Below are 136,097 nucleotides of genomic sequence, written 5' to 3' on the forward strand. Positions count from 1 at the left end.
AATTAATAAATTTAATTTTATAATATATAAACAAACCTTTCCTTTAACTATTAAAAAAAAAAAAAACAAAATGTGTTCTTTAAAAAAATTAAAAAACAACAATAATTTAAAAAAATCTTTAAAAAATTCACAAATATAAATAATAAAAAAACAAAATTTAATAGCAAATAATTACTATTAATATAAAAAAAACTACTTTAAATTTAATTTTGCAATTGAAATTGTAAAACAAATAAAATTTTTAATTATGAAATAAAATTTATAAAACGAGAAAAAATTACTAACAAATATTTGTGTTTTTCTTTCAAATATATATTTATAATGTTTTTTTTCAATAAATTCCAGACATTTATTTGTTTCCAACAAAATATTTAAGTTATTTTACACCTGCATAATAAATAAATTTTTAAATGGAGTTCTATATTTATATGAATATTGGCCAGAAGTTATGAAGGAGTTTCTGTGTAATTATTTTTTCTCATATGTTTATTTCTTACGTTATATCAAATGAAAGTGTTGCTTCCAAGTAATGCTGAAAATCATCACACTTATATAAGTAACTAAGTAATGCAGAACTTCACTTTAAAATTCCAAAGAAATTCTCTAACTTAGTACGTAGTTAAAAACTACTGAAAAAATCATAATAAATTCAGTTTAATGTTTAAAATACAAAAATAAATTCTTCAGTTTTAAATAACACTTTGAAAACACTCGCCAAAAACTGCAGGTTTTATTTAAAAGAAATACAAAAAATATGCAAATATAAGTATGTATAAAAATAGTATTCATATAAAGGACAAATTTATCTCTAATAGTTCAGAAAAATTCTAAAAGAGACCATTAAAATTTATATACTTTTTCTATCCCCAAAAACTTACAAATAATACATACATGCAGGTAGGAACAATCTTAAGAGAAAAGTTTTATATTATACAAATGACAGGGGAATTAAAATTTTTAAGTTTAAGAAAGATCAAAGGAATTGTTTAGCTACATTCAAGTATAAGTTTTTAAATAATCCCAAAAGATTTTTAAGGAGTTTGCAAAAAAAATGATTTATTAGATGGGGTTACTAAACACTCAAAGACCGAGGAAACAATAATAAATCTTATTTGAACTTTACGTGTAAAGTTTTGAATTTAATACTTTAAGCAACTATCTACAACATAATCTAGAAAATAAGCAAACCCCGAAAATATAATGATAAATGTTATTTTATGCCATAAAAAGAAAATTAATATAAGTAGATGGGAAGAAAAGTCACCTGAATTATGAAACCAGCAAAAATAAAACGAAGTACTTCCTAAGGAATAACATTTATTACAATTTCAGAAGTTGCACTAACTTCCATAGAGGTGAAAATAATACATTTTTCACTTCTTTGAAAGTTCTTCTTTTTTTGCTGGGGAAGTTCATTTAATCAATCAAGTTTTCAACAGAATTATAAGAAATAATCCAAACAAGAAATATCAATAATTAAATAAAAATTTAAAATTAATAAATTCATTCATCAAATAAATTAAAAAATATATAAATAATAAAATTTGTAATAATTAATGATTCAAATGAATTAAACAGTCTAAATGAAAATTAATTAAAAATCAGTCAAGTCGATTGTTGAAACAATTAAAGTATTGATTGAGTACCCACTATGCAAAAGTTATTCGTTATCGAAAATGATAAAGAATTTAAAAGAGAAAACTTTGGAAACAATATATTTAATATTCTCTTATGAACGAAAAACTATATTTTTGAAATTTGCTGATTAAAATTGAAATTAGGTTTGCAAATCTTTCACACTCTGAAAATTAATTTAAAATTATTTTTATGCAAACTACGGCTGACCAAACCGTAAAATTTACTGGTTCAAAATTAATCAACAAGAAAAAGTGTTTGTTTTATTAAAAGAATCTCTGACAAAATGTTGAGAAATTATTTCGTCACGATTATTCTATGCATCAATACGAGTTTGAGAAAAATATTTTTTATCTCTTTGGTTGGTCATATCTGTTGAATATACTAACGGATTATTAATAATATAACAGCCTGTTGAGTATCTGTAAAAATGCAGATATATATAAATAAATATTTGTATGCCAATTTGTTTGTATATTGTATATTTATTGTGTTTTACTTTTTTTGGCAAAACAAAAATATTTAGAATTTTACATGTATATTATATTAAACACTTTAGTCTCCCCAGAGACATTATAAATAACATACATTTTTGCTTTTAGACTTACATTTACATTCCGGATTAACTATGTTTCTGTTGTAAATGCAAACGAGTGTTGTCAATTTACCACTTTTAATGCTTAATTTAGCACGTTTTATAATACTATATATTAAGTAATATTAATCCTAAAAATATAAAACTATGCGTATAGAACTCAGAGTAAATGGGAATCTATAAAATGGAACTTTTTGGTACTCTTTCATTCTTTAAAAAGTTCCTTTAGAAAATTCTATATATAAGTTGAAGCTAGAAATATGAAATTATACATGTAAAGCTGGTACTTTTCCTTTTACAACAGATATTTTTGATTTTCTATATAAAATTCGTACTGACTGTTTTTAACAAATTATGGTGTAGGTTATATTATATTCTACACAGCAGAGTGTAGAGGTTTTACTTGTTTTTGTTAGCAATTTTGTTAGCATTTTTTCTACACTTAAAAAAATCCATGCCTAATATATACGAAAATGTCGTACATTGTACGAATCGTTCGTTGTTTCGCACCACGAAATTCTTTCGTAAAATATACGAAATTGTACGAAATATTTTAGTATAATGCAAAATATTCTTGAAAACATTAATTTACATAAATTGAAAAAAAGGGAATTTTGAATAAATATGGTAAAATTTACTAAATATTAATTTCAAAACTTTTTAAACATTTTTGTTCATTTTAAAATAAATTTTCTAATTTTAGTTAAAAATTATTCTCCACACGAATTTTAATTTTTTTATGAAAATAATTGAAGAATAATATTATACTTTTTCTTAAATTTTATAAAAATGTTGTAGTTTTATTTAATCATAATATAATTAATATCATTATGTTAAATTTCGCTAAAATTTAAGAAAAAAATATTACGAAAGGTTTTCGTACTATCGTAAAAATAGAAAAGGATTTTATTAAATAATATTTCGTATTATAGATGTTACGAAATTTTTTTTCGTAAAGTAGATCATGGATTATTTTCAGTGTATATATTTTTTGTTTTAATCTAGCTCCTTTTCCCAATTAGGTTTTGGCAATACTGATGAGAACTGACAAAGAACGAGACATATAACTCTTCATTGTTGTTAATGGAAGCCTTAAATTTTCGTTACATCTTTAAAACGGAAGAAGTAGTAGATAGAGGAAGTGAAACAGTAAATATTAAGATTATAAGTAATAGAGAAAAAACAAAACACAATAGGAAATATTAAAAAAACGATTCTATTGTTTGCAGCCTTAAACATTTGATCCTACAGAAGTAAAAATTATACGCAAAAGTTTTTCTTTTTCAAAAACTCAAGGAAAATATTAAAGCAATGAATTGAGTTTGTAGATATCCTTTCCTTTAAATGTGTAGGTGTTCTTATTTTTTTGTTTACGTTTCACATACCCATACTACATATTAACTATTAAATATTCATTTAATTGAGGAAGAAAAAAAGAGTCTGTATATTTTTCTTACACTTTTTGCTTTAAGGTTTCAATTTTATGTTATTAACCCCTGACAGGTAGGTAATTGCTTTCAATTTGCTTGAAGTGCTGTGAAAAAAGGTTAACAAAAAAAAAAAATAAATGTATGAGTTATAGTAGGGTGAAAAGCAGACATTAGTATAAGAAAAATATAAGGTATGGTAAAAATAAATAAACATATTTGCGTAACGTGACCTCATAAAATAAATTAAAATGTTGTTAAGCTTTATTAAAATTAAACTTTCTCTCTTTTTAGTCTATAATTCAGAATAATTCGTCTTTATTTATAGACTATGAAAATCTATTGTCCAGACTATAGACCAGCCTATCTTTCGAACATGTCTCTATAAGAATTTATAGAGAGATTTTTGTATATTCTTGTTCTTCAGAAAATATTTTTTTTATTATACCCTTCACCTTCGTGAGAAGGGTATACATAAGTTTGTCATTCCGTTTGTAATTTCTACAATATAATTTTCCAACCCTATAAAGTATATATATTCTGGATCCTTATAGATAGCGGAGTAGATTAAGTAATGTCCGTAATGACAGACGGACAGTCTGTTGAAATCAATTTTCTGAAGACTACAGATATCTTCGAGATCCAAATCGTCAATAATTCCGTCAGACATGCTTTCGAGAAGTTTCCAATTGAAAATCAGCAAAATCGGTCCATAAATAACTGAGATATGGGTAAAAATCTGAGACTACCTCTGAAATGGTGGTAATACAGTTTAACGGTGGTAGTACAGTACAACGGTTAATATTTCTTTCTGCTACATTTTATATTTGTTTGTGTGTATGTTATGTGTGCAGAGATACAAGATAAATAAAAACTGTATTTTAAAACATACTTCGTGAAGGGTATATAAGATTCGGCACAGCCGAATATAGAAATCTGACTTGTTTTTCGATAATATTGAACATAGATATAAAAATATAAAATTTAACATGTAGGCGTCTCAGTGAATTACTAAAAGAAACTTTTTGATAATTTTTCGTTTATCAAATTATACTTTTTGAATTTTTCATCACTTTCAAAATTTTTAATAATATGGAAGAAAAATGCATCAAATTAAAATTACACGAACATTTTCGATAATACTGAAAATGAAAAAACAGAAACATTTAAATTAAATTCTATAAAACAAATAAAATTTTTTTGTTTATTTTATTCTTTTTTCTTTGCTAGCAAAGTATTTTTCACAAATTAATTTCATTATCAAAAAGCAAAAAAAAAAGACTGGATTACACAAAAGCAAATAAACATTACAATCAGTACTCTTCAAGATGGCATAGTCAATTAATAATTAACAGCATAATAGAAAAGTCTACTATATACATATCATTTTTGATATACAACATATATGTAGACATTTCCAATACTAAATAGAATCGAACAGACTTTAAGAAATACAGGATTTCAAGAAGCTAAAACATTTTACCACTTATTCCTTCAACAACAAAGATTGGTCATTGTATGTCACGACATATACACATTAAACGAGAAAAGTAAATAAAATAGAAAATCATTGTTAGAATACCAAATACACTATTTGTCATACTCCCACTGTCTTCGCCCAGTACTAAAATAACTGCAGAAACATTATAACATCACATCACAATGTAAACTGAATGTAATTTGATTTAAGGTGTAATTTTCTACTTTTTATTACAAATACTTTGTACGTGTCAAAGGCCTCTATTTGCAAAACGAAACTGTAGTAACAAACGGAGTAGTAGAAGCTTTAAAAATATCCAACATTATCAGCTCGAAGGACCGTAATCAAACAGTTGAGGAAATAAGATTTATTTAAAGAGACAATATGAACGGATGTTGTGTTTGCAAAGAATGAAATAAAATGACTATAATGATTAATTATAGGCAGAGATGGCAGGCAAACTGGAATGTATAGAAAATCAATATTGGTTTATTATAGTATTTGGGTGTACCTAACCAGCCAATGTAGTTTTAAGTAGAATTTAATAAATATGTAAATAATTTTGTGGAAATTATTTAAAAACAAAATATCTCACAAACATTTCATATAAACACTTTAAATAAATTCCAGCTAAATATATGAAAAAAATTGAGAGAAATTAATAATTAAATCAAAACAAGTTTGTCAACAAGTTAATTTAATAATACGGATTGTTTTTATTTGGAAAACAATTTTTATAACTTTTATTAAATCCAAAGTAAAAAATTTTTCAGACAAAAAGCTTTACTGAACTAGTTAAAAAAAAGAATTATTATAATTATAGAAAAACACTTGAAACTTATAAAGATGAAATAAACTTTTGTATTTTCAACATTTTTATAAAAAATTGCTTAATAGACTAATAGACCGATTTCGACCATTTTTTTATAATTGAGTATGTGCCAAATTTCATAAAATAATATTGAAAATTGCGACCTGTAGCGTGCGCACAAACTTTGAATGGACACATAGACAGAAGGAAGTCAGAAAGTCAGGATGTTACAAACATCAGCACAAACGTGTAATAGCCACTATAGTGGTGTGGGATATAAAAAGATTGGGTTCTGGGTCCTTATTGAATTCTAAGACGATTTAGTCAGGTCCGTCTAACAGTCTGTTGAAAGCACAATAAAGTTCGAACGGAATTAGTTAAAGCGTTAAATTTTTTTTAAAATATTGCCCTTTTGGGATGGTTTGTTACGTATTGAAAATGGATAATATCGGACAGATCTCCTTATAAATGTTCTCGGGAAACAGCTTTAACATTAAAAATTGTTTTAAAATTATTAATATAGTGAACCAAAATCTTTCTACCAACATTTATTTTCATTTATCAGTCCATAATTGACCATACACCCGCACATATGTTCTAATTTGGAATGTGGCTATAACGCTTATTACTGACTTAAAAATACGACTATATTAATGAAATTCACAATTCCCAAGATATTGTACTTTGTATTTGTCTCTAAATTACTCAATCTAGACTATTTTATCCTCTTGCATTATATATTATTAATATGACAAAAACATCTAATCACTTATTTTAAACATCTTCTACTCATCCTTAAAATTTAATGACACATTAAAAGTCCCCCTTGTATAAAATTTGAAAAAGACGAAGGAAATTCCTTAAGAGAAAACGTGTTGCTAATGCTTTTAAAACTTACAAGTATTCGAATGTCAGTAAAGTTGGTAGAGTTGGTAGAAATATGCGTATTTACCACAACACGCATACCAACAACATCAAGTAAAAGCGTTAAATTGTAAAACATTATCAAACAAGTTAGAAATTATAAAACGCCATGGTCGGCATTCTGATGCTCTACATTACAGGTTTTTAGAAAAGCTAGTAATAAGAAGCCATGTGAATTTAAATATCAAACCTAACAAAGTCATACTCTAAACTTTGGAACTATTCTTAAAACACTAAAAAAAGTTTGGCGGACATCATCTCATGGATTTATTACTTTCTTATGATGGGAATATGTTTTGTGTCAAACGCATAATACTGATGTAGGGTATAACAACAAGTTTCATGGCTGTTGAAGTAAACATCAACAAGATGTAGATGAAAAATCAAAAAGAATATTTAAAACAACTGGGTCGACTGTGAAAAATGAAAAGTACGTGTCTGTGTAAATGCTTGTGTTCTTGAAAAAACATACGAGAAAAAAAAAACAAAAACAGCGAAAAAAAGTAGGGCAGGATAAGGATGAGGAAATAAGAAAAGTAAAATGAACTGTATTGTATGGTTTTCTTTTTTTAAAGTCAATAGAGCAACAGTAGCACGTTTAATAAGGTTGAATGGTTTGATGTAAAATTTTGTTTTCTCTCTCATTCTCTTTTTATTGTTTTTCTTTCATTTGTTTTTAATTTTTGTTTTTTAGTTTACTTTGGTATTAAAGCATGTTGCAACAGTTGTTTTCACGTTCAATTTCAAGGCAACACCATATGGTTTGTTTTAACTTAAAGGCTTAAAGAGCAGTAACCTTGAAAAGCTTTTACATTTGCCTCTCAATGTGAGAATTTTACGCTCTCAATATATAAAAAGCTTTCATAATATTCGAATTTAGTTTAATGTCCTTTTTTAAAGGCAACCACATGGAAAAATATGCTTAGTTTCAATGCGACCAACGTGATGTAAAGACGAAAATACAAAAAGGACTTAAAGGATATTAAAGGAAAATCAAAGAAAATAAACATCTATTAAAAAAACAATAAAAAACATAAATTTTAAAAATTAACTATATGCATAAAATATAAACAAAAAATTTAAGCTAAAAATTAAAAAAAGAAAATTACTTTAAAATTGATAACTTTCTTAATAAAAATATTAAACAGTTACTACTTTTTCAAAATTGTCACTGTGTTAGTGGTGTAATTAGCATAAAATAAGAAAAAAACATTAAAAAATCATTTGCATATTGTTAGGAGTTTCTTTTAATAACAGTTTTTGTATATTTCAAAAATAAAAACAAAATAAATATAAATATTTTTTTTTTCCAAAAATTATAACAGCAAATAATTGTGTGTGTCTCTGTGTGTACGTACTTTAAAAGTCATTTGCATAATAAGCCACAAATGACTTTTATTTAAAATATTCATAAATAAGTGTATTAAATTATAAGGCAAAACAAAAAACAAATAAATATTAAAACACAAAATATATAGTTTAAAAAAATTTATTCACATAAATACAAAGTGCTTTAAAAATAATCTGCATGAAGAATATTTTTTTCATATTGAAAGTTTAAAAGAAACAAATATGCTTTTTACACATTAGTATTCAGATCAAGGTGATTTTGTTTAAATTTGTTGAAATTTTACTCTTTGACCCTGTAAGTAAATATTTAAAGTTTCTGTTTTAATTTAGTTTTCTTGAATTTTTTGTCATTTTCTCCAATTGGTATTGAAATGCAAACACTTTATAAATCAACTAGCATAACCTGGGTGCTTCGCTGCCCTAACTTATAAAAAATACATGCAAAATTTTGTTTACTTTTATAGAAAATTAAAATTGATTAAAATTTTTTTAATGTTTTAGTTTTATTCGTACAATATCACGGGAATATTGTATTCGCATTCTGTAAGAAGCTTTTTTTAGTTTTATTCATTTAGCTTCCACATTATTTAAAATTTCAAAAGTAATATTTAAAGAAAAGTACTATTAAATACGTACCAAAAGTCCCTTTCAGTAGATTCTCATTCACTAAGGTCCCTACATTTTAAATTTTAAGTTCAATATCTGTGTTCAATATTGTAAAAATATTAAAAAAAAACCATCGGAAAAACAAAAAGCAAAAAAATTTCACTCAATAAATTTTCATTTTATTAACCATTATAACCATTATAAAAACGTACCATTTAAAGAATAGAAAAAAGAATGAATAAAATAGTCCCCACTTACAGAAGACCATGTATGTTAAAATTAATGTTCCTATGTTGAATATTTTAGAAAATTAAAAAAGTACAATTTATGAGATAAAAAGTACTAAAAAGTCTTAAAGAATCTTATTCAATTTTACCTAAGTGGAAAGTACTAATAAAAAGAGTACAATTTTTCCCTTTTTTGCTTAGAAATATTCTTTTATGAGAAACAATTTTACAAAATGTTCCGTATTTAAATATATATATCACAGATAAAACTCAAACGATTCAAATCTGCATTCATTTGTTCCAGAAAAATAGTACTTTCAGTACCAAACAATTTACTTGAATTTGGTCCTATATAGGCCTTAGTACTCGAATTCCAAAATAATAATAATAATAATAATAATAATAATAATAATAATAATAATAATATACCAACAGCTTATTTTATGTGAGTTAATAAACTACTTTTTCATATTTTATAAAAATTGGCCCAATGAGTTTGAATAAAATTAAATTTGCCATTTTTTCTTTTTGGTACTTTTTTCCCAGTGAAATAGCAAACATTTTATTACATTAAATACAGATTTCTCCCTTTTACACCCAAAAAGGACTGAATTTTAAAAAAGTACGAAACAGGTGTCTCATAATTTTGAGAGATGTATCCATAATATTTAGAAAAATTTGATTATGTTAATTAGTTAAAAAGTTATAAAGGGCCAAAATAGGTACCAAAATCACCTTTGTTACACATTTTTACCCCTTAAAAGTACGAATTTCAAAAAGTACCAGATACCCATCTGCTCATTTTTAAAATGTAGATACAGGTGCATTTAAAATTTTTCTTGTATCACTAATATTGTGTAAGATAATTAAGAAAACCTGTTTTACTCGTTTTTCCCCCTTTTTACCCGTAAATGTGCAAATTTCCAAAAATCCCTCCTTAGTGGATCTACATAGCCAAAAACACATCTACTGTCAAAATTTCATGATTCTGGGTTCAGCCGTTTGAGCTGTGCGATGATGAATCATTGGAAAGGTTTTTTGAAGTCTGAAAAGCCTAACAATTTAAAATAATTTGAAATATGGCAATTATGAGTAGAGGGTTATTTATGATTAATACATCGTTGGGCATTGCGTTAAAATCCCTTTCAAACTATACTCCATATTTGATATTTTCATTCAACACAAAAATTAAAAAAATATATATTTTTTTTAAATTTGGTCCAGCTCAGGATGAAAATCGGTCAAAAATGTCTTTCAAAAATTCTATTGTTAAAAATTTTTTAAATATTTATAAAAACGGTTTAAGAAAATTCATTTCTGCGGAACAATTTTCCATCATCTTAGTTTTTTATTTATGACCAATGTTGTTGACAATTTTTACTTTTTAAGATTCAAATTATGCCAATAATGTTCATCCATACTCAAAAAGTATAGTTTATAATACAGAACAACAAAACGTTAAGAAAGACAAGATAAATTTTTCTAAAGGGCCTCGCTGAATCCCTTTATTTATGACAACGGAATGAAAAAGCAACAGATTTCTCTCACTAATACAATTTATCACAGAAAAAATCAAACTTATATTTGATTAAAATTTGCTTAAAAAATTGTATATAATCTCCAAACAAATTATAATTGTTTCAAAAAGTAAATAAAAAAAAATAAACATAAATAAAGTAACCCTTGAAAATGTAAATAGGGATAAATGAGGTCTACATAATACTAAATTACCCATATTGTTTGCAAAATACTTAACGAGAACTTTGCCAAAGAATTATTTTAAATTCATAAATTTTGAAAATCTGATTGAAAAAAAGCTTATCCCTAAGTACAACAACCCTTTCCCATAAAAAAGGTACAAAGCCCTTTTGAAAATAAGAAAAAAAAAAACTTAACAAACAAAAAGCCTTTCAAAATATTCCTCATACGTTTAGATGAACTTTGTATGTATGGATCTCATTTTGGTAATTTTGTTGCTGTTGTTTCCAGCTTTTCTTTTATGGTAATCGTTTAGAAAAATCAACATCTTTTTTTCTTTGGTTACTTTTCCTCTGAAAATAAAAGCAATTTGTTACAAAACATTTGTATGTATGTATATATTTTTTAGGTCCTAACTGTTTACACTTATATCCAGTGTTAACAAAACTCTTATGTATGAATGTGGCAAAGTAAATTGTCTTAGCTGTGGCTACAAATAAAAAGTGATTATCTCAAGTTAGACAAAATAAAGTTTTGTGCATTGTTTTGTGCTTATTAACAAAATTGTTGTGGAACTTTTTTAATTTTCTATATTTTCAAGAAAATTATAGAAAACGACATATACAGTTTTCTCTATCTGCCACAAATTCATATATGTGTAAATTTTTAGATTAAAAACGTTTAAATGTTTGTGGAATATAATGTGAACAAACACTTATGCTTCTTGCACATACATACATACAACATTTTATAGAGATTCGAGCTTGAAGCAAAAAAAAATATACATTTTGCAATTTAACACACCCTTTTGCAAAGGAAAACGAGAATATTGCATGTAAATATTTTTATTGACAATTCTCTTAGAGTTATTATGACAGCTTTAGGAATTTTTTTTTTCTTAAATGAAATTCACACATATAGAACACTTAGACATAACAAAAATATTGTGGCAAAAAATAATAAATATAAAACTCTTTACATAAAATAATATTAAGCTTTTAACAAAAATAAAAAAAAACCTAAAATTTTATGATGCAGGAACAAAGTTCGAGTACTTTAGTGAATATGTACTTTAAGTATCAAAAGGAAAAAAACAATATGGTTAAATGTATTAAATTTTTTACTTTTTTCCAATAAAAAAGAAATGAATATTTGGCCAATAATAATAATATAAAAAATGTTTAAATGTTGTTGAACTAAATGCTTGTGTATGATATATTGGCTTTTACATAAATAATTACATTTAAAATTTAATTTGCGTAATATACTTTTAAAGCTTTGGTAATTTTAATACTGCTTTATACTATTAACTCAAATTAGTAATAATAACAAATTTTTAAATTTATTATTTCTCTTTTTAAATAAAAAAATTCAATATTTTTTCATTTACTTGTTGATATTGATTGATAATGGACAATATTTTGTTTCAATTTCTGATAACAAAGTGGTGAAAATAAGGGATTAGCTGCCTTATTTTAAAGGACTCTAAAAAGTCTATTTGTACCCAAATATAATTTTTTTATTGATATCAAAATATCGGTCGTAGATTCATAAAAGCATTTATTAGATTTAAAGTGAATCTAGATTTAAAGAGAATCTAGATAAATCTCTTGTAAACAGAAATTTTTCATAAATATTCTTTTTTTCTTTTTGATTTAAAATATATTATTTTCCTTTATTTATGTTATAAGAATAACTTCATAAGAATAACTTCAGAAGTGGTAAATTTGGAAAGAAATAAAAATGATATACCTCCTTTTCCAAAACTGTATTAAAATTATCTCTTCTTCAGGTCTTTTTTTCAGAAAATTCTACTTATTTCTATTTATTTCTTGGGTATTTTTTTTGCCGAGACTGTTTATGAGGTGATTAAACCCTACACCACTATAGTGGGGAGGGTATATTTGGTTTGTGCTGATGTATGTAACGCATTGATTTTCTAAATTAATTTCGCTATGTTTGTCCGTCTGACCCTACATCCATGTAAAACTTGTAATCAAACCACAGGCCGTAACTTTTAAGATAATTAAATGAAACTTTGCACAACATTTCTTTTAGCCCAAGGAGAAGCCTATTAAAAATGGGTAAAATCGTTTCATTATTTCACCTAGCCCCGTTGATTTAAAAGTCAATAACGACTATAGATTGTTCCACTTTTTAATTAAAATGGGCGGGTTTATAGAGTTGGCATTGCATGTCAATTATTTCTATAAGATATTGAAGATTTTATCCAATAAAGAAGTATATACATTTGTCTATATTTGTTATTTAACCTCTTTTAATTTGTCAAGTAATCTTTGTTGATAAAATAAATCTGATAGTACAAAAATTCAAAAGCCAGATAGATTTTCATGTAAACACTTTATAAAAGCTTAACATCAGTATAGATACAAATCAAAACACTTCAATTTTATAGTACATTACTTCAAAAATCTTAAGTAAGATATTGTTCTGTAAAATCCATTTCACACTTAACAATCAACACTTTACTAATGTTGCCTTCAAAGAGGGGAATGTTGTCTTTCAAGAGTGCATTTTAGCATCTATGTGAAAAACTATTTTTAGTTAGGTTCACGTATCCTCTAGTCTCGAATAATCTTGGCAGTCAATGAGGTCTTATAAAAAATCCATGTCATTCAGAAAAAATGTCAATAATCATCGCACGCTATCTCATTAGTGTTAACTATAAAAAAATAATCTTTATCATATCTAGGAATGAAATGATAAACCAAGTTTATAATTCATTTTCATCGTGACAATTAATTTTCTCTGCTATGCTTTGATATAAGTATATTTTAATTAATTAATTTCCTTTTAGTTTAAACAGTCTTAATAAAAACGTACGTAAGAAGCAAGTTTGATTTAACTTGGTTATATAAAGTGATGATATACATAATTTAATTAATATTATATAATGCAAGAAAACAAACAAATACAAAGACAATTATATTAAAAGCTATTAAAGAAATTACACAAGACTACTTTTACATAACAGTCTGCACTTTTATATCTAATTCAATGAAAATAAATTTAATATTAAACATATTTAGGCAACATGACTAAACACATTACAATAATATTTATAAATATTTAAGTTTACTAAAAAGAAAAAAAACTACTTACTCATCAGCCCTACAAAGAGCATGTGAGATGGACAGATATATTAGGGTTATCAGGCTCAAAGAGTGTAATATTTTTATTAAAGCCTTAAAGAAATTAAGAAATTTCAATATACATAATGTACATATCTATGTTTTTTTTTCCTATATTCGAACTGTTTTCATATCGATAAGCATGTTCTACTTGTTACGTGTCATGCAATATTGGCATTTAATTGGCTTGATATTAAATGTTCCTGGATTATCCCTCGAGTAATAGATTTCAACACCTTTCGAACATAAAAACCATTATTAAATACAATATTAAAGAAAGAAAACTAAACCACATTATACTTGTACCCGAACCATGTGTAGTAAAAACCAATCTACAAGCATTTCTAAACACATACAACACTTATATACTTTAAAAGTATGTTCATTTAACACTTGCCTAAGAGATTTAAAAGAATTAAATCGTTTAACAGTCGGTGTTTTACAAGCATAAGCTTTTGTTAATATTATAATTGACTTTTCCAATTACTTTAAATTTAAGAATTTTATTAACAAGAAAAATTGTTTACACTCTTTTGGATTTCTGTCCAGATTCCTTCTATACAGCCACTACAAAGTAAACAAAATATATTCTGCAACTGCATGCAACTAGGTACTTGTATAAATGTTTATAAAACTTGGTACAAGTACTCGTCTATTTAAAAGAACTTTAAATTACACTTTCTAAAGTTTACAAATATAAAATATTTGAAAATGAAAAATAATATTTCCGCTATTGCTAAGTGCACACGCATGCAGACAGTAACAGTCGCGCATCTTTAAGATGTCAGGAAAATGAGTGATTCCTTCGAATAAAGCCCTAAGAGAGGATTTTATTTGAATGATAAGAATTTTGGCATTTGTTTGATCAGAAAAATTTTTGAAAAATGTACTTTTAAAAATATTGAAGTCGTTTAAAAGAACACAGGATCAGGAAATAAAAAACTAAAAACGTAAATTTTTTCCCTTAAATTTATGGCATTAGACGCATATCATCCGGTTCTTATCTAACGAATTTTTTTCTTATTTTGTCGGACGGTGTAATATGAAAGTAAATTGGAAGTACTTATTATTGGAGTGAATAATTAATTATTTTTGTTCGAGGAGTTTTAAATATAACTACTACAATTCGAAAAACTTGCAAATTACTTATTTTTTAAATGCTAAGACTTTTTGTAAATTATATATACCTAGAATACATACATTACACTTAAAATGACTAATATACAATCTGTACTTGCTTCCTATGTCATTACCATGTAAAGTACATGACTTAAAAAGTTAGTATGGAAAGTCTAATATAACTTTGCATTACAATGTAAGTTTTTGCTGGGTATTCATAAAGATGTAAGTCTGTTTGTCTATATATCTGACTGTCTGTCTGTCTGTCTGTCTGACTGTCTGTCTATCATTCTGTCTGATTCTGAGACTGCTGCTATACTTTAAGGTATACTATAGTGGTGTAGGGTGTAACCAGTTAAATCGGTCTAGCATTTTTTAAGACATTTAAACTTAAGTATTTTTGAATAAACTATCGATTTTGAAATGCATAGGAATCCATATAAAATAATCCATTTTGTTCTTTCTTCCTTCATCTGCACCCAAATTACAAAAAATGTCTCTTAGCACATTTTACACCTACACATAAACAAAAATTGTCATAATCATTACTACATACCAAAAAAAGTAAAAGAAAAATTATATAAAAACACCACCAACTCAAAGTCTCTTTAACACAACGAAAAAAAAATTATATAAAACACTCTAGCATGAAAAATGATGGAAAACATACGAATGACCTTGATCATAAAAAGCAGGAATAAAATAAAAAAAATCAGAAAAAAATAAATAATAATAAGATGGTATGAATATAAAATGAGTGTAATTTGGATGTTAGCAAAAAAAAAAACATACGTACGAACGTTAAAAAGCCCTTGTTTTAAAAATTTTAAATGAATTACCATCGTTGCCAAGGTGAAATACATATTTAGTATTTATTTCAGTATTGTTCGTTTCACATTTTTCCAACCAAAAGGAATTTTTAAGAAAAAACCCAATAAAGTTAATCTTGTTTAAATTAAAATTGTTAAAGAGAGAATTTCTACATTCTTCCATGTCTGAGTATATTTTATTATCGTTTATCGTTGGCATTTTATACACTACTTAAACAATTCCCTTTAACCAAAACAATATTTTACAAATGAACCTTATTGTGTTTTTTATTGTAGTTAAAGCTTAAATACCTTAATTTAAACGATGATTTTTTATTACTTCAATATCTGCCATCGTCACACAGGTAAAGACTATAGACAACTAAGTTAAGAGTATTAAATATAATTTGTTTAAATTAAACGGAAAGTAAAAGAGGGACAAATTAAAGATTTAGAAATAATTATAAAGAGAAGTAAACAAAGATTTATATGTTTTTAAGGGTTACATAATGAGTCCAAGCTGATTGACAACATTTTGAACTAAATTTATTAAAACACCAAAAAAATGTTCCCCGCTATAAAATACATAGATGTCCACATACAATTGACACTCACTGTACTCTAAATAAATTAAATGATTTCCCTAAATGTGTGTCTATTATGCTAAAATTCTGAAAAAGACACGTTTTACGTTAAATTAACATTTCACGATTTCATAAAGGTGAGATTTGATTATATATTTTGTGACATTTTCTTTCTTAATTTTATATTAAATTGTCGTAATGTCCCTATAACTTAAGTAGGTATTTGAATATTATCAATGTTGTCTTCTCAAGCATTATTTAAATGCTATCTAATGTCATTCAATTAAACTTTTTTTAAGAGCATCTTGATGTGTATTTTTTATAAATGTCCAAAACATAAAAAGTGTTTCTTTTTTATTTAGATATTGTACTATTTTGTTGTAAGGCTTTATATGTGTATAAAGACTGTAAAGAAACCATGCAATAAAAATTGTTTGTAATGATAAGCAATTTTTTTTTTAATTTTGGAAAATTAAATTTTTACTTGATATATATGTGAATTGTGTTGTTGCTTTTTTGACCTTTTGAATAGCATATTATTCATTTAAAAAAAATCATTTTGATTAAATTCAATATGTTTAATGTAAAGTAATCACAAAAGACTAGAATTTAATAGCTGTATTATAAAACATACTTTTCCAGCAGTAATAACTAAATCAAAGCTATAGGATTACTTATACTGAATATGGTAGGTTAGAGGTTAGTGTTCTAGTCTGGTAGAACGGAGGTGGTAGGTTCGATTCCCACCCGTGGCACTGGTTAGGGAGCACACAACAGGAGTGTTTCTTCTTTCTCCGAAAGAGAGGGGCAAAAGCAAATAAGGTATTATCATTATAGATTTTTGTAGTGCAATTAACGATGACATTAACATTATTAATGAAGAATTTCAATGATTTTTTTGTTGTATTTCATAAACCTCTTGTCACCAAAAAATTTCAAAATCAAACAAAAGCTTATTTTTGACTTTTTCAAATGTCCAAGGTGAACTTCTGTATTCTTTGTGGTCATGGAGACTTGATCATTACGAAAATCATTTAAACTTATATAAAATATGTGAAATAATGGACCGATTTCAACTGTGCATTTTCATCAAATTATTACCTGTAATGCCCGCAATAGGTTTATGGACAGACCTACATTAAGGTGTAAGACCACTCTTTGGGTGTTACTATATAATATTAAAATAAACTATTTCGTGATCCTCCGTAATTTTTTAAAATTTTTTAAAATTGTTTTCGTAGACCTACACATACATACGAACAATCAGGATATCTATTATACTTATACGTAAACTTTTTATTCTCCATTCGTTTAGTTCATGGCATAAGTCTTTCATTACAGCTTACAATTATTTTCGTCATCTGTCCATCCGTCCGTCCTCCTGTTCGTCCGTTTGTCTGTATGTCCGTCCTTGTAATCATGATATGCCCGTCTATCTGTCCGTCCATTTTACCTTGTAATTGCGAACTCTAGGCAATTTTGAAGATTATTACATTAAATTTGGTACAGGATCTGCTATTGCTCCAGGGCCAAAGCCGATTGAAAATGGTTAAAATCGATTTTTTTACCTAGCCAACATACAACTGAATCCCCCAATATGGCTTGTAAACCATGTTATCACACTACAGGTTTAAATCTTGTAAATAATTCAATGAAATTTATCACATGAACTTCTACGGTACCGAAGGCGAAGTTTATAATTATGATTAATATACTCGTATCTCGACATAAATCTACAAAATCAAGTTCTATGGTTGCTTTGTGACACTCATGAATTTTGCAATTATAGTGCCTAATTTAACACTATAGCCCCTATAAAAGGTCCCCTTCAATTTTATTTAACAATAAATGACTTTAGTTAGGCGTGGATCCATGGGGGAGGGGAAAAGTAAAATTAACCTCCCCAAAGAAAGTAAGTGAAAAAAGTAGTGAAAACTTAAACGCTTTATTATGAAAACTGAATCACTTTTATTTTTTGTAATAGGTGTAGGGCCTCGCCCGACCATAATTTCTTACTTGTTTTTTTTTTTTTCTTTATATGTTTTATAAATATACATCTTTTGGACGAAAAAACTATCAGCACTACTGGATCGTACATACAAAAAGGATTAAAATTACCAAAATACATAAGTTTTTTTTTTTAATTTTTCATTTTGAAAAAAAAATATGGATTTAGGTCAAAATTCCAAAGCCCAAATCTTGCTTTAATGAACCCTAAATAAATCTTTTCTACTAAATCAAAGAAAATAAATGCAATTAATATTAAAAGAATCCCTAAATAAACTTCACTTAAAGTCAAATAACCTTGTTAAAAGTTAAAGCATAAGATTAATTTACTTTCACTTTTAATAAGGGAATGAGGTAAAACTTGTCGTGTAAAAGGTTTGAGCTGTGAATGAAGTTTTCTTCTCCCACACTGACCGAACTAAATACTTTTTTCTTAAACAAAAAGGAACAAAGAAAATATAAAACCTAAAAACTTTAATATTTTTTCAATCGAAACTTGACAATGTTGTTGACATATTTAGCTGCTTTTTTTAGCTAGAGGAAAAAATAACGCAGAAATAGCATACAATATGTAAGTAAATAACGAATTTATTTTACTTTAAGAATTAAATAAAATAATACCAAATTTTTATAATTGATTGATTTCCACAAACTTTACAATCACTCGTAGGTAAACTTTTTTAAAGACTGTTTCGTGTCAGTTGTAGTTTGAACTTTAAAGAATTTAGATATTTAGTTAATTGTTTTAAACACATTTTCTGAATAAACTCTATACTTTAAGGTACTTTCAATATTCCAATTTTTGTGTGTGACAAAATTTTGTATAAATCTATAATACCTCTTTAGAAAATCAAATATTTTGTAATAATAATGTGTTACTATCGAAAAAAAGCTTGAAAAATGGGCATTAACAAAACTTTGTTATACTTTCTCATTTCTCAGTTGCCTTGCTATAACAAGGCCAACAGTATTACAAAAAAAGAAAGAATGATATAGAGGGGGTGGAGCAACCTCTCAATATCTTTGAAAATTTTAACAAAAAGTTTCCTTTTGCAAACAAACAAATATGCGTATGTACAAAAGGGAAGCTTATTGAAAAAAGTAAAAATATCAAATTAAAAATAATAAGGAAAAATGTACAAAAACACGTTATTGAAACATTTTAAATAAACCAATGATTTATTTATATAAAAGTGATTCAATAAAATATGACGATGTAAAAGATAAAAGTGTCAAATGAAATGAACGAGAAAAACGCATGTCTTTAATACTCAAGTCAATATTGATTATTTACTTTGAGAGTGTCTTAACTCAAAATTTACACATCTTAAAATGAATATGGCAAAATATCCGCTATTATTTTCAGTATGTCTCTCGTTCTTAGAAACATAGAAATATGTTTCGTTTTTTTTTAATCTCACGATTCATCTGTACCTTTTCAAGATAAGACACACTTAAAGTAAATCAGCGCGGTGATATTGCAAAGAAAGCGATGACAATTTTAATCTTAAAAAATCTCTTCTTGAATAATAATGAAAAATATTTTATTTATTATTATTGTCATTTGCTGGCTGAGAAGAACAAAAGAAAATCAATATTTTGCACAGAAATCAGTTATTTGTTAAGCATGTAAAATACGAAAAAAAACAAACGCAACCAAAAAGTGTATGAATAGCAATATGTTGGTAAAATGTTCATTACATATTCTTTTATCTTCTTCAGTTTCGGTCACTGCTTCACTTTTTTTTTGCTAAAAAGCAAAAAAAAAAAATACAGCATTAATTTGACTCTAGGGAATTGTTAGTTTGTATGTGTGTTGTAAAATCTTGGCACAGGTCTATAAAATTAAGCAAAATAAATATGGTATGACATGGTTACTAATAATTTAAGACATGGAAACACTTATGAGTACACTTATGGTAAGATATACATATAAATGTTTTGTATAAATTTGTGTATATATGGAGTATATTTAAGAGTTTCGGTATGTGTAGCACTTACACGTTAATAGCGCAATATAAAACCAAAATGTCTGTTGGCACAGTGGTATAAAAATTGGAAAATAGTCAAGCAGCAGAAATTTTCAACATTTGGAAACATTATACAGGATACTTGATTTAATTACAAAATTCTTTATATATACTTGATCTTTATACTGATCTTTATAATTTTAACCTTTTTAAGGTCAATGTAATTTTTACAATGAACTTTCTTGAAAAACTTTCGGTTTAATTTTTTATTCAATGCATACAAATAGAGAAAAACTAAGATTGATTTAAATATTATAAAGATGGAATTAATTCTTAAATACGCTTGATTTGAGCTCAATTTGTACTTGATTTCAGAACATTTCAGATTCTGAACATATTCATACTTGTTTGCTTTAAAAATTTAAAACATATTAAGGCTCTTATTCAGAAGGAAGAATGTAAAGCAATATTTAAAATTTTATATAAAAAACACTGACAAAAACTGAGTAGTTTTCATACAAAAGTTAAAAATTTTTCTCTTTTCTACTTTCTGAATTCGGGCACAAACCTGGTGTTAACATATTGCAAGAACTCAAATATTTATTGCATAAATATTATGTACTAAATGAGAATTACATGATTGCAAAAATATTATGTACTAAATGAGAATTATATGATTGAAAAATAAGATTGAATTAAGTTAAAGATTAAATTAAGAATAAATTTATTAAATTAAGAAAGTATATTTATTTAAATTAATAGTTCAAATTTTTAAAAATAAAAGGCAAATATTTAAAGATGGAAATGAAACAGCTTTTCGACCATAAACATTATTTGGGATCTAGAATCAATCAACTCCATCATTATAATTACTTTTGAAATATTTTTTAAATTGACCTTGTTCCGATCCTTTGGATAGTGTTGAGTTGTATGGGGACTATATGAAATAACATACCACCGGTTTTAATCATCAACCGGACAAGGCTTCGTCCTTGGTGCAATAGAAGATCAAATACCATTTTTTTGTTGTTGTTTTATCTTTAAAAGTGTCATCTGAAGTTTGATTATAACGCTTACATGGACGGAAAAATCGACTTAAAAAGTAATATAAGCCATTACAAACATCAATACAACCCCATAATACCCTTTCTAGTGGTGTTCAGAGTATTGAACCGATATAAACTTAAAATGTTTTATATTATTTTGTTTCGATTTTAAGACTCGACACATTCATTCGAGCCAACTGTATCTTATTTATTGCAGTACAGTATGTTGCACACTTTTTCGTATTGTAGCAAATATAAAAATACAGACCTATACTCACTAAAAACAAATAACAACTATTTACCTCTCTTCTACTCATACATACACATGAACCTAGGCCCATGTAAATTTATGCTAAAGACTGTTTATTTTTGGTTTGCGAAAGTAAACATTAAAATTGTGTATACTTACATAAAATCATGTGTAAAATTTTACTAGAAAAACGTAGACACGTGTTTATGTATAGTAAAACCGCTACGCTGGAAAATGTATGTGAATGACCTACATACATACATTTATTAAATATACAATTTGCAGCATGAAAACATTGTTTTTCAAAAACAGCTAAACAAATACACCAGTGACACATAATACGCAATTTGTAATAAATTGCGTCTTATTAGAGATAAACGTACAAAAAAAATTTAAAAATATAAGAAGATATCCTTAAGCTACTTTCTTCTTTTGTCAAAAAGACACTCTAGGGATATGCTAGCTGCAACATTTGATGTTAAATTGAAAAATATTGTAAGATAAAGTTATTAGCAAAATAAATACGTAAAGCAACAATGTGAACTTAAATACAATATATATTTTATATTTAAAAATACATACTACCTGTGGTACCTTTGGTAAATATTAGCTAAAAATTTCTTTTTTCTAAAAACCTGTTAAATGTTTGATTTTTTTCTAGTTATATTCTTTGTTCAAAAGGTATTTCTAGTATTTAGCCATTTGTTTTTGGGAAATTCAACATTATTGCTTCAGCTTGTGTGATTTCATTCGTTTCACTTTGAGTTATAGTTTTTTTAAGTGAAACATTAAACTTGTTATGCATTGTTCTTGGTTGCGTATACGTAATATGTATTAAGAGACACAAGAAAATATAAGCTCACTTACTCACCACATAGACACATTTTACGTAACAGATTAAGATTACTTGATAATTACCCTGCAGGTTTTACTGGTTGAGAGTAAATTTTGAATTTAACATTTTTCTCTGCAATCACCGAGAACTGCAAGTTAGATTTACATACTGAAATGCATACTTGTAATCCTAATAAAATCTATCATAATTCCTTTGAAAAGTTAAGCATTATGATGAAAATAAGAAGATGTATGTCTGCACATTGAGTTACATAAGACTTAATTAAACGGAATGTATGTGATAAAACTTTCACTCATTAAACCATAGGGGGATTTAAGCAATTGAGATTATAATTGGTAATTAAACCAAAGCTAAAATATTTGCTATTTAAAATGATAGCATTATGTAAAACGTCAATATTTATATTAAAAGTTAAAAAAAACATTTTTTTATATATAAGCACTTTAGTTTCTTAAATTGCATCCAAAGCTCTGAAACAATGGGAAAAATTCATACAAATAATAAATTAAAACCTCTTAAACGAATATAATGGAGAGAAAAGAGTTCAATCCAAAAACTTACTTACAAATTAAAGTTTGATGAAACACGCAAAATAAATACACATTGATATTGATTAAAAATCGTGCGCAGAAATTCTTGAATTGAGTGAAGTTAAAGACTACTTATAGACTCTGAATCTCGTTTTTATCAAATATTTGAACTTAAAACTACTTTACTTTGTATTTCAACAAATACATTCACAATTCTCATATAGTTAATAATATATTTAAAATAACAAGTTGAGTTTTTGAGAATTTATAGAAAAATATTTAACAAATGTTCATAAATGTTCTGAAATCAAATACAAATCGAGCTTAAATCATAAATACAATTCCTTAAAAAAAATAACAAGTTGAGTTTTCGAAAATTTATAGAAAAATATTTAACAAGCGTTAATAAATGCTCTGAAATCAAATAAAAATCGAGCTTAAATCATAAATACAATTCCTTAAAAAAAAGGCATGTAAATTATTGTTCTAATGAAACTTTTTCTTAAATCAAGTGTACTTTGTTCTAGATTTAAGGAAAATCGATGTTGAATCAAGTAATTTGTTCATGAGAAAGAAATAGAACTTGTTGTGTAACTAGAAAAAAATATTTTTTTAGAATTAAAACAAATTTATAAATTCAATTAGGGTGATATTTAAAAAAATTCTACTTTGAGTTAAGACTAATAACTCTGAGCAAACAATTTTAAACCAAACACTAATGTATAGTTTTCTAAAGGATTAAATTGCGTTAATACGAATCTGTTATCACATTTTAAAGACGTTATATATCTAATATGAAAGAAGATCTTAAAGCCTTTTTTCATAGTCGACAGAAATTTTACTATAAAATTAAATTCAAAATTAATAGTTTTTCATTATTTTTTTTTTTTTCAATACTGCAATGGTATTGGAAAGCCACAAATGTGATAAACATCAAAATTGTATTAAACACAACATAAGCTGCCGCACATGTACACAAAATCAATAATCGCAAAAAATGCATATCAATCATTTTTTGAAAGGTCCATGGGATGAAAAAGGAAAATAACAATTTTACAATAATGCGACACCAAAATATATATTGGATACATTTTACGTGTACAAAAATTTGAAACCACAAAAAAGTCAATTTAGTGTTGTGTTTTCACACATGCAAAAAATCTTTTTAACATATAAATTGAAGGTGTTTTATTTTTTTTGATGATCCTATGGCAATTACATTGATAAACTACATAATAAATATATTTGTTCATACAAATATTTGGTGAGGTTTTTATATCCTGTTGCGGTAAATGACAAATATATAATTTTGACGTTTTATATAAAATATAAGTAAAGTGTGCAGAGATCTACTTTAGTTATAAATTATATATTTTGCGTATAGCCGAAAGCATATTACAGATTTAGATGGTATTCCAAAGCAGTTCAGTATATATATTAGAGTGTTCCGTAAACCACTTTTTTAGAGGAATATCTCTTAAACAATGTATTTTGAAATACTAAATACGAAAGAAATAAAAAAAAAATATAATTAAAAAAGGTCCTAAGTTTTCTGCCTGCTATTAAAAATCTTTATATCAGCATAATATGTTCAAAGTAAATGTTTGTGGTGTATTTCTGTTTGTGTTATAAGGGGCATATACATTTTAAAATATTTTAAGAAAAGGGTTTAATTTGTTTTTTAACCTGATTTCGAAAATATATTTATTTCTGACAAAAAAAGAGATTTTCTACAAGAGAACTCATAGGGGGGTAGGGCTAAGTACAGGCGCAGATCCAAGGGGTGGGAAAAGGGAAATTAAAAAACCCAAAATTTTTTTATACAAAATATAAAAATGAGGAAAAAAATTAATATAAATAAAAAATAAAATTTCCCCCTCAAAACGGTTGAGCTGGATCCTCGCCTTCTTAAGTATGAGTCTGTCCTTAAAAATTTTGGTAGAGGAATTTTTGTCTACTTCAAAGTTATATATTTAAAATTTAATCGTGGTTTTAGTGTTTATAACTGAATTTTGATTCAAGTGGGGCATAGGCGAAATAACGAAACAATTTCATCGAATTTTCTTGAATGTTGCGACCTATATCGTGCACTCAAGGTTTAGATGGTCAGACAGACGGATGGACAGACGAATATAGCTAACTCGACTCAAAAAGTTTGACCAATATTTTTGGGTGTTTCCTTAGCATAAATGCATAATACCTTTCCCAATATAGTGGTGCAGGGTGTAACGAAGGACTCAAAAAGGATCCATTCAGAGCATATTTTTATTATCCAAAATAACATTTTATTTAAATCTTAATTTACTATATGTATTTTAGTATTTATTATGGAAATTATTGCAGTTTTACTATATTTAATATAATACAGGTATAAGTGAAACTTAGGGCTTTTGAATAAATTTATTTTCTATTGTCCAAAATATCTATTATTCACGTATTTTTTCGGCACACTAGTATGTTAATCTTAATCTGGGACCAAATATTGACATTCGTCCAAATATTGACTTTCGTCCAAATATTGATATTCTCAATGTTATTTAAAATAAGAAATTAAAAAAGTTGAATGATATTACATAAATAAAAACTTATTTTTAACGACAATAAAGTCTTTGGGACTTAAGTAAATTGTGTTCGGACTATTACAACGTCTACAATATAGTAAATACCTAAAATTATAGCAAAATTCTCATGTCATATTTAGGATTAGGACAACTTAATCCTATGGTCTTGGACTAAAAAATGTTGGCAATTTTTATTAAATTTAAAATTTCGAATATCAGAATTATAAATTCCCTTGATTTGTTTAAAACTTATGTGATAATAAAAATTTATAAAATTTTTCAAGCCGTTTATCTTGAAACATTATATCTTGAGTTAAAGCAGTATACGCACATAAATGTAGTTTATGGTAGCTTCGGGTAAATTTAAATTTCATACGTTTATTATGAATATGATTCCCTGTATAAAAAAAATTCTACAATTTTTATTTCAATTATTTTATTCATATGGACTTTTGTATATTATAGCATGTTGGTTATTAATATTTTATTTTTTTTTTATAAAAACCCTTGATTACAAAAGCGTAAAAAATAACAAAACAAAATGAAAAAAAAAAGATTCAACAGAACAATAAGCAGTTTGTGGAACTATTCTAGTAATAGTACACACAAATACTGAAAAGTTCCATTTGAAAAAGCCTAACTAACTGCATGTGTAAAACATATGAGATGATAACTGTGTTAATATTATATTGTACATACATATATACATATGTATATATACATACATTACAGTGACGGCGTAATATTTAAATACATAATCGCAACAAAAATAAAATGAAGTACTTCCAAAAAAGAATAACATTTATCACAACTTTAAAGGTAGCACTAAGTGATATTTTTTACTTTATGTGGAAGTGATGTTTATTGACTTCAAAAGGAGCGAAAAGAATTCAATTTTGTTTAAAATTGAACACATATTTTTTTATTGAAATTTTTTTAATTTTATTTTGGAGTTGTTTAAGAAATGCGTGTAATCTATTTACTTATGTTAATATTATTTATTGTATTCTATAATATTACAATTTCACTACCTAATAACTTACAAAAAAAAGAACAAAAAAACTTACTTCCTAAGAATGACTTTAGATGTAGTGAATTTAGAATAAAATAAAAAGAACATCCCTCCTACAAGCCTATGTTAAAACCATCACTTCTTCAAGTCATTTTCAGTACTTTTATGGAGTGAATTCTACTTCTTTTTCGCTTCTATGGAAGTTCTTTTTTTACTAGGATTGATTGGAATTTTTTTTATAAAACATACTAAATTTTTCAATTTTCCTTTGAATACCGACAATAAAATAAATTGAACTAATTGTATATAAAGCCGTATCAATCGCTATATCTATTAACTGCAGTTATATGAAAAAATGGGTAATTTTCTATTAATTTTTTTAATTTCTATTATTTTTATATTTATTAAAAGAAACAAAGCTCTATAAACAGTACAATCGGTTTGACAAAAATTCAATATATTTGTGTAAAAATCAAAATTTTTTGATTTTTGTACAAGCAAACCGCATTGTACAAACACGAAACATCTTCATACACTACACAACTGGCTTGCACAAACGTTAAATATTAGTATATTTGCCAAGCCGCTTGTGTAGTCTATTTGGACCTTAAGGAGGTAGATAAGAACTTACTATGACCATCTCAAATTAAGGAATTTCATTTTTGAGGAAAATAAAAGCCTTCGAGGATGCGTTTACTATTAGTTTTTGTTTTCATTTTTGTAATCAAGGCTTTAAAGTAAACACATGCGTACATAGTTGATAGGCTTATTCTAAGGAGTATAGTAATGACGTATTAATTATGTATGTAGTAGTCATTGAAAAATATGTTCTTGAGTAACTAAAAGTTCTTGCCAAGTTTTCGCTGAAAAAGTACTTCGTCCAAATTTCATAAGCATCCATAATTGACCATACCAATAGGACCTTTAGCAGTTTACAGACAATAAAGTTTTCTAAGAAAAATATGATACTAAGATTATATTTGCCTCTCAGTGTTTTTTATCCTACTGTATATATTTAACAATTAGACAAAACATACGAGTAAAAAAAACGTAAAATCATTTGTTGCATGTAACAAGTACTTCTACTAAATAACAAACTTTGAAATTTAACTGTGAATTTTGGTTTTATCCTTAAACTTGTATTCATGAATGCAAGGTTGTTTGTGAAGTATTGTGTATGTACATTAGGGTGGGCCCAATTTGTCGTACAAGTCCCGCCTGGTTATTTTCTGATGCATATTAGTTTCTAAACATATAAAAAATATATGTAAGTATATATGTATGTGTTAACATTTCTATTCAAAATAAATATGCATACTAGCAAATTGTGTGAAGATTACTAAGGGTTTCAACAATTTTAATACCTTCAAAGCTTTTTTATTTCACTATATTGTTCAAAAGAGAAGTTTTATATAATTTTTTTTCCAACTTTCTCTTATATATTTTTACAAAACTATTTCTAAAAGAATGTTGGGTTTTTTGTTAATATATAAAAACCCTTTTTTATTGGACTTTTTTGAAAACATATGAATTTGTTTGTGTATGCTGTATCATTGTGAATAGATATCACTAATTTACTACGAGACTGATTTAACTCAAAAAACACATTCCTCAAGTACTTAGTTAAAAAAGCGAGTTTTGAGTTATGACACTTTGAGCGCAAATAACATTTTTATTTCTACGAATAATATTATTATTATTATTATGAATCAAGAAATTACTTGAATAAAATATTGGTACAGGTTTAACAAGTCATTAGACAAGTTTTATAGAAATTCCTAATAATACGAATATTATTCTAAATAAATGAATTAAGGAAGTATGGAATCAAAAATGTAAAATAGTGCAACAATACAAAATTTCATATAACTATCGTTCATTTGAGTGTTAGGGCTGGGGGGATTATTGAAACGATATTGCTCCCTCGTTTAGTATTTATTGTGTTTTCAACAGACAGACGGACATAACTAGATCGTCTGTGAGGGCTATCTAAAACAGTGAACCGATATTGACTTCTTTAATACTCAGGTGGACAGTCAAATCGACGGCTAGTTCTGTTAAGAAGTATTCACAAGCGACAACTTTCTTGATGACCGATATTGACCTCTTTAATACTCAGACGGACAGTCAGATAGACGGCTAGTTCTATTAATAAGTATTCACTAGCGACAACTTTCTTGATGCAAGCTGCAACAAAACTTAATTATGCCAATTAAAAAATGTTTTCTCTACGTTCAAAAGATTCATCTTTAACGAATTTAATACTTTTACTTGTTATCTTTTAACTTTTTCTTATTTCGTTTACGTTCAATCTCACATGTATAAAATGCAAATATTATTTAGCAAAAAAAACTAAAACTTTGTTTCAACAAAATTACTTATGTAGATTCTATTGTTGAAAAGTTTTCCATGATGCATGAAAATGATCTTACGCTCAAAAACTAAAGCAAGTGGAAAATAATTCTAGCAACTAAAATAAATTTTATTGTCTCTTTTTTATCTCATTTTAACTTGCACACATGTGTATTTCCTTAGTCAAGGAAGAATATATACATACATATATAGTAAATACAAAGACAAAAAACATAAAAAGTATAAAATTTCATTGCAGTTTAGAAATAGTCGATAACAAATTGTTCAAAAACTTTAGAAGGAAATCATTAACATTTTCAATATAAATAATTATTTTATGGTTTTTATGTATTTATGCATAATTTTTGATTTTTTTTTTAAGAAAATATTTTTCAGTTTATTTTCAATATAAAACAATATATAATAAACAAGTAAAAAAGTATATTGGGAATCCTTTTTCACAAATAATAAACGTTTTTGAATAGCAACACTAAGGACAATAATTGACTCTTATGCGTAATATCCTCTTCATTTTAACATGGGGTTCATTATAGATATAGATATAAACAAGTGTTCTTTATGTTACTAATTTTTTCACAGGAAATGGGAAATTTTCCCAAAAAAGTGTTTTTGAAATAAATTGTATAAAGATATTTTCACGCACACGTGGGTTTACTACCATGAAATTGAAAAAGTAATCTAAGTGAAAAATGAAACATTTCTAAAAACAATAAAATTTCTTTAAATACTTTTGTTTTATTTTATAAATAATGTGTGTGTGTGTTTTAGCTAGTAATATCTTTGTGCAAAAATTTAAAAAGTTCATAAACTCTTTGTTCTTTTTGTGTATTTGTAAAATCTACTGAGCTTTAAGTAAACAACTGGTGCTTAAAATACATGTTAGGATGCGATCATTCTAATGAATTAACATAATAAATAAAGTATTTATTATTAACTAAAAGAATTTCAACAAAACGAAATTATTGACTTTTAAAATACAGTGTGATAAGGAATTATGGAAACGTAAAGAACTAATATAATATTTTTGAGAGATATTCTTAAGTAAGTAGCAAATAACTGTATTTATCTGAATTTAATTTTTAATTTAAAAAAAAAAACTATATTTTTTGTTATTATACATTTGTAAGGATGTATGGTCTGAACCATATTTTCAAGACTTGATAGATTCTAACATACTAAATTTTATGTTTCTAAGTTAAACATTGTAGAAAATTCAAAAAGTACCTTTTAAAGAACAAAAAAGTACCCTATTGCAGTTTTACATTTACTGCGGGCTTTTCATGCTTATTTTTATGTTTCTACCATAGACTGAAAATAACGGGTCCACTTTGTTATAATAAGGCTAATTGCTGTGATAATTTATAATAATTTTATGATTATGTTTATCACTGAGAGAAATTTTAATATTAAATTTTTATACCCCACACCACTTTAGTGGGGAGGAGGGTATATTGGGTTTGTGCTGATGTTTGTAACATACAAAAATATTCGTCCTATACCCCCTTAAAATATACCAATCGGCTTAAAATCATTTTCTGAGTCGATTAAGCTATGTCCTTAACTAAACCTTGTGCACAAGGTACAGGCCGCGATTTTCCTGATAAGCACACACGCTTCTTTTGGTCCAAGGACGAAGCCTAAATGATCTATTATGTTAACAAAAGTCGAAAAAACTTAGTTCTATAGAACTTTAAATGTCACTATGGATTTTTTTAATGATCGGGCTTTATTTGACCTATCCCCCATACAAACTCCCCTTCAGAAATAACAATAACAATAACAATAACAACAAAAAGCTTTATTCAAGCTAATACCAATAACAAAATTTACCGTTGTCGTTTGTTTATTTTTCCTGAATCCTCATGCAAGAAATATTTAAATTTTTTAAGAAATTTATCAGTGGTTGTTTCAGATTTTTCCTTACTTATATCTCCCGATTTTTTTTTAATATTAATTTTCTCGATATCCCGAAGATATCTGATTTCGACAAACATACAGACAGACATATATACAAATTTATTTTATAGGGTCAGAACTTTCTTAAACAGAACTGCCTGTTATACAGAAAGCATATGGACAAAACATTCAAGTATAAGATCCCAAAATTATTTAATGAATTCTAATTCTTTCCCTAAAACATTTTACGATTTTAGTGACAATTTGTTCATCTGAAATTATTATATGTTTTATCATATTATTATGTTTAATCATATTACTAATGTATTAAATTATAATTGCTTAGATATTAATACAAGGATTAACTAGTCACTGATTAAATTTCTTTTTTTTCAGTTTCTAGTAATGAAAGTTCTCATTGCAAAGTTTGATCAGAGTGTAATTAAGTTTTAATAATAAACTCACCTCTTCAATATAATCAATACTAAAAATTACTTTTGCATATTATTTACACTAACACTTGTATTTATTATAAAACACAAACGAATTAAATTATCGATGGTAAAAGGTTGAAACCTCATTATAATGTATTGACATTTCATATCCAATAAAACATATTAGTTATATAGTTTTAACGTTTAACTTAATATGTTAAACAAGCACTTATTTGTTATTGATTTATTTTTTTTTAAATTAATTTTAATTAAATTTAATAATATATTAAAAACTTTCAATTCACTTTCAATTCACTTAAAAACGTCTTCAACATACCGATGTTATATTCTTACTGATTGAATAAAAAATAAGTAATGAAATTAAAACGGTAAAAAATTCCTTTTTTATTTTTCTATGTAATGTAAAAAAAAAAGATGAAAGGGACAAAACAAAAACATTAAGCAATCATTGGTATTTACTTACATACGCATGTAAATATTATGACGTCACATATTGATCAACCATGAGAGAATATAAAAAAGTGATTTCACTTTTTTATATTCTCTCATGGTATTGCTCGCTGAGAATTTTAGAAATTAAGAGTTTATGAGCAGTGGAAATAAAAAGAGAATAAGAATTGAGAAATAACTGTGCAAGCACTAATTCTAGAATTTTAGCGAATTAAAAACAATAGGGCACATTTAAAAATTCACTTTGTTAATGAAATTTTTTTGTAGAACATTTTTTAAATTTATCTCTTTAGATATATTTAATTTTTAAATATTTAATTTAATTTTTATTAAAATTTTCAAGGCAAATTAAATTATCTTTTTAATATTTTTTTGAAAACAAAAAAAAAACAGCAAAATTTTCTATTTTATAAAAACCTTTCTATAAATTTTTCTATTCAAAGCAATTATCTTTTTTATAGTAAATTTTCTTGCTGAAATCTTCTAAAAAAAAAATCGAAAATTTTATTTTCAATAAAAAAAAAATAATTGAAAAATTTTATTTTTATACGAATTTTTTTTTAAAGTCTCTTACCCATAAAATTTTTTTACAAAATTATTTATTTTTAATTGATTGAATTTTCTCTATTCTTAAAAAAATTTCAAAAAGTTTTCTTTTAATAAAAAATGTTCTTTTATAGGAAATTTTTCAAAAATTGTTTGAACAATTCTCTTTTCAATATAAAATTTTTGAAAAATTATCTTTTTAATAGAAAATTGTTGAAAATATTTCTTTCTTTCAATAGAAAATTTTTGATGAAGAATGTTTGAAAAATTCTCCTTTCACTTAAGAATATTCCAAAAATTTCTTTTCAATAGAAAATGTATGAAAAAATTTATTTTTTATAGAAAGTTTTCAAAAATTAATTTTGAAGAAAAATGTTTAAATAATTTCTCTTTTTGAAAGAAAGTTCCAAATTTCCAAAAATTTTCTTTTTATAGGAAATTAAAAAAATATTTTAACCAAAAATTTTTAAAAAACTTCTTTTTTTTGCATCAAAAAAATATATTTTTTAATTAATTTATATAGAAAATTTTCAAAAAGTATTAATTTAATAGAATTTTTTAATTCACTTTTTATATAAATTTGTCAAAAAGTTTTTATAATTATTTTTTTTTAATTACATTTGTTATAGCAAAGGCATAGTTATTTCTGTGAAGTTCGACATACTTTACTCTAGGGAGTGGAATATTATAAATGCCAGTTACATTGATGTCGGACAACATCAGCTTACAAAAATTTAATTAACTTTTTTAACAAAATAATCCTTCATCAGTCATTTAAGAAAAAACACTACAAAAATTTATATGTGTAAAATTCAAAACATAAAAATAATTGCTGAAGCACTCTTCCTTCTTATTATTTATCTCTTTCATATATTTAAATTTAAAAAATTATTTATTTTTCTTTTTTTTTACCCACTGCCCAACTTTTCGACTGTCAAAAAATATTACACTTTTAAAAGAAAAATACATAAATTTTATTCATAAGATAAGCATATACATACAATAAAAAGTAAAATTGGCCTTATGGTGTAAAATAATATTATTTACATTTATACTAAAAAACAACACACTCTAGGATTTGTTACCCCCGCAAAAAAAGGAAGGAATTAATGCTGGTAAAAGAAAAATAAAAAAATGTTGTGTTTATGTATATTTTTGCGTTGGTATTTATACAAATAAACAAATGGAGATACAAAAGTATATAGATATTAAAAAACTGCCAGACAGTCAAAATAAGACACTCGGATATGTATTTTATTTGGCTGAGGAAGCAGACATTGTCGTAAATTTCAATTTATTATTAAAACAAGTATTTAATTTAAGAAGGACTGGTTAGCAATGCTGCCAAGTAGATTTCTATTCTTGGAAACCCATCTATAAAGAAAAGATTGAATTTTGAGACTTTTAGAACAAGAACGACTTAAAGGATATCAAGGGGGGGATGTAAAATCTATGTTGTAGATTTTATGTAGTGGAACATCATTCTATCACACTTGCTGTAGGCAAACGATTTTTATTAGAATTCTATAAGTTATCACTTTTTTCGCTTCGTACTCTTTTGGTAAACGAGTAGAGTGAAAGAAAGACATGTGTTGGTATACATATATATTTTAGTCTATATTATCATAGACTTTTATATGGACCCCGAATGTAAACTTACGGTGGTTTACGATCAATTTTTGAATGAGTTACAAAAGATATAAAAACATTATATCAAAAATAGTTAAAATAAGTCAATAATTTTCTCTAGTCCCAATGTAAATGTCCTTTGATTCCAATTAATACTAACAATTAAAACCACTTCATTAAACAACGGAAAATCGCTTACATTCTACAATAAATTCCTTTAGAAATAATTTTTGAATTTCTCTTTAACTGAAATAAATAAATAATCGTCTACTTCCAACACATTGCCCTTATATTTATGCTAAAATATGTTAAACATGATGTTATTTATATGTATATAAAGCAAAAAATTTTCCAGAAGATTCTGGGTTTAGAGAAGACAACTATACAAACACATTTATTTGTATACACAAAAATCCAGCAGTTCTACAAAGATTTGTTGTATCCTTTTAGATAGTATTTTTCTATTGGTTGAATCGTATACACCAAGACCTCTATCGGGACTCTTTTCAAACCTTTTGTCAGATATACAGAAATTTGATTTTGACCAAGATTTTTTAATTATTAACGACTCTTAAGCTCACCTAATTTATACAAATATCTAAAGTAACCAATATGTATAAATCTAAAATTCAGGAAAGTCTCCACAAACCGCCGGGAAGATAAACAAATCACCTATAGAAATGCTCTTCTTATCTTATAAATTGTTTATTTTGTAAAATTAAAGAAAAACTTGCCAAAAATGTAAACAAAATGTAAAATGTTGTTCATTTTAGTTGGCGTAATAAATAATAAATATGGCATTTAGTTAAAAATTTAACAAAAATTATTCAAAATAAACACAAACAAAACGGTTTATTTGTCATATATTTTTTGTTTAAATTGTACTAAATATTAACTAAAATGAAACCAATTTGAATTTTAATGTAAAAAATAAAAATTACTCAAGTTAAATGTGTTTAATTATTCAATAACAAAATATTTTAATTAAAACAATTTTAAAATCTCTGATTATTTAATTAATTTATAAACACAAATTCATAAATTAAAAATAATAAAAAAAACACTTACCAATTATTAACAGCAGATGTAATAGAAACTATAACTGCAACAATGTTGCATTCAAATACTTTAATAACAAACACAAACACACACAAATCTGAAATAAAACAAAAAAATAACAATATTAATTTTTCATGAGAATGACCAACAATATATAAAAATTTAAATTAAAATAAAAACAATAACTAAAAAAAGAAAAAAAAATTACAATAAAAAAACTCCTCCAATAATGGAAAAAACAAAAGAATATATTCAACAATCAAACAATTCCCTAACAATAACAAACAATACATTAGTGTAAAATCACAATGAGAAAAACTTACAAAAAAAACTAGTTAGGCACACACTTTCATTTTTACATAAAAAAAACAACTATATAAAACCTCATACTAATACCAAGTTAAAACTCAGTATTATTTTCAATATCAAGTTCAGGTACAAGAGTTAAAGGACACGCATACATAATACATTGCAACAAACACGTACATTTTATATTGAACATGCTGTGGCCATCAACAACTTGTATCAAAAAGCAAGGATGCGTATTAAACGCTTTCACCGCAGGACACACAGCAACAGAAATATAAAAGAAATTCTATACTAAAGCAATATTTAAGTTAATTTCTCTCACAATTTAAAGTTTACTCTAGTTCGAAAAAAAAGCTTTCGATTAGAAAGAGCAAAAAATGCGCAGAGAGAGTCGATATTACTCAAGCAAAAATTCAACTAGTGTGTTGAACATTGGAATTACAAATACAATTTGCCATTTATTCGAAACTAATTATTTACGTTATTAGATGATCAAAAAAAAGCTAAACAAAGGATGTCTCTTAAAAAATCACCTTTAGTATCTTACAGAGTAAATGTAAGTATGTTGATATGTAATTATTATGGCCATTGTTCATACAACGTGCAACATTATGTACTGATAGATAATAAGTACGTGTTTACTTACTGTTAGAACTATTGTTAGCAATTATTGCAGAATGGTAAATAGCACTTAATAAGTGTGCTGACCATCTTAAGAGGCTTTTGTGTAACCAAATTATTTCCTTATCTTTGTTGATTTTGTACGAGATGCTTGGTATTATTGTTAGAGTAAAAGAGGGTTTACGCTCTTAGTTGTTATATACCATTCGAAAATTAAAAGAAAAAATTAGCAAACTGGGGAATTTTAGCTAAATAAATGTTGGTTTAGTCATTATCAATACCATGTACGCTAAACGAAATGTTGATTAAAGGTTACAAATTTTATGACGCATGGTCCATAATTAACCCGTATAGCAATGTTATTCGCCAGTAAGTCTTATACATGAAAAAATCTCTCTATACGATTTTATGAAGATCAATTCATTAATAACCCTAGCCCCCATTTAGGGTATTCTTCAGAAAATTACTTTAACTCTAAATAATTACAGCGATGATATTGCAGCGACGGCTATTACAAAATTATTATAATTTTTAACTTATTATTTTAATACGGTGATGTCATTGAAGGCATGTACTTCTACACTCGCTTACAAATAAGGAGTTAAAGAAGCACTTGCAATTACGCTTGCAATGAAGTTTATAATTGCAAAGGCCCTATTCGGGTGTACGGTTGTATGGGGCGAATTATTGAACCAATTTCGTTTGACCAAAGACCAAAAAGAGTATGTGCCAAATTGCATCAAGTTATCTTGAAAACGGACAGACTGACGGACGAACATAACTAAATCGACTCAGAAAGTAATTCTCAGCCGATTGATATACTGGAAGGTGAGAGTAGGGCAAAAATTTTTTGGTGTTACACACATCAGTACAAACGCATAATAGCCTCCATATTTATCTATATATAATTAACAAAACTCAAAGTTCGAAATAAAAATCAAAAATATATTTTGAAAAAAAATCTAGGAATATTATAATAATTTTTTTAAATCTTTCAATGATTTACAATTCCTCTACTATTATAATCCCTATAAGGATTTACATTATAAAGCATAAGTAAATCCCAATACTAAAAATTTCCAATTCCAATTGAAATCTTAAAACTAGAATAAATAATATGTATCTTTCTTTCCTTCAAACTTGTTCATAAAAAATGCATGAGTTTTTTTTTCTGTATTATATTATCCCTGATATCTATTTAATCGAAGTAAAATGTTTATCTAACCACATAAAAAATATATTGAAGGACAGTGCGGTAGTCAAATAGTATAAGAGATATTTTCTTATAAATTCTTTCTTAATATCTTAATTGGAAAACTTCCTAGAGTTTTATAATAATATAAGGACAAGGACTTTTATGGGATTCCTACAATATTCAAGGTTTTTTCCTAGTATCATTTATCTTTGTTTTAATAGATGGCATAAAAATAAAACTCTGTCTACGAATATATAAAATTTCAATGACCGAGGTTTCTTAACAAAGTTGAATTAATTACAATGCAGTTTCTTCTTTTTTTGTGCCGCTTTTCTTTGTTTTGTTTTAATGCAACTAGTAATTGTAGTTGTTATCCTGCTGTGTTTGTATTTTTTTTTTCATACCCTACACCACAAAAGTGGGTATTATTTGTTTTAGCTCGTGTTCGAGCTTTTCTTTTCTGAATCAAAATTTATTTAAGACTTTATTAAGGATATTTTCTATTTTTCTATTTTTATAATGTTCCCGAAATATTATTTATATAATACATCAACCTCACCATAAGAGGACATAGTGTCCATACTCGGACTTTTAATATAGGTTGTTATATAGTCGCTTAAGTTCAACCATAATTTTTTACTTGTTTCAGCTTTCATTATGTTTAACAACATTGTCTGCTGCTTTGTTTCGTTGACAGTTGCTTGTAATTGTGCATTGTTGTAGTCAGTCGTTGTAAGTTTGAAGTAGAATCCATTTTATTACAACATTGTTTCTAAGAGTCATTGTTGGTTAAAAGCACTAAGGAAAGTAAGCTAGATTTGAAGGTATTATCCTTTTGTTTACACACACAGCCATTGTCACACAAATATCCAGTAAAAGTACACATTGGAAGAAATACAAAACGACTTGTTGACACAGACATAGACAACACCAAGTTGTTTAAGTTTAAATTTTTAACAGCCAGCATTAAGAAGAGAATTTTAAAGAAACTATATAATGGTCTCTTGAAGACTTCTTACAATTGTTTTTCGTAATTTTATATTTCAATATTTAACAAGTAATATTAATGGTCATTTGAATGTTTTAATGGTAAATATTTTATTTGTTCTTATTTGTCTTTAGGTATGTAAAATGAATAAAAAATTACAATTTAATTAAGAAAGTTTTATTTATTCTATTTGAAACACATTTTACTGTAATTACGTTTTCATTATGAATGAAAAATATGATTTTAAATATGAAAGGTATTATTTAAATATACTGTAATATGTTTTTGAGTTAAACAGAATGTTTGCTGACATGTAAAAGATTTGCATATAAATGAACTTTAATACTTACTTCATAAAAGAAGTACCATGACCACTTTTGTCAATATAGCCATACTGTTGTGGGATGTGCCATGCCCATTTGTCTTATTTATCAACCAGCTACAGCAAGTACCCATTAACTTCACACGATTAAAAAATCATTTTACTTAAAGTCATTATATTTTTAATGATTAATTGTTATAATCATAAATAAAATACTGACCATATGATTAGAATTATTACATTTAAGTAATGACAGGCTTGTCAATAACATAATTTTTTTACTTATGTTTTTACTTTTCCATTCAGCAGAAAAAAACATTTCAATCAAGAATACTAAACGAACAAAACTTTTTAATTCAAAACGAGCATAGAGAGTAAAAGTGTTTTTCATTCTTTGACTAAAAATATTTGGCAACAAAGTGTCACAAATCAATGCCACTCAAAAGATTTATCAAACACACATACATTCATTCATACTTTCGTTTTTCTTGTTTGAAGGATAATTATGTTGGGAAAAGTAACATGGCAAAGAAGTTTTTGTTATTAGACTGCTAAGGCAATCTAATGTGCCGTTGATCAAATAAAATTTTGTACATTGTTCTAATTCTCAAACTGTTTATATGAAATTTATATAATAAGAGATCAAACCAAACAATTATAGAAGAAGCAAGAATCGAAGCAACAAAGCAGATTTGATTATTATAAGAGATCAAACAAAACAATGACTAAACAAGCAAAAAGCAGAACTAAAACAGAAGCCAGTCGTTAGACGACTAAAAACTTGAGTAATTATCTTGTTATGTTTAGACTTTTACTTAGACTTTAAACCATAGTCTAGACTTGAGTTGAGATTATAATTAAGTTTACAATTTAAATTGTAGTCTCGATTATAATCCTTACCAGAGTTTAGTATATATTGCAAAATATTTTAATCTATATTTCAAACTATAGTTTAGTGAATAGTCCAGACTGTAGTATATACTAAACTAAAGCCTGCACTAAACTACAGTCAGAGCTATACACACTAAATTATAAATTTCTATATTGTCTAGACTTTGTTTGTAAATTTAGTTCAGTGTGTTTTGTATTAAGTCTATAGTAGTGCATTTAATAGTTTAGACTATAGTTTATTCCATAGTCCAAACAATAGATTCGTCCATAGTTCAGAAAATAGAATCGTCTATAGCTCTGACTATACTCTCTTCTATAGTCCACACTATGCATTCGTCTAAAGTCCGGACTATACATTCGTCAATAGACCAAACTATATATTCGTCTATAGTCCAGACTATAGTTAAGTCTATAGTTCAGACTATAGTTAAGTTTATAGTCCAGAATATAGTTAAGTCTATATTCCAGACTATAGTTAAGTCTATAGTCCAGACTATAGTTAAGTCTATAGTCCAGACTATAGTTAAGTCTATAGTCCAGACTATAGTTTAGTCTTTAGTCTAGACTATAGCCCACACTGTAGTTTAATCTATAGTCCAGATTATTGTTTAGTCACAGCATGACTTATTGTTTCTTATATGTACAACAACTGAATCGACTTTATTTAAGAGATTAAGTTTTAAAATATGAAAACTTTATGAAAATATGTCTTATAATCATTTGATAAATTTCTAATAATTCAACAAATAATTTTAGTGCAGACTAATAAAGACATAATAACATTTTTTGTCAGTTATTATGACTTTCAATTTGATTTGTGTTCAAATGGTTTTGATTTCAACTGGAAATGTATGTAGCAAATATTTTTTGTCTACTTAGTATGTTTAGAAAGATGTATACAAAGAACATTTCTAATAATTTGCTTTTCATTTTGGGATACAAAAATCTTTTGAAAATATTTTCAAACGTATATTTCATTAGGTCAATGTGAAAACAAAAATATTGAATAAATATTTGCTAAATAAAATTATGGGGGTTGTTTGATATTCACTTCCTAGAAAATTCAACACAAAAGTTTTTTTTTTGTATCCACATTATAAAACCTTTAAGCTTTTAATATTTTTCTTAAAAAATAAATTACATTTTTTTATAAAATTTCTTTAGTTCTAAAAATGCTGACAAGTAATATTTAAACTTCTGTTTATGCATCTTTCATCATACACCCCTATGAATTCCGTTATTAACTACTTTGAGCCCCAACTGTTTCTTGTCCTTGGAACATTCATTCTCCAAAGTGTATGAGTTAATACTATTTGGATTTCTGATTTGATTAATGGAGTGTGCTATAAAGTTTACATCGATAATCGTGATAAGAATAAATTATCAAAAAAAAAAAAAATAAAAATAAGAAACACAAAAAAGTTTCACTTGAAAAACACACAAATCTAAAAAGTATAGTCAGACTTAAGTTGTAAGTAGTTTTACTTTTATAATCCCTACATTGTTTGCAACAACCTACGATTTTACTCATCCAAATAAAAAATAAGCAAGCTTTAGATTTTTTTCAAAAAAAAAAAAAAAAAAAATAATTAAAAAAAGTAACAACATTATTACTTTTGAAAATCATTGATAAATCCTTAAAACAAAACCACTTTTTTACGCATCGCAAAACATTCATAAATCCACAAATATTTTAATAAACATTATATTTAGAAAAGATTTATCAAACTTTTTTATCTAATCCAATAATAATAATAACAAACATATTTATATTAAATTAATATTTTCTTAAAATCTTTTCATCTTCAACAGACTTATTTTATTGGCAGTGAAACATAAAGTATTAAAAATCTAGGAAATATTAAAAGAAAAACTTTTCAACTAAAAGAAAGCAGCAGACAAGCAGCCAGCATCAATGTTGCAATAAGGAAAATGAGTAAAGTTTTCGAAAGCAACAACATTAAATGAAACCTACAACATTAGCATGACTTAAAAATTAGCTTTTCAATTAAACACATTTACACAACGAGCTGCTGAGAAGTGAAGAAGAAGTAATATATATTAAACAAAAACCCCCAACAACAAAAGAAAACTTAAAATTAAACAATTTAAACATTTAAATACAAAGAAATAATACTACAAAACTTTGTCCATAGCTTATAAAACTTAGAAATATACACAGTATATTTCAACTTAGTTGAAAACCCATTTAGACAAGATTGTAACAGCCAACAAACCAACAACTAATACAAAAACTATATACGATACCAACACCTGCAGCAGCTGCAACATTTTATAAATATGGATAATGAAGAGAAACTATGGCAGGATAATAATGCACCATCACCTTCAATATCATCAGCAACTTCTATTAATTCTGCTACACCACGTCTAGTGCGCACACCATCACCTTCTACGGCCACTAGTCCGCATACACCTCCACTCCAGCCATTGGTACAAACATTCACAGCACCTCTGCATCGTAAAAAGGGTCGTCTACAACGATCCGAACGTTTGCAGACAGTTGATAGTGGTTCGAATTCATCAAGCGGTAATAATTCAACATCAACCCCAACCTCATACTCAGCATGGGAAGCATTGGTGAAAGAGAGTTTTGGTCAAATTGCTTGGCCAATTAAAATAACATCCTGGGAGCTGGTAGACGATCGTGTTAAGGTAGTGCCAAATAGGTGAGTGCAACAAAAACATCAATACTTTTAAGAAAAGTTATTCTCAATTTTGAGAATATTATATATTGCTTGTGACGAAAATTTGAAAATATTTTCGATAATTCGGTTTGACGTTTGGGATTAATTCAATACCGTATAGTCTTAAAACAATTTAGTATATAGAAAGATATAAAATTTTCAAAATAAATTTAAAGTTTTCAATAAAGGTTTTCGTAAGTACATTTAAGAAACACCGTACTTTTCAATGCCGTCCATCTGCTTGGACAGCAAGTACTTTAATTAATGTTAAAATTTTTTATTAACTTTTATACGTTTAAAGTCGCAGAAAAGCAAACACTACTCAATGCCATTTATCTGCATGTAAATATATCAAGCACTTTAATTAATATAAAATTGTTTAAATGCATTAACTAGACATTTAAAATATCAGAAAAACAAAAACTACAATTTAAAAATGCTTCATAATCTTTTTCACAATATATTAACCAATAATAAAAATTTTAATAAATATAATACAAAAACAAATACTCGAAATTATTTTTTGAGCCAGCCACCGCCAAGACCTCCACCCAAACCACCGCCATAGCCACCACCGAAACCGGAAGAAAAACTAGAACTAGAGGCATAACTGGAGGAGAAGCCACCGCCCAAGCCACCGCCCAAGCCACCGCCATAACCACCACCAAAACCACCACCATAACCACCGCCAAAACCACCAGCACCTAGACCACCATGCCAGCCATGACTAGGCTTATGCCAACCCGTCGAAACGGGTACCGGAACACCTACAGGTACACCTACGGGATAAGGCACAGGCGTATGAACGGGAACCGGAACGGGGGTATGAACAGGCACGGGTACGGGAACATGTTTATGAACTTCCACGGGAATATGTACAGGAACTGGCACTGGTTGTTGGACAGGATAGGGAATACCAACTGGATAGGGTACACCAACACTATGTCCAAACTTATGTTTTACAAATGAAGCATTTATAGTGTTAAAACACAATAAAAGCGCTATAACGCCAAACGATAATTTAAAATTCATCTAGAAATAAATACCACAATACAATTAATAAACGATTACGAAAATTACAATTATTTTTTTTTTCAATTTTTTTTCAAGCACTTTCATTTAAATATTTGTTTTTTTAATGACTTAAACACTTTTATTTTTTTAATAATTTTTATTCTTTTTTTAAAATATATATTTTTTATTATTTAATAACCATACCACTAGTTTTGTTCTTTTTTCGTTTGATTATGAAACTTTACTAAAATTAAAATAAATCTATTGACGTTTTAAATAGATATCAACATTAAAAAATACACCAAAATTTCAATTTTATTGTTTAAGGGAAAAAGTAATTTCTTGTCGATTAGATTTACTATTTTGCAGTATTGGTGTGTATCCGCTGCTAAGCTGCCTGTCACTTAAATGTGTAGGTGTTTAATTAAAACTAGTTAATTTATACAATTAACACATTGTTTTGCTTGGACGAAAGTAGTTGTTGCATTAACGACAAGTTTGTTTTGTTAGATAAATGTTTTATTAAGTACTTTTTTTGGAAATGATAACTTTTAAATTGTCTTAACTTGAAGAGAACTTGTTTGTGTTAGGTAATATATTGGTTTTAGATTGATCTTCATAAGAAGTGCTCATACGGGAGAAATGTTTAGTAATGAACAATTTTTGGATAATGTCATGTATGTCTAGAACGTATTAAATATATATTATTTTTTTTTTTAATAGCAAACTCATGAAATGAAAAATAGCAATTCTGTGAATAAAGAAGATCGACTGATCTGCCGTCAGTTGAAAATTATATTTGATCAATATCGAGATCTATCAAACGAGGCTAAAATCAAGAAACACCTTTCTTTACAGATCACTCATAATTGGACAAATTTTGAACCATTTAAAAAAGGTTAGATAGATTTTTTAGAAATGAAGAACTTTTAAGGTAATTTTTTAAAAAGGTCAAGGGTCAAGTATCGGCTATATTACACATAACTATTAATGGATATATTGACCTGTATGTTGTTTAATACTTCCTCTTGTTTAGGCTATATTTTGAATTCAATAGGCAAACCGACATGACTCTGAAAATTTTGTAAGGACCAATAATTCTCGAGAATAAAGTTTAATTTTACATTTTTGTTTACGACACAATTAAGAGTGGTTTTTTGTGAAAATCCCTTCTCCTCACTTTTAAGTAATCTCATAAAAGGAATCAATGAAACCCATTCAAAACAATTTATATATTTAATTGAATCAAATATTTAATTTTAATCGCTAACACAATTTATTTATAAAACAAATTTTGAACGAGGTCGTTAACCACTTCAAAATTCCACTGACTCATCTTAACATTTTTTTAATAAAGAAAAACCTTCAAAATTCTTTACAAACCTTTCAAAACCACAAACGAAATTACTTATACCACCAGCCAATAACAGCATATTTATTATTTTGGGGCCTTTCCACAAAAATCAAAGGCAAGATTTTAATTTAAACTTCCAGATAGTGGTAAAAACCCCACAATAACTATACAAATTAAAATACAAAATCATAAGAAATAAAAACAAAAGTACGATCCAATACCGCAAGATCTTTTCACGCATCTTTAAAATTGTCGAATAACCAGTTACTTGTTCTGCTAATAAACATAACTATCAACATAATTATCATGATCATCATAATGTTGTTGATCTCTATGAGGGCAAGATTTTTGCTTGTTTTTGATAAAAATCCCCAAAAATAAATGAAAATCAAATTTTAACAAAACACACAAAACAAAAACACGCGCTAATAGTTTAAGATTCATTCATGTATCTTTGAGATTGTTTACTAACAAGTTACCAACTGGTGCTGTTAACAATAATAAATAATAAATATGAAATAAATATCATGATGCTGCTGCGATGACGTTGTAAACTTTTGAACTAAACTGGTTTTAATAAAATTATTTGTCTTTGCTAAATAAAAACAAATGTTTTTTCTATTTTTTTTTTTTTAATTTTTCTTTATAATCGTATTGGTATTTCTTTGCCTAAATGTAAACAACACAAAATTTATGATAATTTAATTTATAATTTTTTAAAATATGTATTTTATTCAGATTTAAAGCATCTGCTCTATACTAAATAATATTTATTTCAACACTTAACAACTCGTGGGAAAATCATTGATAGAGTTCATTTCCGAGTTGAGGGTCAGTGGAGTAGCAAATAATTTGACAAAATTAACATTTTTATAGAATATATTTCGCAAATGGAAATAGATAAAACTTAGATTTCCGCAAACTGCTTAAATTGGCAATAAAGTAAATGTTCTATGAAATTTAGTTTGTTGTTAAGTTTTAGGCGTGGGAGTTTTTCAAATTTTAAGTTTTTTAGTATATAAACTATAAGTTGGTCAGTAAGAAGACAACAGTTTCAAAAACCACTTAAACTATTAAGTAGAAAACTAAAAGGAGAAATAAACTAAAAAAAGAACAATGTTTCATAAAGTAAGTTTTTTTATCTTATAAATTGTTTGAAAAAAGTTTTATTAAAAATGAATAACTTTTCCCTATAGTTATTAAAGCTGACATTATTAGCCTTGTGTATGGCAGTAGCTATGGCACAATATCAATATACGGGTCAAGTTGGTCAATATACCGGTCAGAGTGGTCAATATTCTGGTCAAACTGGTTACTACCCTGGACAAACTGGTCAATATAGTGGTCAATCAAGACCTTATCAGCCCACTTCACAATATCCAAGTGGAAGTTCCCAAACTTCTTATCAACCCTCTTATACTGGCGGTAATACCCATACTTCCTATCCATCCTCTTATACTGGCTCAACACAACGTCCCTCTGCTGCTACCATTGGTACTCCCGATAATCGTATCTTAGGTTTATTTGGTGGCGGCAATAGAGGAGGTGGTCTCTTTGGTGGTCTATTGGGAGGTGGTGGCGGTGGTGGTTTATTGGGCAATCTTTTTGGTGGTGGCAATAGAGTTCCAACTGCACCCGCATACCCAATACCTGTACCAGCACCTAACTATGGCGGTTATCCTGGTGGTTTTGGAGGTGGTTACCCCGGTGGATATGGTGGTTATCCTGCATATGGCGGAGTTGGTGGTTATTATGGTTAAGTTGTTATTACACCCTTGGTGTTTAGCAAATTTACGAAAGTATTACGTTTTTCTTGTTATAGTTTTAAGACTTGTTTATTGTTGAATAAATACATTTTGTTGAAAAAGAATTATGTATGAAAGTATTTGCTTATTTGATCCAAAGTATTTATTATTTGTAATATGCAACAGCTTTATGTAAAGAAACTTATTTGTTATATGATAAACCTTTTTCTTTTCTTGCAAAATTGCTTTTGATTCTGTCTATTTAAAAGTCATGACAACGAAATTTTAGTTTTCAGAAAAATACATATATAGTTATTCAAACAGTTGGAAGTTTAAGATGAAAAAATATAATAGGTAATATTACACAATGGATATGTTATGTTGCAATTATGAAATAGTACAAAGTTTTTTGGAAAAAGTACTTTCTAGAGTTACAAGCACACAGAATAAAATGGAAATGTTTGTTGAACTTTTTATGATTAAAATAAAAGAAACAAAAAATATTCAAATAAACCATAAAAACAAAATAAAGAAGAAGCCAGGACATTTTTTCCCGTTCAAATAAAAAAAAAATTATTAAAAATTTAATTGAGTCAACTAACAATTTAATCATATTTGTAAACTTAGACTTTAAAGATCAATCAATCAATCAATCAATCAATCAATGGAGTTGTCAATACATTGACAACTCCATTGATTGATTGATTGATTGATTGACGAGTCAATCTCTAGTCCATTGACGAGTCAATCTCTAGTCCATGGACTAATCAATAAACCAATCACTTAACTTATACTTAAGGACTCGCAATGGTAGGCTCTTCTAAAACACATATTTTCCTTTAAGGTAAATCTAATATACAAAAATTATACATACACATAAACATAATATATCCAATTAAATGTACATTGTATGTCTGCAATTCATATTATATAGCAACAAACCGTCAAACCTATAAAGTCTATTGGGATTTTCATATAAAATAATTAACTTAAACGTTATAACATTGCCAAAATTTCAAAATGTTCTCAAAATTCATATAACAAGTTGTGTACAAGAGTGTCAGAGTTTTCACTTTAATACAAAAACATAAATATGGAGACTTTTAAACACATTTGTACATTGTACATTTATATACTTAGCCGCGAGCAACCACCTTAATTACTTTTCTCTGTTAAATACATCCTAACAATTAAAACGATATAACATCCTTGTTGCTGGGATAACAGAACAGAATTATAGCCTGTAGTTATAGACATTGTCGAAAGCACACACTAAGGAAAGAAATTATTAGAAATATTTGGAGAGTTGGTGAGTATGTTATTAAGTTTAAGATTTGTTTGTGTAAAACGATATTTTCTTCCATAGAAAATAAACAAAAAATACAGTAAACTAAAGAAAGATATTAAATTTAACTTGAAATCTAGTAGACCAACAATTTAAGAAAAAAGTTATAGTAATTAAAAAAGGAAGCTATTGATATATCCAGAAAAACTTGGCAATTTTAACCACTTATCTAACAATATACATTTCAATAACTACTAATTATGGTTATGATTGCATAGAAGTACTTTAACAAGGTATGATTAATAATATTAGCATTTTAATGCCTTAGGTTAGGTTAGGTTAGGTAGGCAGGCCGTCCTCGCGATGTCATCACAGGGGACACACTTGGGTCCAGTATTCTGATCCCTTTGTGATACCTGAAAAGAGAGAAACGGTCGTCGTATTAGTACACTTCGACCTAATCACTCTGATTTCCTATACCAAACCAGTTTGTCGCACGAATGTAGGAGTCTATCTTCCGGATATCAACCTCTAATAGATCCGCTAAGTCATGCAGAAAATAGCTAGCAGGCTCATTCTGTGCGCAGCTAGGTCGGGGCAATGACAGAGAAAGTGAGTTATACTCTCTTCTTCCTCTTCATCCTGACAGCTCCTGCAGGAGTCGTTACTGGGTAAGTTAAGTCTTCTTGCATGTAGTCCGAAAGGCCAGTGGCCAGTTACCACTGCCGTTAAGTTCCGTAGATTAGCTCTCGGAATAAAGAAAAGGGCATGGGATGTTTGTGGGTTGTAAGATGCCCACATGATCCTTGCCTGTATGCAGGTAGCTTCAGTCGACCATTTGCATTGCGCAAGCTCATACAGTTTTTCATGCATCGAGCGTTTGCAGGTTGAAAGCGGTATACCAACGAAAGGGTCGGTATGCTCTCTTGCAAGCGAGGAACCTAGCTTGGCAAGAGAGTCCGCGATGGTATTATCAGGAATTACAGTATTTTTACAAATAAAATAGACAATAACAGTATTTTTACAAATAAAATAGTTTTAAATTGTTAGAATAAAAAAACTAAAAAAATGTCCTTTAAAATTTTATCCTTTAATATCCTTATTTTCTATAGTCAGTTTTTTTTTTAGAAAAAAATATATGTTATATTTACAAATATGGAGTTGCAGAATCCCGAATTTCATGTCTTTATCTTTATTAGTTCTTCGTAAAAACATTAAAAGTTGAGATGTATTTAAATTAAAAAAAACTTTTGTAGAGAATATTTTGTTAAATTTAATTTATTATTTATACCAATTACCTATACCCATTATCTCAATGTCTGTTAAATTGACAGTTTTCAGACAAAATATCTACCAATTAAACATAAGAGGTGGTTGAGAAAACATGCCTTAAAATATATAAAATTTTATTTTGTATGATTATGACGGTTTAGTGATTAAAACATGCTTGTTCCGAATTCTAAAATCCACTTCAGGATAATATGATAAGCGCAATATTATTATAAATTATAATATAATTAATATAAACATTAATATCACGATGAAAAGCTACATAAAAAACGTTTATATATGTAGACATAAATCTCTCCTCTTAATTTTATAATATACATATTAAAGGACTGCACTAAGTAGACAACAATTATGCGACGATTTGTTTAAAAATTTCGTGTGCTTATGATGGCTTACACGATATTTGTTTAACAAATTGTGTTATTATTGTTGTCTTGTGCAGGCCTTTAATCTCTATTTAACTCTAGCCTACTTTCAGAAAATTAGTTTTTCTTCAATATGTCGCAATTGAAATAAAATTCAACATAAATATTTTATTTGCTAAATTAAATCACATTTGAAAGAAATTCACAACTGCTGTAGGGTATGATATGCTCGGCCCAGTCCGGCTATACTTTCCTAACTTGTTTAAATATTTATGGTTTACTAATTGCACATGATATACCTTCGCCCTGTTGTATTTTTTAATGAAAACTATATAATAATCTACTTTGATAACGTTGTTAGGAGATCAAAGGTATTTGTAAAAGATATATAGAATTTAGAATAACTATAGAGTTCGGAATAATTGTGTAAAAATAAAAAGGAAAATATATATAAAAAATGCAAGATATCCTTAATCGATTTTTATCCTTTCATATTCTTCAAAGTTTCCACTTTTTTAATTTTTTATCATAGAGATAAAGAAACTCGGTTCCACAATATCAAATTTCTAATTTTTCTACATAATATTTTAACAAAAAAGGACTTTGAAATTTTGAAAGGGAAAATTTTATTAATAAATTTATTGAGATATTTAAAAAGTATTATAAAAATTAAACAAATGGAGCTATGGAGACCAAATTTCAGACTTTTGTACTGCATTCTAACGTCTTTATTATGAATATTTTTTGTTGAAGAATTTCGTATAAAATTTGAAGGGTAATAAAGGATAAACTTTTTAAGGATATTTTTTACATATTTTTATTCTTAGAAAATTAAACAAAATACGAGATAAAAATACTGCAATTGTCCTCTTTAGTTTGATACCCATATTGTTATAATAGGGTGGCTAAAAATATTTTATAAAAGTTTTTGAAAATTGTATATACCTCAAATTTTAAAGTCCTTTAAAAAGGACAAACGATCAGAAAATGAAAAACTGAGTATACAGTTATACCATATCAATTATGTGCTTTATGGTTTGGTTCGTGTGTGAAAAATGGTGTTGGACGGTGTTATACATTCACGAAGAAGTTGACTAATTAATTATAAAGTATTTATAAAACACATTATTACTTTAAAAGACTTCATCTGTGTAATGAGGATGATATGTAGTAGTCATTGAAATGCACTTCAATAACTGCTACATATCGTTTTGATTACACAGAAGTACTTTAATAACGTCTTATTATTAATGTGTTATATAAATGCTTACCATGTTAAAATAATGACTTAAAATGCTACTTTAAGTAAACTTTAGCATTTTGACGCCTTACTTGGTAATGAAAGTTTTTTGAGATTTTTTTAAACCACAAAATTGAAGAAATGCTTTCAGAATATTGATTTAATCATTTGAAGCAATAGTAACATAAATCTAAACAAAACGGTAACGAAATTACTGACTTCTGAAGCCCACAAGCGTAAATAACTGAGCCTGAAGGGAAAATGCTATCAAATTGAAGTTCGAACAAATATTCTCTAAACACATATCTTCTTCTCCCATTCGAGTTATTTCTGATCCTTCAAATGACGAAAGTAATCATATATTAGGTATGTATATCATTAGAAATTATAAAATGTCCCATAATAATACATTATTTTTACCAAATGTTACAAAATACTTAAACAATGTTGTATACTAAGTAAAAGTATAATTAATTTATTTTAAAATGCAATACACGTGCAATTTTATTCATTAATTTCATAAAAGTATATTAAATATGAAATTTTAACCATCACAGTATGTTGTTCTAATGGTATACTTAATACTCAATATTTAATTATTGATATTGCTTATAAAGTCTACGTGCCTTTAAAACAGTAATCATCAAAAGTAGAGACCAGCAATATACATATAAAATATTAATTAAAATAAATACTAAAATTTGCTTTAAAGAAAAGCTATGATACGTTTTTTTTAAAAGATTTGCCTACATCAAGATAATATTAAAGTAAATTTTAAATTAACTTTTTACCATTTGGCATCGACTGTATTAGAAAAAAAAGAACTGAGTGCAAGCATCAATGTGCGTCGGTCACAATTGAATGAGTAACTACTGTTGCATCTCTTCATTCATCCTTTTCTTACTATCAGGAACAAAAAAAAAATGTGATAAAAGTTTATTGTTACGACACACATATGGAGTACATAAATACACATAAGTAAATCTATGTAAATACATTTGTGTATTTGTATTGGTTTAGAAATTTAAACAGTAAAATATACAATCATAGAACTAACCTATACCCAGCAGTTTTAAAAGAAATCAATGTATCTTTTCTCGATTATAGACATGAGACACCTGGGTGATTGTTTTTTTTGTATTCCTCTATGATCTAATTATAAACCATATATTTTGAATCTATATACTGGTTGTTCATTTGGACATTACAGCAAGCTACCGATCAGAACCACCACCTCGAACCACAAGGTATCAATAACTCATTTAATACAAGTGCATTTTCATACATAAAGTAACTCTAACAGTATGTAAAGTCTACAGACAGACCCGTATATGATGCATTTATTTCTTAAATTGTATGTATGTGTGTGTCTGTTTGAATGTGGGTGCATTATGGAAAAAAGTTATTTACATTTTCTATTTTATATAGTTTCTAACTGTGATTAAATAACGTTGATTAAGTTTATTTATTAAGAAAATATACATATGAGAGTTTTATTAAATGATTATTAGGTTGGCATCAAAGCTAGATCAAAAACGAAGGAAAAATCGAGATTTAGAATCATAAATAACTACCATTAAAACTTACTTCATTTATTTCTAATATTAAAATATATTAGCTCAAATATGAAACATTTATGCATCAGAATCCATCGATTCTAGATTCTCAATTTATTTTTATAGACATGTTTATTCTTAGGAACAAGAATAAGATTTTTTGGCATCATATCAAAAGAGATAACCCAATTAGAATATATACATAGATATTTTAAGCATGATTATATTGTTTAAATACATGTATGTATGAAAAATATTGTATATTTATATGATGGGATGTTTTCTCATACGTATGATACATTGTAAATATATTGACAGTTAGTGACGATGAAGTTCACCGACATACAAATCGACAAACCTAAAGAATATATTCAATGAGCGGGGTGTCAGAAAAAAATGTATATTGTATAGAAATTGCACTGAACGAAATTACAAGAAGTACCTAAACAACTCAAGAATAATATTCGGATTAACAAGCAGACGAACTAGTCAGAGAATAGTATCTGCCGACATGAATGTCGAAGAACTCAGGTAGCAATTTTTGTACATGGATGTCCGGTCCATGTACAAGCTGTACTCAAGCTATCTAATCTCTTGCCATAGCAGCCCCGTTGCGGAATGACAGGCCGCATTGGAATTAATCCGCGTACCCCGACAAGGAAAAAGCAATCACCTCAAGCAAAAAAAAAGCAAGAACCTCAACTAACTGACCAGCCAGGACATATTCCTGCGGCAACTGGCCACCCGTAGTGCCAGATTATATGGTGCTCTGGTTAGACCTTATGCCAAATCATTCCGAGGAGAAGCCAAGGATACATTTAACATCACCAGTTTACAGTCCCGGCAGACTAGAGGTATTGGTAGCACCTCTTTACCCGGGGATTGCAATACACCATGATGGAGATTTTATCATGACATCCTTAATGATGTTTTAGGCAGTAATAACTGTTACCATTCAACAAATTTTATAACAGACACAATGACTGGGAAGAAGTGGAAATGGTTTTCAACATTCTCTGAGAATGACCTGCCCTAGCTACCAAAAAAAAATAAATAATGAATAGATTCTTTTTGCAAAAATATTATACCTGATGAACTATCTGAAACTGAAACCTGTTATTAGTGATGGTTGGATTTTCCGGGAAGCGCAGAATTCTTATTAGAGAGAAAAATTACTGGTTATGCTACAATATCATTCAAAAAAGTTTGGACTAATGAAATGTTTCTTTACCACTGACAAACTGTAACTTAACTACGTAATAAGAAATATCACTCTCCAATCATACCATTGTGTAATATATATTTCATGAACAAAAGACACAAATTTAAAAATAAATAAATCAATAACAAATACTACTCTTCTTCCAGTCCCACATTTCTGACAGTGTAAAATTGTTTTCTATAAATTATTTTCTATTCATTTATATGTACATATATATCTTATAAAGCTACTCTGGTTATGAGCAATTCAATCAACAGATTGTAAAAACCCATTTAGTTCGCTGCAGGTAACCAAAGTGTCAATTTCAAACTTGTGTCTTGATATGAAAACAAATAAACTAATATAAAACGAAAAAAAACACAACAGGATTTTTTCTAATTTCAAAATTTCATTAACGGGTAACAAACAATGTTTTAAATTAATAACAAATTGTGTGTGTAAAAAATAAATGAAAACAAATGGAAAATAATAACAAATTTCTACAAAATTAAACTTGGACATAATTAAATTCAGATCTATAATGTCCTTTTCAAATGACAATAAAAAACGTTTAGATAAAAAATATTCACAGTCATTTTCTAACGAAAGTAAATCTTTAAATTCAACACCAACAAAAAGTTCCTTTAAGCTAACGGGTCAACGTTTGGCCCACAAACATTTACCCTCATTTTTTGGTACAAATTTATGTACAGCATCATCATCAACGAATGATACGTGCAAAATCAATACGTCACCCGTACGAGCTAAATCGGTAGTGGAAAAGAAATCCTCTTCATTCGATGCGACGCGTACTAATATATTTTGTCGTCGTTATAAAAGTAGTTACTGTAAAACAACTGCAACAACTTCAGCGGTAGCAGTAACAACCTCTAATGTTAGTAGTAGTGATATGTGTAAAAATTGCACGGCAACTGCCTCACCTTCGAGACGACGACAGCAGGAGTATTATAATTTTCCTAAACACAAGAATGCTTTGGCATTCAATGAATTGGAAATTAGGTCTGTGGAAGCTAAAAGTGTCAGTACTTCATCATCATCAACAACAGCAACATTAAATACAGTGGCAGCAGGAGCTACCAAACGAACAGTTGCAACAGAAGGGGCAACAATATGTGCTGCTCATGGCGTTGTTAGAACAAAACAAGCTGTTGATTTATTGCAACAAAAACGTCAACAATTTAGTGCAAAACCAAAGGTATTTTTTAAATTTGCTCTACCAGATGAGTTCATACCCTCAAGAAGGTGAGTGTGAGTATGTATATTAAAGTGTAGAATAAATGAGTTAGTATACGTCTAAGTAAGTGAGTTATTTGAATACATTAGTGTTAGGTAGAGGAGAATCCTGCTTCGTTGTTTGGTTAGTGTTGAATGGAAAGGAAGTATGAATATGTGTAATATACTATGTTTCTCTAAAGGAATGTACTGCAATATATGTATATGTATATTGAAATAATGATGTCTTCTTAATGTCTAAATGAAAAGTTGGCATTTTTAAGTTATAAATTTAGGATATTTATAAAAATGTCATTTTAAATGTAAATGAATTCATTTATTGTATTTGATAAACTTGTATATGTATAGTATCAATTTTGTCAGGTTTTAATTAATGAACTTGTACATAGTAAGTGTAATAAATATGGAATTGTATTAGAAAAGTTGGTATAAATACAAGAATACTTTAAAACCTAAATGTTTCAAACGTTCTGGTATCAGGGCCTAGACTTTACTATAAACTAGACTATAAACTAGATAAAAGATTCAACTATAGACTAGACTACAAAGTAGAATATAGACTAGATTATAGATAGACTGGACTATAGACTAGACTATAGATTAGACTATAGACTATACTATAGACTAGACTATAAACTAGACTATAGACTAGACTACAGACTAGACTATAGACTAGACTATAGACAAGACTATAGACTATAGACTAGACTATAGACTAGACTATAGACTATAGACTAGACTATAGACTAGACTATAGACTATAGACTAGACTATAGACTAGACTACAGGCTAGACTATAGACTAGACTATAGACTAGACTACAGACTAGACTATAGACTAGACTATATACTAGACTATAGACTAGACTATAGACTAGACTATAGACTAGACTATAGACTAGACTATAGACTAGACTATAGACTAGACTATAGACTAGACTATAGACTAGACTATAGACTAGACTATAGACTAGACTATAGACTAGACTATAGACTAGACTATAGACTAGACTATAGACTAGACTATAGACTAGACTATAGACTAGACTATAGACTAGACTATAGACTAGACTATAGACTAGACTATAGACTAGACTACAGACTAGACTATAGACTAGACTATAGTCTAGACTATAGACTAGACTATAGTCTAGACTATAGATTAGACTATAGACTAGACTTTAGACTAGACTATAGACTAGAAAGGACTATAATAGATTATAAAATATACTAAGACATTGACTACTATGTGGACTACTTGTCCATAGTTTATAAATTAGAAAAAGTATCGAAATTGTCGTCCGAATACATCGGTATTTTTCAATATAAAAAATACTCAAAAAAGTTATAAAGTACTGAATAACTATATATAGGAGAAAACTCTTAGTATCCTTTTTGTTCTTTGATCAAAGTCTTTATTTATGTGAATAAAACATTTTATTGTAAAAATCAACAACTCTATTAAAACTTTTACTGAGTTTTGACATTTCATTACGAAAATTACTTTATAAAAGATTATTTTTCTGCATAAATACCTATATATGTAAATACAAAGACCTTTGATTTGCAAACAAACAAATGCAAAATATTTGCTTGTAAATAATTAAGGAAAACAAAAAAAAATCTTACTAAATATTATTAATTCATAAGATTAATTATAAAAAAAAACTTGGTTAATTACAATGAACACATCGAACTTGTCAAAAGAAACTTACAAAGCAAGACTTCTACTCGTACCCACAACAATAATGGCTAAACAGCAACAATACTACTTCTTATGGAAAAGAAACAAAGGCATTTACGAAAGCCATTTCATTTTTTGTTTTCTTATTTCCTTTTCTGTTTGGTTTTCTTGTTTTAGGCATTTTATTGTTTAATAAACAAACAAGCAAACAAAAAACACATTTTTAATTAATTCTAACACCATGATTGTGATTTCTTTACACAACAACAACGAAAATAACAAACTTCGAAAGAAATACTTATATACGAAGAAAAAAAGGAACAAATCCTAGAAATAAATATACATGTAAGGGTTTGTAACAATATTAAATGGAAAAATAAGTGGATTTACGAAATTAACAATTTTACAATATTTTAAATTTTTTTATAAATTAATAAAAAGGTTTAATTGCTTTAGTATTAACAGTTAAATGTATTTTAAATAGCCAATAAAATATTTTAAATACACAACTAAAAACAATTAAACCACAAAAATAAATTGCTGGACCACAGAGTATGTTAAATCGATTAAAGCTTAAACGAGATGCAATTTGCAATTTTTATACCCTACACCACTATAGTGGGAAGAGTATTATGCATTTGTGCTGATGTTTATAACAGCCAAAAGTATTGGTCCTGCACCCACCTTAAATTATGTCAACCGGCTCAGAATAAATTTCTGAATTGATTTAGCTCAGCCTGTCTCTATATGTCCATGTTAACCTTGTAAAAATTAAATTTGGCCCATACTTTTCTTTTGGTCCAAGGATTATAGAAGGAAAATGGATAAAATCGGCCCAATGTTTCGCTCAATACAATCGCACCTCCGAATAGGGCTTTGGGCTCATAATTACGTTTAATGTTCTATAAAGTCAACAAAAAATGGGCAAAACTTTGATCTATAGAACTTTAAATGACTATCGATTTTTGTAATGATCAGGCCTCATCTGACCTTACAAACTTTTATTCAGAAAATGACTTTAAGTTCAAAATTCACTTATAAATAACTTTAAAATAGACGTAAATTTGTCTACAAATATTTGAAAGAATAGACCCATATTGACCCTTAATTGACTATGAACCCTCTTAAGAAAATCTCTTTTTGTGTCAACAATAAGTAAAATATTCCGGAAAAAAAATTAGAAACAAATTCAATGCTTTTTTAAATTCACATTTTTAACATAATGACTGGTGTAGGATATCATATGGTTGGCCATGCCCGAATATACATTCATACTTGTTTATTTTAAAATCAGTTTATCTTATATTTTACCAGCTAAAATGGTTACAAATAAAATGCGTATCAAAACTGCTTAATATTCATATATCAACCAAAGATTATTTGCACGTTGGGGGCGAAAAGTATAAAGTGAATTTATATTTTCAATAAAAACAACATAACTTATATTAAAAAAATACAGGAATTTTTTTTAATTTTTTAAATAAAATACTTTGATCTATTTTTGTTTTAAATGTATATTTAACGTTTAAAAGTGTTGTTTAATTTAACTTGTTAATTAACTTTGTTAATTAATATTTTTATATAAAATACATTGCACATTTGTTTTAAAATGTATAATTAAATTTAAAATGGTACTTAATTAAAAATACTATTACACAAAATCGTTAAAATCATTATATTTGACTTAAGCTATTTTTTCTTATTTTCATAGTAGAAATTTTTGCTAAGCAAAGACAACCACATTTTAGTAGGTTAACTTTTAAAGCTTTATTGTAGACATAAACCAAATAACATTGCAGAGTCTGTAAAAGCTTGTATATTAATAAAACCGTTAATAATTATGTAAGAGTATTGAAACTTTCCAACTTTAACATAGCTTTAGACATTGTATAAACAGTAACGTTCAATACAATAGCAGTGCAAGAAATAGTTACACAGTTTTCGCTTGTTAATTAAAGCAAATATCTGAATGTATAAAAAACAACTGTAAATAATCAGAAAATTGAGGAATGCTAACTTCCTTAAAAATCTTTGATACCCAAACAAAAAATCTTTGATTACAAAACGGCATATAACATAGTAATGTCATTCGACCCAATAACTTATAACAATCGCCTACAAGTAATTAGAAAAATTTGTCAATGTATATATTTTCCTCTCTAAAGTGAATGATGAATATTGCATACTACTACTTAAATAATATCACGTATACGCAATCATATATCAGATTTTTTTAACGTTAAAATTTTACACCGTCCGAAATAACAGAAAAAAATTCGTTACACAGGAACCGGGTGATATACGTGTGAATCTATAAATTTAATGGAAAAAACTGCGTTTTTGGTTTTTCATTTATCATCATACAAGCGAATGATGAATATTGAATATTAATACTTAAACAATATCACGTATACGCAGCCATATGTATGATTTGAAACTTTAATATTAAAAAGAGAAAAAAATTAATATACGTCTGAAATTACAAATTTAATGGAGAAAAACTGAGTTTTTGATTTTCTCCTTTTTAAAAGAGTTCAAAGTTTTCAAAAAATATTTTAAAATACTTCTAAAGATCAAACGATGTCATATTTGATGTCGAGCGAACAAGAAGAGTTGGGAAATATTTTGTATTATTTTTATTTTATATCGTCAGGATGTATAGATATCAAAAATGTTCTTTAAAACGTTTATCCTTTTATATATATTAAGGTTTTTATTATTATTTTTCAAAAAATTTTGTGTGTGTGAAGATAAATATTCCTAGTTAAATATGTTTTGACGTAACGACTTAGAAAAAAACATATTTAACTAAAAAGGTAAATATGTTATGACGTAACGATTTTAGACCTGAAAATTAAATTTTTTCGACAAATCGACATATTTAACTGCAAAGTTAAATATGTTTTTTAAATAACTTAGCTAAAATTCATAAAGATCATATTTTATCAAATTTTATTAAAAAAAAAATAAACTTACATATTTTGTAAACTTTTAAAAACTTATACATGACTAAAATTTGTATGCCATTTAAAGCTTTATTTTTGCTAAGGCTTAACTTTATTGATCTTTTGAGGCATTTTGCCCAAAATTAGGCTTTGGCCCAAGTGGACGTATAAGGGAGAGGCACGCATAACCACCATATGGAAAATGTGTGCAAGGGTCTTAGTTCTCACACTACGTATATAGAATTCCCGAATTGAATTTATGGGATTTTTAACGAAATTTTGAAAAAATGAACTTGGAGAAAGTTCTTGATTTATCTAAGAGATTTGGTCAAAGTGGGCATATAAGGGAGAGGCATGTATAACCACCATATGGAAAATGTGTGCAAGGGTCTTCGTTATCACATCCCGTTTACAGAATTCCCGAATTGAATTTGTGGGATTTTTAACGAATTTTTGAAAAAAAATTTTTGAGAAATTTCTTGATTTCTCTAAAGGATTTGGTCAAAGTGGGCATATATGGGAGAGGCACGTATAGCCACCATATGGGATATATGTACAAGGATCCTAGTTGTCACATCCCGTATATAGAATTCCCGAATTAAATTTGTGGGATTTTTAACGAATTTTTGAAAAAAAATGTTTGAGAAATTTCTTGATTTCTCTCAAGGATTTGGTCAAAGTGGGCATATATGGGAGAGGCACGTATAGCCACCATATGGGAAATATGTACAAGGGTCCTAGTTGTCACATCCCGTATATAGAATTCCCGAATTGAATTTGTGGGATTTTTAACGAATTTTTTAAAACAAACTATTTGAGAAATTTCTTGATTTCTCTCAAGGATTTGGTCAAAGTGGGCATATATGGGAGAGGCACGTATAGCCACAATATGGGAAATATGAACAAGGGTCCTAGTTGTCACATCCCGTATATAGAATTCCCGAATTGAATTTGTGGGATTTTTAACGAATTTTTGAAAAAAAATGTTTGAGAAATTTCTTGATTTCTCTCAAGGATTTGGTCAAAGTGGGCATATATGGGAGAGGCACGTATAGCCACCATATGGGAAATATGTACAAGGGTCCCAGTTGTCACATCCCGTATATAGAATTCCCGAATTGAATTTGTGGGATTTTTAACGAATTTTTTAAAACAAACTATTTGAGAAATTTCTTGATTTCTCTAAAGGATTTGGTCAAAGTGGGCATATATGGGAGAGGCACGTATAGCCACCATATGGGAAATATGTACAAGGGTCCCAGTTGTCACATCCCGTATATAGAATTCCCGAGAATTTGTGGGATTTTTAACGAATTTTTGAAAAAAAATGTTTGAGAAATTTCTTGATTTCTCTAAAGGATTTGGTCAAAGTGGGCATATATGGGAGAGGCACGTATAGCCACCATATGGGAAATATGAACAAGGGTCCTAGTTGTCATATCCCGTATATAGAATTCCCGAATTGAATTTGTGGGATTTTTAACGAATTTTTTAAAAAAATTTTTGAGAAATTTCTTGATTTCTCTCAAGGATTTGGTCAAAGTGGGCATATATGGGAGAGGCACGTATAGCCACCATATGGGAAATATGTACAAGAGTCCTAGTTGTCATATCCCGTATATAGAATTCCCGAATTGAATTTGTGGGATTTTTAACGAATTTTTTAAAACAAACTATTTGAGAAATTTCTTGATTTCTCTCAAGGATTTGGTCAAAGTGGGCATATATGGGAGAGGCACGTATAGCCACCATATGGGAAATATGTACAAGGGTCCTAGTTGTCACATCCCGTATATAGAATTCCCGAATTGAATTTGTGGGATTTTTAACGAATTTTTGAAAAAAAATGTTTGAGAAATTTCTCGATTTCTCTCAAGGATTTGGTCAAAGTGGGCATATATGGGAGAGGCACGTATAGCCACCATATGGGAAATATGTACAAGGGTCCCAGTTGTCACATCCCGTATATAGAATTCCCGAATTGAATTTGTGGGATTTTTAACGAATTTTTGAAAAAGAGAAAAAAATTAATATACGTCTGAAATTACAAATTTAATGGAGAAAAACTCAGTTTTTGATTTTCTCCTTTTTAAAAGAGTTCAAAGTTTTCAAAAAATATTTTAAAATACTTCTAAAGATCAAACGATGTCATATTTGATGTCAAGCGAACAAGAAAAGTTGGGAAATATTTTGTATTATTTTTATTTTATATCGTCAGGATGTATAGATATCAAAAATGTTCTTTAAAACGTTTATCCTTTTATATATATTAAGGTTTTTATTATTATTTTTCAGAAAATTTTTCCATTATTTGATCTCAACATAACGCGATACGCAACCATAAGTAGAAATTGAAATTTTAATACATATTATTTGTTCGCTTTTTAAACTCTCGTTTTCAGAGAAACAATTTGAAAACTGAACTGGAGTCATGAAAGTCTGTAGTCATCATATCGTGTTTCATATCGTTGAACTTAATAACTTGCTTAAAATGTTATAATGTTATGATACACTAAAAAGTGTCATAGTGTCCATAATGTCTACATTATGACACTTTTAAAATTGTTTTGAGAAAAGAAACACTCTTATCTCAGAAAGAAATGCTGCTTAATTTGGTGAATATTGGACTTTATGTCATTTTGCTCATAGACGTTGTTACACTATTGAAATTGTAATAACTTCCATTGACACTATGACTCAATTTAGTGCGACATAACGTCCATGGACATTATATCACAGTACATTATGGAACTATGAGTCCACGGCAGTGCCCCTCTATAGTGTTTATATGTTTAATTTAAATTTTAAAATCTTTCTTACATATGTAGATAAAAATATGCCTACAATAACCCAAAATACCTCTTAAAGGTTAAAAAAGAGCAAAAACTCATAACAGTCAATGCCTTTTTTTATGAATAAACAAGCGCATGCTTTTTGGGAAATGCAATCCACCATGTGGATTTTTTTCGTACTTTTCATATAAACAAAATTTTCAGTAAAGACGTAAACAAACAAATAATAAAATGTGACATAGTTTTGCACAACAACAACAACAACAGTAGTAGTATGATGTAAATAACAACAATGCAAAAAAAAATAAACTAATGACGTCACAATAAAATCCACTTAAACTACCATAGAATATATAGATACAAACTTTGTTAGTGTTTATGAAAGTGAGTGTTCTAGTTAGATATAGAATGAGTATATCTACACTATACATTTGGATTGGATTGAATTGGATTGTAACACTTATTTATCCTGCTTGCTTGCCTGCCTGCTTGGCTACACAAGTGTGATGTGACAATATTGAAAAGGGAAAATCAGTTGCAAAGAGAACGTGATACAATTAACACAGGGATAAAATATTTGAAAATAAACGAGAAATAAGCGCAACGTGAAATAAATTCAAAATAATAGAAAAAAATAGAAAAGAGTTAATTTAAATACAAAATAATTTAAATTCAACAGCAAAAAGTGCAAAAAATAAATAAAGTGATCATTTAAATCGAATAAATCAACAAAGTGTGTGATAATAGTATGCTAAACGTAAATAAATAGAGAAATAGAAAAGTAGATAAACGAAATAAAAATTTGTTTTTCATGTAAATGAAGTAAAAAAAATTTAATTTAGAAAAGTGTTTTACGAAGACTTAAGGATTTAAACAGATTTTTTTGCAGTGGTTTACATAGTCAAGCCAAAAAGGAAAAAAGAAATACTTGAATTAGTAAATATTTACATACTTTTACACCTTACGCACACACATTCATATTAAGTTATGAGTTTGAGGCGTGTGTAATTTTGTATAACATAGCAATCATGTATCTAGAAAAAAAAACTTTGACTCGAATTTATATATTTTTACATAAGTTGACACCTTTATCTATTATAAGAGCAAAGAAGAAGTCAAAGGATTTTTCAGTGTAGCTAAGTAATCTAGCGGGAAACAAATCGTTGCTTTAGTGTTACAAAGAGAAGGGACAATAACCTGGTCTGTAAAAAACTTAATTGATTTTATACTAGGAATACTTTATAGATGTTAAATTCTATTTCGAGACAGTCACACCGAACTGTAAGGTTGCACTGATTGTTTACTCATACGAATGAGCACAAAAAGAAATGGCATTTAAATATGACTTAATATATTCTGTTTGTATCATTTTGAAAAGGAGTTGAAAAAGGGTTCTGTTATTTTTTTTTTTTTGAATCCTTAGAGTGATACGTTTCATAACATGACAGATATTGTTTTGAAGACTCAAATTATTTGAAGTGTCAACATTTTTTTGGTCTGGTAAACAAATACAAATATTAAGTATATAAACTGGGGATACGAATATACTAAGTTAAACTATAAATAAACAAATTTTTAGAGTAGATAACACAGTCAAAGAAATGTTTAAACCAGAGACCAGTGATTAGTTTTCTTATGTATTAAGAATCTGGCGTTAGAATTTCATAATAACATCGAAATATCTCGAGTGCTAAATTAAAAAAAAAAAAATTTGAATGAATTATTTTGTTGATATAAAGAACCATATTAATGAAATTCCATGGGTGAATACTTTCCTTATAAAAAAAATTACTATGTTAACCCCTTTAAATCACATTTGTTGCTATTTCAATTAAATTTTCATGGTTGACATACATACATTTTCCCTTTAGGCTACAAAAGATATTTTAAAGGTTTGGTTTTGAAATAAAAGGCATCTAAAATACATTAAAAATTAACCCCTGTAAAATGTCTACAATCAAATAATTTGCATATTAATGCAAAATTATACAACATCCTCAGATAAGTAAAGCAGAACTTCATGTTGTTGATTCAGAGAATAAATTTTGAATAGGATTTCACCTTTAAATTAAAGAAAAAAGTCCCCCAATGATCTACTTTGAATTTTAAGCCTTTACTTTGTAGTGTATATTTTTATATTTCTGAATACCATACGGATATGCAAAAGGATAGCTAATTTAAACAGTAGCTATATAAAATAATCTAAAAAATTTAATTTACATGTAACTATGTGATCTAATAGACACATGAAAAAAGAGATGGATATAAACAATTTACACAGGAATTCCATCCCTTTACACCTCCTTAAAATGTTTCCAAGTATTACGTTAGTATTATCAAATGTTATTATCATACATATAAGGTTAAGAAACCTTTCATTTTATTTGTCACAGGTGTGGAAACATTATAAATTCCTAGAGATAACAAGGGTTGTTAAGAATTTTAAAATATTTGCAACATAAAAAAAAAACTTTTTATAAAGATTAAGTTACACATTTAAATATCAGCATAATCATTGTAGGGAATATTCCTAAACTTTAATCTTAATCTTAAATTTACATATTACTTTTAGAATGAAGTTATTAATCTAAATTAGAAGATGTGTTTGATAGAAATACAAATTTTATTAAAAGTTAATTTTAGGGTACAATTTTATTATTTTCAAATTAATATACTCTAAAAAATTTTATTCAAAAAGTAAAAACTTACATTTTAATAAAAGCTAAAAAATTAATATAATATGCACTACAAACGTGAAAAGTATGCACGAAAATATATTTCCTTGTGAACCTCGGAAGCGCGATTGTATAAATTATATGTCATCCGAATTTTATAGTTTGGTAATGTTTTTAAGTAAATTATGGACGTGAGAGAGATGAAAGAACAAAATTTCATCAAGTTATCTTTTTATATGGATGCACAGATGGACAGACTCAGAAATTTATACTGAACCGATACTTTATGGATCAATATTTTGGACGTTACAATTAGCAGCACAAACTCAAAATACCATTCGCACTATTGTGGTTTTAAAAATTAAATAAAACTTTGTAAAATTGTATTTCATAGAACCCTTAGTATTTTGTTCTTAAATCGAAATTTTTTGATATTTATTTAAAAAATTCTACATATGTAAATATCAAATTTGTTGTAAAAATATGAAATATGGAGAAAAAAGACTATTTTGTTTTAGAACAATTAAAAAATATGCATAATATGCTATAATAATGTTGGAAATATACAAAATATATGCAATTTAAAGTAAAATATGCAAAAACCTAAATATGCAAAAATATGCAACAACAACAACAAATTCTTTGATTCCAAAAGAAAACTAGTTAAAAGTTAATATGAGTTACTGACTAAAAACATGCATTTGCATAAAAATTTTTGTCCTGGTTATTGCATATCAACTTTTGGTTAAATCAAGCTGATGCATTTAAAATCAGCTTATTCAATACAAAGATCAGTTAAATCACTTTTATTCACTTAAAACTTATTTTTTTACCACAGCTGTTCTAAAACAAATCTACATTTTCTTTAAAAATCAACTAATTTTAAAATCACCGTTTCTTATTTGGGGAAGAAATTTATCTTTTTAAACAAACACTGATCTTAGTTAACAAAAATCACTTAAGAGCAATGTTGCCTACACATTTCCTTATACTTGAGGCACATTTAAAAATAGGCTCCTTAAATATCAATTTACACGCCCCATAATATTTTTAATATTCCAAAAGAGAAAAAAAGTTCAAATTGAAATCACTTCAGGCGCACCACTCTAAAGTACTTATCGCAAAAATTAATTTTTATTTTACTTAAAACGAAAAAAAATGTCAGAATAAATTAAACTTTTAATTAGTATTCTTTACGTTTTCCACTTATTGTCCTCTCACAACGTCTATTGTTGTTATTGTTTTGGTTTTTCCATTTTTAAGTCATAATTATTTGTACACTTTTGTTGTGATGTTGTTGTTATTGTTGTAATTAAATTTCACTTAGTTGTTAAAATCCTTTTTGTTCATATTTCATATAAATAGCTTCTGCTAGCTAGCCTGACTTTTTGCTAACAAATATAATATTTCTTTTTTATTATTTGTGAATATTTTCTTTTCTAGTTGTTTCCTTAATATAAGTATTTTGTTGTTTTTATTATTGTTATTATTTTAAAAGAACAAAATTACATAGTTTTGCAACTGAACTTGTGAACTTTAATATTACTTTTTTTTTGGCCATTACAACGATGTTTACATGTCCGTGAGGGTATTTGTAAATATACTACTATGGTAAATATAAAACATATAATATTTACAATGAGGTGGCAGTGGTAGTTGCAGTTATTTGTAATAGTCTTTTTTTTTTTTGTTGAACAAGTTCTGTTGGTCTGTTATATATATTGCAAGTAGTACAAGTAGAATGACTGAATGAGTTGCTCTTAAAACTTATCAAATATTTACTACATACAAGTTACAAACACTCACACTATACTCACTCACACATAAATATCGAGGTATTTGTATTTTACATTTAATTTTGTTTTTATTTAAATAAAAAAAGTATATTTTTCCCTTGAAGTGTGGCTTGTTACAGGTTGAAAGGTAATTAAAGTGATACATATTGGAAATGAACATTTTAAATGACGACTTTTTTTATTACTTTTGCTTTTTTGGAAGAGAAAGTTGTTTTGTAGGAACCAACAAATTTAATTATTTTCCAATATTTTTAACTTACTGCCTTAAATTTATGGCCTCTTAAATGCAAAATTGTAAAACAAAATATAATTGATATTTTACGTGGGCACACTTTTGTTAAATATTTTATTTATTTGATACTATTTTAGTATAAAACATATTTGCTATTTTCATTTTGAATCCTTAGTGGTAGTTCACCGCGAGTAAAAACTTAAATGAATTCGTGTGTAGTAAATCCACACAACTACTCATATGTATTGTTATTTATAATGCAATATCTCCGTTATTCCTTAATTCTAGATCTAGATAACACGGTGTCCTGCAAAAAGTTTATCATTTTTATATAAAATCATGCAAACCGTTCGAAATTTTATACTTTCAGGCAATGTTATAGCTCATGTCATAAGTAACTAAAATCGTGAATATTTAAAATTAAGAAAAAAAACTTTTTCTTCAAGAATAAAATCGCTAAAAACTTTAGATAGTGTTTTTTTAAATTAAGCGTATGCTTAATATTTTTATATTCATAAATTATTAACACTTATACGTATAGCTGTGCCCATAAAGTCAGTGTAATTTCACAATATAAAACTTTCCACTTGAAATGAAAGAAATAAGATAAAGTTTTTTTATTTCTTATTTTTGTTCTTTAGTTTTCGAATTTAGACTAAAATAAATTTTAAATTTGTCAAAAAATTTTTGATATAAACAGATCAAAGAAGGTCAAAAAAAAGATCAAAGTTTATGATAGTGGTTTATTCCTCTTCCAAATTAAATACCTAAAATATTAAAAATTTATGTATATTTGTTTGTAAATAGTTTTAGAAAATTCGTTTGCCCTGGACATTTTTTGCATCAAAATGAACCGATAAATAGGTTTTCGTTATTAGAACACTACTTTATACCTGGTAATTTTGGTTAATATCCCGTGAGCATTTTCAGATAAGGTTTCTGAAGGACAGTGGAGACTACAAAGTAAACAGAAATAGAGTAGCATAAGAATAATAATATTTTAGCCAAAAAAACTTAATCACTCGGAAGATGGCGTGTTAAGCCTATCGCTATTTTGTAGCAAAAAATATCATATCTAGCACAACAAATAATTTTCGAATCATTTATAAACTTATATCTATGTAATGTACTGATAAAAAAAATACAGTCAAACGTATCTTACACGTATCGGTTTTATGTAACTTGTGAAAATTTAAGCAAATAAGGATCTATAGTCGTGCCTGGCCGACCATATTATAACCTACACCAGTGAATAGCTAGTAAAGAATGTGGATTATTTTTAAATAGTAATGCCTTTAAATTTTGTTTGCTCTAATTATACTTTAGGGAGGAGGGTATATTGGGTTTGTGCTGATTTTTGTTACGGACAATAATATTGGTCATATACCCACCTTAAATTATACCAATCGGCTCAAAAGCATTTTCTGAGTCAATTTAGCTACAGGTCGCAATTATTTTCAATCGTCCTTAGGCCAAAAGAAGAGCTTGTGTCAAGTTTCATCAATTCATCTTGAAAATTTCGACCTGTAGTTTGATTACAAGGTATATATGGACGGACAGACAGACAGACAGACAGACAGACATACAGACAAACTATATATGTAAGCGAAGGTAACAGCTGTAAAATAATTTATAGTAGTGCCCTCTATATGACAAACATGTTAACTCAATGCAAATTGGTATTTAGCATTCATACTTATGTATTTCATTAATTATCTTATTACTTATTTCATTATCCCTACTCTTTGTAAAACTCTTATTTCAACAAATAAATTCACTTCTCTTTTTTTTAGCCCCATTCACAATAACATTAATCCTTATTGAGATATTATTTCAACTTTCGTAATTTACTTGTAATTATATAGCTTGCAAAACAATACCAACAATATGTATTTATGATGTAAAATTAGTCCTTCATGACCAACACAATAAATTGTATGTTGTGTTTACTTCGCAATATGCTTGTAATTGTTGTTATAGTTGTTTACTTTCGTTCAGTTTTTAACAACTTAATGACTTAATAAAATTGCAACTGTGCACATAATTAATGCATATTTTTGTTGTATTGGTATTCTCATGTTTAATATGTTTCATTAAATGTCGTATTTCTTTTTTAATATATGACTTAACTACTAGTATCATGATTGTTACTTGCATATTATTATTAATATTTTTATAATTATTTGCTGTAGTCTATGACAACAATATTTATTGCTAAATACATATAAAGTACACATTAATATATTATTTACTTATACATATAGTAAAGATGACATTTATTCCCTTAAAGATTACATTTATACACATAAATGCTTAAACTTAAATGTTCGACAATTTTCCTTATTTACACCCCTTTTAATCTAAATGATACTCGAGGGTATTCATTAGTTCGTCATTGCATCTGTGACGTTTGTAAAATGTTGAAGTGCAATGAAAAAAAATCAATTATTTGCTAAAATGTCACAACTGAGTGGATTTAAGTGAAAAGACTTTTTCAGAAAAAAGGCTATGGTACAAAGAAATGAGAATAAGAATTATTTTAATTTAATGTAATCATTTAATTTTAATGTAATCATTTAGTGGGTGGACTTTGAAACATATGGTGAGAGAACAGTTTTACAAATATTTGGTTTATTGATAATAATTTATCTTTTACTGAACTCATTCGAATATGAAACTAGCTTGATTTTCAAATATATTTTGCTTACTAATAAAAACCTCCGGTAGGTTAGTGTTCTAGTCTGGACCGGAGACCGAAGGTGGTGGTTTCGATTCCCACCTGTGGCACTGGTTAAGGAGCGCACAACAGGCCCAATTAATGTCTAGGTGTATTTCTTCGGATTTGATGTGTATACATCTTCCTTTCAAACTAACTAAAAAACTTGGTAATGACTTGTACTTATGCAGCAACTTACTTATAAGTCATTACAAAAAAAAGAATAAAAAGTTATGATTTTTACGGACAAAAAAATCCAACAACTAATGTTAGCCTGGCTCTCTCCCTACTGTGAATATGGCAGTGGATCTTTTATAGTCTTCACACAGATATAGATTAGAGTAGCTATGGTTATAATAGGGTTGTAATTACTTAGTCAAGAAAGAATTCCCGCAATAAATCGAACTCACAGCCCATGAACTACTAGACAAGTAATCTAATAAATTTACTAAATAATTTAGGTTAAAAATTCATTCTAAAATTCACTCGAATGTTACTAAATCATTTTTATTCTCTATATATGTAGATATAATGTGCTCAGTCTGAAACTTTACAATCCCTGTTAATATGCTTACATGTAAAATAGTCATTAAAGTACAAGTAAGATTTCCTTTGAAACAATGAAATAATTTTAAATAAAAAAATATTCTATAACAAAGATTCCAAGTGAAACGCCCAAGGAGGCAAAGACAGCTCATTTGTGAATAAAATAAAAAAATGTATTCATTATTATCTCAATAATAGTGAAAAACATTTTATAGCATATGTTTACATTAAAAGAAGCATCGCTTCTTTATAAGTTCAAGATGTGGAAGAAAAAAGAAGGTAAATAAATGTTGGGAAAGGTCGTTGATACTAAAGCTTATAGGGTGGAGAATTGCATGCACCAAGACGAGACAGGAGGATAATTTATTTTATACTTTCAAAGAGTATTTGTGAGTTTGCAAAGTGTTATATAATTTTAATTTCCTTTACTTGTTGAATATATGTGGAAAATTTCATAAGAGATAATAACACATAATAAATGAGATTGCGAACTTTGACCTTTCATATGAATTACATAAATGGAAAAAGAATTTCGCATTTTTTTCCATTCATTTAATGGCATTTTAAACATACCTATCAATCTTAAATTTATGAAAAGATATCAATTTTAAATCAGTTTTTTTTTCAGTTTAATAGAAAAGAAAACAGTTTAATAACTGAAGTCATTAAATCAGAGGTTGGAGAACAAAACTACTTAAAACATTCCACCAAAATTTTGACATTTTATACTAAAAAGAAAAAGAAAACAATTAAATCTAAAACATCAATTTTAATTAATAAACATTTACTTATACAATAACATTTTGTCAGCAATTTTTCTTTATTATTATTTGCCTTTTTTACATTAAATTAATTGCAAAAAAAAACACGAAAAAAACAAAATAACAAAATTTTCCCAGAAAATGAATTCATTATTATTATTATTTACATGAAAAGGTCAATTTAGTGAGAATCATTTTGATTTCGTATTATTGAATGAAAAGGACCATTTTTCGAAACCTTTTTTAAATCAAATGTTATTTTAATTGTTCTTTTCCATGTCGTCGCAACTGATATCAATTTTTTCAGTAGCTGTATCACCAGCCATTCTGTTATTTATATCTTGTAATGTAATTCAATTTAATTTATTCGTCTTAAACGTTTTACTTACTCCTTCTTCAGTAATCTCATTTTTATTTTGTTAATTACACTAGAAGATAGATGACTGCGAATGAGCTCAAGAAATAAATCATCAGCATGTTTTCGTTTAAAATACATTTTCAAAACATAGTTTTTTCTTAATTTTTTTCTTAACTGTATAAAAAGTCTGCTGCTGTTTTTTTTTCTTAGGTTTCATTGGAAAATTGAAATAAAATCTAGATGTGTTTTAGGAAAATTCGAAAAAATAAGAAATAAATAGGTCAATAACATGAAACTAAACAAAGAAAAAAAATAAATAAATGCAATGAAAACATCTTAAATAAACTAAGTAACAGTATAAGAAAGTAAAGTCGGTCATAATCGACTATATTACGCAATAAGAAATTAAACAATATATCTAGCTGGGTGCCATAATAAACTGATCCTTACAGATCAGTTTTTCATCATGGTATCAATACTAATAACTTAATTTTATGATCTCTTTTAAATTTTAAACGAATAGCGGTTAGGATATAAAACAATTCATTTCTTTATAAATTTGGAAAACTATTTAAAAATCAAGGTTTTTGTAGTTGTTACACACATATATGCAAACTCATAATATCTCCTTTATGATAGTTGTAAGCGATATAAAAACATTTCCATTTCAATAAACCAATATAAACACAAACTGAGACACTCAGTTTAGAGAAAACGATCAGAAAACATGTTGTTTTTACAAAAAAACAACAGCATCCACCTCATTGTCAACCACTAACAACATAAAAATAATATTTAATGCATTTTTTTATTTGTTTCCTTTCCTCTATTCTTTTCTTTCCTGTCATTGTGAAGTGCATTTTGCTCTGCACACATATACTCATACTAGAAACCATTTCCTTTACATTTATACAACCGGAAATGTTGTTTTGTTTGTAAAACTGCTAACAATTGCCGTTGGCTAACAACAACAATGTTTTATCAGTGAAATGAAAAAGGAAACCAAAATAAGATTTGAACAAGGTTTTGGTTGTAACCCAAATCAGATCATCATAATGCTCTTAATTTAAAACTGGGAAAAATCTTTCAGAAATGTTTCAATGATTTTGAGTTTTAACAAGATTAGATTTGAAACCACGTCTGTTGATTATTTAGTTAGTTATTTAGTTAGATAGTTAGTTAGTTAGTTAGTTAGTTAGTTAGTTAGTTAGTTAGTTAGTTAGTTAGTTAGTTAGTTAGTTAGTTAGATAGTTAGTTAGTTAGTTAATTAGTTAGTTAGTTAGTTAGTTAGTTAGTTAGTTAGTTAGTTAGTTAGTTAGTTGGTTGGTTGGTTGGTTAGTTAGTTTGCTAGCTGGCTAGTTAGTTAGTTAGTTAGTTAGTTAGTAAGCTAGTTAGTTAGTTAGTTAGTTAGTTAGTTAGTTAGTTAGTTGGTTAGTTAGTTAGTTAGTTAGTTAGTTAGTTAGTTAGTTAGTTAGTTAGTTAGTTAGTTAGTTAGTTAGTTAGTTAGTTAGTTAGTTAGTTAGTTAGTTAGTTAGCTAGTTAGTTAGTTAGTTAGTTAGTTAGTTAGTTAGTTAGTTAGTTAGTTAGTTAGTGAGCTAGTTAGTTAGTTAGTTAGTTAGTTAGTTAGTTAGTTAGTTAGTTAGTTAGTTAGTTAGTTAGCTAGCTAGTTAGTTAGTTAGTTAGTGAGCTAGTTAGTTAGTTAGTTAGTTAGTTAGTTAGTTAATTAGTTAGTTAATTATTTAGTTAGTTAGTTACCTCAATTTCAATTAAATTTGAATTAATTGTAATTAAAGTCTTTCAAATTACATGTAAATGCAAATTTTTTTCCTTATACTTACATGCCATTTTTAATTAGTGATGCAATTACAAACTACAGTTACAATAAGATGTAATTTAAACTGTTAATCTAAATTACAATTACAAGTAATTTTTAATTAGTGATTAAATTAAAAGTAATTTTAATTTTTAAATTCAATTGCAATTATTTGTAATTGTTATTGGCAAAACTATAATTACAATTACAAGTAATTGTAACTGGCAAATTCAATTACAGTTACAAGTAGTTGTAATTAGAAAAATTTCTATTACACATTACAACAAATTGTAATTGATTATTGCTGAATTACTTAGTGTAATCATGTCTGCCTTGGACTGACAGACCACAACACTTAAGTTACGTATTTCTAAATTAATTATTAACATTAAACAAATTTTAAACCCCATTACAACTTCTTGTTGCAAAAATAAATTTATATGTATGTGCAAATAATTTCGATATTAAAGGCATTTTTTAATGAAAACCACATTGTGGTTTAAACGAAGTATTGCAAAAGTAAATGATAAAAGGGAATGTTACTAAACAGAGAAAACGCAACCAATAAAAAGTTCGTGAAAGTAAATACATATGTACATAAAAGAAATGTTGATGAAAACAAAATTTTTTTATTTTTGGGTTAAAGCCAACTAGAACGCAATAGTTCATTTAGGCGCCGTACCAGTTAAGTGCAATTTCTCTAGCTAAACAAAAGAAGAGAAATTAAAAAACTATTACAAGTTCATTATATATCAAGCAAAAAAAACATGAAACGCAAAATTTAAAATTGTGGTAGGTCATTGAAAATTTAAAAATACAAAATTTATTCACTTGTAGTTGAATTTTAAAACAAACCAAGTAGAAAAACTAAAATCTCAATAAAAACTAAAAACAACGAAGTAAACAAAAACAAGTTGCAAATGGGGAAAAGTCAGTAAAATCTAGACCAAACAAAAATAAAAACAACGAATTTATAACGAAATCCTTTAAACCAATATAAAACAACTAAAAACGAAAACGACGAAAAACCAACTTTGGAGTTTTAAACAAAAAGTATAAAAAAACAACGTCCAACCGTTTAAAAAACTAACTGCAAAACAACTAAAAAAGTATTATATAAACTTAACAACAATCAGCAAAAAAATAAAACATATTTTGTTGAGCTAAAAATCAAACTTTTTAAAGCAAATAGTTAAAACAGACTAAAGTTTTTCACTACCACAAACAAAGCAACCTTAAAAGTTGATAGCAGAAAAATAGGAAAATAAGAGAAAGTAGAAAATAAGATAAATATTTTTTAAAGTCTAAAGTTTTTACAATAAAATTACAACAACGGCGTCTACAACGACGACAACAACAAGGACCACCACAAGGGGCAGACACAAGATGTTGTGTTTCAATTTAAAATTAGCAACGATTTTTCGATCGTATCGTGATGAGAGTGTACGTGACCGTAGTCAAAGTTTATGTGCCCCACCCACCACTAATCGGGCACCGCCACACAAAGATATTGGTGCGTTAAGGGTGCTGCAGCGTCGTGCATCAAGCGTTATGTAAGTTGCGATTTTTTTTCGTTTTTTTTTTTTTTTTTGCAAAATTCAATATTTACACAGGATTTTTCTTTTATGTTGAGCAAGAATTTAAAAGAATGTGTTTAATTTTAAAACTTTTCAATAGGAGTTCTTAATGTAAGTAATATATTTTACTTTTTGGAAATGTTTTGCATAAAAGGGCTTATTCATAACAATTTATTAACGCCTATTAAGACAGTTCTTTAAAATGTTGTAAATTTTAAATTACAATTTTATTTCAACACTTCTTATGAATCTACTTGTTCAACTACTTATCTGCTTAAATAGCAAATTCATTGCCTTTTTTACTTGCTGTTTATTTTACTTCTTGGGTTTTATTATTCTCTCTCCAACTGGTTTGTTTCTATATAATTTTGTGGTTTTGTAAAGTGCTCGTAAGAAATTGTTTGCTGTGAAAAAAGCCATCATTTATCAAAAAAAAAAAAAAGTATAACAAAACGAATTATATTTCAACTACTTAGCTAAACCTAAACTTTGACTATCTTTATTGCATATATCTAAAACTCTTTTAATATTAAATTTTAAATAATCGAAGGTAAACGTATCTGTTTTGACAGAGAAGACAAAGCCAATCAAAAAACATGATGGCTCGAAAAGCAAGGGAGGCATTAAATGGCAATCCATTTTTTTATTATTAGCAGTGAAAAATATATCAATTACGAAAATATAAAATACAATAAATTGTGTATAAATCCCATCATAGCAGTAAAGTGTTTCAAAATCAGCACAAACTCCTATGATAATTCTGTAGGGTAAACAACTACAGTCGTTACCATACTGCTCCATTGATTTAAAGTAAAACAATACATTTTCAAAATCATTTAAGTTTTAAGTGTTTGCAAACGTAGACATTTTTCATTAGAAAAGTTAGAGAAATGCGGTCAGTGTTATTTTTTAAATTTTCTAAATTATATACAATATTTATTATTATTATTTTTTTTTTGCATTAATTTTATCATTTTATATGGAATGTATTAAATATACATTAATCAATAGTAGAATATATTGGAGATGTTGTTAATTTAGAATTAAAAAAAATGACTTTAAAAATTCTGAAAATATATTATAACTAAACAATAAGTAAAGTTTTGGTTGCTTTTTTGTCAGGCCATGCAATGTAAATATTCTTTTTGATAAGATTTTTAGAGGTTGCCACGGATTAATGATTATATATCTCGGTTTTTTTATGGACATTTCTTAAAAATGTATGGAAGATTTGGATTCCGAAGATATCTGAGATTTTCAAAGAACAGACAGAGAGATGGATATAAAAACTGATAGATAGACAGAAAGACAGACAGACAGATAGACAGACATACAAACAGGCTGACAAGCTTAATCGGCTCAGCTATTATTAAGTATCCAAATAGGGTCGGAAAATTATATTGCAGAATTTCTAAATGGAAATTCATATTCGCATGGAAATTCAATTCGCATACCCTTCTCACAGAGATGAAGGCTATAAAAATGTGTATATTTTTTGGGAGATAAATTTTGTTATTTATTACAAATATTTGTCATATTTAATTCATAGTAAATTAGTAACCATATATCAGAGTGATAAGTTTTTTTTCTAACTTAATCGTCATTATATTTATGACTTACATTACTAGGCTGATAATTTATTAATAAATAATATAAGTATTAATCTACAATTTAATTACTTTCATTTATTGTCAATATTCATTTTAAATAATTATTTACATAATTTTCTGCATACATGGAAAAAAAATTTAATTTTAAATTAAGTAAAACCACAACTATACAGTAATAATTATTTTATGTAAATAATTAATAAATATAATATTTAAATGTAGATAAAAGCAAACATAAAAGTCTATTTATAAAATATTGTCGGTAATTGTCATATAAATAAATTGTAAATCAACTGAAAACAACCACCACACTACCACAGAAAAATCTAATTATTTAACTATTAAATAGAAAATTTTTCAATAATTATATAAAATCAAATAAAATTGTGTGAAGATATGTATGCAACGGTGGTGGTAAGTTGTTCTATTTATTTATTTGTGTAAAAAAATTTTGGATTAATTTGAAAAAACAAGTATATTATATCAGATACGATTCCAAAGGAGAAATGTTCGATCTTAAATAAGGATCTGTTAAAGGAATTATTGTTAGAAACTCAGTTTCCTGACAATGGTTTCTCAAAATTTTCCTATTGGTCTTCTAGAAGAGTTTAATATTTGGAATATCATCGCTTATAAGATATTTAGCTCTAATTACAACTCTACCTGATAATAAAAGAAAAGTATTTTAATTTATACATTCTGAGGACACATATTAATTTGCTTTCATTGTGATCATATTTAGGATTTTATTAAGCATTATTATGATCCGTCCAGCCCAGTTTTGCTTATGTTTAGTTAACTTCCCTAAGTACAGTCCTCTAATAAGTACATACATTTGCCTTTCCACTAAAAGAGTATGTGGTTATAGATTTAATGCGAGTATACAGACAGTTATCTTGTCAAAACCCTCCAGATTCTATAGCTGGAACCCTATTATATAAATTAATTTCTACTATCACTAATAAGATATTGCTCTTTTATCGAAATGAGTTCGTAAACCCACTGTGTGGTATTTACTTGTTATCGTGCAATTCAGATTATCACATATTTATGGCATAAATAAAAATCTATTATTAAATCGAATTTCAAGAATTCACGACCTACAATTAAATGCTGTCACTCACATATACATATATTAATATTTTGTTTTGATTATGCTCAAATACTCGATCTAATTTTATAACAGTTTATGAATAAATGTTATCAAATTCATACACAAATGATTTCTGTTCATAATGTTACGCGAATAAAATTATACTCTTTATATTGTTTAAATATTGCGTTTTTCAAACTCAGCTAAAAATAAATCAAATATATAAAAATACTTTCAATGTCTAGTTTTCGTTATATGTATGTTGATAATTATTTGTTTTTTTTACGTTAAGAGTAATTATTTAGAATTTTAAACTATTTTATAATAGAGAACACTGAAACTGGGTTAATTTAAAATTAGTTTCCTGTTATAAATACACATGAACTGAAAATAAATTAAGTTTATTTCTTTGTGCATTATAGACTCTTTTAACGAAAGAGATTCTGTTTTAATATAATTTTAATATTGTTAAAAACTTTTTTAATATGCTGTTGGCAATTAAATTATAGAAGAAAATTAAATTTTAAAATTCTTATACTATCTATTTAAGCTCAAGTGTTTTTAAGGTTAACTCAACACTACATTATTTGGTGTATAACTTTAAAATGCGGGATTTTCATTTGTATCAGGATATGAAAACTTTTTAAATCGAATATTATTTCAGAGGAACACATTTCATTTAAAAAAAGCTAGAACCTATTTTGCTAGAAAGTTAGAAAAAGAACATAGCCCGATAATAAATAATAATTTGTATAAATTTATATTCAAAATTAAAGCTACAAATTTAAAAATAATCTCACAATTTTAGATTATACAGAGAAAAGTTTTCGAAACTGTATAATATTTTTTGGTTTCAATAAAAAATTTTCTTTTTTAGAGCAACAACAAAGTTTTTTTTCTATTTTTGCAACATGTTTGATATGCAATGCGTGACTGATTTTATAAATTGCTTAGTTTCTTTTTATGGAAACAATTTTGTTGCAACTTGAAGTAAAATGAAATGAGTGATAAAAATCAAGGCAATTACAGTTTAGTTTCGCAGGGATGTGAAAATTAAATTAATGAAATTTATCCAAATTGCATTTTTCCAAAATCTTAATGGGCAAATAGGTTAAATATTTAATAAATTCAATATGAGAAAAACTTTGAATTTAAAAATTTTAAATTTAATAAAAAAATATAATAAAATAACTTTTGGTTTAAAAAACCGTTTAAATTTCAAAAACAAAGTGTTGCGCAAAAGTCCATTATTTTGCATCTAACGAATAAAAATAAATATGCTTTAGAAAAATTAGATTTATTTTTTCAGCAAGAAATGTCTTCTAATACAATTTAATGAAAAAATAACGCCATATGTGACTGTCAGAAAATAATAATAAAATAAACTGCAACAACTTACATACATTAAAATAAATTAAACATATTCAAATTATATGAAATTGTCTTTATATTAGTACAACTGTAATAAATCATTAAAAACAATAAAAACACATGACCTTCTTGCACCATTAAATCACGATTTGCAATAAGAAAAAAAACACAATTTAATTTGAATTTCATACAAATAAAAAATATAAGAATTTATCTACATGAATAATCAAGAGAAAGTTTAGTCAAAATCAAAAACAAAGCTATTTTACATGATTGGCAGATTTTTAGGGAAGAACAACGTGTTTAACAAACTTTCAAAAATTTTTGATAGATTGTTGAAGCTGCTCTTCTTTTGTTCTCAATAGATTTTTAATAATAAAACTCCAAAAATCTATAATAAATTGTTAATGTAAATGAAAACGGTTGAAAAACTTTTAATAGTGGTTTTGTTAAAATAATTCTGTGATTATTTTTTTATTACATATGAATTTAAAATCCACTACATTCTCAGGTTATGTATATGCATATGACGTATGAGTGATTATTTAACAATCATACGCCAATATGTACATTGAGTTTATTTCACTTTGTTAATAATATAAATATGAATAAAGAGAATAGCAAAGCAATAATATATGTTTTTATTATTCAATATTAAAAAAATTTTATTGTTCTATAATTTCAGCTCATCTGCCACAGAATTAATATCACGACGTGGTGTATTTTCCCGCCATCATTATGGTTCAGTTGATCAGGTATGTAAACATATTGGAAAAATAACAAACCTTAATTACTGTCTATTGTTTCTCAGTTTATTTGAAAATGCTATAAAATTCAAGTTTATATCTTTAATATAAGAAGCTATATCTAATATAAGTGTGCTATCAGAAAAACAAAAAGTACCATAAAATTACATTTGAGACCTTGAATTTGGTTTCATGTTTTAGGCCCAGTACTATGGAAAATAACTAAAACTAATATTTAATATACAAACAAGTGTTAAAAATCCCCTTTTATAATCAATAATGATGGGCACTTTGACGCTAAACATCCTTGTTTGGAATATTGAAAGATTTTGTATTGAAAAATAATATTTTACATGTTGCTGTATACCAAAATCAAAAACCATATAGCAATTAGTTTGAATAAAATTGTTCTTTTTTCTCTTTAAATAATAAACAAAAGCAAATTTAGTTTCCATACGAATAAATTGACCTCTTTTGAAAATACATGTATGTATTCACATGTATGTACTCAAAACAAACCCGAAATATATAGTACCATTGTTAGAGTTTTGTTTATTGCGTTTCTAAAAAAGTCAAAAAGAATATATTTTTATACCTAGTAAATACATAAATTTGTATATAAGTTTGTGTGAGTTTTTGCATACAGTAGTCGAATAAATATTTCTTATCTCGTTGTTTATTTGTAAGGCCATACGTGCGTATGAGTATGAATATGGATTTCATTAGATACTTTTATAATCTATACGTACCATAGGTATATTGGTTATGGAGCTTACAAGAAAGTTAGAAATTATTAAAAAAGTTATTTAGTTTTTTTCAGAATTTAGTTATTTTTGATATTTAGAAGTATTTTAGGTTTAAGTAAATATGTTACCAGTATTCCCTAGTGTAATTATCATTACATTTTTATGTATAATAGGGTGTCCCGTTGACCACATTTTTGGAGAAATATATTCCAAAAGATTATTATTAATGTTTTAAATACAAAAAAAAAAAGGCAAGAATTAAATAAGCGCCTTTTGTAAAATACAAAGCATGGTATGATAGATTTGAATACCCAAGACATCTAAGGTCTTCCGAAAATTGATTTTAACAGACACACAGATGTACAGATAGACGGATATGACTTAATTCTCCGCTATTTAAAAGGATCCAGAATCCTTATATTTTTTGACTTTCAAAAACTAATATAATTATAAATATTTTACTATCAAAGTAAAGTATATTTAAACATTATAATGTACTTACTTATTCATCGCTATGAAATAAAATCAATAATAAAACAATGCAAAAAATCTCATATTCAACCTTAATGTTAATTATGTATTAGAAAAAGAGAATAAGTAACTGATTTTACCTTTCCAATTAATAGCTGTGTCAAGGTGTCATAATGTTAATTTTTGAAATTTTTGTGCAAAAAATACTAAAAATATGACAAAATTATTATGTAAGTTTATAGCAATGAAAACGATAATAAAAAATAGTTTAGGACGAATTTTCTATTTCATTTTAACGTATATGTGTATGTATTTTTCTATTCATTCAAATCATACTTAGAAATCTATAATGCCAATGAGCTCAGAATGAATGAATAAAAGAAGGTATTCGGAAAGGAGTAAATTTATGTCAGTCTATATACTATGTAAAGACTTTAGTGACATTGACACTTTTATTATCGCACTTAGAAGCACACATACATATATGTACATATATACATAATATACCCAACAGTTTTAAGTAGCAGTCATGTTCCTTTGTTACATAAATATGTAGTGGTAAGTGTACTAGTAAAGAGATGATGGGTTCGATAGAGGCCTATTTGTATTTGTCAGGTTTTGATGTATATACATACTTCCTTTAGTTTAAACTTACTAACTACATATTTGACTAGTAATAATATATTTAATATAGGATGACGTTAGAACTCACCACTACCAAATACAATGCAAAAAACAAGTATTTACAAGATTTTATTATTTTTGAAATTAGTGTATTTTTATTTAACAAGTTACACATTGTAGTTTGTAAATCGTCTACCGCGAAATGTTCAGTTACTTTTGGCAGCTGATCAGGGTTATATTTTGTGCAGATTTACAATCAACTTAAATAAAATAAATTTCATCAACTGTAGAAACAAAAATATTACAAAATAAACAAAAACTTAAAATTTTTATTTTTAAAACAGTAATGGTCTAAAAAAACGTTAAATGAAATTCATCTCGAAGAACGCAAAAGTTTTGTACTTCTACTCTCTTACATCTTGCAGCAATGTAGGGTAACTGTTTCACACATGAATGTTTTTATAAGCGTTAAATTTGTTATATAACTGTTTGTTATAAAAACATAAACTAATATACTATAAACAAGTATGTAAAAAAGGGTGTCGATTAAACCACTTTTTGGAGGAATAACTAGCAAAAAAATAGAAAAAATATTTTAAAGATCCTTAGTTCTCTAAAAGCAGTTGAAAATTTTAATCTCAGTACAATATGTTAAAAAATTGTCTGCATAGTTTTTTTAATGTGTGTTAATACTCAAAATCCTTAAAAAATGCTTGGGACACTCTATTGTAAACAGGTATATGTAAGTATATTACTCGGCTCATAAAATAGGTTTCTAGTTCAAAATGTATTTGATGAGAATATAAGTGATCAAAGATTTTTAATATTTTCTCAATTGGATTAGAATCTATTTCCTCAGATTTTAAAGATATTTACTAAAATACAATAAAGCCCACAAAGATAATTAAAAATATGCAAGATAACTAAATTTATAAGATATTCTCTTACGAATGTTTATATTAACAATGTAAAAGAATTAACACTTAAAGTTGTCATTATACATTAAATAATACGATTAGATTTTCGGACTTAACTCATATCTAAAAAATGTTTTTGTAAGTGTCTAGTAGAGGATTATGATTTCATTATTTACACTTATGTGAAATAAATAGATGAAAGAAAAAAAGAAATGGAAAACTTTATAGGGAAGATGCCTATAAAAAATCAACTTAAAACTCTTCAAACATTTATTTAACTATGAAAAAAGGATGTTATTATCACTTTACTGTTTTTAGCATTATACATACAAACATATTTATAGAACAACATCTGTAAATGAGCCTACTTCCCCACTCAAACTGAAAGTAAAAACACTTAATCATATTACATGCCCTAACATATGTAAGCAATAGATTATATTAAATGAATTAGTTTTGAATGGAATTTGCAGACAGACAAAGCAATATATATTTATATATTTACAAACACATTCAGGCTAAATGATTCATTTTCACATGATTATATTTCCAATTAAGTGCAGGTGTTTTTTATTTTACCTTCTCTGCTAAAAACAAAGTGCTCAGACAAAATTAACATTATTATTATAAATAATAATAAATAAATATTGTTTTAATTAAACAAGTTAAAGTGTTTGAGAATTTATCAATGACAATTAGGTAATTTATTTTCTTTTTCGATTAATTTGTTGATATTTATGTCTACTTGCAGTTGCCACAATCTGAATTGGATGGTATTGATCCCAATTTTAAACGATTTCGTGTTGAAAATGGTGAATCATTAGCGGAAAAGGATGAGGTATGTATTGTTAATTAAATGTTGGATGTTAAGTTGTTTATAATCATTTTCTTTATAAATAAATGCACGCTTTTTTCTCAACCATGACCTTAAGTGTTATAAAACATATTTATGACATAAATAAAACAGCTAAGCGATTATTGTGAAGCGTTATTTAGAGCTTTTAAAACTATAAAATAAACATTGTTTCAATTATACACACTAGCTAATGTTCTCATAGATTTACAGTTACTAAATGTATCCCTTTTATTCAGTATTTCCCCCAAGTATATATAACTAAGGATTTTTGAGTTCTGACATGTACATATGTATGTATTAATTCGTTAGAATACAAAAAGCAAACAGAAATTAACGTTGCGTTAATTGCACCTTAAGCTTTCCTAATAGAGGGAACCACTTAACTTAGAATGTAGTTATTTTTCAAATCCAAAGTTCAGGTCAGCTACCCCGAACTGCTGGGCAGTCACTGCCAGAGTAAACACTTCATTATGTATTATTTATTCAAGCAACAGTATATTGTTTTCAGTTTTTTTATGCTTTTATCATCTCTATCTCTCATTTTTATTGAGTGTGGAAAAGTGAATGATAAAATTTTAACAATTTACGTGTTGAAAATAAAAATAGATAAATGTGTAGCAACAGAAAGCACAAACACAATTGCTGCCAGCATGAATTTAAAAAAATGTGAAATAGGGATAAACTATATAAAAACTCTTGTTGCAGAAAAAAGAAAAAGAACAGGATAAAACTTAAAGGATTTCATTATTTTTATTTCGTTTTAAAAACCACAAAGATGTTTATGCAAAAATAAGTAAACAAAATATTTAATATAATTTATAAACATTAAAGTTGCCCTTTTAAAATGAAATTGCTTTTATTTTTGATATTTTTTCTTTTTGAAATAAAAGTTTAAGTATTTTTTTCTTTTATTAAAAAGAGATTAAAATTTAAACGTGCTTTCAGAAAAATTCATGTCTTTATGTTTTTAACCAAAAAATTAATCTTTAGAAAACATTACAGCGAAAATAGTACTAATTTAGAGATTTCGAACAAATATTAGATTTAACAACATATGGGTTATCGATCAACAATCGCCAAAAAGCGGTTAAAAAAGCAAAATAGGATTTTGGTCGCAAAATTGAGTTTTCGGACTAAGCTATGAGTGATCAGTGATTATAAAAGAAACTTTTTGTAAGAAAAATATTACTTTTAGATTTTCGATTAGAATTGAGAATTATGAGTGATGAATCTCATATATATTACAACAACTTCCGAAAGGCTATTCCAATAGATGAAGATGAAGCCAATGGTCTAGTCGAGGTTTTATTTAATACAGTCAATGGACTAATTTATAGCATATTCGAAAGTCCAGTCTATAGACTAGTCGAAGGTCTAGACTATGGACAAGTCGAAGATCTAGTCTATATACTAGTCGTTGGTCTAGTATAAAGACTAGTCGATATTCTAGTATATAGTTTAGTCGATGGTCTAGTACGTTGGCTAGTCGAAGGTCTAATATATAGATTAGTTGCAGGTCTAGTCTAGTCAACAAATAAGATGCTGGTATATGGTCGATGGTTTCGGCCAAAAAAATTGATTTTCGAACAAATCTATGAGAGATCAGTGATCTCAAACAAAAAAAAAACATTTTTGAAAAAAACTACCTTTGGTTTTACATTTTCGATTTTGATATAAATTGGAGAGTATAAAAAATATGAATTGAAATTATTAGTGATAAGTCTCACATCTATTTGCTAAGATCAAAAATTATTTCAACGGAATTTTCAATATAGTTTTCCTTAGTCTTAAAAAAACTATCTCTCTAGGTTTTACATCAAGAGCAAAATCAGTGTAAAATAGTATGAGATATATTAAAAGATATAGCTTCACTTCTTTGCTCGGTTTTAAATTGTTTAAATAAAGAATCTATCAACAAATTTAATTTAAACTAACTTTTAAGAAAAGTTTTCACTTACCACTTTTTCACCAAAATATCTCTTTGTAATTCTATTTTCTACGAAACTTCACTAGGAAGTTGAATAACGTAATTTAAACACTTAACAAATACACTACAAAAAAAAAACTGAAAGTAAAAGAAAATGAAAATTTTTTCATTAGAATCACAATAAGATCAATATAATTAAAACAATTTTAATAAAGTTGTAAAACAAAGTTTTCACTCACCACTTATTCACCAATATTTCTCTTGTTTATTATTTACTTTTTTTCTATAAAACTTCACAAGGAAGTTGATTGATCAAATTTAAACACTTTTAACATACACAAAACCTGAAAATAAAAGAAAAGGAAATTTTATTTCATCAGAATCACAATAAGATCAATATTTATATGACAAAAAATTCTATAATCTAGAGTTTACACTAGTTCAATTCATTACATTTTCAAATATAATGATTTCGCTTTAACTACTCTTAAAGGATAACGGTCACATGCATGTGTCTTCTCTTAATATAAATGTTAAATGGTCAACAATAATTTATTTAAGCTGATTAAATTAAATATCCACATGTATAGATTAATATAATTTATACTCGCTCTAAATCGATAATAAAACTGTCCAAAATACAATAACAAAATACACATTTACATAAATGTTTTGTTTACATGTGTGTATTTGTGGGGGTGGAAAAAATAAGGATAAAATAAATATTTACTAAACGTAAGCTAAATTAGTCACGCTAAGGTGTTTTAGTGTGTAAGCAATACAAGTGGCCAGAGGTAAATACTTATTGGAAGGTGTACAAAAATTAAAAGGTTAGCTGGCCCCCAAATTAAAACATCTGAATTGAACACTCAGCTAAACATGTGTGTCTACAAAATTTTACAACGTGTGTAAATAAACGCATATACCTAATATAATTTCTTAATAAGTTGTATTTAAATAAATGTTATCCAAAAAAGGACAAGTTACCGTTATAATTAATGTTTTTTTCTATTATTCATTTCAATTGTAACCCTATCTAATTACAAAAATAATAACCTTTTCAATTTCTCTCCTTTACTTTAATTAAATTAATTAACTTAACAACTTTAGAAAAAATAATTAAAAGTGTGAAACAAGTCTTGTAATTACAAGAAAATTACGTGAAAAGTACCTGAAAACTAAACTATTTTACACACCTATTTTCTTAAGACTAAAACTTATAACGAAATTTAATTCAAAAACTTTTGATAAAAAAAATTGTTTTTGTACAATTACTGACTGACTTATAAACAAATTAAATAGTGGGTAAAACTAGAAATTTTATCTTTCTGGTGTGAAAAGAGTTTCAAAACATTTCGCAAAAAGTTTCAATGTTTATCAACTACTGGATTTACATAGAAAAGTAAATAAAAAACGAATCAAAATACCATTTTAGTTTTCTCTTTTGATCATAAACTGCCAGAAGATGCATATGGATGTAGTAAATAAAAAGTCGAAAATCAAAATCAAATTTATTACAAAAAAAAAACAGGTTAATTCTTGAAGTAAATTTTTCCAATAGAATTAAATTTCATAAAGTCTATTCCAATAGATAATCAGAAGACCATTCGAGGGTCTAGTCTATTAACTACTCATAGGTGAAGCCTAGGAACTTTTCGATTATCAAGGTTATATACTCAGAGGGCTAATTTATATCCTATTCAAAGGTCTTTTCTATTACATAGGTCAAGCTCCAGTCTATAGATTAGGTATAGTTCCAGTTTATAGACAAGACCTTTGTTTAGTCTATAAACAGGAACTAGTCGATGTTCTAGAATATTGACTAGTCAAAGGTCTTTTAGACGACTCAAAGGTCTAGCCTATAAAATAGATCGACTAGATCTTTTGGTCTATAGACTAGGCGATGATCTAGTCTATAATCTAGCCTATAGACTAGTCAATGATCTAGTCTATAGTCTATAGACTAGTTGATGAACTAGTCTATAGACTATTGACTAGTCAAATGTCTTGCCTATACATTAGTCTATGGTCTAGTTAATAGCCTAAATGATGGTCTAGTCTAGAAATTACTCTACTAGTTTAGACGAATTAGTAAATCGGAATAAGTGAATATACATTTCTCACTCCATATATATAAAGCAATTTTATCTCTAACAACATTAAAAACTCTGCAATTGAATCTTTTTAACAACCCACGATAAATCAGCGATTGTCAGTTAATTTTTCTTTCTCTTTTGCAAAAATATACAAGTACATATTTAAGTACTTTAATGGCAGAAAGAAAACTCTAATAATTTTATGCTGAATCATTTGATTTATATAATGGTCATATTTAGGCAAAAATAAAAAGCTAAATAATCACAAAAACTAAATGAATGTGGTTGCTGAACATCTATAGATAAATAATGCTTTGTAGTCCTTTTTTCATTTTATTTCTCTTCCTCAAATCATTCTTTAGATTTACACTTCTTATCTTTTATGGGAATTTATTCAATTTCCTTTTTGTGCTCAAACAAAAGCATCGTAACATGTATTAAGAAATGTTGATACTTCGCTTAAAAGAGCAAAAAAAATCTCTTTTTAAATTATTTATTTATATTAATGATGAAACAAAGTTGTTTACAACATAATATTTTATTCACTTTCCAGTCCCCTTCTTACAGTTAAGTCGTTGACAAGACATTTTTGATGTAAATTTAAATATATTTATTTTATATTTTGTTCTTTTCTTCAGTTAACAATTATTGTCATTTAATGTTAAAAGATGTTTAGAAAAATAAAAATATTTTTATGTGAGGATTTTAAAAGGTTTAGAAGTCATCTCCATTTTTTCATGCATAAATAATGGCATCTGTTTATGTTTGTCCAATTTTTGAGTTTTTTTCAAAAGTAGAGATTACTACTTTTGCTTCGCTACCTTTCGTTTTTGTTCTTGTAACAGAATGATATCTTATAGTGAAGCTTAAGAGTGTTTTGCAGAAATTACTTTAATTTTATTTAATAGAATTATTATTGTTAATTTGAATTTTGATAGAATTTTTTTACTTATCCCAAATAAACAAACCTTTTTGAGTCTTTGTTATGATTGTTGTTCAAAGTGTGTGAATTGAGTCTTAAAGGTAAAAATGGTAAATGACAATACAAAAGAAAATAAATGTATTTATTATTATTACTATTTATACTCGTTTACAAGTAAATAAATAGAACTCAATTCAAAATGTGTTTATTTAAATTTATTGTTCAGACAGACCTTAATGTTATCAGCAAAAAAAAATAAACACGTTTTTCTAATACTTATTGTATTTCTAATCAATTTAAAACTGCTAAAAAGGCTTGGATTTAAATTTTTATAGCCATGTAAATTTTTCAAATATTTTATTATTTTTTCTAGGCTTTGTTTTGTTTTCTATTTTTAATTTACATTGATTTTTTGTGTGGTATTTTTAAACAAATTCTCTGTAATTAAACTGTCACAGAGATTTGTTTTATTTAACATATATTTATACATAAATAAGTAACCCCCAATATTCCGTAAAATTAATTTAAATACTTGAAAATATATTACATGTCATTACCAAACGTCATTCTTAAATAAGATACCAGGAAAAAAATTGCTCCCATGTTTTTATAACATTTACAAGACCAATTTGGAAAAGAAAACACATAAAAGAAAATCGAAATACTTTAGAAAACAATTTTGGAAACTTGAAGAATAACGCCTACTTTTAAGAAATACACACACGCAAATATTTATAGCAATATTTAAGAAAATATGATATTGTAGTCATTTAAACCGAATCATTTGCACCCTTAAACTTAACTAGAACTGAACTAGAACTGAACTAGAACTGAACTAGAACTGAACTGGCACTGAACTAGAACTGAACTAGAACTGAACTAGAACTGAACTAGAACTGAACTAGAACTGAACTAGAACTGAACTAGAACTGAACTAGAACTGAACTAGAACTGAACTAGAACTAGAACTGAACTAGAACAAGAACTGAACTACAACTGCACTAGAACTGAATTAAAACTGAACTAGATCTATAACTGGTATAAGTTTGCGAATATTCAACGGTTCTACAAAAATTACATTCTTATGAATGTATGGTACCAAAAAAGGGACTACAAAGGACTTAGCAAATGTGTGCCTTAAAATATATTGACATTTGATTGATTACAAGCTGACAGTAAATAAAAGCTTAAAAAATACCTCAAGCTGTGAATGTGTTTTTTACATATGTATAGGAGAATATGTATGTGTTATATCTTTTGATACATGTTGAATACATGTCGTTTTTATTTATTTGATTTATTGTTGTTTTTATTTCATATTGTATTTTCTTAGAATTCTACACATTTATACATCTTTTATATTGTTTCTCATTACACAGGTATTTGGTTCACCTAGTGCCCCCATATTGGAAAATCCAGAACATCAAACACGTTGGTATTTTAAGTATTTTTTGGGAAAATGTAAGTAATTTTAGGGAAAAAAATTGTTCACATCTTAATACGTATATATTATATAACATTTTTTATTTATATTTTTATTTTCAATTCTTTCAACAATCAAATAGAAATTAATGACTATAAGGCATACCAAAGAGTCTGAAAACATTTTAAATTTAAAACTTGTTATTGGATTTAGGTTAAATGAGTTTGTTGAATAACCATTTTTTCTTTAAGTAGATTTTTATTTAAATTACTTTATATATATAAAAGAATTTTTTAATATAAAAGATTAAACAGTTGTGTGTCCGATGAAAAAAATAAATAAAATGTAGCATTTTATAATAATAATTTAAGTCAGAATAAAAAAGTATCTCAGAAATCAGCTAAATAATATGGAAAGTGTTAAGAAATGATTTTCTTTAATTACTTTAGATATTAATGCTAAATCTATCATCAACTCTTTATTATATTAAATTTAAGGCACACAAATACCCATATTTCCAATGAAATTATAGAAAAAATTTAAATTACATTTTTCATTTCATTCATTTAGATTATTTTTCCTATTTTATTATAAATTTATAAAATTCCTTTATTTTTCTTTTTACTGCCAGTCATAATAAATGTTTGTTTCCACATGTGTATTTTTTTCTACTTCGTTACAGTGCATCAAAACTATGTTGGCATTGATGCTGAAAAAAGTCCATATTTCTTATCCGTGGTTTCACAAGATTCTGGCAACCAAGGAGCACCTATGTATCGTGCCATATTATTCCGTAAACAGGTAAATTGAAGCGCCATACAAAACACACAATAAAAAATACAAATATAAGAGAAAAAATCATATATGAATTTAAAAAAAACACTTGCAATCTTAACAAAACATTCTGCAACCGCAAGAGCAGAAAACAAATTCAGCAAAAAAGAGAAAAATGAACAACAAACATTACACACCTCATCTACTAGTTTAACTAGCGGAAAAAGAAAAATATTTCTTGTTTTCATCTACAAACACATTCACTTTTATAACGATAAGTTGTGTACAGGGATTAGTTGTTTTGACTTTCTTCCTTTTACTTTTAAGCCAGAAAAGTTAAAGTTTTAAAAATTTATGAATTTTAAAATGAAGAAATGAATAAGAAATCGTTATTTATATATGAATAGAAAAAGTATTATTTAAGTTACATAAATTTTAATGAAATAAAGTGTTTGTCCTATTAAATAGTAGTTTAGACACAATACTTCAACAAGACCTATAAAGAACTCTCTGAGTTGCAATGGTTTAAGCTTTAAAATTTTTTCAAAATTAGTGTTTCTTCTCATCTATGTAATAAATACTTTTTTAATTATTAGAAAAAAAATTTAAAACAATTTCGGACCTTTTTTTAAAAATATGGTTTAGGTTTGTGCTGATGTATGTAACTCACTGAAATATTGCTTCTATTTTCGTAATCGATTTAGCTATGTCCGTCTGTATTTCTGTCTGTCAGTCCGTTCATATAAACCTTGTAATCAACTTGACACAAACGTTTTTTCTTTTTAAATAATTTTCACATTTCGATAATTTCGAAAATCATCCGTGCACAAAACTAAGCTTTGCTAATTTTTGTAGAATTACTAGAACATTTAACAAAATTATGGACGCAAAAGCCCTATTTGTGGGTATGTTTCTATGGGGGCTAGGTGAAATAATGATCCGATTTTAACCATTTGCAATAGGCTTCGTTCTTGTACTCCGACATGTACTTTAAAAATAAATCTGTTAATTTAGAAACGCGTAATTATAGTTGCTACAAATATCTCAATTGGTCCCCAATACAAACGGGCTCCCGAATACCAATATTTTAGCCCATAATTTTTATTTTTTAATTTATTGGCATGTCTACAATCATCGGAACTAAGACTTAATAATATTGATCCAAATAAGGGTAAAATCTGAGACGATCCTTAAAAATTTTGGTCTCAAATAAAGACTCTTTTAGAAGAGTTTAAATTTTGACTTAATACGGCTATATGTATATACACGGTACATAGAGTCGTATTAAGTAAGGTTCAGCCAGAATTTTTAATTTCTTCGATAGAAATCAGAATCAAAAAACCTCGTCATACATTTTCAGCTCTCATCGAGTTTAGGTTTTTTTAATATCGGTTTTGTATATTTTCCGTTTTTACCCATATATTTACTTTTTATTAAATTAAAATTGATGGGGTTTATTTGACTTCTAAGAAATTTTCAAGAAAACATAAAAAAAAATTTTAAATAAAATTTAAACTTAGAGCAATATTTGCATAGTCGACATAAAACTATTGTAAGATTAAAAAGATCAGTCAATACTGGGTCGCTTGTCCGACAATACCCTTGTTTGGGTCTCTGCGCATAGGGACTACTACGGTAATGAACATTTAATATTTAAAAAAAATTATTATTTCAAAACCTTTTTAAGATCAACGAAGCCCCCCAAATTTTGGCTCCCATGTTACACATCTTTACCCTGGGATTGTAATAAAACTAAAATGGGTTAATATAACATCATCAAACATTGGCTATGGTGTAGTCCAATATATAGTTATGACCCTAATGTATACATGTGTATTGTATAAAATATTATGTTTTCTTTATATTTCTGTAGTCATTTATCTTGATATTGTTTATTTCCATATTGTTGTTTTAAATTAAAACAAAAACGTTGCAATGTAAAAGTTTTTCATGGATAGAAAATGTTTTTATTTAATCCTTTGTTTATCTTGGGTAATTATTTTATATGTATACTTTGTCGGTATACAAAAACAAGAAAAGTTTTTTTTTGGAAAACATTTATGTATGAACTTCCTTTAATTTAATTTTAGTTTAAAATACTTATAGTAAATATAATGTTCTTAATATATTTGATACTAAGTTTTAAAAGAAAACATGTTCCAGGAAATGTAAACAAAATGTAACAAATATTCACAATAAAACAAATCATAATATGAAGTAAATAATTGTTTAAGAAAAACAAATTAAGTCTACTGTTAATCAACTCTTCTCTTTAGAAGAAAATATGTCTACTGAAAGAAGGCTTAAAATTTATTTCATATGCAATTTAAAGAGGCTTGACAAAATTTTTACAATAATACTGTTGCATTTATTATAACAATATTAAAATTATTGCTCAAACCATATATGAGAATTTGTACATCTTCTCTATGCTGAGCATAATTAAGTATGTATTTTCTAATCTTAAAATTGCTTCAGTACTAAATTTTCTTCTTATTCTTATTCTTATCCTGTTGAATATATCTACTTTAATTATGCTACTATTCTATGAAAACATGTTCTTCTTTCTTTCTGAAAAAAACAATTTAATCGTTAATCAAAGTTATTGCCTCGGGCACGCACTCACAATACAAATTTTTTATTCTTGCATTGTTCTAGAAACATTTTTTTGCAATTATTATTGGGTATACGAAAAATCTTAAGAATCCTTAAAATCTATGTGTATGTATAAATGTATATATGTATGCATATATATAGTAAGTAGTATCTATGGTTGGATACAAAAGCCTCCAAGAAAAGAAACTAAAATTGTATAGAATGCTTTAGGAAAATAGGTCTTAGAAATTGAAACAAAAATAAGTGGAGCTCTAACCAGTAAATTGCCTAACAGTATTTATAAAAAAAAAACATCTTTAAGCTTGTTAAAACATTTCATTAAATTTTATTTCCTTTTGTTTACAAAGAAACCATAGAAAGACATATTTTTTAAATTCGAAAATATCACATCAAAAAGTTATTAAACTTTTATTTATATTTGTGAATAAAAGAAAAAAAATATATTTTCCTTTCATTACAAATATTTTTTTAAAGAAATGTTTTTATTTATTTTAAATCATTTATGTCTATCATTAGGATAAACCGTCTAGAATTTCATTAATGACCGAAAAAAATTTCCAACTACAACAAGCAATATATTTATAAATGTATGCCTTAAAAACAAGGTTAGATTGTTTGTGTGTAGTTGTTTTTATAGCTGTTGTTGTTTTTGTTATTTTCCAAACAATGTCATTTCATCAACAATGTTAATGATTATAATTAGCAACTTAAGTAAATATTTGTCAACAGCAACAAAAAAACAACATTGATGTCGGTAGCTAAAACAGCAGCAGAAACATGATAAAATGACTTACGTTGACCATAAAAATGGTGAAAAAAAGGAGTTGATTTTATGTCCCCTCATTAGTTGTTGTTATTTGTTTTGTTTATTAGTATGTATTCCAACATAATTTGTTGTTGTTTACGTTTGAAAATAATTAAAAAAGCTTAGATTAGTTCCAGATAAAGGTGCATGTAATAAATTATATTGGTCCAGGTTTAGAGATCTAGCAATATTTAATATATTTTGTAACTACCCAACAAAATCTTTACTTAGCCGGTAAGTTGGCAAGTAATATTGGAGAAATTGTATGTAGTTATTTCTGAGATGAATAACTACGACCAAAAAATAACTAGTTACATATGTGCTTACTCGATTTTTCGGGATTTAAAACTGACTTTACAGTTAATTATTAGGTTTACTATTCTATTCTCATGCTCCATTAAGAAGTGCAAATATCAGTATTTCTTATAATATAACTTATAACATTGACTAGGGTTCAAACCACATCCTAATTCCTTATTAGACACATGCTATATACAACTGGCTACAAATCCAATTCAAATAAATTAATTAATGTTATTCATAACGACCACACATTACCAAGTAATGTATGATATAACTACATAACCTACAATACTGATTACTAAAATTTTAAAATTATTTCAAATTAACAAATTAAATTATTATTGTAAGATGAGATTTTTGTTTAGTGTAGGAGATAAAAATAGATAAATTCAGTGAGCTCATATCTTATAAAACAAAAATATACAAATTGAAACTTTTTGAAACTTGTTTTGAAAATCACCCTTTTAAGTAGTAATCTACAAAAAGCCTTATTTCGGAAAATTTCTATAGCACAGCATTTTCTTTAAAAATCCTAAATATTTCTGGTACTTTTCTCATAAAAAATGTTGCAACTTTTTTCATATAAATAAAGTACCTTGAAGAGGGTTAAAAATAAAAAAATTAACTTTATTCAAATTTTTGCGTTAATTTGAAATAAAAAACCGTAGATTTAGTAACACCGTCTAACAATTAAAATCAGACACAGATCGGACGATATACATCTAAAACTGTAAATTTAATAAAGTAGAACTGGGTTCTTAGTCTTTCATGAGTTTTTTTATGACCTCAAAGTTTTAAAGGTTACTTTTTGCAAAAAATATTTGAAAATACTTCTACTAATCAAACAATGCCAAATTTAATGTAAAACGAACTAAAATAGTTTCGAAATTTTTTGTTTTATTTTTATTTCAAAATATGTAAAAAATTTCTATTTTTTAAATAGTAATGAATACCTTAGATAGACATTTTTGACATCTTTCTATTCTGAATGTATAAAATAAAAGTAATACAGAATATTTCCCAGCCCTTCTCGTTCGCTTAACATTTAATATGATATTGTTTGATCAGTAGAATGATTTTAAAATATATTTTGAAAAATGTACCTTTACAAATTTTGAAGTTCACACATGAAATGAAAAACAAAAAAGCGGTATTTCTCTATATAAACATATATTTGGCGTAGGGTTTCTTATGACAGGATTTCTATAACTTTACCTTTTTGCAAATTTATATCAATTTACTGCATAATTTTTTACTGAACAAATAACCCTTTCTCTTGACTAAATTTTGTCATAAAACCAAAGTGACTATTCTAATGACAAATTACATTTTTCGCAATAAAAGTCAAATCACAAAAAGGACAGAATATTGAAAACTCTAATAAGGATAAAGGCAGAAAATAAGTGTATGAGTATTCAAATCACCATCAAATAATATTGTGGGTGGTTTCAATTTCATTTATAGCCATGTTTTTTTAATAAATATAAAAATTAAATTTCCTTCATTAAACAATAACAAAAAATTCGTGTTAAATTAAAAGTTTATAACAGAAAGAAAAAATACAGAAAACTTTGGACATAATTAATTAAAGAAAAATAGTTAAGTAAACTTTTAAAATAATTGATATCATTCTCTAAGATTTTTAGTCTATTGTATGTAAAAAGATCTTTAAAAAAGGCTTTTTATTAAACATTTTAAATTTGTTGCTTAATTGTTAATAGCTTTTTGTTATTGCTTAATTATTGGTAACCTAAAACTGGGATTTTTTTAATTTTAAGAGCCTTTTCTAATGAAGGGTCAATTTAACATTTTGTTTCTGTCAATTTAATATATTTTAATATTAGAGTTTATTGGAAAAGTTTTGTGTAATAAATAGGATTTTTTTATAAAGTTAAAACATATATATTGTAATATTTGTGGTTTAAATTAAATTTTTCTAGTCTTTTATTCTTTATAGTAAGAATTTGTAGTAATTTTATTTTATTATTTATTTATTTATTTATTTATTTATTTATTTATTTATTTATTTATTTATTATTTGTTAAAGGTTTTTGAAGCAATTATCATTTTAGGAAAATGTTTAAGTAGTTTTAAAATTGTTTAAATAATTTGTCACCAAAATTCAAAATATGAAATATGAATTTTAGAATCACAAAAATGTCCACTCAATGCCATAAATATTCAAAAGCAGAAAACAGAAAATTACATTTTACTATTCTTGCCAATAAATCAATTACATTCACTTATTAAGTCCTTTTGAAAAAAAATATCTAAAAGGAAAACATTGTAACTATATATTGTTTTGCCTTTAGCTGCAGAATTCGTTTTAACTTTTTGTAGTAAAATCGAAGAAACTTTTACTTGATATTTGCCTATAAATAGTTTTTAAATTTCACAACAAGTCTAGTTTTGAAACAGAAAATTAAACAACAAAAAATGTAAGTGCAAACAAAAGTGTAACCCAAATAATTTGTTCCAAAAACAGAACCCTTATGAAGTTGCAAAACATGTGTTGTAACCTTCGGTTTTTTGTGTTGTATGTAAACGAGTTGTACTTTTTGAATCAAAATGCACACTTGCCTACGTTTACATCAGGGATGCAAATTGTAAAAATAAATACATTACTCCATAATAGTACTCATTTTGGTACTTTGAAGTCACTTACATTCTCATTTCAAACTAACTAATTTTTCCCAGAATTTTTATCCTAAGCTTAACAATGACAATCTTAATGGATATGTGAAAATAAAAAACTGCAGTTAGAAAATAAAATTTAATGGTCTTAATACAAATAGTACTTTTTTGCAAAATATACTGGGGAAAATAATAAACATCATCAATTGCAGCCGGATTTTTAATATACGATGTATGAACTTGTTTATGGCATTTTTTCCATATTTGAGAAAGTCATTCAATGCATATACAGTACACATTTATAAAACACATGAATTTATTTTCGTGCGAAATTCATTGAAAACCCGGCAGTTTTAAATGGCCATAAATATTAAAGGGACTAAGTTTTTGCAATTTTTAACTTTTAGCTAAATGGTTTATTTTTGGATGAAATGCTGTATTTTTATTATATAAAAGGTAGAAAATAATTTAAAAGCTTTTTGTAGCGCTTTATAGTTGCAAATGATGTCTGTGTTGAGCTACTTTACTTCCTCTTTGAATACGATTCTACAAACTGCAGGGAAATGGAAATAAGAGTGCGTGTGAATACGACCGTAGTAGCTTAGTATTGTTGTAACTGTAGGTGTTACTATTTTAAGGGTTTGAATTTTATCATAAAAAATATCAAACCAACAACCAAATAATGCAATGTGCGGGTTACACTTAAACTACCTAGTTATATACACATTTACACTTATAAACAATTTGTTTACAAAATAATCCAACAGTGTAAAAGAGTGTAGTATTCATTTAAATCTCCAAGTTATTCTTTGATCCGAGTTAAATATATTATGACTCATGTACAGTCTACGTGCGCTTTGTAAAGTGAAAAAGGAAGATAATCATTACCAGGGAAACCAAAATATGCAAATGCATGTTTTTTGTGGTGCGTCGTATGGACTCATGGATAAGATATTTACACGTTTCAGACCAATTTGAGAATTTTGGCATCGATTTGTTAGAGCATATTTTTGCATATTTTACCCATAAGAGCATAATTTTGCATGATTTGACTTTTTAGCATATTTAAGGCATATTTTCGAGTTTTTAGAGCATATTTTACTCTTTTAGTGCATATTTTGATGTTTTCGCCTTTTTTCGTTTTTATACATTTTTAATTTTTTTTTTTCAAAACTTTATTTAAAAAAAATAAAATTCTATTTTTTTATATTTTTTTTTTTTTTAATTTTTTAGCCTATTTTACAATTTTGAAAAAAAATTCGTTATGTTATAGTTTTATATTCAATAAAGTATTATATTTTAAATCGGACATAAAACATATGTTTTTTGGGGACCAAATGGTTTCATGTTATTTATTGGTTATCTGAACGTAAAACGGAATTCTATTATACTAGTTCTTCAAACTATGAGATGAAACATTTATAAAAAAATGTTGTAGGATATAGAATATGACATTAAACATTTATTATTTCATTACAATTTCAGTCTTTTTGAGCTTTTCAATGTTAAAAAATAATAAAAAATTTTATTTTTGGAGCATATATTTTAAATTTTAAGAGCATATTTTGAGTTTTTTACGGCATATTTAAAGCGCTTAAAACACTTTTTTTAGAGCATGTTTTCGGTTTCCCTGATCATTACTTTAGTGTATCCAAGTAATCTAGTGGAAAGTTTCTAATACCTTTCCCATGCTGTAGTGTTTAATTGACTGCAATCAGTTGTTGATTTGTAGTTCGCTATAGTCATTATGTATTAGAGAAAGATTATACAAGTGCAAGTGTGGGGAAGTTCATTAGAATCTGTACATGTTACCAAGCTAAATATAATTTTAATTTATTAAGATATTCACAAACTTTTTACACTGACTGTCCCCTAACACAGAGTGTAATTTAAAATAAATTTGCATTTTAATTTTCTCTGATGCATTTATCTAGTCCTTCTTGCTTTGTTCCTCTATTCAAACACTTTTTCTAAATGTGAAAATTTTATAATTTGGCTAATGAACTTAATTATATATTAACGTGCATTTTTTACTGTTTAGCTAAAGGATTTAAAAGTAAAAAAAAACTTTAATTTTAATTTGAATTTAATTGAGGGTTTTATGCGAAATGGCAAATTGAATTAATTGTAAAGATTTTGAAAAGAGCAAAAAATTATAAGATATGATAAAGTAAAACATATAAAAAATTAATTTTTATTGAAATTAACGTCGAGTGGGTGTATATGTAATATTGTACTTATAGCGATAAATAGAGAACAGTTATGGTAAAAAATTATTTTTTTAAATTAAAACTAGTAAATTACTTTTCATTTTGTTACTAACTGGACGAAAACATTTAATGGTGTTTTAAAGCTCTATAAAACGAATTTTTTGAAAAGTTCCTAAGTTCCCTACCAGCAATTGAAAATTTTGATCTCAGTATAATATGTTTAAATAATTTATTGCAATCTATTTGAATTGAGTGACGAAAATTCCGTAATTTTGAGCTTGTCGCGCGAAATTTTGTAGTATATTTCTGCCTCTCTGAAATGGACTTAACCAAATGTAAAACTATTTTTAAAATATTTTTCTGTATGAGCTAAATATTACATCAATTTTGACACCCATTTCGATAAAAACCGAAAATATTATTACTTTTTAAACTTTGTAACTATTTTGTGGACCAAAAATATTCTAGAAAAATTTTAAAATTATCTTTGCCGTAATCAACTTAAAATTACGGAATTTTTAAAAACCATTTTAAAAAAATCAAAAAAATTGTATTTTTCAATAATTACACTGAGGTTTAGTTTTTCAATCGCAGGTAAGGGAACTGAGGTTCTTTAATTTTTTTTCACGTGTTAAGTACGCATCAATTGAGTGGTATTCCTTTATGCAATTCGTAAAAAGACCGTTCTTCGCGACACTCTGGCGTATAAGTGATATGGAATTTTATTATGATAAAATATTGCACATACGCTTCGTTTAGCATATGACTTCTCTACTGAGTTTTTAGTTTTTTTTTTATCTACAGGCTTGTAAAACCCTATGATTGGGTAACTTATAGAAAATTTTATTGACTAGTCTATTGAGTATTATATTGACATTTTTATTGACTAGTCTATTGAGTATTATATTGACATTTTTATTGACTAGTCTACTTGCAATTCTTTTGACGAGTCCATTGACATGTCTCTCTACTAGTCTAATGACTATTTTATAAAGTTGTCTTCTTACTAATATATTGCCTTATATATTAGTTTATTGATTAGTTTATTCTATTGACTAGTCTATTGATTTATATACAGAATACGCTATTTACTATTGAAAAGTATACTGATTAGTCTATTTATTATTGACCAGTACGTTGACTACTATCTCGCAGTTAAAAGTTTCTTAAATTTTATTCATGGTTTATTCTAAAATTTTAACGCTAAACAAGAAATGCATTGCAAATGGTCACGTTTTTTTCCTTTAACAAATGTCTTCTTATTTTTTAAGAAATGCTTGTATCAAGAAAAAAATATTTCAATAGATTGGTCTTTATTATATTGGTCGAGTAACAAACATGTATAGATATGTGAAGAATTTTCAGACTTAAGTGTTTGACACATGTTATGGTGAAAAGTTCTTTAAAGACATGTTTAATATTACTAAGGCAACTCATCGTAAGAAAGTAGAGCCTTGAATCAAATATGTAAAAATAAATATAGAATTTAGTACCATGGAAATTCTCATAGCATTTTATAATTCAACACAATTTAATAAAAAGCTACTTATATTTACATTCAAAGGGAATCAGCTTATATATCACTTCATTTATTTTGTATATATTTTCTCTTTAAGATATTATATCTGTTAGCAAAATATCTATGACATTAAAATTAATACAACAATATATTTCAATATATTTCAGTTACATTCTCTGAAATTATCAAATGTTTATCGTCAAATAACTTCACACATGACATTACGTTCAATTAAGTTTTTTTTATTTTTATTTTATTGCTTTACTTTTTTACATTTTTCCGTTTTTCTTCTTATTTGTAACAACAAAAAAAATACCATAAAACGTTTATGTTTTATTGATTGAATTTCACTAATCTTTCTTGTTTGTCAACCACGTAATCCACCTCAGGAATCACTGACATATGTTAGTGCATTGGAAACGGAAATGAAAACATGATGTTGCATGTATTATTACTCTATCCATGAAAAAAAGGCACAAAGAGGATGTTGAATATTGATGATGGTATATTGTTTCCTACATTTGTTAAAGGCAGGTGAAAATAACTGACAAATACGAAACGGAACAGAGTGTAAGATTAAAGAAAAAATATAAGTTTAATGGCGGTGATGATGATGTTATTTCTACACCACTTTTGAAATACTACACATAGAGTTTAGTAAAATAAGTACATAATAGCTTTTACTAGCAAGTGCTTAAGTTATTTCCAAGTATCCTTCAAATTCATATATGGGTTTATAGTAAATTTTGTAACTTTTTTTATTTACCTTTAAAATTTTTTCCTCCTTACCCTCAACTTTTTTCTTTTTGGATTGCAGGGCACACAAAAGATTGCATTACCTTATCAAGCCAATCAAAAACTTACAGTTAAACAAATCCTAACACACTTCACTGGCATCGATGCTTCAACAATGAAGAATCCTAAAGAAATTTTTGCAGCTGACATACAAAAGGATCTATTGCTATTGGAGGAACAGGAAGGTTCGGTTAATTTTAAATTTGGCGTTGTTTACATGAAACCAGGCCAATGTTGTGATGATGAAATGCTAAGTAATCGTAAGTATTTTGTATAACAAGTCTTGTCAAATATATAATCCAATATGTTAAAGGATGTGTATTAGTAGGGCATCAATTGAAAATGTTCAATACTGTATAGATTATAAAGTTTATAAAATTTTTGCAGTAAACAAAAATATGTAGTTTATTAATGGTAAAGACATGTTTTTTAATTTTAAACCTAATTTTTTCATAAAAAGGAGCGCGCAATAGGCGTGATAATCCTAATCCTAAATTTAGTTTCAATAGCTCCCTATAAATAGGACCATGTTAATATTACAAATTTATTATAATATAAATTAAATTTATTATTGATTTGATATGTTCAAGTAGAATAATCTCTGTCAATGCATATCATGATGAGCTATAGGCAATATTTCAATTTAACTAGCTTAAAATAAATTCTTTAGTATTTAAAAAAACTTTAACAAATAAAATGCATTAAAATATAACATTTAAATTCTGTTGGCAGACATTTGTGTTGCTTTTTTAAAACAGAAAGAATCTTTGGATCCACCATTAAGATTTACAAAGAAACTTAAATATCTTTCCTATTTTTGTTATTTAATTCAACAAATGGTTTCATTTATGTTGTGTACACTACTACGCCGAAAATTTTTAAAAATTTTAATGCTTTAACCGATTTAGGATTTCATACGATTTAAGTCTGTCCGTCTATTTGCTTTTCCCTCTGTTCATAATATTATTTTTATACCCTACACCACTTTAATGGGAAGGGGATATTGTGTTTGTGCTAATGTTTGTAATGCACATAACTATTGGTCCTTAAAGTATACTAATCGGCTTAATATGATTTTCTGATTAGATTTAGTTATGTCCGTCCGTACTTTTACGTAAACTTTTAATCAAACAACTGGTCGCAACTGGTGACTAAACCTATTGAACATGGCAATGATCGGTCCATTATTTTACCTACCCCCCATACAACTGACCTCCGAAAAAAGCTTGTAAACCTTGTAATCAAAGTACAGATCGAAATTTTGAAGATAATTCAATTAAATTTGGTACATGCTCTTCTATAGCACTAAAAGCGAATCCTATTGTTCAATATTTGACCGCCCGAAAAGGGCTTTTAAACAAGGTGCAATTCAACTTTAATGCTTTATTATGGACACTAAATCACATTTTATTTATATTTTATTTTAACTGGCGTAGGGTATTATAAGGCCGGTCTCGCCCAACTATAACTTTTAACTTTTTTAAAAATCATTTCAAGTATTTAATAATAGTATTTTATTTATGTATATGTATTAACTACCGAACACTAAAAACGAATACTAACACGAAATGCTTTTCAAAAGTTTGATCTGCATCAGAATAAATATGGAAAAAGCATTCACTATAAGGCCTTGTTATTATAGGGCACTACATGATTAGGCCTTGCAGAGTCCAATAAACTATTTTTTCTAGGACTGAGATCATACAAAGAGACATATAAGTTTGAAAATAATCTAAAAACTTCACAAATGCACAAAAGTTTTTAAATATATTTCTGTATTAACTAAGAGCTACAAAAACTTTGATTTCGCTAAAAGGTGAAAATAACATGACTCTCAAACACACTAGAAATCAGTAATATTATTTAATAAAATTTTTAAATTATTGTACCCATAATCAGCTCAAAATTACGGAATTTTTGAGAAACAGACACATTACACTTTTTATAAAATTCAATAAAATACTTAAAAATCTTTCAAAATGTCATACATCGATATTATAAATATGTCATAAAAAAGGTTTAGGATTGACGTAAAATTCTTTAATCCGCGATTTAAAATTAACTGATGTAGTATATTTATAAGGTCGACTATAAGTTATAATTCACTTTTTATTTTGATATTTATTTTTTTTTCTAAACTCATCAACCTCTTCAAATTGTCTATTTAGCGTTAATGACTTTCTTTTGTTGTTACGGAATAAAAACTATTTTTGAATGCAGTCTAATGCTATACGTTTACACAAAAAAAGAAACACAAATTTTCATCATAACCATCACTTTGTTCTTATTGTTTGCAGAGGAAGCGAGCCAAGACTTTGAAGATTTCTTAGATGTTTTGGGTGAACGTGTGCGTCTTAAAGGTTGGGATCGTTTTCGTGGCGGTTTAGATGTTAAAGGTATGTTATAAAAGCAACAGTGAATGGAAAACGAAAATAAAATGACAAGGAAATGAAAATTATTTTTATTTTTGTTCTATTGCTACCCCAAACTATGCGCTTTGTTTTTTTATTTTTCTAATTTTTCAATGGAACTTTTCCATAGCGTGTGTATAGTTTTTCTTGTATTATTGCCAGAGCCAGAAAAATACTGATACAAATACTATTTAGTTGCATAATTGATGAAACGTGTACGTATACGCAATATATTTAATTAATTTAGTATTGGTAAGAAAATAAAAGCAGACCTTTTTCAAATCAAATGAAATTAAATTGTTCTCTACAGTTTTAATTTATTAAATACTTAGTTTAGCTAAATATTTCTAATATAAAAAATGCAATAGTATACGTTTAATTCTTATCATCACTGTTGTGACCTTTTTTTCTGTCGCAAAAAATGTCCTTTTTAATAATGTTGGTACACAGTGGCTTGGCAAAATATGTTATTCATTTTTATCTCTATATCAAGTGTGTGGTATCTTTTGTATTTAGTTGAATTTTTTTACGGTTTGTGTTTTAACGTCCTTCTTTTTCTTTTCTTTTATTTTTTTTAATATTATTATTATTCAGGTGATATGACTGGCAAATATTCTGTGTACACTTTATATGAGGGTCATGAAATTATGTTTCATGTTTCAACACTTTTGCCCTTTTCTAAGGATAATCGACAACAGGTGAGTTATTTTAAGATTTACAAGTTTACATTACTTGCACTTTAGTTAGAGTTTTTTATGATTGTTTAGTTTTTGTTGAAAAGTAAGAAGATATTTCGAGTTAAAAAGAGTTAGAGAAAGATTGTCCAGTAAATGAAAATTTAATTACTTTTTAAGGATTTAAGTTAGTAGCAGAATGAAAATGTTTATTTAATATGAGACCTTAAGGAATTTTTAATATGGGTTAAAATTTAAATGTGTTAAGAGTAAATAAAATTGGACTGTGAAATTATATGTATAATTTAATTAATAGAATTATGCTGATGTCTGCTACAAAATCATGATCTCACATCCACTGTAGCTTACATATTATATATGGTAATGATTTTCTATAACTATAATGTCAGAGAATTTGAATTTGAAATGATGTAGGATAAAAATGGTAGTAAAGAGATGAAATTTTAAATAAACAAATTGTATGTAAAGTTTGATAATAAAAACAATATTTTAAAAATTTAATCATTAGCACATACGAAATTGTATTTAAACTATTTTTTCAGAAATCATCTCTTTTTTTCTTCCAGGTGGAACGTAAACGTCACATTGGAAATGATATTGTAAATATTGTTTTCATTGACCAAAGTATGTCCACTAATGTCGATACAGTATTACCCACAATGTTTGATCCCACATGGATAAAAAGCCAATTTACACGTAAGCCACAAATAAAGTTTATTTAAATAAATTATATACTATTTAACAAAAAAAAAACAATCATTTAATTTAATATTTTTTTAAATGTATATGTACTGATTTATATTTATAGATATTTTTGCTGTGGTAACAAAAACTGAACAAACCTATCGTTTGGCTATATTTTGTGATGAAAATGTGCCACCATTTGGTCCAACATTACCAAACCCACCAGAATTTACAGTAAGTAGAGACAAAGAGTGAATAAAAACAATTAAAATTCATGTACAGTGACGCCTAGATTATGGTGTCAAAAGTTTTTAAAGACTGGCTGCTGAAACAGCAATAATATATTATAAAGATAAAATATATATTTTTTAATATTAAATAATTTTAACAAAATTAAAAAAATATATATGTATATTTTTTAAACTGACTTAAATTTGCATTTACAGGCAAAGTGATGCAAATATTTTTGTAAAAGTTTATCAAGCGAAAGATGCGTGAATTGAAAATTTTACATAAAACACATGCATTATAAGCAACAAAAAATTGGGTTTGACCCACTTCTTTATGCACAAACGCATATTTAAAATATTGATTTTAAATATGTGTTGTATTGAATTCAACATCAATTAAAACCGCGAAATTATTTATAGTATTACATTAAACAAAAATTACATAATTACACACTGAAACTAATGTCCATATAAATACCATGTAATTATTGTTAAATTAAATTAACAACCAGAAAGAGTTTATCGCCATTTGCTACTGTATGGTTAAACCATTTTAATGTCATTTAAAATATCAATATAAAGAGTTATTGTTCAATAACAGCTTTTACAATTTGAACTCATTAAAATCTACATTTTCATCGAAACCTGCGCGTCTGGCAAACCACAGGGGGTAATTAATCATTAACAAACTACAATATCAATTGTTGTTTGCTATTTTTATTGTTCTCGGGTTATTGCCGATAATCACAAACATCAGGGATTCGTCGATGTTAAGCAAACATAGCAATATTGCATTGTGTCAATATGCTTGCATGAACACATATACGAATTTATATGTAGTTTCAGCAGCAGCTGACTACTAATTAGAAATTTGGGATGCTTTCAAAACGTATGAGTAATATTTTTTTTTTTTTGAAATGTAGGTCATTGAAAACGCATGAATAATATTTTTTTGCCCATATGTACGTCGAATTTAATTTTCTGAAGGGCCCAGATATGTTCTATTTAAAAGTATTAAAATCGGTTTAAAAATACCCAACAAAAAAGAACTTCAAAAGAAGCGAAAAAGAAGTAGAATTTACTCCTTGGAAGAACTAAAAAAGACCTGAAAATGTGATGAACAGGCTTGGAATCTTTTTATTTGTAATTTTTATGTTAGCATCTTTTGAAGTGCTGATAAATGTTATTCTTTTAAAAGTGTTTCGTTTTATTTTTGTTGGGTATCAGTGTTAAAAACACCCTCTCTCTAGACATGTGAAATTTCATTAAAATCGGTTCAATAATATGTTAAAACTAATGTTCGATTAAAAAAAAATATCTTTGAATGTAAAATTTAAATTCTAATTATTTAATACATGCTGTATAATTTAATACATATTTTTATAACCACTAACCTATGTATACATTTAACATACATATTTGCATTGTTTAACAATGTTCAATAAAACCAAATGAAAATAACAACAATATACAATTAAACAATTATATAAAGATAACTACGCCACAATAGAATACGGTAGATAAAAAACAATATTTAAAATATGTCACATTTCGCAGTGGAAAAATTAAATGAAACATTACACTACCGCCTCTTAAAAGGAATGTCCTGAATGAAGTCGTTAAATGGCGCAAATAAAAAGCGTTATACCCATCATAATTTCTTATCAAGTTGAGTAAATAAACATAAATGTTTATTCTTCTTTATAGAACATGAAATCTCTTAATTTTACGGCAAACATAAAAACAAACTTTTCAAAAGTATTAGTTTTCAAAAACTTTAGATAAATATACAAACACAATAATCCAAGGCGTAAGTAAAAAAAATTTAAAAATATGTTAAAAGTCTTCATTATAAAGTTTATATTCCATTGATGTGGTATGTAAAATACTTTAACATCAAAAGTTTTAAACTAGGTAGGCTTAACAAATTATTTACTATGTTAAACAATAAGTTATATTGTAAATAATTTAAATACAAATATATTTTTGACTATATATACAGACATACATATACATAAATAACAATTACAAAAGAAAATCATAACAATCACTTCCACATCCATTTAAAAATAAATTAAGAGAGATTTTCTTTTGTAAATAATGGAAAAATCGCGTGAGATTTAACATGAATTATTAAAATGATATGAAAGCTGCACATATGAATGGTAAGGGGGGAGGAAGTATATTAGAAAAACACTAGTTGAAATTTAATATTGTTTAAAAAGAAGATTTTATTTTTCAAAACAAAAATACATCTGGGTATGCAGAATGTTTCAAAAAAAGTGCAGAAAGAATCCTTTATGATGTCACAGATGGTGAAACAAATATAAATAAATATTTTCAAGATTTTAAAATAACTTTCAGTTTTCGTACCCTACGAGACAACAAGTGTTAATAATTATGTATTGCACAGGATGAACATCAGAACTTCTTGTATTCGTAGTTTACAAATTTTGTATTCACGACTACAGTCTATACTATAATCAAGACTGTAATTTATACTATACTCAAGACTATAACTCTTTATTATAGTCAATACTATAATATATACTTAAGTCAAGGCTATAGTCAATATTATATATAGTCAAGATTATAGTCTATAGCCTATACAATAGTCATGTATATAGTTATATACTGCAGTTATGACTAGTTGATAGTCAAACCATTAGTCTTAAATGTTACAGTCAAGAATATTGTTTATACTATTAACAGTCCAGACAATAGTCGATAGACAACACTATAGTTTATACTGTAGTCAACACTATAGTATCTTAAAGAACTATAAAATATAGTCTATACTATATACTGTTGCAGTCAAGACTATATTCTACTGTCAAGATTGTAGTTAATACTATAATCAAGACAACAGTCTATACTACTTATAGTCACGACAATAGTCTTTACTATTGTCAAGACTAGAGTATATGCTACTGTTATGACTAATCAATAGACAACACAATAGTCTATACTGTAGTCAAGATCATAGTGTATAATGTAACTATAGTCTATACTATAGTATATGCTATAGTCTATACTATAGTTTATACTATAGTCTATACTAAAGTCTATTCTATCAAGTCAAGACTTTAGTCTACACTATAGTCAAAACTATAGTTTATACTATAGTCAAAACTATAGTCCATACTTTAGTCAAGACTATAGTCTATACTATAGTCAATACTATAGTCTATACTATAGTCAATACTATAGTCTATACTATAGTCAAGACTATAGTCTATACTATACTCAAGACTATAGTCTATACTATAGTCAAGACTATAGTCTATACTATACTCAAGACTATAGTCTATACTATAGTCAAGACTATAGTCAAGACTATAGTCTATACTAAGATGATTCAATCAATTACACATATTCATAAACAAAATTTAATTTTATAAAAGATTTATAAAACAAAATTTACATACAAAATTTAATTTATAAACCATTTATAAAATAAACATTTGGTTTATGAGTAAGTCCTTTTTTGTATAAAAACATATTTTGCATAGTTCATTATACAGTCGATCTGATCCATCAACAATTTCTCACTTATTACAAAGTTATACCAGAAAAACAATTACAAAGTAAACTTTTTGTCATCCACCCACATACAAACGTCAAAACTTTAGTAACAGCAATATAGTAACATGTTAAGAGTTTATCTGGTTACGGAAAAGAATGTCATTTAATTGTTTTCAATGTAAAGTAAGTGTCTTCATATAAACGAAAAACTTATTTTCACATATTTTCTTTTGTTAAATTTATATCACTTAAAAATTTAAACTCTATTTTAATTTATTTAAAATCTTCCTCACTATTTTATTCTTATTTTTGCAGGATGTTAACTTGTTTCGTGAATTTTTGCTGGTAAAATTAATTAATGCTGAAAAAGCAACATTCCAAACACCAATATTCTCACAGAAACGTGAGCGTACCCTTGAAATGTTGATAAAAGATTTACATGAAGACTATATTGGTGATAGCAAATTGGTAAGTAAGAGAGTATGAGTAGGAATGAAGGCGGAAGAAGATTGGTAACACTTGTATATAAACATGATTAGTGGGTTGGCAAGCAACCAAAAAAGCTAAATTGAAAGTAAAAATAATTCAGGAAACACACAAAAAGCACGAAAACAATTACACATATACCAAAAATACTTATACCTAGTAGTATAGGCATTACACTTATACCACATAACTAAACAGAAATAAATCTTGGTTACACAAAAATTAATTCCATTAAATTATGTTATACAATAAACTGAGGATATGGTTAATAAAATATATAAACTATAACTACAAACTAGTTAGATCTAAAAAACGATAAGCCCAATAAGATCGATTAACAAACGTTTTGTTTCTAATATCATGTATCACTCTGTACATATGTGTATGTAACCAAGTCTTTTGTAATATGTGTGCGTGTGTTTGCAAATATGTATAAATCTTCTTTTTGGAGTACTTCAAGAATGTTTGGTGCACTTGCGTTCCATCTCGATGTACATAAAAAACGTGCGAGTATGTAACCACAAATGTAGATTATGTAAAATTTTATACAAAATAAACCTCAGAAATTAATTGAATTCCTTATGTATGTAGTTGTCTATTGGTGTAAGTACGTCAAGTATCTGTAAATAAGTTTTGTCTTATATTTTTACGAGGGTTATTGAAAGATAAAACCGGAAATTTCGTTAAACTGTTGACAAAAATAGAACTTAAGTGAAATAAATTTGTTTACATTGAAATTTAAGGAAATAAGGAAGTAATATTATTTAATATAGAAGATAATTTTAAAAATTTAAAAGAAATATTTAAATGAATCCTTAATTTGTCTTCAAATTCATATTTGGGCTAAAAATAACGTATAAAATACTAGGAAAAACTTACACTGAAAACTATTGAGTTAAACTATTGAGTTAATATTGATCTTAAACGCAATTATGATAAGTAATTTTGCATTAATTCATTACTACTGATAAAAGATGGAGGACCACCTGAAATCGGGTCAAACGATAATTGATGATCTTAACAATTGATTTTCTGATATAGAGCATTGGTCTCAAAACATAAAGGCAATAAAAATTTCAATCCTTTTGAATTTAAATTCCATATTTTTATGTCAAGATCAATCTAGATTAGGTATTGTGATGGGAAGCAGAAAATTACTTTGGGATTGTCTGAAGAACATGATCTAAGGGTACAGTAGATCCCGTACATTATGATATTTGGGCTATTATCCCAACCTTCGGTTATCGTTTTACCTGTTGATATATTGCCGGTTAAAAAATAACAAAAACTATAAATTTTTCGTTATGTTAACAAAACAATAAAGCATTAAGAAAATTCAGGTATGATATCCAATAGTCATATTAAATTTATTTAATTAATTTTAGAGATGTAATGAAATACTTAAATGTGCTGAACAAAGTCGGTATTTTAATCGATTTATGGAGAAGCCTTAACTGAAATACATATGTTTTTTAAATATAATCATTGTGAAGTTTCTCCAAAATAACTAAATTCATTAGTTTCGTAATATATTTAATGCACTTATTCATTTCCAATACATTTATTTATCTTCAAGTTTTTTCCACAGTTTTTTTTTCTACAGTAATTGTAGATGAATTTCAAGTTGAATGCACAAATTTTTGCTACAAAATAACGACAACATGCAATAAATTTAATAAAACTGTTTAAATCAATATATAACACGCACTTGATACAAGGCCAAAAATAAATGATGAAGAAGTTAAGAAATGTTTGTAGTCTGCTAGTTTTTATATTTGAAAAAAACAAAACAATTGAAAATCTTTTACAAATATCTCATTAAAAGTTTAATTATAAGGACATTCACATGGCACTAAACTATTGTACCTCGCTGACACTTATACACTAAACAAAAGTCTGCTTGTCTGACACGTATGAATGGAAAAACCTCACCTCGTATCTTTATCTTGAAAATATTCTTTATAGACATTAAAAACATACAAAAAATCTACTTATACTCATGCATCGAGTATAACATCGAAGAAAATCTTTTCTTTTTAATGAAACTTAAGTCAAATTCTATCCAAACAACGTATGTAGTATGTCTTTAGTCTTCTTCTACATTGTTTCTTCTTTACCATTGTTTATCCTTTGACATATCAACACACACACAAATTATATCCTTTAACACATTTACTATATAAAATACTGACACACATTGACATGCCCTCAAACAAACACTCTCCCTCTTACACACTCGAAAAAACTAACAACAAACACATTAACTTTTATACACAAACACACACACACACACCAATTAAATTTCGTTCTACGAAATACACATTCACTTGTACTAAATAAACAACATGTTCTTGTACTTGTAGAACATGCTAAATAGACGCGCTTTCTCTGAAGTACTGTATGACGTGCCAAGAACATCTAAACTTAAGGAGGACGCAAGACAAATTGAATTCGTACGTATAGGCCAAGCACTTAAATTGGAGGCCATTGTACGAGGTGATGCCCCCACTAGCATTGCATCAGCCAGCCCTTGTACAATATTCAAAAAACCCCCTTGGGAACCACATTGTTTCTATCCAACCTTTCCGCATCGTGGCACATTGGTAGGTGATTCGTTCGGTACCAATGATGAGTGTTTATTTATAGCCACCGATGATGGTACATTTTTGATGAAAGGTAAGTAAATGTAAATGTGATAAAACACAAACCAATCTAAACAATTGAATGATAGAAGTTTACACAAAAACCATTAACATTAATCGCCTGTAATGGAAACAATGAAAGTAATTCATTTATTTTCCTTTATCCTTGCTTCAATTAAAATTTTGCCTGTCACCTCCTGCCAAACAGAGGATCAATCTTTACAATTGGTTTTCGACAAGACATTACACGTGCGGCAACTTAGTGTTTTGGAAGAACATGGTTTAGTTTTAATACGTGGCGGTTCAGCTACAAATCGTGACGCTCATCGAGTTCATGTATTCCGCCTACGAGAGTTTCATGGAAAATTTACAGAGGAATCATTAAAGTGTCGTTCACGTTCAGAAGTTAAAGATCGACGTATAGAGAAGACACGTGGTTGTAATTTATATTCCTCTTCTCACATAAGTGGTGGCCATTTGAGATTGGTTGTAGCCGTTGGCCGTAAGTTGCAGCTATTCCAGTGGAAACATACGGCAGCTTGGGCTTCGTGGTGTCCGGAAAATGATACAGAGACGGTAGAAGGTTTTATATTTCAAAAAGAAATTACTTTAAGTGATACACCTACGATTGTTACGCCTCTAGAAGGACCCACAAATACAAAGAATGGTGGCCTAATATGTGTGGGTTATAGGTGAGTGGAAGTTGATGGTATTAAAGTGATATTTAGTTTGAATATGTTTTGTATATTTTACCAGGTACCATTATGAAATTGTCTGTGATCAAACTGGAGTGGCCACCCGTTTACATGAAGTTGAACCAGCTAAAAGAAATCAAACCCAACTAACGGCAGCTATAGAACTATGTGATGGTCTAGAAACTGAACTATTGCTGTGTTATAATCGTAAGTAGATCAAACATTTTCTAATTGACTTTGGCAAATATCTCATTTAACTAACTTAATCCCTTTCAATTGCAGATACTTGTCACTTCCAAAAGCTTAATGATCGCGAAGAATCATGCAATGAGTTTGATTTTCATTGGAATACTTCTCCAACATTTGTCGTCTGCGCTTTTCCCTACATTTTGGGTTTTACCTCTGATTCCATGGAAATACGCCTACTAGTTAATGGCAATTTAGTACATACAGCTATTTTACCCGAACTGCAAATGATCACATCAAAACGTGATATTTTCTTTGTAACAACAGCACCAGAATTTATGTCCAAAGATCTTAATATCAAAGGATTGCAAATAAATGAACAGACACCCGAACGAAGATTAGTAACAACACCAAGTGAATGTTCTTCCAATGAAGAATTAGCACATGATACCAGCGATTTACTAACTACAAGAAGTGTCAAAGATATGCCATTGAATACGGAACATGAAATGAATAATTTACTTGAGATACCCAATGCAATAGGTGCTCAAGTTCCATCAATACAAAGAGCAAGATCTCTGCAAAAGACAAGTAATTTAGAGGAAAAACCACAAATAGCCAAAAGTAATTCCTGTGGTGACTCTTATCATTCCGAAAATAAATTCAATGCTTTACGTGGTAATTCTATAACAGATCCACAATATGCAGGTGTACCTCCAAACTCTCCGCGTAATACTAGCAGCACAAACAACAATAATACAACAAAAGCTACAAATCAACAACATTCACCTATGTCACCTACCAAGCGTAACTCCAAATATCGCAGTCTTTTCTCCAATGGAAGCCAAGGTTCAGATAACTATTCATCATCACCTGATCGTCTGAAACCTTTAAGAGTGTATCGCATACCTTTAGCTAAACTAGCCGGAGCACATTCACATTTCCATATGCAATCGTTTAATGCAACGGCAGCAAAAACACAAAACTTTTTACGTGAGCAATATGCTTTGAATATGAAATCTCGACAAAAATCCTTTGATGTACAATTACCCAATGCGGGTGCTAATGAAATGCCAGAATGACAGTTGGTTCAAGAGACAAATGAAAAGGTTCAAACTCACATACCGCCGACTTTGGAATTTATGGAAAAACGAAAGTCTATAGATCTATACGACTATGATGACAATAAATTCAATGAGGAGGATGAAAGACGTTTTGAAATGTTAATGTTACAACGTTGATGTGTATAAAAGTCGGAAATAATATGTAGCTGGCTGGCAGTAATGAAAATAATGAAGCAAAAAAAAAATAAATATTTTATTTTCATACTTTGATAGCCATTGCTTAAAAGATAATTATTTGTTAGATGGTTTCAATTTTTAAGAGCTAAAATTGTATTCACAACAGAAATACTAAAATTGTATAAAAATGATTTATCTAAATATTGTTAAAATATGTGTGTGAAAAATATCTTCAATTAATTGAATTGAACAATTGATATTAATGATTTTGTTAGTAATTAAAAGAAATCACCAAACTTTTAAATAAGAAAGTTTAAATCTTCAAATATCATGTAATTGATATAAAATGTTTAAAGTTTTCTAAAATTAAACTTTTTTCAATAATTAAGTATATAAAAACAAAAAACCTTTTTTTATTTAATTTTATGTATAAATATTATTTAACGTGATATCAATTTTGTTATTAGTTATGTGATTTCTTATTCCACTATATCTGTGTTTTCATATCGACTAATATTAAGCTATTTTCAAAAAATATTTATTACAATCTACCTACAACTTTAATTAATAAAACCAAAAATACTATTGAAAAATACATAATAACTAAATTCCTTATTGATTGGCTTTAAATTTTCATTAATACATTTCAGTTTAATTTAAAACTTTATCGAAATTGCGAATTTGTAGGGTTATAACAAGAAGGCAAAAAATTACAAAAATTTAAAAACTTTATTTACAATAAACTACCTGATAACACCGTCCGACACCTCAAATTTGATACGAACCAGAACTATAAATTTAATAAAGAAAACTGTTTTGTTCTTTTTTCATTTAGTGCACCCGTGTCCTTTTCTAAGGACTTCAAATTTTTAAGAAGTACATTTAAAAAAAATATTTTAAAATACTTCTACTCATCGAACAATGTCAAATTTGATGTCAAGCTAACAAAAAGATTTGTAAAATATTTTGTGTTATTTTAAGTTTATTCTGCTATGATCAAAAGATCTATAAAAAATCTTTCAACAATTTTTTTAATTATATTGAAAATTTTAATAGATTTTTAAGGATAAGAATTTTAAAAAAACATTTTTGACAGATTTTCATCCTAGCAGTATAAAATAAAAATAATACAAAATATTTCCCAACTCTTCTAGTTGGCTTGACACCAAATTTGACATTGTTTGATTATTAAAAATATTCTAAAATATTTTTTGAAAAATGTACTTTTTAAAACTTTGAAGTCCTTTTGAAATGACACAGGATCACGAAATGAAAAACTAAATTTAAAGCATCAGACGTATATCATCCGATTCCTGTCTAACGATTTTTTTCTCTTTTTGTCGGACTTTGTTATAATACTTTCCAAACCAAAATTTCGAAAGATAATTATTGTCTTATATTTAATGTTTATAAAAATTGCCAGAAAACTAAGCACAATATACAAAGTAGGTATTGGCAACCCAAAAAATAACAAATAGAAAGACGATTTAAAGACAAAAGGGAAAAGCTTATAAATTCACATTAACATTTTAAACGATCATCCTTAACATAGACTATACTTTTTATTTTAAAAAATATGTATTTTTTTGCATTAGCTTAGAAATATTGAAGAGTAGGTTATTAAAAAGGAAATGCAAAAAAACGTATACATATTTAGCAAACTGTTGTTGTAGAGCTTTAGTCGGTATAAGTACAAATGGGAACTTAAATGAAAAAAAGTAATAGAAAATAGTGTTGCCATTTTACTTCAAAATAATAATATTTGGTATCGTTTCTTGTTTAAAATAGGAAGTACAACTTTTAAGGTTGAGAAGTATTTTTTAATTAAGGACATTATATAATGTAACTATAAATTAAAAATGGTTGGCGATTTTTCTCTTTTTTGAATGAATTAAAACAAGATTTTAAGAAAGCTAAAAAATAGAAAAAATGTCGATGTTGAAATTTTATAGAGATCTTCTGATATTGAAATTTTACTTACAGAAAATATTTGATATTGATATTAATTTCGTATTGAAAAGTTTTATAATATTTCTTATAAATAATTTTCGATACTAACATTTCACTTATGGACAATTTTGAACTTTTTTTCTTATAAAAACAAATTATCGAAAATTTATGAAATTTTTCGTATAGAACAATTTTTTCTGGAAACTTTTTAAGATTTTCCTAAAAATATGTTTAAATTTCTATTTGGAAAATAAAAAAAAAAATTCAAATGTAATAATATTTTTAAATTTTTGTAAAAAAAAAGTTATTTAAAGTATAATTTTTTTTTAAATTTTTGTTTCAAACATTTTTTGAAATTTTTTTGCTAATAAATTTTTTATTATTTTGTAATTCTTTCTTTCTTGAGTGGACAACTATTACAAATATACTAACATATATAATAACTCTTAGTATATTTTATTACTATTTACATATTTAAAAATTTACTTTTAAAAATAAATATTTTAATTCTTAAATTCCGGAAATGTTCAAACAAATAAAATATCCCCACGAAATATTTCGCAATATATGATATGGCAACCCTAGCATATTGTTGATGTAAATCCTCCTTTAATTTGTAATTATTTTTTCATAGTACTAACAAGTTGATTTCTAATAACAATAAAATGTGCTTCTAAGACACAATGCAAATATTTTTTTAAAAACCCAAACAAAACCCAAAACGGCAACAGTTTTAAAACAATATTAATAAATAGACAAATAAAAACACTTACTTCGCCACAGCCCACCATTTTTTTGAAGCAGCCTTTGCCAAAATTGCATTTTTATTTTTTCGCTTTATTTAATGTAGACCTTTATTTAAACACTTCTCATTGACACTACTCTACCAATTTAACACTAATAACTATATTTAACTCAACAAAACACTATAATTTACAAAATATTTAATTAATTATTAATTTTTCACTTCCACTCGCGTTTTTACTTACTAGTTGCGGCCGATTAGTTCAATTGTCAAAAGAAGACTAAATGAAATGTTTAAAAGAAAAAGCATAACTAAGCTGTCATTCAATTTTAATGGGATCATCCCTAAGATATGCTTTGAATATTTAAAAAATCAAAATCAATGAAAGGCATTACCAGCTCGAAATATTACTAAAGGAGGACGAATAATATTTTGAAATTTTAAAGTCAATGTGTATAAATAAAATTGTATTCCCAAACACCTACTATACTTAGATAAAAATTGAATAATATATATTAATGATTCTTTTAATTAATTTAAAGAAACCACAAATTGATGTAAAATTTCTAAAACAAAGCTTCCTTGAATAATTTAATATTTAAAAACTGAAACTAACTAAAAGAAAACGATTTAAAGTTTAAAAGCAAAAGCATTTCACATTTTTAACGATCATCCTTAACATAGACTATACTTTTTTATTATACCAAATATATATTTTTATGGAATAGCTTAGAAATGTTGAAGAGAAGATAGTTAAAAAGGAAATGCAAAAAAACTTTATATTTAACAAACTGTTGTTGTAGAGCTTTACTCGGTATAAGTTCAAATGGGAACTTAAATAAAAAAGTAATAGAATATAGTGTTGCCGTTTTACTTCAAAATAATTATATTTGGTATTGTTTTTGGTTCAACTAGGAAATACAACTTTTAAGGGTTATTTTCAATAAAGACATTATAATGTCCATGTAAAGTAAAAATAGTTAGCGATTTTCTCTTTTCGGATAAATTAAAATAAAAAAATTTAATTTACAACAATTACAAAATAAGTAATTGTAAAAATATATATTTTTTTGGAACAATTACACTAGTCTATGACGATTTTGCTTATGATAAAATCAATATTTTTTTTCTTCAGGCCACTTAAATCCAGAAGAAAAACTAAAAATTAAAAAAAAAAACTGATATAAGGAAATAGCTAAATTTTTCAAATGATTTTTTTTATCCAATTATTGTTTCAATGCATCTCCAATGTCATGCAGCAATACACAGTAAAATGTACAGAACTATATTCTGAGTTTCTGACAAGTTATGACCAATTTTGTTAAGATAATACCAATGTTTCCATTGTTTTGTCAGTAACAGAAAACCATATACTTTAATCTTGTTTTATTTTTAAAAACTAAATTAATTATATGCATGAAATGTTACTAATTTGGGTGTATAAGAATATATACAAATAAAATTCTAAAAAAAAAACAAAATTTTTCATTAAATTTTTTAAGTTTTGAGTCCTTTTGTGAAAATTAGAAAAAGTTTCCATTGTTTTGTCACACTCTGTATGTACGTACGTAAATAAAATCTTTTCATAATTTTATAAGAAAAGCGTTAAATATGAAATATGTACGAAGTGAATCATATCCGTAAGTTTAAAATAGTATATGTGTAAAATGTTGAAGAAAATATTTCATATAAAAATGTTTTATCGAAGAACTATTTATATAGTTTTCTATCCGACACAAGAAATTTTTTATAGAGATTTTCTGATATTGAAATATACATTATAGACAAGTTTTATATTAAAATTAATCCTATTAATAACTTTCAATAATAACATTTTCTTTGGGGACAATTTTAAACAATTTTCTTACAGCAATAAATTTTAAAAGTTTTTCTTATGGAAAAGTTATGAAATTTTTCTTATAGAAAATTTTTTGATTTGTTTATGGAAATTTTTTAAAGATTTTCCTAAAACTTTGTATGTTTAAATTTTTTTCTTTAGCAAAATTATAAAACATTTTTAACGCTCATTTTCACCATATCTAGTTATTTTTTAACTTCAAGTTATATTGACAGGTCTCATATAAAAGTTTCTTAACGGAACGAATAAATATCAGTTAAACGATAACTGGAGATGGTGAAAATGGCGGTAAATGTAAATAATTATTTTTAAATTTTGTAAAAAATAAATTGAAATTTTTCTTAAAGATAATTTTTAAAATTTTTGAAATTTTGTAACTCTTTTTTTTTTTTGAAGCGCACAACTATTATATATTCCATTACTATTTAAAACAAATTTAATTTAAATAACATTATATTTTATAACATTATATTTATTTATTGTTAAATATCAATTATTTTAATTCTTAAATTCGTGGAATTTTTAAACAAATTATTTATCCCCACAAAAAATTTCGCAATATAATATATTGGCAACCCTAACATTTTGTTAATATAAATCCTCCTTTAATTTGTAGTTATTTTTTCACAGTACTAACAAGCTGATTCCTAATAACAATAAAGTGTTATTCCAAAGAACAATGCAAAGTTTTTGGTAAAAATATTAACTAATCGACAAATAATATCACTTACTTTTCCACAGCCCACCATTTTGTTGAAGCAGCCTTTGCCAAAATTGCATTTTCATTTTTGACTTTATTTAATACGCTCTTTTATTTTCACACTTTTCTTAGACTCTACTTAATTACTTTAACACAAATAACTATATCTAACTCAACAAAACACTCTAATTTACAAAATATTTAATTAATTATTAATTTTTCACTTCCACTCGCGTTTTTACTTACTAGTTGCGGCCGTTTAGTTCAATTGTCAAAAGAAGACTAAATGAAATGTTTAAAAGAAAAAGCTTAACTAAGCTATCGTTCAGTTTTAATGTGATCTTCCCTAAGGTATGCTTTCAGTGTTTGCATAAAATTCTCTGTAGAGTATTACCAACTCTAAAATATTACTAAAGAATGTTAAAAATAAAAGCCGTAGATAATAGCAAAAAAAAATAAATTTTATTATAAAATTGCTCCCTTGAAATTTAAGCTTCCTAAATAATTTAATTTAATAATTTAAATATGAGGAAAAAAGCTTTTAATGCAAATTAGCATTTAAAAGATCATCCATAACATAGACTATACTTTTTATTGTAAGAAATATGTATTTTTGTGCATTAGCTTAGAAATGCTGAAGAGAAGGTAGTTAAAAAGGAAATGCAAAAAAACTTTATAGTAGCAAACTATTGTTGTAAAGCTTTAGTCGGTATAACTACAAATGGGAACTTAAATGTAAGAAATAATAAAAAATAGTGTTGCCATTTGCTTTTCAAATAATAAAATGTGGTATTGTTTTGGGTTGAGGTAGGTTATACTCCTTTTTTAATTTTTAGGGTTGAGAAGTACGTAAGTGATAAATAAAAATAAAAAAAATTAATTCATAAATATTGCAAGATATTAAAAAAAATATAGAACGATTACACTAGTTTGCATTGTTTTTGCTCAGAATGTGAAACCTACAAGTTTTTCATTACATAGGTCGTGGAAAAAAGTAGAATATTAGGATGTATATGAAAAAAATTATTGGTTTTCCAATAAAATTCAAAGAAATAATCTTGGAACTTGTTAAATATATCGTCATATGAAATCCAAAAGACCCTAAGTTACGAAAAGTCAAAATCGACCTTTTGAATGATTATGAAAAACGGTATCGAAATACATGTTCCAGCTAAATTTTAAACAATTAAAATCAACATCCCTATTAACGATATTCTAAAAGATCATGTTCTAAAATTACCTTCAAATTCATGAAAATTTTAATTTGTAACTTCACAATTGGAAAATGTTGTAAGTTGGCGTTAAATAAAACAAAAATTATACTCTTTTAGAAATTACTTTAACAGCTTTAACGAAAACAAAAAAGCCTTATGCCTTTCATGTTTCGGCATATTTGACCAACAAAACTGATTGGAATTTAGTTAAAACTGTTAAACCTCACTATTTTTAATGCAACTTACGCTCTTTTTGTTTTTAGAAAAAACTAATTCTCAAGGGCGTAAGTTTCATGTACAACGAAAACAGCAATTTTTTTCGAATACTAATTTCTTAATTAAAAATAAGCTTAACTTGAGAAAATATCGAACATTTTTGGTTTATTAATCATTTTAGAAGGTTTTATGTTTCTCCTGAAAAAATTGTTAAATGTAACTTAGGGCATTTTGGATTTTATAGTTTCAAAATGCTATTACATAGATAAGAACAAACATAAGCTTTGGCAAACTGTATCCTGAAAATCGGTTTTAAAAGTTGGGTCGTAAAAATATGATGAGTTTAAGGAAATATTTCAGATATTAAAAAAATATAAAAAGATGGTAAAGCTACTTAAAAAATTTTTCTGATTTTCCATTCCTGGCAACTCTAAATTTTAATTTATCACAACCATTCCTTCATATTATTCAGCATTGAACTCGATATGCTTTTTTTAGTAAATTGTAGAATATGTGTTTTAAAATGATTTAAATTTTAAATATTTTGACATGTTCTTGTTAATCATATTAAAAGTGGTTAGAAAACTTATATTTCAATTGAAAATTATTAAATTTATAATAGTGATATTACAATGATTCCATATTTAAAAAGTTAAATTTAAATTAAAATGTATAGATCATATTGTTTTTATTTTCTTTTAGAAATTTAATTTTTGCTTGTGTATATTAACATTTATCTTACTGAACGTTTTTGGCAATAAAACGATTTCAAATTTTTTCTTAAAGAAAAATGTTAGATTTTTTTTTAAATTTTTTTAGTCTACCTTTAAAGGATTTTTTAAATTTTTCATATAGAATATTTGAAAATTTTGATATTTATGGTTTGCTTATAGAATTGTGGCATTAAATTGTATTTTTTCAAAAAATATTGTATAAAAAATTGTACTTATATATTATAAATATATTTTTTAATCTATTTTAAATAAAAGTATTCTTTCCATTTTTTATAATTATTCTTTTTATTATTTAAAAAAATTTTATTCATTTTTTATAAAAAATTCTTTTAATTCTTAAGTAAAAGAAATTTTCGAACAAATTAAATCTCCCCATAAAATATTTCACAATATTTTATATGGCAACCATAGCAATTTATTAAAATAAATCCTCCTTTAATTTGTAGTTACACTATCAAGGTACTAACAAGCTAATTTCTAACAACAATCAATAAAGTGTCATTCAAAAAAACAATGCAAACAATGATTTTTGTCAAAACAACATCCCTTACAACAACAATTTTAAAACATTAAATTTTTTAAAAGAAAATTAAAACACTTACTTTGCCACAGCCCACCATTTTTTTGAAGCAGCCTTTGCCAAAATTGCATTTTTATTTTTTTGCTTTATTTAATGTAGACCTTTATTTAAACACTTCTCATAGACACTACTTTATTACTTTAACACTAATAACTATATCTAACTCAACAAAACACTTTAATTTACAAAATATTTAATTAATTATTAATTTTTCACTTCCACTCGCGTTTTTACTTACTACTTGCGGCCGATTAGTTCAATTGTCAAAAGAAGACTAAATGAAATGGTTAAAAGAAAAAGCTTAACTAAGCTATCATTCAGTTTTAATGTGATCTTCCCTAAGGTATGCTTTTAGTATTTGCATAAAATTTTTGTAGGGTATTACCAGCTCTAAAAAACTACTAAAGTTGCATTTTTAATTCCGGTTGTAAAAAGGAAATGATTATTAATTTATTCATAAATAATAGTACAAATACATAGTAATATTTTGTAAGTATTTTGATTTTACTAGATTTTAAGACTTTTGTTCTTTAAACTGTTTTACAAAGTAAAAACTATTCTGGCAACACTATTATTAATTTAATACCAAATATAAGTGATGCTAACCATTAGAACGCTAAATTATAGCTGATTGAAAAAATCGTTATATTTTCATATCAAAGTCGACTTTTTGTCCTTATAAAGTCGATAGGTCGACTTTGTAAATAAAAGACGGAAAAAGGAGAAACATTATTACATATATTAAAAATATATTTAATAACATTCTAAAATCTTCATATTTTCGCTTCAAGTACATTTGTATATGGTTTGTGTTATTAATTAATATAAAATTAAAATACATTTTTTAAATTTCTTTTTACGATATACGTTTTGGTTGTGAAACAATATTCAAATGCTTATTTCCGTTCGGAGAAATTCCTAAAGTCAATATAAAAAATCGAAATTTTGAAAAGTACATTCTGAATTTATCATAAAGATCAAAAATAAAAAAATCGACTTTTCAAAAATACCAAAGTCATATATAACAATACTTTGTATTATGCAATGATAGTCTTATTTTTATAGTACAATTAATTACTTATCAATATTTAAATTTAGATATGCCTGCCTGTTGAAATTATTACTCTTCAGGATCAAATAAGGTATCAATTTTCTACAAATGGTCTCAGTAAAATTAATTTTAAAAAATCATAAATAAAAAATCAGCTGTGATTTTAGAACAATTTATTTTCTACGGGTTTTCATACAATTCATCTTACTTTTTTTAAAAAAATTTTACCTATTCAAATTGTTCGATTTCAAATCGCTCGACTTCCATCACATACCGTATTATATTTCTTAATTTAGTTTTAGTTAAGTATTGTTTTGCAATTAGTTGTTCAGATTTTTTTTTAGTGACCTTAAATTTAACAAATTAATTTCTAAAAACTAAATTTAATCTCCATATTTATTGCAATATTTAGTTCATCAAACAATGATAAGCTGATTATAACCCATACTCGTTTTAATTTCTCAAAAGGGGTTCTATATTATATAGTCCTAGTTCTAGAAAAGTTCTCAAACTCAGCGATTTTATTGTTAATTTAATTAAAATAGTTATAATAATATTAAGAAATATTACTTAAAATATTGAAATTATAAAATTTTGTGACATTTCTACAATGAAATAATTTGTATTCTTTATTTTGATTAATTGATTAGTTTTCTTGTAACTTATTATGTATATACCTATTTAAGCTAAAAAAAAACGCACAATGAGCATTACTAAGAACCTGTTGACATATGAAAATAAATTATTTTATAAAAACTAAAGCCTATCTTGAGGATCACAATATGTTTACAAAGCAACAACAACATACAGAATAAAGCTCTCCTTCTGCCAACTTCTTTTCTTTTTATTTAGTTTTCTTTTGATAATAGAACAACACGGATGCAAGTAAATAGTTAAGTGACGGGTGTGAGTGAAAATTATTATTTTTAGTTAAAATAATTAAAATTAAAGTGTTTTATCATGTGTAGTAAAGTAATTAGTATCTAATGATCTAAAATAAATAAATGTTTGATGATAAATATGTGTTATTAAGCGTAAAATCTATGGCCAAAAAAATATGTATAAGAAGATTGCAAAAACGAGAAGAATGCAACAACCGCAAAATGGTGGACGCTGATATGTAAGTTGTTTTTGGTTAATGTTGTTGTTGTTATTTTAGTTATATGCATAAAGTATGTATAAGGTGTTTTTCTGTATTAAGAAGTTAGAAAATTTTTTGACAATTAATGATATATTAACAGGGTTGCCAATTTATTGATTTTATTAGTTTGCTGGGGAAAAATATAATAATATTGGAAAAAGTGTAGAAAATTATTATTTCAAATATAAAACTGAATAATATTAATTGTAAGGCTAAAACGAAATAAAATATATATTTTGTTTGAAAAATGTTTTATATAAAAATATAAATATGAAATTTGAGCTTTAATTAAATTCAAATTAACGAAATTTTTAAAATATGAAAATAAAATTTTTCTACAAAAAATTAATATAAAAATGAATCTGAACTATAATTAGAATATTTATAATATGAAAAGAAAAATGTTTTAAATTGTATTAAAAGTGACACTAATTTCTAACAAATTGTACATTTTCCTTTGATTAGCTTTACTTTATGTTAAAAATATATGATTTATTAAATGAAATTTATAGTCTATTTTAAGGAACGTTTCCTTTTCTTCTTCAGAACGTCTTTATTATATTTTTAACTTCTTACGGAAGTTTATTTTTTAAATTGATTTGTCAGAAAAAATGTTGTATTGCCGATCAAATTTTTTTATAATCTATCTTCGGGATGACCATCCAAAGAAAGTACAGTGGACGTCCAATAGTACGTATTCTCTTTATTACGAATGTCCAATAATACGAATGGCATAATTGTTGCATTGTCTACTCTATAGTACGAATAAAGACACAATTTTTCTGTTCTATAGTACGAATAACGCATTTTAGTACGAATAACGCATTTTTATTGGAATTTTGGTTTTATTTATTTATTTATTTATTTTATTTTATTTATGAATGAAGTTTTTATTTTATTATTTATTTTCATCATTTTACAAAGTAATAAAAAAACAAAGTTAAATTATGGATTTTCTAATAAGTACAATGATATTTATATATGTATATACATACATAAACTGTCAATTTTGAAAGTAGTATGATTCCACATTCAAATGGGTTTAAGCATTACTATATGTGATCCCTTAAGTATTCCAAATTTTTAAGAGAACATTTTAAATAAGAGAATTGTTTTTGAAAGTGGTATATTCCAATCAAGTTTCTAATAAAAATTGTATGTAATCTGAACATGTTTAATACATTTTAGAACAGATATGTACATGCAAATTGTCTTTGGCACACATATTTTTAAAAACATTAAAATTTAAAACCTTCTATATCTCATTTCAACCATTGGACTCACGATACTTTCAAAGTTAACAATTCGTATACGTAAATATGTCCCTTTTATGCCTGTTTATGTACAAGAAATTTATTTGAAATATTACACATTTATTATATTTTATATTATATTAATTTTTCATGAAAAATAAAAAATCCAATATTTTATGTGTATTATTTGAATTTAAACATACAAAATGTATTGTTCAATAATACGAATTTTTCGGTACTACGAAAGGGCCTGACATTATATAATTCGTACTAGTGAACGTCCACTGTATTTCCTTTTCCTAATTTTTGCTTATAAACACTACTGATCTCTATTAAATCAAAGGATTATAAAGACTTTTTTTAATATTTCAAAATTCATAAAAATTTTTGTTATCTTGATTGTTTAAAAAGTTGTCTAGCCGATCGAAGCAATTTAGACTTTCCTTGGGATGATTATACTAATAAGTCTTTTCCTTTTCCTAATATTTAAATTTGCATTAAAATGTATATATATTTAAATAATATGAAATGAAATTTTTTTAACTGTACGCAATTGTTATACGAATCTAGCTGCTGAATGCAAAATCTTTTAGTTTTCAATATTTTGGTCAAGTGACCAAAATAGTTTTATTCAAATGAGTGTAACTTATCACATATTGGTCCTAGCAAATATTGTTCAATGGATTTCATATGGCTATTTCTTCATTCCGTACAACATTTCTTTAATTTTAAAACATTTTTTATAATATTTTTTTTAGAATGGGATCTTCTTAATAGATAGCTTATATAATTTCCTTGAAGTGCTTTATAGTCCAATAATGGGATGCGACTGGGATATCTAGCAAAAAATTACTTTTTAACACAAGAATAATTTTTTTTTAATTTTTGGTACTTAATTTTCCCCTGTTTTTTGAAATGGACTTTGTTTTTTTTGTATTTGACCTGCTATTCAATAATAGTAACCATGGTGAAAATTTCCCATGTATAAAGTGGTTCTCTTTGCACTAGTTCTTGAACTAATTTGTATTTATTTTTAAATCGTAATTTGTTTTTCATTTTTAATAATTTTTAAAAAATGTTGTTCCTTATTATCGTGGCAATATGCTCATTTTCCATATGAATTAATTAATATTTTATTAAAAAAAAATAGATAAAATATTGAATTATTTAATAAAAAATTTCATTAAACATTCATGATATATGAAAACTACATTCTGATTTTGCATCATTTTTTTAAATATGCTCTAAAAATGTGTCATTTTCCATATGAAATTAAAAAGTTTATTTTAAAATTTAATTTAAAGAAAAAATAATTTCACACTTCTCTTAATTTTCTTTATAAATTATTTTGTGTTTTGAAAAATTTGTTTGAAAATATTTCCAACGTAAGGTGAAGTGTTTTAGAAATATAAAATAACAAAAGCGAATAAATTTTTAAACCATAGACCAAAGTGTATTTTCTAAAAAAATTAACATTAATACGAATTTGGCTTTTGGATTTCTCATGATGGAAATATTGTATTCTGATACAACAATGTTTAAAGCTTTAGTCTTTTGATTTTAACTTTTTTAAATTTTGTTAGCCTGTGTGAAAACCATTCCCAAGGTTTCACAATTTAAGATTGCCAGAATTAAGAACAATTTATTTAAAAATATTTTTCCAAATAAAATCTAAAATATGATATTGCATATTTTTGTTTATTATCTATGGGTATTTCCACCAAAAAGTATATGTATTTTTTTGTCACATCACAATAATTGACAATATCTTAGGGCCATACTTTTTGATTGGTTGCCTCTTTATCATATATATAGAGCTCTACATAAAAATATAAACAATTTAAATTTATGTATGTATATAAGCATTTAATTGCGCGTGACGTGAAGTGACAGAAGTATACTCCTTGGTGGAAATGACCATATATATTAGGGTATTCAAACATACAATCTATAAACTTTCGAATAAATGAAAATTGTCAAATTTCAAATAACGAATTAACCGAATTGTTTCTATCAATTAACCGATTAAGAAAAACTTACTATTTAATAATAAATATTCTTTCTTTATTAAATTATTAATTATATTATAAAGAATATTTATTCGATGATTTTTATTAAAATTTTTCAGAAGTATTTGTTACCTAATTCTAAAATGCTTTTATACAGAAATATTTTTTTAATCATGAAAATAATGATATTGCCTTTGCTTCTACACCAGTTTTCAAAACCATTGTTGTGTTTATATATTCATACATATTTAAATCAAAAAAGGCACAATGAGCATTACTGAGAACATATTTTACTTATTATATTCATACATATTTAAACCGAAAAAACGCACAATGAGCATTACTAAGAATCTGTTGACATATGAAAATAAATTACTTTATAAAAACTAAAGCCTATCTTGAGGATCACAATATGTTTACAAAACAACAACAACATTGATTAAAGCTCTCCTTCTGCCAAGTTCTTTTCTTTTTGTTTAGTTTTCTTTTGATAATCGAACAACACGGATGCAAGTAAATAATTAAGTGACGGGCGTGAGTGAAAATTATTATTTTTAGTTAAAATAATTAAAATTAAAGTGTTTTATCATGTGTAGTTGAGTAATTAGTATCTAATGATCTAAAATAAATAAAAGTTTGATGATAAATATGTGTTATTAAGCCTAAAATCTATGGCCAAAAATATATGTATAAGAAAATTGCAAAAACGAAAAGAATGCAACAACCGCAAAATGATGGACGCTGCTATGTAAGTTGTTTTTGTTAATGTTGTTGTTATTTTAGTTAGATACATAAAGTATGTATAAGGTGTTTTTCTATATAAAGAAGTTAGAAATTTTTTTTGACAATTAATGATATATTAATAGGGTTGCCAATTTGTGGATTTTATTAGTTTGCTTGGGAAACATATAATAATATGTGTTGGGAAAAGAGTAGAAAATTATTATTTCAAATATAAAACTGAATAATATATAAAAATATTAATATGAAATTTGAATTTTAATTAAATTAAAATTAACGAAATTTTTTAACTATAAAAATAAAATTTTTCTACAAAAAATTAATATAAAAATTAATCTGAACTATAATGGGAATATTTACAATATTAAAAGAAAAGTTTTTTAAATTATATTAAAAGTGACACTAATTTCTTACGAATTGTACATTTTCCTTTGATTAGCTTTGCTTTATGTAAAAAATACATGATTTATTTAATGAAATTTATAGTCTATTTTAAGGAAAGTCACTTTAAAATACTTATGTACATTAGAAACGTTTCCTTTTCTTCTTCAGGACGTTATTTTTTAAATTGATTGTCAGAAAATTTTTTAATTGCTGATCAAATTTTTTTTATAATCTATCTTTGGGATGATCATCCAAATAAAGTATTTCCTTTTCCTGCTTTTTGCTAATAAACACTACTTATCTTTTTTATAGCAAAAGATTAAAAATACTTGTTTTAATTTTTCAAAATTCATAAAAAATGGTGGCTTAATTATTAAATAAAAGAAATTTAACACCAAAATGAAATAATAATAATAATAATTAAAAAAATTAAAAGTGCAAAATGAAAACTGTGTTACTTAAATGCAAGTATAATATTGTGATGTAATTGTTGTTGGCATTGAAAAGAAAATTTTATAAATTGTTAAAAAACTTAACTTAAATAAACACACAGTATAATAAATAATAGAGCTATTTAATTTCAAATAAATAAACATTTTCATTAAAACCTATTTTGATAACATTAAGTGGCATTTGCCGGGATTTACATAAATACATAATTGAAAAGAAATTATATATTAAAATATTAAAATTTTAATAGAATTTATAAGCAAGCTAATCTTATAAATTAAAAAATACAAAATATATACATATATTTACAATAAATTTTGAAAATAATCTGCAAGCATATAAGCAAAAAATACAGTCTTAAAATAAATATTTCAATTTAATTCAAATACTTAAAAATTAAAATTTTAGTTAAACTTTAATTTTCCTATTGATAGATTTATTTGTACTATGTGTATAATTTAAATAAGTTTACTCTACTAAGCTGATAACTAGTTATTTACTGAAAACTAAAAAAAAAACATTATACATTTAAAATATTACTCTACAAATGTATTTACTTTAAATTAAAGGATGTATGACAGAAAAGAAGAAAAAAAATCACACAAATTTTGTAGTAGTTTTATGTATAATTCTTATTTAAATTCTAAGATAAATAAAAATTTATTCTACTCAAAAATTTAAATGGTTTAGTTTCATACTCAGTTAATTCGTATTTAAAATTGACATTTATTGTCATGATCCCAAATTGGTAGGGTTTGGGTAGGAAATAATTTTAAATATAAACTTTTTTCTCTAAAACTTTCTAACGTTTTATTTTAAGTTTTGCGATGATAATGAAATATTTTCCAAAATTTTTGTCTTTTTATGTTTTCACTTCAACTTAAGGTTGTGATCAATTATATTTTCCAAATAAAATTGGCTGCATATCTTTAAATAAAGCCCAAATTGAGAAATGAATGAGAATTTTTTGTTCAATTTCCTATACGTTCAATTGAGAAAATATCAAAAATCCGTGATCATTGATATCCTAAATTTTTTTTCAATTTCCTATACGTTCAATTTTCTATACAACAAATTGTTGTTTAAAATCCTATATTGACAGTAGATCCTTAAAAATTGTATCTTTAAATAATGATCCAAACATGAAAAATTTTGATCACTTATATATTCCATCAAAAATTATTTTATATAAAAATTTAACCAAATGAAATTTCTCTAAATAAGACTCGAGAAACGATCTCTAATCACTTCTATCTTTCACCTTAGTTGAGAAACTAAAAGCGTTGATAATACTTCTATTTTCCTCCAAAATTATTATTATTTAATTTTATTTTTTTGATAACTAAAATCTTTCCTTATTCCTTAAATAAGGCACCAATCTAGATAATATTTAAAATCTTGGATCACTTTTATTTTCTGCTGAAATTTTGTTTTTAATATGATAATTAAAATCGGTTCTAATTTCTTCAAATAAGCCTCCAATCGAGAAAATAAAATTAAACTTCTTTTATATGAGAAACTAAAATTTGTTCTAGTTCCTTAAATAAGCCACTAATTGAAAATCTGTTTTCACTTTCATTTCCTACCAAATATAGATTCATATACATTTTTAAAAACAAACCTAAGCCTACTAATCAACTGATTTTAAGAGTCCAATTGGACTGTTGTATTCAAGAGTTTATGTTTATGGTTAAGAGAAATTAATAATAAGTAGACTCGAAAAGCCAAAAGAGACCTAAGAAATTGATTCTAAAAAGTTGTTTTGGAACTAGTATACTAGTCCAAGCATAGCTCTAAAATAATTCATTCCCTAATTGTCTTTAAGAAATTGAGAATTTAACAATTCTTTTATATCTTGATTTCATTCCTATAATTAATTGAAGCTTTCGAAAGCTTCGAATGAATTCTCACTAAGGTGAAGGATATAAAAATAAAAAGTTGAAATAAAAATAAAATAAAGTCAAAAATAGACTAACCCAATTTTTAAAATATTTCCCCAAAAAAATCGCACTTTTTAATCTCTCGGCTACCGTTTTAATTTAAAATCGTTAAAAAGTTAATAACAAAACGTTGTAGTTGAAAACTTAGACGGCTTACAGTCAAATAAAAGCTGCCGCCGACATATCTAGTGACAGCCGCCGCCGTTGTTAATATTTGTCGGTAATTAGCGTTCATACAACCCCCAACAACACTAAGTGTTTGTAGCAAACACGAGATACGAAAAATACATTGCTGTTTGACAAACCAAAGTTTCCTAGATCGTCAAACCAATGTATTTTAAATGGGACATCAAACAAAATCTGTTTGAAGGAAAAATTCTGCAATTTTTTGCGCGCAGCGCAGCCCTCGCCCCTGGATGAGTGATAAACTTGAAACATTTTCTGTTGACTTTTAGCAGGGCTTTTATTGGTTTGAGTCTTTGATAAAAACAGAATTTTACATGCTGTGTCTGTAGCCCACAAGATGGCACTCAAATAAAGTAAGTTGCCATATTATTTTTAGGGAAAACTTTTAGCGATTTTTCTAATAAGATATATGTATATCATAAACATTTTTAAATAAATTTTGAAGCAAAACTAAATATTACAACATAATACGATACAATTATACAACACCGACTGTGATTTGGACAATTGTTTATCTTTGTACTTATATATTAAAAATATAATGTTTCAACTATTTTTTTAAATTGGTTTAAAAATGGGATATTTTTTGATCAGTTCTTAAATACAGATTTTTTTAAATATATTGAAACCTTGAGTTCATGTATTAAAGGTTTTATTCATAACAATTTATCAGAGATTTATAAGACCACATTTGTTAAATAAACCTTTGATACACCACTTTAGTGGAGATTTGTGCTGATGTTTGTAATGCATTGAATAAATGCTCCCAATACCAACCTAAAAACAAGCGAAATACTTCCAAAATAATAATATATATCACTACATAAAAAGGAGAAATTAGTGAATTTTTTACCTTCATTGAAAGTGATGTTTAATGATTTCCGAAGAAACTAAAATAATTCAATTTTGTCTATGCTGAATATATTTTTTTTGTTCTTATTTTTTGTGAGATAAAAATTTTAATTTTTTGGCTTCTGTTTTATTAATATAATAATACAATTTCAGTTCCGAATAACTTACAAAAAGAGCATAAAGATTACTTCATGAGAATGACTTCAGAAGTATTTAATTTGGAATTATATAAAAAGCACATCCGTCCTATGACAAGCCTATGTTAAAATCATCACTTTTTCAGGTCTGTTTTAGTACTTCCTTGGAGTAAATTTTACTACTTTTTCGCTTCTTTGGAAGTTCTTTTTTTGCTGGGTATATGAAGTTCCTAATATATTTTTTTTACTTATTATATATATTACTCACTCCGTCATCCAATTTAAAATAATTGAAACAGCTTTTAGATATATTGTCATTCTCTTTCAAACGAAAGAGTTAAATAAATAAAATATTTTATTTCTTTCAATAGAAAATCATAAAACCAAATATAAATTACAAAAATAAAAACAAATTAAACATAATAGTCATAGAGATAATAAGAGATAAATTTGTTTAAAAAATAAAATACACAATAATGAGGGCAGTAGGAACAAATACTAATAGATCCATAAAGAAAAAAATGTACACTTACTATAAAGGACTAGTTAAAGAAAATAGTCTAGCACACATGAATCTAAAGTTTGTTCTCAATTAAATTTAAAATTATAGAAAAAAACAATAAAATAAAAATTAAACTAAGCAATGACAATCACAGTTGAAAATTTTTTAATAACAATATTTTTTTAAATAAAAATTCTTAAATTTTTCTCTAGGCCACTAGACCAGACTTAAAAAAGTTCGCAAACAAACAAAATAAAATTCTATCATCAAGAGTAAAAAAAGTGTTTGTGTAGGGGAGGATTTAAAGTATTCTTTGGATCGTTTTGTTAATACTTAAACTAAAAGAATTGATTTAATTAAAGAGAAACTAAACAAGTTACATAACAAGTCCTTTTAGCTTTTTATGCTTTTTAAAAGATCTCGCAACTGCAAACGATATTTCTCTTTAATCAAACAATTAAGTACATACATAAATAGTAAACTGTACAAAAACGAAAATTCTTAGTTAATAAACTATCAATTAATATACAATTTGCTTAAAGTTATTTTGATAAAACTTGATTATATTATAATTTCAAACGATATACTCAACTATTAAAAAAATTACTCTTAGCCCTATTTTCAATAAAAAATATTCTTCAATTTGTTGTTAACTGTAGGCCTCTGTACTCAAAATTCTAAAACTTAAAAATCTCAATTTATTTTTACTATTGTTAAGACTTAAGATCAGCATATTGAAAATGGGTTCTTTGTGAAATTTTTATTTTTAAAATTTTTTCTCATTTTAAGTCTTTAACATTATCTTTGTGTTCTTTTTCAAGAGGCAAGTATTTTGTTGTTAAAAGCAAAACTTAAACCTATAAAACTTATTAACTAATTTTGTTGAACTTAAACCTAAGCTTTGTTTTCGTTAAATAGAAAATTATTATGATTTAAGAGATATAATGCCTCATTAATATTGAGATATGTATAGGTTTTCGTTATTTTTTTCTTTTTCACTACATTTGTTCATAAATGAATATCATTCATTATGCAAAAAAGCAATATAGGGAAAATAGATTTTTTTACCAGTCTTCATCATCCTCATTGAGTTCGGAAATCTCAAGGCGGAAAGGCGTTTGAGCATTTTTTAGTCTACGATGACATGTGCGACCCAAGGGATTGTGACGTAAATCTACCAGTTCTAAACTATCACTGGCTATAACATCATCTGAATCGATTTCTATATGAAAACAAATTAAAACAATATAATAATTTTTAATTTATTTATACATATACGATTCAACCTTTACCTATAATGGCATTATGGCTGGCATCTAGTTCTTTCAATTTGGGCATTTTGAAAACCACTGGTGGCAATACAATAAATGAATTGTGTGAGATATTGAGTTTAGTTAAATTCATTAAATCCGCCAATTCATCAGGCAATTTGGTCATTTGATTGTGTGATAGATTTAAATCTTAAAGAAAATTTTAATTTTTTATTTAAGCTATAATTTTAAAGTTTTTTCTTAATTTATTTACCTGTTATCAAACTGAATTTCATGGCAAATTTAGGGGAAATCTTTTTGATGACGTTACCACTGAGATCACAGGTTTTCAATTCTGTATTGCGCATTAAATGATAAACAGCATCGGGAATTTGCATTAATTCACATTCAGATAAATCTGTAAAATATTATGAAAATAAAACAAATTATTAAAGTTTATAGTAAAATTAAGATTTCTTTATATGAATATCGTTTTATGAAAACTGCATTTAATTTGTTATAGTCTTATTTTATATCATAATTTTATCATAACGACAGACCCTTAATATTAGTAATCACCACTTGATCATTGATCACTTGAATTTCCTTACTGTTTACGAAAATCATAAATCCTTCCAAATATCCCATATACTCATAAATATGCCATGAAAATATGCTAGATATTTAATTAAAATGTCATAATAATAAAACGTACATATCCATCATCAAAAAACCATTGATCACTTGTATATTCAACTAGAAACACAATATTTGCTATAAAAATTTCAATAATTTTGTTAATACGACTTTAATCATAAAAAGACTCTTGACCCCAAGATCAAGCGAATTTAATACCGATCTTTTGTATTAAAAAAGTACAACAATATTATCAGAAAAAAAAACTTCAATCTTAAATCACTTGCGTTTAGTTCCAAAAATCGATAACATATTTGTAAAGAATGATCGTTTGATATTTGAAATATTTTTGATTAACATAAATTTGTTGATAAAATTTCATTCCCTTTCATGGAATCCACTCTCTTCTCTGGAATTCTACTTCAATATAAAGAAGACAGACACAGTCTACAGTCTTGTCACCAAACTACCGTTCATATTAAGGAAGCAAAATCGATTCCCGTAACCGATCACTTAAAATGGATTTTCATAATCTTAATTCTGAGTAATCAAAAATATTTTTAATCTAAATACACAAATACTAACTTAACAAATGCGATCAATACTATTAGATATACCAAAGATCACTTAGAAAACATATTTTATATGTAACCGATTTTTTTTAAATTTTTGGCAAATTTAGCTCAAAAATCTGGCAACTCTATTAGTTATAACTTAAAATAACAACCCTGTTTTTTAAACATATTTTGTTTTTGTTATTGAATTTTTTCTACAAATGGTAAAAATAAAGCAAAACGTAAAAATAAACACACATTTTATAATTTAGTCATAATTATTATCAGAAAATTAATGAATAAAAAACTTTACCTAAATGTTTACTTTCTTCAGCATTTTCACAGCGCTGAACTACTTGCACCACCAAATGAGCCATTTTATTAATTTTTTTAATAAAACCTTTAAATAAATTTCACAATAATTATACAATTTCAATTGCCAAAAAAAATATGAATATTTCTTTTATTCAATAATAGTATATAAAACAAATTTCTTTCAAATTGTTTCAACTTTTTAACACACACACGATCACTAGATACAAATGAATGAGAAACTAAAAATTGACAGCAAATGTTAGCTGTCAAACAGATATTTTCATTATTATGTTAAGAAAACAGCTGTTTTGTTTGTTTTAGTTTCTCTTTTAATTTTTTAAGGTTTAATTAACAAATTGAAAAAAAAAGAAACAAATTATTAATACTCTTAATTATTTCAAGCACCTTCATATTTTTGTTGCAAATTTTTACTGTTAACAAACATGTTTTTTTATTTGTAATTTGTTAAAAAATTTTTAATAAGTTTTAAAAATTTTAAGTTTATTTGTTTTTATAAAAATTTAACAATGCATTTAGAATACTCTGGAAATTTTTTATATATTTTTTGTATATATCTTTGTTAAAGATCACCGATCTTTTCTGCCTTTTCTCTCTCAGTTTTTCCTGCTCACTTCCACGATTTCATTTGAACTAATTTACGTTTCCATTTGGTTAATTGTTGCAACGTGAGTTTTTCTTTCTTCTTTTGCTGTTGGCAAAATTATATCTTTGTTTTGTGAAATTCGTAAACAAAGAGTATTTAAGAGATACATACATGTTTTGAATCTTTTTCTTCTAGTTGAAGTTGCCAAGATAAGCACGCAATATAAGAGCTTTTACATTGTGAAATTACTTAGATATTAAGTGCATACTTGTACAAGATGCTATAGTACTGTCCTATTGTAGTCTATAGTATATTTTATAGTCTAGGCAATAGTCTAGGCTATAGTTAAGGCTATAGTCTAGGCTATAGTTTAGTACATAGTCTAACCTATAGTCAAGTCTATAGACCAGACAAGACTTTCGACTAGTCTATAGACTAGTGCACATACAGTCTTGTCTATAGTCTAGTCTATAGTCTAGTCTATAGTCTAGTCTATAGTCTAGTCTATAGTCTAGTCTATAGTCTAGTCTATAGTCTAGTCTATAGTCTAGTC

At 26.4% G+C, this 136,097-nt stretch overlaps 2 protein-coding genes across 4 annotated transcripts in view; one reads left to right on the top strand and one right to left on the bottom strand.

The window, feature by feature from the left end:
- The first annotated feature begins 41,213 nt into the window (after window positions 1–41,213).
- Window positions 41,214–113,917, top strand: LOC111681073 (GTPase-activating Rap/Ran-GAP domain-like protein 3). Of its 2 annotated transcripts, none has more exons than XM_023442794.2 (15): window positions 41,214–42,073; window positions 79,049–79,118; window positions 82,619–82,705; window positions 89,048–89,129; window positions 89,774–89,892; window positions 100,770–101,007; window positions 103,045–103,143; window positions 103,753–103,856; window positions 104,420–104,549; window positions 104,662–104,771; window positions 108,608–108,760; window positions 111,142–111,454; window positions 111,629–112,112; window positions 112,177–112,322; window positions 112,398–113,917. In XM_023442794.2, the coding sequence occupies exons 1-15, from the start codon at window positions 41,685–41,687 to the stop codon at window positions 113,381–113,383; spliced, it is 3,510 nt and encodes a 1,169-aa protein (XP_023298562.2). In that variant the 5' UTR covers window positions 41,214–41,684; the 3' UTR covers window positions 113,384–113,917. The 2 variants fall into 2 exon arrangements, with proteins under 2 accessions (XP_023298562.2, XP_046802878.1); XM_046946922.1 differs by lacking the exon at window positions 41,214–42,073 and adding an exon at window positions 73,556–74,265.
- An 18,076-nt stretch (window positions 113,918–131,993) lies between these two features.
- LOC111681109 (leucine-rich repeat-containing protein 20) overlaps window positions 131,994–136,097 on the bottom strand; it is a 12,893-nt gene continuing 8,789 nt past the window's right edge. The window contains exons 1-5 of one of the 2 annotated variants that reach the window (XM_023442842.2): window positions 135,346–135,364; window positions 134,939–135,025; window positions 133,710–133,853; window positions 133,478–133,645; window positions 131,994–133,407 (exon numbers count right to left, since the gene is read on the bottom strand). In XM_023442842.2, coding sequence (XP_023298610.1) covers window positions 133,250–133,407; window positions 133,478–133,645; window positions 133,710–133,853; window positions 134,939–135,002 — 534 coding nt within the window. In that variant the 5' untranslated portion in view covers window positions 135,003–135,025; window positions 135,346–135,364 and the 3' untranslated portion in view covers window positions 131,994–133,249. Of the gene's footprint in view, window positions 133,408–133,477; window positions 133,646–133,709; window positions 133,854–134,938; window positions 135,026–135,345; window positions 135,365–136,097 lie in introns of those variants that run through there. The other variant, XM_023442835.2, reaches the window with a different exon arrangement.

Source organism: Lucilia cuprina, chromosome 3 (genome assembly GCF_022045245.1).
Source record: "Lucilia cuprina isolate Lc7/37 chromosome 3, ASM2204524v1, whole genome shotgun sequence".
Lineage (NCBI taxonomy): Eukaryota > Metazoa > Arthropoda > Insecta > Diptera > Calliphoridae > Lucilia > Lucilia cuprina.

Coding starts and splice junctions, on each gene's coding strand:
- LOC111681073 (XM_023442794.2), top strand. CDS start 41,685: ATGGATAATGAAGAGAAACTATGGCAGGATAATAATGCACCATCACCT. Junction 42,074..79,048: donor GTTAAGGTAGTGCCAAATAG/GTGAGTGCAACA, acceptor CTATAATTTCAG/CTCATCTGCCACAGAATTAA. Junction 79,119..82,618: donor ATTATGGTTCAGTTGATCAG/GTATGTAAACAT, acceptor GTCTACTTGCAG/TTGCCACAATCTGAATTGGA.